The sequence below is a fragment of the Mauremys reevesii genome, linkage group 11, assembly GCF_016161935.1.
Source record: "Mauremys reevesii isolate NIE-2019 linkage group 11, ASM1616193v1, whole genome shotgun sequence".
Lineage (NCBI taxonomy): Eukaryota > Metazoa > Chordata > Testudines > Geoemydidae > Mauremys > Mauremys reevesii.
In genome coordinates, this window is record NC_052633.1 from 38,717,373 (window position 1) to 38,861,551 (window position 144,179).

At 42.8% G+C, this 144,179-nt stretch overlaps 1 protein-coding gene and 2 long non-coding RNA genes across 6 annotated transcripts; 1 reads left to right on the forward strand and 2 right to left on the reverse strand.

Annotated features, from left to right (window-relative positions):
• Window positions 1-20,129: 20,129 nt before the first annotated feature.
• Window positions 20,130-57,175, reverse strand: LOC120374847. The gene is made up of 3 exons (XM_039495192.1): window positions 56,024-57,175; window positions 38,045-38,143; window positions 20,130-20,182 (listed from the first exon to the last, which is right to left on the reverse strand). The coding sequence occupies exon 1, from the start codon at window positions 57,172-57,174 to the stop codon at window positions 56,032-56,034; it is 1,143 nt and encodes a 380-aa protein (XP_039351126.1). The 5' UTR covers window position 57,175; the 3' UTR covers window positions 20,130-20,182; window positions 38,045-38,143; window positions 56,024-56,031.
• A 13,772-nt stretch (window positions 57,176-70,947) lies between these two features.
• LOC120374346 lies at window positions 70,948-136,637 on the reverse strand. 4 transcript variants are annotated; one of them, XR_005586025.1, is made up of 6 exons: window positions 136,341-136,637; window positions 98,641-98,742; window positions 97,599-97,727; window positions 84,437-84,525; window positions 81,664-81,741; window positions 70,948-71,110 (listed from the first exon to the last, which is right to left on the reverse strand). It is a non-coding gene; the product is annotated as an uncharacterized LOC120374346 (long non-coding RNA). The 4 variants fall into 4 exon arrangements; XR_005586022.1 differs by lacking the exon at window positions 97,599-97,727; XR_005586024.1 differs by lacking the exons at window positions 97,599-97,727; window positions 136,341-136,637 and adding an exon at window positions 98,958-99,017.
• A 2,958-nt stretch (window positions 136,638-139,595) lies between these two features.
• On the forward strand, window positions 139,596-141,242 carry LOC120374347. The gene is made up of 3 exons (XR_005586026.1): window positions 139,596-139,646; window positions 140,302-140,386; window positions 140,472-141,242. It is a non-coding gene; the product is annotated as an uncharacterized LOC120374347 (long non-coding RNA).
• The last annotated feature ends 2,937 nt before the right edge of the window (window positions 141,243-144,179 follow it).

Sequence of the window (144,179 nt, forward strand, 5' to 3'; positions counted from 1 at the left end):
AGATATACGCCCTCCCTCCACAGCATGTATCTCATGCTGGGGGACAAGGAAGGGGTTTGGATAACAGAGCAAAGATCCCCTGGCAGGACTGTGAAGAGGAGGAGTTGCTGCCCCGGGCCACGAGGGAGGCCACCCTGCTGAACAGTCCTGCAGGAGCCCTGAGAGACCCTCTGTACTAGCTCTGCTGCCATTGGAGTGAGTGAGCAGGAATGTGGCAGCAGGGGTACAGAGGGCTCCCTGCGCTGCCAAAGGGCCGGTAGGTGACACCTGATCCTTGCAGGCACAAGGTGCAGTAGAGACACTATAGTCCTGGCAAGGCAGAGCCAGGAGCACCGCCAGCTTTTTTGGTGCCCTAGGCAGCAGAAGGTCCTGCCCCAGAAATGCCACCCTGACAGAGGCGGTGGAAGGTCCCACCCCCGAAATACTGCTGACAACCGGGGCGGCCAAAGATCCAGCCGCTGCGGTCACCGCCCCCCAAATGTTAGTGCCCTGGGAGACCACCTAGGTCTCCTAATGGGTTGCGCAGGCCCTGGGCAGAGCACAGACCCCAACCAGGTCTGCAAGCAGGAGGAGGATGACATTCCTTTGGCTGTGGGGAAGGCCACCACACTGCTGAATAGCTGTACTTAAATGTTCACATTTCCACAAAATTATGGGGTTTTAGTATTTTAGATTTGTATTGATTTTAAATTTTCACAGTTGAGGGAAATTAGGGGGCATCAGATAATTATTTTATGACACTAGGCGTGGATTTCAAAAAGTTGAATCTTGATAACCATTAAGACACAAATTGTCAACATCGCATGTCAAAACAGACAAAGTCAACAGCCTTAAATCAAACTCTAAGTTCTCTTACTTTACTTTTGTAAATTTTGATTATCATCAGTGGAAATACTTCTACATCTGTTTGTTTGTAGAGTGGAATCAACGTTTACTGACATTTACCAATAAAAGCCTAATCCTTCCAAGCCTCGCTATTTGTATAATGTAACCACTGGCTGGAGAAATAGAGGAAGTGGTGTTCATAGAACACTGGAAAAGGAGTCTGAACCTCTGGGTACTAGTCCCAGCTTTGCCACAGTCTCATTTTGTAACCTTGGGGAAATTATTTACTCTGCATCTCAGTTTACCCATCTGAAAAATAAGAATAAAACATTCTTAAACTCAGCAGGGTTTAAAATTCAGGCTTAAAATTTGAAATGTACTGTGAAAATATTGGATCTAAGTAAAAAATATTGTTATTCTAAAATATAGATTAGAGTCACGGGAAAAGCAGTAAAAAGCAAAATAAAAACTTGATCAAATTATTTTGCTTAGGACAATGGCTTCTGTACAGGCATAGCAACATTTTCAAAAGAAATTGCATGGTTTTAGACCACCTGGGTAGTGACTGTGTTTGACAATGAGCCATTACAGCTCTTTCAGTGCCAATAATCTTTGTAATAAAAGCATTTGTTTTTGTAATAGACTATAATAGCTCTGCAGAAGCCATCAGAATTTCTCATATTCAAAATCCACGTACTAGGAAAAGGAGTGCGTGCCCAAAGACGACTAGGAATTTTAGAGCCATTGCAGTCTATTTTGTTAATAATAATACACGTATAAACCTTTGGGTCTTGCGACTTGGTTTGATATTACAATAATGTTTGTCATTTCTAGGCAGCTTTTTAGCATGGTACTTCAGGACAGCTCCACAAATGACAATATAAAGTGGTCAGGAATGACAGATGGATGTTTGTCAGTGTTCCTGTTCTGATTATTTTTAATCATTAATGTATTTTTGTGATGTATATGTTCCAATTCTTTGGAGTAGTGGTGTTCATTAACAGTTAATGAATGTGAAGTCATGTATTTCAGGTACAGCTTGATTCAGTAACAAGCTTAGTACAGGGGGAGAAACCCTGCAAAAGGTATGGGATATACTCAGAGGTATTGTAACAGGTGATGGAGACTTTCATTTCACCATTAGGTCACCACTTCAAGTTCTGCCCAAGATACTAGCAGCAAGCATCTGGAAAGTATTCAATGGCCAATGTGCAGTGAGTTGAGATCGGGTCTCACTTCTGGTCCACATACAAAGGTGTTTGTATGACAGAAATTCCCACAGTTAGCATGTATTTTTTTTACTGCAAGCAGGGACTGTCTCTCCTTATATGTGTCTTTATAAAACCTAGCACATTTTTGACACTCAATATCTCCTTTACTAGATACTACACAATTTATCCTAAATCCCAAGAGCCTAATTGGATCATGAATATCTTTAATCTGCCAAAGGATTGTGTTTATGATAAATTCCAACAATCCTACTTCCAGCAATGGAAAGCCTCTTTATGAGAAAGAAAGGTCAGCTCCTGTCGTACAAAATGATTTGGGCTTCAAAGACACTTTCCGTATCCTGGAAGCATAGAAAAAGCATCTTGGATAATGAAGAACAAAGTTCCTGAAGCAAGTGATATCTATCTTCTGAAAATAAGTAGGGAGCTCCCTGTAAGTGTTGCAGGTTTCACGGACATTTTGTAAAAAGGGTACAGAAAAGGTTATTTCACACTTAATTCTAGCAGAAGCAAAACAGTTTCCTGACATGCTGGTTCAAATATTTTGAAGCAAATTAGATATGGTTTTACAACATGCTTGATGGCTGCAAACTCAATTCAACCTATCACTATAATGTGGACATGTGCCTCAAAAGCTAGTTTTCAGGCTGGCACCATGAAGCAGAGAATCCTACAAGAAAGAGGAGGGGAAGGAAGAGAGAGAGAGAGTGTGTTTAAATGTGTGTTTAAATATGATCAGTGTACATGGTGCTTTACAAATAAAGACAAAGTTCCAGCCAGATGGAGTAACCCATGCAGAGAGTGCTAAAGGCCAACATTTTCAAACATGGATGGGTGCACCCTAAAAAAGGCCTGCTTTACACAGGTTGTGAATACCCGCATCTTCTATTGAACTAACGGAAGTTGAGGACGCTCAACATTTCTCAAAGGACTTGAGTCTTGCAGGATTGGGCCTAAACTCCTGACTCCCAGTGTTGTGTACTAAAACAATAGGACCATCTTTCCTGTCATGGCAAGTGCTAAATATTATTATTGGGATATTCCTTCCTGTTCTATATGCACTGGCATATATACTGGCAATAATGTATGGCTTACATAGCGTAGCTTTCATTCTTTGATGTGGGAAAAATATTATATTGTTGGGAGGAGGAGAATTCCCATTATGCCTCAATTTTCCATTTCACTGGGAGGCAGATCTTTGCAACCAGAACACGGTCCTTCCCACAAAAGAGACCTTCTGTCAAAAACTGGTCAGTTCCTTTCAAAGAGTAAAAAAAAGCAAAATCCTAGTCCTACTGAAATGGGTGGAAGTTTTTCCAGTGATTTAAGTGGGACTAGGATTTGGGCCCAAATCACTAGTAATGTCTCAAAAATAATGGACCCAATTCTCATTTGCACATTTTACACCATTCTGACACTACTAAAGGGCCTTAAAGTGAGTGTAAGTTACATTTCCACTTACTTGAAAGCCCGTTTACACTGCCAGAACGGTGTATTGTGTAAATGAGAGCCAGGCCCAATAAGTGCATTTTTGCCATATGTATAGATATTTTAAAAAATCCTAAAATCTACTAAGATCCTATATTAGAAGATCTCAGCTACATAGTTGTAAGAATCAAACATTCACTTCCTTGAAAGTTAACAATTGCCTTCTTTTTCAGCTGGCTAAACATGGATTTTCCTTTCTCACACTTGTTATCAACATGCTGGCTCAAAGATAAACAGCCTTGGAATGTCAGTAGCCCATTGAAACGAAAGTGTTCATTGCGGATTACAAACTAAATTCATACCACTTAAACACAGAGCAGACAAATTGGCTGAGAAGCCATTCAGAGTGCAAAGTGTATGTCAGTACGCTGGCAGCACAGCAGATGCCATGCATTTTGTTTTGTTATACAATAGAACCTCAGAGTTACAAACATCAGAGCTACAAACTGACCAGTCAACCACACACCTCATTTGGAACTGAAAGTACTCAATTAGACAGCAGCAGAGGGAAAAAAAAGGCAAATACAGTACAGTACTGTGTTAAACGTAAACTAATAAAAAAATAAAGGGAAAGCAGTATTTTTCTTCTGAATAGTAAACTTTCAAAGCTATATTAAGTCAATGTTCAGTTGTAAATTTTTGAAAGAACCATGACGTTTTGTTCAGAGTTACGAACATTTCAGAGTTATGAACAACCTCCATTCCCAAGGGGTTCGTAACTCTGAGGTTCTACTGCATACAAACGTAAAGAATTTTCTGAGATGATTAGAATCAGGACCGGCTCCAGGCACCAGTATTCCAAGCAGGTGCTTGGGGCAGCAATCTACAAGGGGCGGCAGTCCGTGTGTTTTTGCCACCCTAAGCAGTGTGCCGAATTGCCGCCACGGACGGCGTGGGCACTCCATGTGCCGTTAAGGCGGCATGCAAGTTTCCGTGGCAGCGGCAATTCAGCGGCAGCTTCTATGTTCAGCTGCCTGCAGCGGCAATTTGGCGGCTTCTGTCTTCCGGCTGAAGACAGAAGCTGCTGCCGAATTTACGCTGCCGCGGAAACACATGTGCCGCCTTAACAGCACATGGACTGCCTCCACCGTCCACGGTGGCAATTCGGCACACTGCTTGGGGCAGCAAAAACAATAGAGCCAGCCCTGATTAGAACACAGACATTCTAAATCTGTTTTACAGCAACTTACTTTATATAGTCCCCTCCCATCCTCCTCAAACACAAAATCCATGTCACAAAGATAGAGAACCACCTTGTACAATGATACTTATAAGAAAAACAGGGTAAATAACTGAAATTGTGGATGGCCCAGAACCAAAACCTTGTATCCAAACAGTCTTCAAACTTTGAGAGACTTTGGATCAACATCTGAGATTTGTGGTGGTCCTCACTCATCTCAGTGCTTTAATGAATATTCATTTTATATTTCATCTGTTCAGAAAAAAAGAGTAAAAAATTGCATCTTCAGTATTGGTAAGTGACCTTCAGAAGTTAGAATGATTTGTCTAAAGCTCTTCCCAAAAATTCTGGTTCCTACTTCTTTGGTCTCAGGATTCCATTGAAATTAAAAGTAACTGAACTTGGAGTCTCAAGAGGCTGACTTCAAGTTTTAGGCAAAGATTTGGGTCACTTTATATTTTCCCTGTTCACCCATCGCTGTTCTTTGATTAAGATGTTAAAATTAGGCTGAGCAGTTGCCTTTAGTGATTGGAGAAAGATAGTTTGTTCCACAACCATGAAATGAGCTAACAAAATGTTCTACCTCATAGCACTTGCTTTAGAGAACTATTGAATTTCAGTTTCAAATAGGCTTTTGGCCTAATGTAGATGAAATTCTGATATTTAGCTTCACTGTACTTTTATACATTATACAAATACTTTTGATTCCCTGTTTGAAGCTGAATAGTTGCTAATAGCCAGTTGTTAAAAAGCCATGGAAGAAATAGTATACTTTGTTTTGTGAGGTTATGACTAAGTATTGCAGTGCTGTTTGATACAAATTTAAGGTCCTTTGCACAAATATGTGGGGCTTGTTTCTCCACTGTGTTATACCAATTTGTGCCACTGTAATTCCATTTTTAATATATAATTTATTACCATCCTCCCCATCATTTAGCTTGGTTTCCATCTTCAGTTAAATAAAATTTCTAGGTGTCTGATGTTCAGTTGGACAAAAATATACACCTGACTTCATGAATATGATTAGTAGTAGACCTCTGTTGAACTTGGATCTGTATAGAAAATATTTTAAGATTCTTGTCCACAATGAGCTCAGGGCCGGATATACCAACAGCGATGTTTTAAAATATCTCCTGTAGTTTGTGGTTTTTTGTTGGTTTTTTTTTTAAATAACTAGTATAGAGGTATCAGGATCACGGCTGAGTTCTGTGCAAGATGATTCTTGCTAATCAGTTTCATTGACAGTTGAGTAGGCTGAACAATGAGTAATCTAGTCAAAACGAGAAAAAAAACTATATCCTGGACAAAGCTCTCATGAGACAAGGCTGACCTGGTGTGAAATCTAGCCATCTTTTTCTAGTGGTAATGACAGGTCTTAATCTGCTGATCACACTGTTCGCAAACACCCTTGAGATAAAACACTTCTATATACAAGAAGAGATTTTGCAGGGAAAAAATACACTTTTATTCTCTTATTTAAATAAAAGCCCTTAGCTTTCAGCAAAGTGGAAGAGTGATGGTGAAATGTGTCTAAATAAAACAGTGAGGTAAATGGGACTTTGCAACATCACATCATAACTGATTATTGCAAATAGTTTTAAATGTTTTTTTCATCTCCTTGCTCTTTCCACATCATCACAATAGTATTAAGCTGTATTCTGTTCAGTATGAAAATTAGATATTTTTAATACAAAAAAAATTTGTTTTTAAGCTGTTGCTTATTTTCTTGTAGTTATAGTGTATCTTATTTTAAATATGTACTAAACATCTTTGAAACATTCCTCCTTCTAGCATTTGTAGTGCTTGCCAAGCCACCTGACAGCAGCTTCATTGGCAGAATGAAGGGCCCTAAGGCCACCTTGACAACATGCACCACCGACTGACAGAGACCATGTTGACAAAGTGGGTTGTCACACAGACCCCATGTGTAAACATTGGCTGTGCATATTCCTGAGCTAGTTCGGAATCTGTTCAGCAGAGACCAAAGGTGATGTGGCAGGTCAAATCCTCGCAGTCAAATGGTCGCATCAGCTACAATGAAACCATTCTAAACGTCTTTAGCCGGCCACTCATCGCGCTGTAGGGTTGCTGCTGACATATTCTGATCTGGCAGTTGAGACCACAATGGACGCCTCGATGTAAGTCATTCTCTGGGGTGACTGAAGATGCCTATGTAGGTTGGGAGACCTGGATTGGCATGTAGTTTTTCCACCAATCTGGTTATAGACTCTGTGTGATGAATGTGTGGCAGAACTGGTAGTCATGGAATAGTAATGTACATTATTAAAGACGAATCATGTACACCCAGGCACACTTCCGTAATATCATGTAGTGTAGTGTTTTCTACATGATCCATTTTGTCCTCCCAGTAGTACAAGATAATCTCAAAAGACAGAAATCATCCAACACTCTTATTCTTAGATTCATAACTCCTAATTTAAGGAACATGGCATAAGAACAGCATGAAGGCCCCAAATCCGCAAATATGTACTTGATTAAATTTTTACATGTGATCTTAGTGTGACTATTCTGCAGCATTGTCAGCTCTTGGCATTTTATCATGAGTCTCACAATATTTGGTGCTTTCCTTGAAGACCCAGCTCCTGGAGGCAAGATATTACATGAGCATCTCAGCTTTCATTTTAAGAGTTTCAACACCTTGCAGTTGCGGAGTAAAGCCTGAAAATGTGAACTGAGTGCACCCTGCAGGCTGAGAAACCAGAAGGCAAATAAAGAGAACCTAAAATTGATTTCTTTTTAATTTTATGATTTTCAAGCCAAACTCATGAATTTTGAGGGGCTGATTCATGACTTTTGAATGCTTGAGGTTGTCAATATTCCATGTGCATAAAACCAAACACATGCATTAGACTTGGCAGGAGCAGAGCCTTAGATACTTTCATGATTGGCATGATGTAAATACCTAACCTAGGTAAACATTAAAAATTACATGCTTTAAAGACAGATTCTCACTTGCTTAACCAGTGAAAAGTTAGAAATTATTATTTAATGTCACTGTGATCAGCATATAGGGAAACATACATTTGCCAAAGACTAGTATAAGCATTACCTTAAAAATTAAGTGATGTTAGCCTCTCCTTTCATTGCCCTGTGTTTGCTCAGAAGCACCACTTGGGAGAGTCTTCATTATCTATAAATGGGTAAAAACAGGATGTAGAATGTACTTTCAAAAGTTCAGAGTTGCTCCTTATCTGGACATACATAGCCCTAGAAGACAATTAAAACACTACTGAGAGAACCTGTCAATTAGACTTGGATGAGGTGATTAGGTCCACAGCATCCTATGCCTTTAAAGAAACACATTTTAGCTAAGTAATGTTTGAAAAGTGTTTTGCAGACAACTAGAGCTTGATCTTTAACGGTTATGCAATGCCGGTCCTTTTATTATTTAATTAAATCCTCATCCAACCCACATTCATATAAACAAGCTAAAATGATGTGATTTTGCTGCAAGGCAAGGAGGTGGAATGGAAAGGCAATCTATTCATTTAATTTTTAAAATAAGGTTGGCACTCATGAATTAAGCAATGACTTTACCATAGAAAATCTTTGCCATTAAACAAGGACTCACTGTAGAATCTGAAATCCAGACTGGTTTTAATAAAATGTCTCTGATTTGAAAAACAGATCTGTACCATGCTGAGGCTTAATATTGCTAGAAAGACATTTGGCTCTTGTTTAGCTTTGTGGTCACTGGGCCTCAGGTACTTGAGGATGAACTTCCTTGTGTCAACCAGGGCACTTCTGCCAAGTCTCCTTATGCAGCAGCCAAGAGATGTGATCTCATCTGCCTGGGTATTCTTTGAGTTCTCTCTTACCTCTTTTATTTCTGATCTCTCTCTCTCCATTAAAAATATCCCTATCCTTCCCCCGTCCCAAGTAGTGATGTGCCCTTCATACAATTCCAGATGCTTTTCCGCAAACAGCAGGACTATGTAGCTGCCTTTGAAGGATAACATTACATTGCACAGACAACTAGTGTATTTAGCCTAAAAGTTAGGGTGTTAGCCTTGGTGCCCTGGCCAAATGCCAACTTGGATAACTGCATTTCTCCTCAAATCCCCTTTCACTTCAATTTCATACATCATCCTTCACTTCTTATCCTAAAACTGTTTGAGCTAACGCACGAGAACATGACAGGATGGGAGAATTTGGTTAGGGAAACATAGGTATATAAGGTTTCTAATTCTGTAACACTGCTTGGTAAAAGCACACCAAAACCTAATATATAATAATGTACCCAGACAGAGCTATGTTTGGCAATGGGCCCATGCACAGGGGATTGAGATGAGGGCTCTCCCCTTCACCCTCCAACTGAAGAGCAGATCCACACAGGCTGCTTCAGTCTAATGGCTGAGTTTATACTTTGTGGGCCACTCCAGGGCTGAATGTAACCTCTCTATTCAGTGGGTGCACTATACTAAACTTCTGAGTGAGCACCAACCACCTGCAGTGGCACCCCCACCCTGCCTCATAGCCCTAATCCCAGTCTGGTATGTAGAGGAGGCCTGGGCAGGGAGCCATGGAGATCGAGCCTGCCCTGCACTCACACCAGAGCAGCAGCTCCTGTCTAGCTCCCTGCGCCAGGTGTAGTGACCTGACCCACAGAGCTGCAGTACCACTCAAGTTTGGCCATGAGGTTCCTACACGCTGGGAGAAGTATATGTTTGCCTGGTTTTGCACCCTTGATTTTATTATTTATGTGGGTGCAATTGAACCCATGGGCTGCTCCCCTTGATATCCTATCCCATTCCCATGAGGGCATGAACTCCTGAGAATCTGCATAGCTGTGGGTTCTTGGATATGGAGGGGGTGTTTGCCTTCTCCCCAAGTTTCCCTTTCTCTGCATCATAGAGCCACACTTGACTCTCCTGCCAGGATGAGCTCTGCAGCCATAGAACAGGCACCAGGACTTGCTTCAGTTTGATTTGGATATAAAAGGAAAAATAAAAAACATTTTTATCCAAAATAATATTCAACTATTGGGACACTAGAAAATAATGCAGATACTGATGTGCATTTTGGAATCAATAACAAGCATGATTTCATTAACTATGCAAAACCTAATGAACACAAAAAGGAAATAAACAGGCACTGCAGTACAGTAACAGGAAACGAACCACAGTCTTAACTAAAAAATGCTGGCTGGGAAGCAAGCTATTGTCAGAGCTTGGAGAGTTCAAATCCCTCTGCTGCAATGACTGGCTTGGCATACTGGCTAAATGGACAATTGGCCTATTTATGGCAAGGGAGGCAGCTCAGATGTATTAAAGCTGTGCACCACTTACAGAAGATGATCAGTCAGTTGAAGGTTAGTAGTAGTAAAGTGCTTATCTGTGTTTGACGCCAATGAAGATTTACTAATATTTTAAAATGCCAAGTCTAGATTTGTCTGTTTTAACTGATGAGTTTGCTCATCTTAGGGTATTTACTGAATATGTTATACCTAATGTAAATTGAGCAACATCTGCATCTCTTTTTTCTTTTCTCTTGTGGTCCCCCAAAGTTCTTCTTTTGTGTATAATGACCATGACTTACTTTACTATGAGGGAAGATTTGAAAATAAATTGAAAATGGAGGTGGTAGTCAGTGTCCAACCACCGTCTTTGAAATGGTGGCGAACATGGTTTGGTGCTGTCTGCAATTGCAGTTGGACTGTTTTTAGCACACAGTTTCAGCTACACACACTGTTGGCACCCATTGTCCATGATGGGTAAGTTCCTGTTTACTCTAGGGACATTTTCTCATCGTTGCTAAATTAGGCTCAGGTCTACTGGTTTTAGCAATATTGGGAGCCTGAAGTATCATTATGTGGATTAGATCTGCTCTGAGCTGGAGTACATGACAAGGTGTTAAAAGTGCCAGTAGCCTGCCAATACCAGGACTTCTAATGTTGCTAAACCCTGTGCAGATGAACTATTTCCCTTAGTGTAGATAGGGCTATAAGGTTGACAAAATTCATAATGATGTGGGACACATTGGAGAGAGCCCAGGGCGAGCAATAAAAATTATACAAGGTTTAGAAAACCTGATCTATGAGGAACGGTTAAAAAACTAAGTATGCTTAGTCTTGAGAAAAGAAGACTGAGGAGGGACTGATCATAATCTTCAAATATGTTAAGGGCTGTTATAAATAGGATGTTGCTCCACTGTCTTCCATGTCCACTGAAAGTAAGACAAAAAGTAATGGGCTTAATCTGTAGCAAGGGAGATTTAGGTTAGATAGTAGGAAAAACTTTCTAACTATAAGGACAATTAGCCCTGGTCTATACTACGAGTTTAGGTCGAATTTAGCAGCAATAGATCGATGTAACCCTGCACCCGTCCACATGATGAACCCATTTTTGTCAACTTAAAGGGCTCTTAAAATCAATTTCTGTACTCCTCCCTGATGAGATTAGCACTGAAATTGACCCTGCTTGGTCGAATTTGGACGCAATTCAACCGTATTGGCCTCCAGGAGCTATCCCAGAGTGCTCCATTGTGACCGCTCTGGAAAGCCATCTGAACTCAGATGCACTGGCCAGGTAGACAGGAAAAGCCCTGTGAACTTTTGAATATAATTTCCTGTATGGCCAGCGTAGCGAGCTGATCTGCACAGGTGACCATGCAGAGCTCATCAGCACAGGTGACCATGGAGTCCCAGAATCGCAAAAGAGCTCCAGCATGGACCGAATGGGAGGTACTGCATCTGATCACTGTATGGGGAGACGAATCCGTGCTATCCGAACTCCGTTAAAAAAGACGAAATGCCAGAATATTTGAAAAAAATCTCCAAGGGCATGAAGGACAGAGGTCATAACAGGGACCCGCAGCAGTGCCGCGTGAAGCCTACCAAAGAACCAGAGAGGCAAACGGCTGCTCTGGATCAGAGCCCCAGACAGGCCGCTTCTATGATGAGCTGCATGCCATTCTAGGGGGTGCCCCTACAACTACCCCACCCCTGTGCTTCCCTCCTCCCTCACCCCTCCCGGGCTATCTTGACAGTTATCCCCCCATTTGTGTGATGAATTAATAAAGAATGCATGAATTTGAAACAACAATGACTTTATTGTCTCTGCAAGCAGAGATCAAAGGGGGGAGGGGAGGGCGGTTGGCTTACAGGGAAGCAGAGTGAACCAAGGGGGCGGGTTTTCATCAAGGAGAAACAAACAGAATTTTCACACTGTAGCCTGGCCAGTCATGAAACTCGTTTTCAAAGCTTCTCTGATGCACAATCTTCTAACCGCCCAGGTGTATGGCTGCGTGTAATCAGCGGCCAGGCAACTTGCCTCAACCTCCTACCCCACTATAAATTTCTCCCCCTTACTCTCACAGATATTGTGGAGCACACAGCAAGCAGTAATAACAATGGGAATGTTGGTTTCACTGAGGTCTAACCGAGTCAGTAAACTGCGTCAGCGAGCTTTTAAACATCCAAAGGCACATTCTACCACCATTCTGCACTTGCTCAGCCTATAGTTGAACTGTTCCTTACTACTGTCCAGGCTTCATGAGCCATGGGAGCAAGGGGTAGGCTGAGGTAGGTGCGACCCTGCAGTGCTGCTGACTGGGAGAGCAGCCTGAGGCAGAAGCCTCCAGCTGGCATGATATTCCAGGCAGGACTGAATCTCCATTAGATGAAACTTAAAGAAGAGAATGACCTGGAGTAATTCTCATTTTTGTCCAGGCACCCCCAACCGACCTCACCGAGGCCGGACAGAAGCACTCATGTCTGCCCAGGTGCCCCCGACCAACCTAACCAAGGTTGGCCAGGAGTACCCATGGGGTGACGACGACGGCTAGCAGTCGTATTGCACCGTCTGCTGTCTGCAAGGCAAAGCAAGGGGATGCTGCTGTGTAGCACTGCAGTACTGCATCTGCCAGCAGCACCCAAGAGACGTACGGTGACAGTGAGCTGAGCGGGCTCCATGCTTGCCATGTCGTCTGCATGGGTAACCCAGGAAAAAAGGCGAGAAACAATTTTTTGCCGTTGCTTTCATGGAGGGAGGGAGGCCGGACGACACGTACCCAGAACCACTCGCGACAATATTTTTGCCCCATCGGGCATTGGGAGCTCAACCCAGAATTCCAATGGGCAGTGGAGACTGCGGGAACTGTGGGATAGCTACCACAGTGCAATGCTCCGAATGTCGATGCTAGCCTCGGTACTGTGGACGCAAACTTAATGCGCTTACTGGGGATACACACAATTGACTGTATCAAATCAATTTCTAAAAAAATCGACTTCTATTAAATTGAACTAATTTTGTAGTGTAGACATACCCTTAAGTACTGGAATGGACTACCAAGGGAGGTTTTGGAAGCCCCATTTTTAGAAGTCATTAGGAACAGGTTATACAAATACCTGGCAAGGATGCTCTAGGTTTACTTGGTCCTGCCATAATGTGAGGCAATTGACAAGAACTAGATGAGTTCTCAAGGTCCCTTCCAGACATACCTTCCTATGATTCGATAAGTCCAAGAAATCTAGACCTCCTATCAAAGAAGTGTTAGTAAAATAAAACATATTTTTTTAAAAATACACACACCATAGAACTAACCAGACAGTTGCTCAACATCACTTCTCATTTACTTTTTGTTGCATCATCCTATAGCTACACATTTCCTATTTAGACTGTAAGCGCTTCATGGGAGAAGAGGCCCTTGTCTTTAGCTTTAGGGCAACTGCATATAAATAAAAGTAATGCACAGTGAGGTGTAGCATGCATCAGATATGAGAAGCTGGCCCCATGTATCCCAGCGAATGGTTCTTCATAACACCACTGAGATGTCTATACAGGAACCAGTTGGCGGAAGCTTGTAAGCCCTCAGAGTGTAAATAGAGTCTGAAAGAGTGAATGAGAGACAGATTCCCTTTAGAACTGCTGAATGCAACTAACAGTGGATAGTACATAGTTAACAGCAAGAATATACTTCATCATTTAGAGATCATGCCAGGTGCAAAGAGCTGGCCCATGAAAGTTACCATGGAGACTATTAGAAAATGTGGGAAATTTAAAATCAGTACTTAGTTCATGTTATCACCACAAAATATGAAATATTAAAGCCATGCATAGCAATGGTATGCAGAAAGCTAATTATATAAAATGTCAGCTACAATATTGAGATTAATAGAATTTTCTGAGATAATTCAAGTAATCCAATTGCTATTACAGGCGAGTCTCGTCTTACATGGGGGTTCCGTTCCGCGGTTAGCGCATAAAGCAAAAACCGTGCATAGTCAAAATTACATTGAGTTGAATGGCAGGCGGAATCGCCCGCACTACAGAAAAAGTATTTAAATTGTTATTTTTCTCTCTTTTTTTTTTTTTTGCCGACCGCGTAAAGCTGAAATCACGCATGTTAAATGCGCATAAGATGCGACAGACCTGTATACAGGAAATTCATTTTCTATACATATACAACTGAAACTGCCTCAACTGCTAAACAAAAATCCATTCAATTATGGTTTCTTTCATTTTCCACTTTATAATGGTGATCTTAGTTGCTCTTAAGGCCATCAATGCCTAATTAGTCAATCATTAATCTCCAGGAAATGCCCTGTGCCTCCACTGTTATTGCTTAAATAAATACATAATGTCATAACATGTACTGGCTAGAATCTACCTAGGATGCATAAAAATTAGAAAGTGAATTTCATAATTTGTGATTAAGGCCTTTTATTCAGTTACATCACCATGGAATAACAAGTCCCCATTGCAAACCATCTCTGAAAGTAGCTCTACCTTATAAGAAGAAAGAAAATTCTTATTCTTATGCAAACAAGAAGATGTGAATCAGAACTATTGGGAGTGTGATATCATTCTGAGAAGCAATATCTCTCTTTTAAAACAACCCATGTAGAATGACTAATCCTAATCACAGATCATGTTCTAACATCAGTTTTTAAATAGTCTCTAGTGAAATCAAGTAAGGCATTCTCCCTTAAAAAATACTAGGATTCACTAATTCCAAGACCAGAACAGACCATTGTGATCATCTAGTCTGATTTCCTGTATAACATAGGCCATTGAGCTTCCCCAAAATAATTCCTCAAGCATATCTTTTAGAAAAACATCCAATATTAATTTACAAATTGTTAGTGACAGAGAATTTACCACGTACCTTGGTAAATTGTTCAAGGTTTTACTCATCCTTATTTCTTCATAGTTCAGATACAGCTACAGAAAAGTGGTCCAAAAAAAAAAAAAGGAATTACAACTAGTTTCAAGATATACTTTCTTTCAGTGGCAAAAAATAATGCATATTCAAAAAAATATTCGTCTATTACTTCTTGACTCCACCCAGTTAAAAGACTTTCTAGGCTGAATCATGGCCAAGTAAAAATGAGCAACTCGCAACTACACTTTCCCCATATATTAATGAATCTGTTTTTTTGATTAACTATTTTTAAAGAATAATGAAAACTGAACAAGGAAAGTAAACAAATGAGCCACAGATAGTACATGATTGCTCTGTTTACTTTTTGTGGTAATTCAGATAGAAGTGCTGCCCTAGAATACCTGTATGCAGCTCTCCTTAACTTCATTGAAAGTTGTGAGTGTGCCCCTGATGACAGAATTTGGTTCTAAGATTTAAATAGGAGGTTATTGGTATAGTATTATGAGATCACTTCTGAAATACACAGCCAGAATAAAAGCTAAGGAATACTAGAAGTAAAGTTGGCTCTCCATTTCAGCCTTAGGGCTTGGCTACACTTGAGAGTTGCAGCGCTGGGAGTTTACAGCGCTGGTCATCCAGCTGTGTAGGAACAGCGCTGGTGTGTGGCCACGCTCACAGCTACCAGCGCTGGTGTGTGGCCACATTTGCAGCGCTGTTGGGAGTGATGCATTATGGGCAGCTATCCCAGCGTTCAAGTGGCAGCAACGTGCTTTTCAAAAGAGGGGGGGTGGGGTGGGGTGTAGTGTGACAGGGAGCGGGGGAGAGAGAGAGAGTGGATTTTTGAAGCCAACACTGTGCGTTAGCTTCCTGCCTTGCAAAATCAGAAAATGTTCCTGACCCCTTACTCTTAACTCTTAACTGCAAACAGCCTGCATCCAACAGACTCCCTTTCTCCCCTCTGCCCCCGCTGTTTCTCTGTCAAGCAAACATCACTCCCTGCCTGCCTCATTCACAGGGGTTATCTCATTTGATTGTTCACAGTCAGGTACAGATTGATCACAGCAAACAGGAGCTGTGTTTGTTTTTCAGATAAGCAGCTCCCGGAGCACCGGAGCTCCGAGTTCACAACAAAACAAAGAGAGGCTGCATAACAAAACAAAGAGAGTAATTTAGTTAAAAGCATTCTGGGATATCTGCTAATACCCTGGAGGCCAATAACAGCGCTGGTGTATGTCCACACTTGATGAGCAGCGCTGGATCACCAGCGCTGCACTCGCTACACCCCAAGCAGACCAGGTGTTCAGCCAGCGAGTTGCAGCGCTGGATGTGCCTTGCAGGTGTGGACAGTTACTAAGTTGCAGCACTGGAAAGCCTCCACCAGTGCTGCAACTCTCAAGTGTAGCCAAGCCCTTATAGCACAAATCTGTCAAATGACACACTTTAGTTTTGCTAAAAGCTTAGCTTCCAGGTCACAGAATTATGAAGTTTCAATATAAGGCTGTATTCAATGGGTGGCATGCACGGAACAGTGGCAATTGCATCTGTACAAAAATTCTGGCACCACTGACGTCAAGCCAATTGATGAAGTTTCCTTTATCAGTAGTAACACTCAAAGGGCAACGCAACCTCCATTCTATTGAAAAGGGTCTAATTCTGCAAGATACTGGGCTTTGAGAACTCTCATTGGGCCAAATTTATGTTTATACCTGTGTATATCTGGACTAACTCTACCAAAGTCATTGAGTTACTCTGTTTGTGCTGGTAGAGCGGAGAGCAGAATTTGGCACAATGACTTCAGCATGGGTTGAGTGTACACAGAACCTTGCAGGATTTGATCCTCATAGCAGCAGCATGGTATTCTGAAACTCTGCACAGGAACAACATGCATAGTATTTTTTAATCTAATGTCAGTTCAATTTAATGGCCTATGCCAAAGTATAACAGAATTATTTATATCTTATACCTGCCTTTGCCTTTTCACAAGAAAAGTCCTTATTGGGCAAGTACGAACAAAAACAGAATCTTTTAAAAAGCAATATATTGAGTATTTTTCACACCCTGGCAACTAATCAGGGCATTTAATGTTATTAAATATACTAACTTCCATGTCACAGAATTATGAACCCTTCTAATGCAAAAAATATTCAGGGCAATTGCCTTCCACAGAAAAACATAGCATACAGACACTATCTCCAGGGGAAATCTCAGTTAACAGTGGCATCCTCTTCTAGGAACAGCACATGCTGAATGTGATGATGTTTTTATCTCTCTTCAGCATTTCAATACAAAGTAGTAACTTTGAAGTAAATGTAAATTGATAATTGTAATATACAAAATACAGTAAGCTGCATCACATTTAATTCTTTAAGGCCCTTATCTAGAGATCATTGAATGGATCAGGCCTTATGCCAAGAAATTCTCACAGAGGTTGGGGAGTGCTTTAGTGTAACTCACCCAAAAGGGCAAATCTTTTGGTATCCCATGTCCACTAATCGCACAATTTACATTCTGCCATAAACATCACTGCAACAGTGTCTGAGTCACTTATCTGGAAATTAGTAGGGTACTTTCACATTTACTTTAGATGTTCTTTTTAGAATTAATACAAATATTGCAGCTCGAACCCAGTAACCAACTCATTTTTTTATGATTCCTCTATCTCTGAAGGTATGAATAATACTGACGGTGCACAATCATCATGTCTAATGATCAACCAAAAGAGATGATTTCATAGGATGTTTCAGATTTGTCAGAGATGGGTAAACACTGGCATTCTAGAAAACACAACTGGATTCAGATACATTTCCTTTCCATGCCAGTGAAGGTTCTTATTCAAAAACAAATCTATTTATCACTTCCTGACACTGCCGTTGGGCAGGGTATCCTGCTACAGGGTGGAGCATCAGATTGTTCAAGGAAAACTGGCCGCTGGCCAATGGAAATTTCATATTTTATGGAGCCTGCTGCTATTTTGCAGTGATTCATAAACTTCAGCAGTGCTAGGTATGGCATGTGCGAATAGAAAAATAATGTGCCTTTTCATCCAAAAAGAAATGGCTATTTAGAAGAGCTCAAATACATGGCTCCTGTCTCTGTATTTTCCTGTGCCATGTATCATGAGTTATATGATGATGTTCGTCCATCGTATTCGAAGAAGACCTTAACATCTAGCAGGTTGTGAGCTGTCCACAGTGCATCCGCAGGTGGCTGGTAAGGCCAATACGGGCACGGAATGTTCTGCCTGTATTATATTTCTATATATATTTCTATATATTTCTATTGAAATACAAAGTTTATTAAATGTTTTGAAATTCCTAATGTGATCACTTTTGTGTTGTTAAACATAGTTTATGTTTAGTGCATTTAAATTTAAATGTTGAAACCATATGTTAAATGTTTCATATAGGGAGCTTTGTTGCAGACAATTTATTTTATTCCTGAATTTCTGGCCAAAAAAATTCCTTCAGTGGCCTCTGTAGTTTTCTCTTCTAATACATTTCCTCTTCCTTACCCTCTACTGCCTCTTGTTATAAGATTTCCATCCTTCTTTCTTCCCATCACTTCCACTTCACCCCTCTCTTTCAGAAATCTTAGTCCCACTTCCATTTTATGATCTGCCAGATGCTTTATTCAAATGAGTTTTCCCCTAGCCCAACTCTCCCCAAGCTTTCAAGCTTGCCTTTAGGATGCACACTTCCAAACCTTTTCTACACCCCACAGCCAGATACATTCCCCCCATTTCCAAGCTTATGCTCCCTCTGAACTTTTGCTGCATATTCCAGAAACCCATTTTGACCTTTCAGTTTCCCACTCCCTGAAACTCTTCACTCTCAGACCCTAGCTTCAAAACCATCATCCTAACTCCATTTCCACACTGCGTCTCCTTTTCTCACTCTTCCCAACCTGTAGGCTATGATAACAGCTGCCTCCTCTCATCCTTTCATCAATTCCAGGCTCTATCCCCCACCTCCCAATTTTCCCCTTGTGACGTTATTGACATGAACTGTGATCGTTGCAACCAACCTTCTATAGTGGCACCAAATCTTGTAAAAAGGAGGTCAAGTGAGTTGTCTATGAGAAGGTTATGATTTGCTGGTTATGATTATGCTATCTGTATGCATGTATCATTTTTGTATTTAAAGTATTGACTCTATACTGTCTGTAGTTCAACTTGTGCTATGCTTCTTGGTGACACCCCAGACAATTTGGCATCAGCACTCACTAGCCTGCTTGATGGCCCATTAAGGACCATCAGCTATACAATTGACCCATTGAGAGAAGGCAGATATACCTTGTGACTCAGCAAGGCATGCAGGAACATGCCTATGGACAGAACTCTAATGTTTTTCCATGCCATGTGCTGGGTAGCTTGTGTTTGGAACAAAGGAAGCACAAGCCACATGGCAAAAGGACTATAAAAGGCAGCCGCATATCTCCATTTTGTCTTCAATCCTGCTTCCTACCTCTGGAGGAACTTTGCTACACTGAAGCTCTGAACAAAGGACTGAATGACCCATCCAAGCTGTGGATGTACTCCAGAGACTTGATCTGTGCCTGTAGTTTATTCCATCACTGCTACAAGCCTGAACCAAGAACTTTGCCATTACTGTATGTAATTGATTATTTTAACCAATTTTAGCTCTCATCTATATTTCTTTCTTTTTATGAATAAACCTTTAGATTTTAGATTCGAAAGGACTGGCAACAGCATGATTTGTGGGTGAGATCTGACTTGTATATTGACCTGGGTCTGGGGCTTGGTCCTTTGGGATCGGGAGAACCTTTTTTCTTTTACTGGGGTATTGGTTTTCATAACCATTCATCCCCATAAGGGGTGGTGCTGGTGGTGATACAAAGGAACTGGAGTATCTGAGGGAATTGCTTGTATGACTTTTGGTTAGCCAGTGGGGTAAAACCAAAGTCCTCTCTGTTTGGCTGGTTCAATGTGCCTTAGAGGTGGAGAACCACCAGCCTGGGGCTGTGACTGCCCTGCCCTAAGCAATTTGTCCTGAACTAATACTCTCAGTAGTGTCCCACCAAAGGCCGCGTCGTTACACCCGTCTCCTTTCAAGTGCCCGCCATGTCTTCCCACTTTGCTTCCTCTCCTCCTTTAGCCATAACTTAAAGTCCTGGCTATCCCTCTTCCTCAGTCTCAGTCTGTGATCCCTTGATAGTGACTGTCATACAGATAATACAACATAAAACTATATTGTACCATAGCATTCTACAGAAAATAATGATGTTCAGGAATGCGTTTGACAGCAAAGAGCATTCCTTTTTACCTGCTTTCCTTTGGTTTTGTAAAACTGCACATCAAAAGCCAAAAGTAATGTACCTGGTAAGAGAAGTCAGGGAGAAAATTATGCTGGTATTATAGTGATAAGAATGTTGAAGAAACTAGCATGCATAATGGTAAATGTCATCATGTAGTGTCACCTGTACTTATTAAGTACATTAGTACTAGAGCTAGGATTGACCCAGGCCTGGTCTACACTACAGAGTTAGGTTGACATAAGGCAGTTTATGTCGACTTAACTCTGCAAGTGTCTATACAAAAAATGTAGCACCCCTGATGGAACTCGCCCACTATACTGATTTAATAACTCCACCTCTGTGAGAGCCGTAGCACGCACTTAGGTAAATGTAATTTGGTTGACACAGTGCCAATGTAGACACTGCATTATTTACATTGACTGTTGCTGCCTTTCAGAAGCCCTCCCACAATGCCCCACACAGATAGTTCAATCGGTGTAAGCACTCCTGGTGAGGAGGATGCACACTGCCGACACAAGGAGTGTAGTGTGGAATGCAAAAGTGATTTTATTACTGCGGTGGCCGTACGTCAATGTAACTTAGGTCAACCCGCCCTTAGGCCAAGTCTACACCATAAATTTACATTGGCACAGCTGCACTACTGTAGCGCATCTGGTGAAGAAGCTCTAAGCTGATGGGAGAGCTCCCGTCAATTTAATAACTTTACCTCAGCGAGAGGCAGTAGCTATTGTTGTCAGACGCTACCGGTGTGGTGCTCTGCTCTGTTCAATGTTGATATCAATCGGCTGTGTGCGTGTGTTCCCTCTGTGTGCTGCCCCAGCTCTGCGCAGATAGCTGACACAGCAGATCCCGAGAGAACCCCCAATGACCACAGACTCTAGTAAGGTACGAAGGCACGTCGGCCAGGTTTATTGTCAAAGAGAAATTAAGAAATTAAGTTACACAGTAACTACAAATTGGGCAAACAAATTCCCTGTTAGTACCAGTCATAATTTGGGTCAGTGACACTGCATCCTAACTGAGGCACATGTTATTCAAAACAATCTTGTTCAGTGTCTGGGTACCAATATTAAATCCAGACACAGCAATATTTGATAAATTGGTTACTGTCTGTTCAGTAGGTTATCTAGAAAACAGCATCTATAAGAAACAACTGGATCTATATCAACTACTGGTGTATCACAGAGCAGTTCAACCAATGGAACAGAGAAGCGCCACTTCTGTTTCCTGCCCAGCAAAGCTTACCAGAGGGTGATAGCCAGCAGTAAGGGTAACCTATAACATGAATGGACAGTACTGTGTAGTAACTAATTACAATATATTTATATATAAAGGCCTCAGTGGTAGTGTCACTACTCCAAATTTCTGTTTTACTTCTCATATACATAGCACTGTGGGACACATTATCACAATCCCTATCCCAGTATTTCAAAGCACTCAGCCTACTACTAATGATGAGACAGGTGGTCACTGGAATTGCCCTAATAGGAGTGTGTTTCTATCTGTGTCACCAAAGTAAAAGGGCCAGAGTACACCAGCCGACTGAAAAACATGGTTATGCTTGGATATAAGGTGGTGTCATAGGTACACATACATGCTATACATATATGCCCATACCCACTACAAATATATATCCCATATCCATATAATTCATATATATTAATTATTTGGGAGTGCCTCTAAAACTCAATCATAATACTACATTCCTCAGTCATGGTCCCGGGCCTAACATTCCCATGCCCATCATAAGGGACTAAAAAATAATTGGATAATAAAATCTGCCTAACAGTCGTACGAGGGAGCGTGCAGACTAAAAAGACAGATGGGGCATGAGTGAATGGATGGTAAAGTAAGATAACCACATAACAGTGTTTAGCCCACTGGGTTATCTTTAGTCCATGCATTATGCTTTTCCGGGACGATGGGTAAACATCCTCCCCTTAAAAAGACAAAAAGTGGGGGAATGTAGTAAGATGAGGCCCTGAAACATAAACTCTTATCAGAGGCCCAGTGTGAGGCCTGAACTAAAGTAATGGTCAAGACTCAGGATCTGCTGTGTCAGCTATCTGCGCAGAGCTGAGGCAGCACACTGAGAGAACCCCCAATGACCACAGACTCTAGTAAGGTACGAAGGCACCTCGGCCAGGTTTATTGTTGAAGAGAAACACAGTCTCCAGCTCCCGGGCAAACGAAGTCCAAGGTGCTAAGGTGCTGCTAGCCAGTACATATGTGCTCCCTGGCAATGGACTCAGCTCAGTCAGTAGTGGGACTTTCCACTACCCCCTAGGCTGGACAAAGACATCCACTCAGGCATGCATTCTTATACACAGGTACAAACAAGTTACACATCACTCCTGACCTATTGAGGTGCAACCCTTCTACGTAGCAAGGTACAACCCCTCTACGTAGTAAGATGCCACCTCTCACCTTGTACATACTGGTTTGAACAAAACAACTCTATTCATCATATTATCCTTTTGGCCCTGTCATTGGGATAGGTTAGCTTGTTCCTTGTTATCTGTGTGGAATGTGCAAGTATTGGAGTGTTCTGATATCTAGAGTTCAGTACCTTTTAGGTATGTCTCTTTTTGCAGCATCAGCCCTTTCCTTGACAGCTTCTGTGAGCAGGGCCTGCCTCTGGCTCATAGCTTAACTTTGCTTTATGTTAGCAAGGTCTTGACCATTACTTTAGTTCAGGCCAAAGGCCTCACACTGGGTCTCTGATAAGGGTTTATGTTTCAGGGCCTCATCTTACTACAGCTATGTCAACAGAAGCAGCTCTCCCACTGACACAGCGCTGTCTACATGGGGTTAAAGTCAGTATAATTACATCACTCAGGGGTGTGGATTTTTCACACCCTGGAGTGACATAGGTATACTCAAGTAAGTATGTAGTGTTGACCAAGTCTCAGTTTCACATCTGTAAAATGGAGATAACTTGATTAACCATTTCACAGGCATGCTGTAGTAATTAATGTCTGTCCAGCACTTCTGCAGAGCACTAAGTGACAAGCATTATTATTACTATTGTTTACTGACAGTTATGTGTAGGGGTTGTTCTGTATTATAATAACCTTCGTTGGCAAAAGCATGAAATAGCAGCACAAAATAAGTCAGCATACACACACAGGAACCCACATCACCCCTTTAAAGTTCAGGAAGAAGATGGAGCAGGGGGCTAATTTAGACAATTTTTATTATATTAAATCCCATTTCCTTTCCTTACAGGAAATAAGCCTGTTCTCATTCTTAAAGCCATGTTTTAAGATGTACTACAGTTAGCATCAGAATTTGTCCACTTTAACTAAGGGTTACCAAGTTTTTAAAATATTCAGTGTAAAAGATTAAATTAATAAGATCCGTGATGAGCTGCTTAAATTGATATGGCTTGTTTCACCCTAACAGATCCAAAAGACAGGTTTCAGAGTAGCAGCCATGTTAGTCTGTATCTGCAAAAAGAACAGGAGTACTTGTGGCACCTTAGAGGCTAACAAATTTATTTCAGCATAAGCTTTCGTGGGCTACAGCTCACTTCTTCGGATGCATAGAATGGAACACACAGACAGAAGGTATTTATACATACAGAGAACATGAAAAGGTGGAAGTATGCATACCAACTGGAAGAGTCCAGTCAATTGAGATGAGCTATCATCAGCAGGAGGAAAAAAAACTGTGATAATTGAGATGACCCATAGAAGGTGTGAGGAGAACTTAACATAGGGAAATAGATTCAATTAGTGTAATGACCCAACCATTCCCAATCTCTGTTTAAACCCAAGTTAATTGTATCTAATTTGCATATTAATTCAAGTGTTGTAATTGGTTATACAGGAATTCCTAGCCACTAGACTCATAGAACTGTCGATCCAGTAGACATTGCCCTGGCCTATCCCCATTGCTTCCCTCCCTCCAGTTTATTCAGAGAGCTTACTCAGCACACAATCCTCACCTGCATCACAGAATATGTCTGTCTAAAGCAGCTGCTTTGCCATTACTTCCAGTCTCAATGTAGAGGGCTTCTGTGCTTGGAGAGCCTTGCGGTGGAACTCTCTACAACAAGGGTACAGCTTATATGTGCAGGAGACAGAATTTTCTTGGGGGCTGGTCAAGACTGTGTAATGAGCTACCACAGGACCTAAGGACCATCACAAACCTCACCACCTTCAGCTCCAAGTGCCAGGTGCTTTTCTTTGACTTTGCCTTCGCCTTCTCTCACATCAATATACAACAACAGGAATATTTTTTTTAAAAACTACCACCAAAACAAGACACTCCTCTCCACACAATTTTCCCACTAGGGAGAGGTTGAGAGACCAAACAGCACATGACAGATATTAGTTGACATCCTTTACTGCTCTACTGAAAGGCACTCAAATACTTTAGTGATGAGCATAGTCTAAGAACTTATATAGAATAGAATAGAATTCTCAAGTCCAGACCGTTTTGTCCAAATCCACTTTCTCTGACCTGCTAATTTTCCAGAAACAAAGACTAGATAGAGAAGACGGGGAATGGGAAGCACAGAATATATATGGTTTTGTTGTATTAAAAACTGCAGGTACATATTCTCATGGTTTATAAACTGTATGCTCAATCACTTTTACAATCCAAAATAATCTTTATTATTAAGTGCCATTGAAGGTGCCATTTATTATTTAAATCAACTTTCTTCTAATGCAGAGAGATAGATGGACCGAACGCTGTTTCCACGGAAGTTAACAGAAGCTGTCAACTGATTTAACTGTGACCTGGAGTGGGCCTTTTATAAAAAGTTCATATATGGAAAAAAAAATCTGCAAATAAATAATCCTTTTCCACCAAAAATGGATTTATATAAATATTCTGGGTTTCTTGTTTTGTTTTTTGCTTACATGTGTGCCACAGCTTAAGTGAAACTAAAACTAGAACTGCTATTAATATATACATTTGGAATATTAATAATAAACTAAATTATGTGGCTGAATTCTATAATCACCTAATCCTTTGTTACAATCCAACAGGTTGAAAATCTGCCCAACACTAAAGTGGCAGTTAAAGAAAACCCATTGCTTGCAAATTTCTATTGACATTGGTAATTATTTAACAAGCCTGATAGCTGCAAGTAAATAATTCTTGTGCAAAGTTTCCAGGATCAAAGGCTTGCCCTAGGATTGGGCTAGGGAATGGTATGGCTGACTGACCTTACAGTATTGTGGTTTCATTTCTGTGGCTCTTTTTTCAGGCTTTTTCCTGAATTGTATGAATATTTCATGACTAACTGTGCATACCGTAACAGACAAAGAGCTAATAGATTGGTAATTTGACCTGCTATTTATTGGATGTGCCCCAAACATGGAGTGAAAAGGCCTCTGATTTTCTGATGAATAATCATGAAATGCAATATGGTTAGCTCTGGAAACTTTATCTCTACTTTAACCTAGCTAATTGCTGTTGGGTAAAGAGGCAAAGGATACAATAAGAAATCACAGCTGGAAAGGTAAGAAATGTAGTGAGTGATATAGTTAGACAAAGATAGAATGCTATATATAGGGTGACGAGATGTCCCGATTTTATAGGGACAGTCCCGATTTTTGGGTCTTTTTCTTATATAGGCTCTTATTACCCCCCACCCCCGTCCCGATTTTTCACATTTGCTGCCTGGTCACCCTAGCTATACATCATAAACACATTCAACACAGAAGTTAGTTGTAAAAAAGAAAAACATTATCTAAAATCTTTGCTTATCTTACTAAGTGGTAAGCCTTACTATTGGTAAAAAGTGACTAAATATTTTGGGTTACAAATACATAGGAAATAAAATATTTTTTCTGCAATTGGGCAACATCTACATTTTTGTAAAAGAAGAGTTATTTAGACACAGAAACTTAGGGGTTTTTTGGACTATATATGTGGGAAATTTTGAGGTGAAGTGATTTCTAAGAGACTGCTTTAGAAGCAGTTTTTTGCATATCAAAAGACCATGTTAGAAGGGTATTTGCTGATGGAAAATGCAAAGTTCTAAGACAAGTGCAGAAGTGGTCTCAGTTGACTAACTGGGCACAAAAGGAGTCTTCACATTCATCCCCCTCTTCCCTGCCCTCAAAACAAAAAACACTAGGTTGGTCAATCGGAGAGAGAAACAGGAGCATGGGGTACAAATTTAAATATGAGGCCTTTTTAGTGCGTTAAGTAAACATTAGGGATGCCAATTAATCACAGTTAACTCACACGTTTAATTAAAAAAAATTAATTGCGATTACAAAAGTTAATCATGATTAATCGCAGTTTTAATCACACTGTTAAACAACAGAATACCAATTAAAATGTATTAAATATTTTGGAAGTTTTTCTACATTTTCAAATATATTGATTTCAATTACAACACAGAATATAAAGTGTACATTGCTCACTTTATATTATTTTTATTATAAATATTTGCACTGTAAAAATGATAAAAGAAATAGTATTTTTCAGTTCACCTCATACAAGTACTGTAGTGCAATCCTTTTATTGTGAAAATGCAACTTGCAAATGTAGATTTTTTTTTGTTACATAACTGCACTCAAAACAATGCAAAACTTTAGACCCTACAAGTCCACTCAGTCCTACTTCTTGTTCAGCCAAATGCTAAGACAAACAAGTTTGTTTACCTTTACAGGCGATAATGCTGCCCGCTTCTTGTTCACAATGTCACCTGAAAGTGAGAACAGGCCTTCACATGGGACTTTTGTAGCCGGCATTGCAAGGTATTTACATGCCAGATATGCTAAACATTTGTATACCCCTTCATGCTTCGGACACCATTCCAGAGGACATGCTTCCATTCTGATGACGCTCATTAAAAAAAAAATATGTTAATTAAAATTGTGACTGAACTTCTTGGCAGAGAATTGTATGTCTACGGCTCTGCTTTACCCGCATTCTGCTATATATTTCATGTTATAGTAGTCTCAGATGATGACTCAGCACACGTTGTTCATTTTAAGAACACTTTTGCTGCAGATTTGACAAAACACAAAGAAGGTAGCAATGTGAGATTTATAAAGATAGCTACAGCACTCAACCCAAGGTTTAAGAATCTGAAGTGTCTTCCAAAATATGAGAGGGATAAGGTATGGAGCATGCTTTCAGAAGTCTTAAAAGAGCACAGAAACTACAGAACCCGAACCACCAAAAAAGAAAATCAACCTTCTTTTGTTTATTACAGTGCAAATATTTGTAATAAAAACTAAATATAAAGTGAGCACTGTACACTTTGTATTCTGTGTTGTAACTGAATTTTATATTTGAAAATGCAGAAAACGTCCAAAAATATTTAAATAAATGGTATTCCATTATTAAGTGTGATTAATCATGATTAATGTTTTTAATCAAGCGATTAATCATGATTAATGTTTTTAATCACTTGACAGCCGTAGTAAAACACACAAAGGGTATGGCTACACTTACAAATCTGCAGCGTTGGTAGTTGCAGCGCTGGTCATCCAGCTGTGCAGGGCCAGCGCTGGTGTGTGGCCACACTCACAGCTACCAGCACTGGTGTGTGGCCACATTTGCAGCATTTGCAGCGCTGTTGGGAGTGATGCATTATGGGCAGCTATCCCAGCGTTCAAGTGGCAGCAACGTGCTTTTCAAAAGAGGGGGGTGGGGTGGAGTATGACAGGGAGCGGGCAAGAGAGAGAGTGGATTTTTGGAGCCAACACTGTGTGTTAGCTTCCTGACTTGAAAAATCAGAACATGTTCCGGGTCCCTTACCCTTAACTCTTAACTGCAAACAGCCTGCAGCCAACGGATTCCCTCTCTCCCCTCTGCCCCGTTTCTGTCAAGCAAACACTCACTCCCTGCCTGCCTCATTATCTCATTTGATTGTTCACAGATTGATCACAGCAAACAGGAGCTGTGTTTGTTTAGATAAGCAGCTCCGGTAGAGCAGATCCGGTAGCAACGGAGCTCCGGAGGTTCACAACAAAACAAAGAGAGGCTGCATAACAAAACAAAGGGAGTAATTTAGTTTAAAGCATTCTGGGATACATCCTTATACCCTGGAGGCCAATCACAGCGCTGGTGTGTGGCCACACTTGATGACCAGCGCTGCAGCACCAGCGCTGGAATCCTTATTCCCCATGCTGAGTGAGGTGTACGGCCAGCACTGCAGCCAGGGAGTTGCAGCGCTGGAAGTGCCCTGCAGGTGTGGCCACTTACTAATTGCAGCGCTGGAAAGCCTCCACCAGCGCTGCAACTCGCAAGTGTAGCCATACCCAAAGTATATAAACACCCTAAGAAATACAAGGAAAAGTTAACTGAGCCACTAACAGAGAACCTGCATATTGCATTAAGTGCAGTGGCTGACTGATTAAGGTGCTTCACTACAATCCTGAAGATTGTGGATTTGAGTCTTGCTAGATCTCACACTGAAAAGCGACCTCTTTTTCACCCCTTTGCAAAATAGGTACCTGATCCATCAGGTTTGGCGATCAAATGTGATGCTGGCCACATCAGCTCCTTATGTAGCATTTGCTATGAAATTGACTTACCATAACCATGTCAGCTCCATGAGCCATTGGCTTGGGGGAACTTTGACATTACATTAAATCAGCCAGCGCCCAGGTATATATCTTCACTGACAAGCTCAACACATTTGTGACTACCAAAAGAGAGAGGCTGAAAAATGCAGAGCTAAAAAACCTGATTGTGATTTCTGCAACAGTGCAGAGCTTAACGATTTACTTAGACATTAGCATGTGTTCTTAGGCTGACACAAGCCTGGTCTACACTAGGCGTTTAAATCGGTTTTAGGAGCGTAAAACCGATTTAACGCCACAACCGTCCACACTAGGAGGCACCTTATATCGATTTTAATGGCTCTTTAAATCGGTTTCTGTACTCCTCCCCGACGAGAGGAGTAGCGCTAATATCGGGATTAACATATCGGAATAGGGTTAGTGTGGCCGCAAATCGACGGTATTGGCCTCCGGGCGGTATCCCACAGTGCACCACTGACCGCTCTGGACAGCATTCTCAACTCGGATGCACTGGCCAGGTAGACAGGAAAAGCCCCGCGAACTTTTGAAATTCATTTCCTGCTTTCCCAGCGTGGAGAGCTCATCATCACAGGTGACCACGCACAGCTCATCAGCACAGTTAACAATGCAGTCTCCTGAGAATCGAAAAAGAGCCCCAGCATGGACTGCACGGGAGGTACTGGATCTGATCGCTATCTGGGGAGAGGATTCAGTGTTAACAGAACTGCGTTCCAAAAGACAAAATGAAAAAGTATTTGAAAGAATTTCTAAGGCTATGACGGATAAAGGCCACTGCAAGGACTCAGTGCAGTGCAGAGTGAAAGTTAAGGAGCTCAGACAAGCCTACCAGAAAACCAAAGAAGCAAACGGAAGGTCCGGGGCAGGTCGAAAAACATGCCGCTTCTATGCTGAGCTGCATGCAATTTTAGGGGGCTGTGCCACAAGTACCCCACCCCTGACCGTGGATTCTGAGGTGGGGGTTGTAATCTCTGCCATGTCTGAGGATTATGCAGACGGGGAAGATGAAGATGAAGAAGAAGAGGAAGACCTAGCAGAGAGCACACAGCACTCCGTGACCCCCAGCAGCCAGGAGCTTTTTATCACCCTGACGGAATTACCCTGCTCCCAGCCCTCCCAAGCCACTATTCCAGACAATGACGCCATGGAAGGGAGCTCTGGTGAGTGTACCTTTGCAAATAGCAAACATTGTTTTTTAAGCAAGCCTTTTTTAATGATTGATTTGCCCTGAGGACTTGGGATGCATTCGCAGACAGTATAGTTACTTAGAAAAGTTTGTTAACATGTCCGGGGATTGAGAGGAAATCCTCCAGGGACATCTCGATGAAGCGCTCCTGTAGGTACTCCAGAAGCCTTTGCAGAAGGTTTCTGGGCAAGGCATCCTTGTTCCGCCCACCATGGTAGGACACTTTACCATGCCATGCATGTAGCAAGTAATCAGGTATCATTGCGTGGCAAAGCATAGCAGCGTATGGTCCCGGTGACTGCTGGCATTCAAGAAGCATCCGCTCTTTATCTTGTTCTGTTATCCTCAGCAAAGTGATATCGTTCAGGATAACCTGGTTAAAAATCAGGAATTTAAGTAAGGGGGGTGGCCATTTTTCTACTGGGTTCGTGGAATGCAGCAGCTTAAAAAAACACTTTCCTGCACGTAGCGGCGGGGAGGGAGGAGTGAAATGCCGATGATCTTTTCTGTTTGGTCCCGGGCGTTCTTCCCCAAGCTACCCGACCCGCCGTGGGTGGGGGGGCGGGGGAAGGTTGTTGATTAGCAGGGAGCTAGCATAGTATTAGCCATGTGTTGGGGGGGAGGGGTAAATCACTGAGACAGTGGCTTACCATGGCCGCATGCAAGCTGAATTCTGATGCCTGGACCTGTGTCTGTGAGATCTGTAACTCCAGAGCTGCAAGCACTCACTATTAAGATGAAAAATGCGACCTTGTAGGGAAATCACATGTGCTAGGTGAATAGTGATGTTCACTGTGAAACAGTATAACCATTGTTCTGTAAAATGTATCTTTCTAAATATTTATCTCCCTCATGCAGCTGCAAATTTTTCAACCATCCCTCCTCCATCCCAAAGGCTAGCACAGATAAGGCGGAGGAAAAGAAGGCGAGTTGAGATGTTCTCGGATATTATGGAAGTTACACGCAATGAAAGAGCTCATCTGAATGAGTGGAAGGACGTGGTTTCAAATTACAGGAAAGAGGCCAGTGAACGTGAGGACAGGAGGGACAACCGAGATGAGAGGTGGCGGCAGGAAGACCGGCAGGAAAATCAGCGGTTGCGGCAGGAAGATCAGCGGTGGCGGGATGCAACTCTGGGGCTGCTGCGTGATCAAACTGACATGCTCCGGCGTCTTGTGGAGCTTCAGGAACGGCAGCAGGATCACAGAGTGCCGCTGCAGCCCCTGTATAACCACCCTCCCCCCTCACCATGTTCCTTAGCCTCCTCACCCAGACGTGTAAGAACGCGTGGGGGGAGGCTCCGTGCACCCGCCCACTCCACCCCCGTGGACAGCCCAACCAGAAGGATGTCGTTACTCTGAATTTTTTTTAATGGCCTTCTCCATCCCTCCTTTCCTCCTCCCAAAGCACACCCTTACTTCTCTCCCTCTTTTTATAATGAATCAATAAAGAATTCATGCTTTTAAATGAGAGTGACTTTATTTGCATAAGTAAGCTGTACTCGAAGGGGAGGGGAGTTGCTTACAGGGACTGAGTCAATCAAGGGGTTGGGTGTTCATCAACAAACACAGCAGTCACACTGTACCCTGGCCATTAATGAAGCTCGTTTTCAAAGCTTCTCTGATGCGCACCGCTTCCTGGTGTGCTCTTCTAATCTCCCTGGTGTCTGGCTGCGCGTAATCAGCGGCCAGGTGATTTGCCTCAGCCTCCCACCCCGCCATAAAGGTCTCCCCCTTACTCTCACAGAGATTGTGGAGAATACAGCAAGCAGCAATAACATAGGGGACATTGGTTTGGCTGAGGTCTGAGCGAGTCAGTAATGTGCGCCAGCGCGCCTTTAAACGGCCAAATGCACATTCCACCACCATTCTGCACTTGCTCAGCCTGTAATTGAACAGATCCTGACCACTGTCCAGGCTGCCTGTGTATGGCTTCATGAGCCATGGCATCAAGGGGTAGGCTGGGTCCCCCAGGATAACGACAGGCATTTCAACATCCCCAACTGTTATTTTCTGGTCTGGGAAGTAATTCCCTTGCTGCAGCCGTTTAAACAGAGTAGTGCTTCTGAATACGCGAGCGTCATGAACCCTCTCTGGCCATCCCACGTGGATGTTTGTGAAACGTCCCTTGTGATCCACCAGTGCTTGCAGCACCATTGAAAAGTACCCCTTCCGGTTTACGTATTGGGTGCCCTGGTGCTGCGGTGCCAAGATAGGGATATGGGTTCCATCTATCGCCCCCCCACTATGGCCTGCACGTTTCCCAGAGTCACAACCTTTCGTAGCAGCAGCTTAGTGATTGCTTTGGCTACTTGCATCACAGCAGCCCCCACAGTAGATTTTCCAACTCCAAATTGATTCCCGACTGACCGGTAGCTGTCTGGCGTTGCAAGCTTCCACAGGGCTATCGCCACTCGCTTCTCTACTGTGAGGGCTGCTCTCATCTTGGTATTATGGTGTTTCAGGGCAGGGGCAAGCAAGTCACAAAGTTCCATGAAAGTGCCCTTACGCATGCGAAAGTTTCGCAGCCACTGGGAATCGTCCCACACCTGCAACACAATGCGGTCCCACCAGTCAGTGCTTGTTTCCCGGGCCCAAAATCGGCGTTCAATGGATAGAATCTGCCCCATTACCATCAGGATCTCCAAAGCGCCGGGGCCCGCGGTTTGAGAGAATTCTGTGTCTACGTCCTCATCACTGTCATCGCCGCGCTGCCGTATCCGCCTCCTCCTAGCCTCGGTTCGAAGGTCCTGGTTCAGCATATACTGCACGAGAGTGCGCGAGGTGTTTAAAACATCCACGATTGCGGTATTGAGCTGAGCAGGGTCCATGCTTGCTGTGCTATGGCGTCTGCACAGTTCACCAAGCAAAAAAGGCGCGAAACAGTTGTCTGCCGCTTTCAGGGAGGGAGGGAGGGGTGAGGCTGTACCCAGAACCACCCGCGAAAATGATTTTTGCCCCATCAGGCACTGGGATCTCAACCCGGAAATGCCAAGGGGCGGGGGAGGCTGCGGGAACTATGGGATAGCTACGGGATAGCTACCCACAGTGCAACGCTCCAGAAATCGACGCTAGCCTCGGACCATGGACGCACACCACCGATTTAATGTGCTTAGTGTGGCCGCGCGCACTCGATTTTATACAATCTGTTTTACAAAACCGGTTTATGCAAATTCGGAATAGTCCCGTAGTGTAGACGTACCCCCAGGCACTCTTTGGCTTTTGTCTGCCCACATTCTGCTCATTGACAGTTATAAGCTCTGAATCATTATACCTGCACCCCTGGCTGATAGTCATTTGTCAACTATATATCTTGGCTTCTATACTCTGTAGTTTTATTTTGGACAGGGAGGGGTACAAACCAAAACCCTAGATTTAAACTTCCCTGAACTTTGGCAGTGGAGTGGCAGTTCTGAATTTGGCAGCTCTCATCCATACCCACTTTGGTAAAGCTCACAAAGTTAGGATCTCAGGAAACATGAAAAAATCTTGTTTGCCTTCCTCACAGAACCCCTGCACATCCTTGGCACAAAAAGAGATCATATTACAGACTAATCAAAGTGGTGAAGAGTCTGAAACACCATTGAATTCACTCCACTGGGTACAGTTTCTCTCCTGTCACTGTGTCTGTCTTGGGATTCCCATCTGGGATCTCTGCTCTTCTGCTAGATGCACTTTTAATATGTGCAGCAGAAATCCTGCATTATTTTGCAATTTTACAGGAATATATGTGGTCTCAGGAGCTGCTTTAAGCATAGGCTGGAAAGATGACTTCCTAGGCCCTGCCATTTGGAGGTGAACAAGCTAGGACTCAGGATATTCACTACAAGAGGAAAATGCCTTGTGAGACTCTGCTCTCCTGTACCATCATCTCTGTCTACACCAGGGGTCGGCAACTTCTGGCATGCAGCTCACCAGGGTAAGCACCCTAGCAGGCCAGGCCAGTTTGTTTACCTGCCTCGTCGGCAGGTTTGACTGATCGCGGCTCCCACTGGCAGCGGTTCGCCATCCCAGGCCAATGGGGGCGGCAGGAAGCCACGGCCAGCACATCCCTTGGCCCACTGCGCTTCTCACCACCCCCATTGGCCTGGGACAGAGGACTGTGGCCAGTGAGAGCCGCGATCGGCCAAACCTGCCAACATGGCAGGTAAACAAACTGGCCTGGCCCGCCAGGGTGCTTACCCTGGCAAGCCACATGCCAGAGGTTGCCAACCCCTGATCGACACTAAGAAAAGGGGGTCAAGTTTACCTTGTCCCTAGTGTAGACACATGATAACACATTCTACCTCAATGTTGCTTGTCATTAACATGTGTCTGCACAGGGGAAAAAGTCCCAATTAGCTACAACATGTTAACTAACCTCAAATCACTTTCTTAGTGTAGGCAATCCCTGGCATAATGGGCTGCAGGAGGAAGTCAACTGGCCAAAAGACAAGTTATCTATCTGAGCATGAGTAAGAGGAAGAAAACTATAGGCAGTTATCAGAGTTGTGGGAACTGCTCTGGGAATTACCAGCATGGTCTATGGACAGACTACTGGGTTGTGGAGTCAGGAGACCAGGCTTCTATTCCTGACTTTTCACCTGACTTGTTTTGTGAACCTGGGTAAGTCATTTCACTTCTCTGTGCCTCCGTTTTCCCATCTGCAAAACAGCGATGATCACACTTGCACTCTTTTGTAAAGCACTATGAAGGAATGATGACGTGAAAAAAGTAAGTAAAGAGAAGGGAGGACCAAGGAAACAAAAGAGTCAGAGGGACCCACTTCACTGACTCATGCAGTGGAAGGGGTGTGACACAAAAGTTCTTCACCAAGGGCATCAAAACACCAACTAATCTTATGTGATCTAGTTATTACAGCACTGACTGTCAGAACTCATAGATTATATTCCCAACTCAACCACTGACTTCCCCACTGACCTAGAGCAAGTCACTAACCCTCGCTGTGGCTCAGCTGATCCATGTGTAAAATGAGATGTTGAGAGGATTAGTTAACATCTCTAAAGCACTTTGAGGTTTTCAGAAGAAATGTGCTATATAAATCCAAAGAACAATAATCACAGCTAATAATAATAATAATAATAATTAATACAGAGTAGATCAAAGTCCCTTTCCATAACAATCAATGTAATAAGTGCAACCTCCTACAGAGTAAAGGGAAACTTTCTCTTTTTTTGTGTGTGAGAGGAAGAGTCACTCTCCCACCTTGATAATTAGACTCATCAGTGAAAATCATTATTAAAATCAAAATTTTACTCAGAAGAAGCCACACAGAAATTCTTCCTTGGTAGGATGGTATGATGCCACACACTGGGTCACATTCCACTAAAAGTAACTAATATGCGAGCCCCAAAATCTATAAGAATAAAAACCAGGCTATGGGCATTTATTATCTGTTAGGGCATTCCATGCACTGATGCAAGAACCGGGGGCTGGGGGGGGGGAATGAGAGGGTGGGCCATGGCCCAGCACTTTTTAACACATGCTAGTTGGGAGGCATGGGGGGCATTGCCTCCCCCAAACTGCGAGCCTCAGGCAGGTGCAGAGCGGTGCCAGCAAGGGATGTGTAGGGGAGCTGATCATGGTGGTGCAGGTGCCAGATGGTGACTGGTGGGAAGGGCAGAGGGAGGAGTGTACAGCTGATTCCTGGCAAGCTATGTACAGTCACTGGGAGATAGGAGACACAAAGTACCTGGGGGGTGGGCCAGGAGGGGCACCACGTGGGGAGGGAGTGCAGGGAGTTAGGGCCACAAGGGAGTGCAGGGGTTGGGGGAGAAAGGGGTGCAGGAATCTACCTTGGCCTTGGCTTCCCCCACACTTCTACAAAAGGTTCCGGCGCCCTTGATTCCATGCCAATAGCACTGGACTTCTACCAGCCTCCCTTGTGTCAGATGTTCTGTAGACATATGCCTGATGGCTTCCTTGGAACTCCTTTACATTAGTTCTAAATCAAGCAAGAGTTAAAAGGCAGCAGTTCACACTATTTGGCTTTCCACAGTCCCATCTCATCTTAGCTGATCAACCCTTTCCTTCTCACAAAAGTTACTTCCTTACCTGGATTCCACGAGAAACCTCTGAATAAACAAAGAGTTTTCTCTTAGCTCTGATCTACACTACACTTAGCCTCTTAGACTTGATATGGCTACTTCCACCTTTTCATGTTCTGTATCTACTATATGTTCTATTCTATGCATCTGAAGAAGTGGGCTGTAGCCCACAAAAGTTTATGCTCAAATACATTTGTTAGTCTCTAAGGTGCCACAAGTGCTCCTGTTCTTTTTACTACAAACTTAAGTTGGTATAACTACATCGCTATGGGGTGTGGAAAATCCACACTCCTGAGAAACATAGTTATATTGACTTCACTCCCAGAGTAAACAGCACCATGTTGACAGGAGGGGTTCTCCTGTAGACATAACTACCACCTCTCGGGGTGTGGGGTGGGAGGGAAGTACCTATGTCAATGGGAGAAGCTCTCCCATTGGCATCGGTAGCACTTAGTGAAGATGCTACGGCACCACTGCTGCAGCACTGTACATGTAGACAAGCCCTTAGCCTTAAGGGTATTTTTAAGGCTCACTGCAGACACTTAACCCTTGGTACTTAACACTTCCACATTGTGCTCATCCTGGTCTGCTTTCAGCTATTATTTATATGAACTTTTCTTTAAGCTGGATTCAATTGAGCTCTACTCATGGAAATTACTTTCCCAACAGCAACAGATCTGAACTCTCAGAGCACAGCTTTCCTCAAAAACACAAAGAGAAAAGCTATTCAGCTTCACGGAGAACAGAAGTGGCAGGTTCACAGAGTAGTCCTTACCAGCTCAGAAATTTCCACTTTTTCCATGGCTATAAATAACAAAGTGAAAGCAAATCACAGCAACTCTGATATAGTTAAACTGCACTCCATTGTACAGCAAGTCAGAATGATGGTCCCGCATTGTCTCAATAGATTGCAATACGCAAACAGTTACTCAAGTCACAGTGAATCTCTGCTTAAGAAGCGTAAAATTGTGTAGATAAAAAAAAATACTTCATTAAAAAGGGAATCCACTGCAGATTTTAATGGTGATAACTATAATACTAACATTGTAACACCACGACAAACAAACAACAAATCAAATGCTCCCGTAATACTTTTCCTCTGTCAACCTCGAAGTCCTTTAAAAAGATGGACACCTACAGTTATCCCCATTTTTACAGATAGGAAAACTAAGGTGCAGATATGAAATGATTTGCCCAAGGTTGAACAGGGAATTAGTAGCAGAGCTAGAAGACTTGAATGGCGTTCCTAAGTACCCAATCCTATGTACTCTTCATTGGATCTTCCATACACAACTTATTCAAATTAAAGTTTATGAGCATGTTTTTTTCCCCATCATTTCAAAAATGTTCTGAGAACATGCAGGTAGCCGAGTCAGATTCTGATCTCAGATGCATAGGACCCCACATCAAAAGCTCTGAAACTGAATGAAGTGTATGTCTGAACAGTAGAGGATTTAAGGTATACAGTGTAAAATCCATGCATTCAAGATCAGGCTCTGGCCTTTGGTGTTGTGCTGCTAGACAAGAGACCAAGGTTCAGGGGTAATCCCTAGACACCTTGCATGGGTAACTGAAACTACCTATGTCACACACAGCCCTGGTAAAGTTCCCTCTGCTGGACACTCACCAGGCTGCTGTGTTTGGGTCCTAATAAACTGACCCATGTTCTCTTAAGCTTCCCTGGATCTGAGTAGGCTGCAGATTGTCTTTCCCTTTGGCTTCTCTCTGGAACACTTCCTGGGTATAGAATCTGACACTCCTACATGGAAATGGGACCACAAGGCTCAGCTGCCGTAGGCCCCAGGATCAGTGCTAAACACCCCTCCTACCCCATTTCCCCAGTAGTTTTAAGCACCCCTTTTCCCAGAGCTCCAAGATTATGTATACTCTGGGTTTATAGTTTGTCTCTTCAGGGACACACAGACTTTGTAAGGATTCTAAAAACCAGTCACTCTTTATGTTAGCTAGGAACAAGGAATGCACTGATTAGAAACAATAACAAACACACTTGTATGCATTTCCCTGCCTCAGTTTCCTCACCACTTGAGTATTCTTTGGGCATACATCAGAGTCCTCCAAGGAGTACAGCATCCATCCTCTCCCCCTGCCCTCAGGTACATGGCATCTCCTCTCTGCTCTCTCTCTCTCAAACTGCCAGTGACAGACCCTTACCTTTTAGCTTCCAGACCCCTTTGCTTGGTGACTCCATGATCAGTCTCTTCAGTGATCCATGTCCCTTAGTGGATGATTTATTGCTTTGTTGCCAGCCCCCTAGAATTCAAATTTGAAAAACTGGTTTGTCCTGTGCAATAGCCATATCTTTTTTCAAGAGTGCTCCATTTAAATGAAAGATCATCAAAGTTTAATGGCCTTCACTTGCTAGCCCTGTGCCACCAACCCCTGGACTTTTAGTCCAAGATGGAGGTAAAAGAACAACAGAAAGACAAAGGCCAGCCTTACAATCAAAATGGAGTTTGCAGCTTGATAAAAGATGCATACAGAGACTTCATAATCTCAAGCACAAATAATAAATTGTACACAGACATTCCCAAATAGTCAATATCATACAGTGCCAAAATGGGTTTAAGATAAATTTTCAAAAACTTCATTAACACAGAGTTAAGGTTATCCAGTGGGGCCTCATGCCCTTCCAGAATGTGGTGAGTGGCTACAATTCTAAGAGTGAAACAATGCTGCTTGAACATTTGTGATAAGGTTATGGTCACCTTGTGGAACTGCATGCTCAGCATTAAATGGAAAAGCCTCCAGTGCCAATGAAAGAACCATAAAGCCACATATATGAGCAATGCATTGTTTCTCTGTCCCTTTTAACAAAGTGACAGAATCCTTATTACACTTTCCTAGAAAAGTATAATCAAACCCTTTTGGTAATTACCTTCATAACATTCAAAATGCCTGTTTGCCCAAGGATGGTACATTACTGAGTTTGTCGCATATAATGAAATCATTAAGGTTAGCATATTAGTAGCTACAGCAAAATCAGAAGTTCACATCTTTTCAGCTACATGTAAGTAGAAAAGCCTTCACTTCTTTGCATGAGGATGAAGCAATCATATTGTAAATAGTGATGCTGAAAAAGACAGGCACCTCATTAGCTCTCCGAGCACAGTGTACTGCAGTTCATGATTATCCAATACATTTCCACATAGCCAGTGCACAGGGGCGGGGAAAAGCACACTCACTGGGGCTGCATTGCAGGGAAATATTAATGATAATAAGCTGACATGAGACATTGGGTATTGTTCCCAAATGAATTCTGTAGTTGACATGTGCTTGTTAAATTGGAATAAAAAAAAGAAGCAGAATTGCTGAAGTGCAGGATCATCACCCAAGAGTTCATTTATGACATACAGATCAATCTGATAGGGCTCCTGCCTCATCTAAGACCATACCCCAACAAAGTATCTCTCAAGATGAGAAGGTGCATTTGTCCTAATTATAAGCATTTAGCAGGCTAACTTCATACTGTAAATATGGGATTTAATATAAGAGTGGTACTCAGAAAATAGTCAAAGTAATTAGCATAATAGTTTATAAAGCATTTTTCAAGAAGAGTCTTGTACCAATTTCAAAACAAAAACGATTGTTAATTTCATTATGGTCCAAATTTTACTCAGAGGTGTAATGCCTCTGGAATCAATGCTATTACATCAGGAATTAATGTGTCCCTAGCATACACTTAACTTTTCAATGCTATTCTGTGGTACATCACCTCACTCTTAAGAAGTGCATAGGAATCACATCTTTGTCTACTTATTCTCTCACCTCCTACTGTGCCACAGAGACATTTGGAAATAATCAAGCTACAGTTGTGTAGCTATTTATTAAAACAAATGGTTTTAAATATTTACTGTTTCCTGAAGGGTTTAAGTGCTCTAATTCTTAGCTGTACATGCTTGTTTTTTTAAGAGAGAAAGGGCAATAGTTAGGTACCGTAGCTGCAATAAAACAATACAAACAAAAAAGATGAGGATAGTAAAGAAGGGGATGTGATATCTCTGAGAAAAGTGCAATAGTTTAGTTTGAAATTGGTAACAATTTTTTTACAAAACATTGCACAGAAATCTCCACCAACTCATTTTGTATTTTGGTTTTGTTTTGAGTCTTAAAAATGTCATTTTCCATGACTTTTCAGAGACCATTTCCCCCAATGCTTCACAGATTAACTTGCGAAATTCACTTCCGGGTGAAAGTTTTGTGATTCTGCAGTTGGGCTTCTATTTTGCACTACAAGACCAGAGAAGCCGTCTTTGGAAATGCTGGCTTGTAGAAAGAAATTGAAGATAAACTACTGCAATAAAGTCATACAAGCATTTATAATACATTATACACACACCAATACCCACCAGGTCAGGCAGGGAGAGAGACAGTCCTGTTCCACCTCCAGATCTGGCATGAGGAGTTTTACTGAAATTGCTCCCACCAACTCAAGTGACGTGCAACTTTAAAGTGTAAGAGGCTGTGGCTTAAACGCAGAGTGGTTGTTATTACAGCTGATCAAAACTAGGAATTTCTAGTTTGTGAGAAATTCTGATTTCAAAACTTGTTTTCACTCTGAAATCAGAACAAAACCAACTTATTTCAAGACTCGGAACATTTCCACAGAAAATTTTTGGTTCTTGAACTTTTCTGATTTTTCAACAAAAAAGAAAAGCTTGAACATTTGAGTTTGTTTTTCCCCCGTTATCCTCTGTCACCTTTTCCTCCCCTTTTCACTTTGCCACTGAAAAAGTGGGCAAAAGAACAAAAGGGGAAAGGAGGAAAAACACAAAACAGAATTTGAAAACTGAGTATTTTTTCTTTTGTCATCTTTGGTAGAAAATTAAAAAAAAATTAATTTCCCCTCTCCCAAAGAAATTTTAAAAACCCCAACATTTTTTTCAGAAAATGTACTTACTTTTTAAAAACAGTTCTCCACAGTAGCTACTACTACATACACACACTCTTTCTCCCTGATCCTCTCTGCCACCAGGCTGTCATTTCCTTTTCCTGAGCACTCTGGGTAATAGAATCTGATTTGAGTTTTTGCCACTTCCAAAGTGACCTGTAGCCCAATCTTTTCCCACTGACTCATTCTAGAGGGAAGTGGGGGACAATTACCCGGTAAGGAGCCAGAAAGCTGGTGACGCTGCTAAAGGTGAACTGCAAAGCAAAATAAATAGATAAATAAAGTTTTGCCCTTCATTTCTCCTTTAGTATTTATAAGGTGTGGCACACCATTTTTGCCCTCTGCTTGTTTCTTGCATTAGAAGTATCAGCTCCTCTTTGCTGGAGGACTGACTGTAGTCTTCTAAAAATAAAATTCACTTGTGGAGATACAAGCTCCTTTGATAGTTTCCCCAACAAAACTGGCTGAAAGTAATGATTACACAGCCAAAAACAACTCTTATCTGTCTTGCGAAAGCACTTATTTGGGTAAATTTTTAAGAGAATCTTCAGAGAATGGGAAGTATGAGATAATGTTTATCTCTCGCTATGTTACTGTTTATTTTATAAGGACATATTGGAATGGCTGGTGCACTCAAACTAAAGTATTAGTATGGTGAAGCGGAGTTTGCTGAAGTGCACAGAGTGAATTTGTTAACTGAATATCCTTCTTTCCCAGACCACTATACAGGTGTAAAATGTAGCATCACTGCATATATTGTTACCTAAAGGCTTTCAGAATGGGACGGGTTAGTGATTTGCAGATGCTACAGGTGAGTGAATAATTTATTTTTGAGTTTGGTAGCTGAACCAAAAATTCAAAAAAAAAAAAAATCAGCTTGCTTTGAACTGAAATTGATTTTTTTGTTTTTCTTAACAAAATGAAAAACTGAAAGAAAAAAAATAGGTTGAATTGACATTTTGTTTTGAAAATGTCAAATCAACATTTCCAACTGAAATTTAATTTAAAAAACATCAATACTAGTCAAAAATGTCAAAAGTGTTTTGCAATTTTTCAAAATGAGCCATTTCAGCATTTCCAAAATTTTTGTTTTCAGGTGTTTTTTGTTTTAGTTGTTTAGCTGAAACCATTCACCACATTTTACCTAAATTCATTAATAGTTTTACTGATCTGAAAATTTAATATTTGACAAAAAAATGCATCCAACTCTACATTGGGGTACTCGGGGGAGAAGTTGTAAAGAAGTTTAGCAGCTGGAAGCTGACTCAGTGCTCTTGTTATGGGTGACAGGTTTCAGAGTGGTAGCCGTGTTAGGCTGTATCAGCAAAAACAACGAGGAGTCCTTGTGGCACCTTAGAGACTAACAAATTTATTTGGGCATAAGCTTTCATGGGCTAGAACCCACTTCATCAGATGCATGGAGTGGAAAATATAGAAGCAGGTATAAATACATGAAAGGATGGGAGTTGCCTTACCAAGTGTGAGGTCAGTCTAATGAGACAATTCAATTAACAGCAGGATACCAAGGGAGGAAAAATAACTTTTGAAATAGTAATGAGAGTGGCACATTTCAGACAGTTGACAAGAAGGTAAGAGTAACAGTAGGGGGAAATTAGTATTGGGGAAATTAGGGTTAGGTTTTGTAATGACCCAACCACTCCCAGGCTTTATTCAGGCCTATCTGATGGTGTCCAGTTTGCAAATTAATTCCAGTTCTCCAGTTTCACATTGGAGTCTGTGTTTGACTTTTTTTGTTGAAGAATTGCCACTTTTAGGTCTGTTATACAGTGAGCAGAGAGATTGAAGTGTTCTCCTACTGGTTTTTTAATGTTATGATTCCTGATGTCATATTTGTGTCCATTTATTCTTTTGTGTGGAGACTGTCTGGTTTGGCCAATGTACATGGCAGAGGGGCATTGCTGGCACATGATGGCATATATTACATTGGTAGATGTGCAGGTGAATGAGCCCCTGATGGTGTGGCTGATGTGGTTAGGTCCTATGATGGTGTCCCTTGAATAGATATGTGGACAGAGTTGGCACCGGGGTTTGTTGCAGGATTCGTTTCCTGGGTTGGTGTTTTTGTTGTGTGGTGTGTAGTTGCTGGTATTTGCTTCCGGATGGGAGGCTGTCTGTAAGCGAGGACTGGCCTGTCTCCCAAGGTCTGTGAGAGTGCGGGATCATCCTTCAGGATAGGGTTGTAAATCCTTGATGATGTGCTGGAGAGGTTTTAGTTGGGGGCTGAAGGTGACGGCTAGTGGCGCTCTGTTACTTTCTTTGTTAGGCCTGTCTTGTAGTAGGTGACTTCTGGGTACCCTTCTGGTTCTGTCAATCTGTTTCTTCACTTCAGGTGGGCATTGTAGTTTTAAGAACACTTGATAGAGATCCTGTAGGTGTTTGTTTCTGTCTGAGGGATTGGAGCAAATGCGGTTGTATCTTAGAGCTTGGCTGTAGACAAATGGATTGTGTGATGTGGTCTGGATAAAAGCTGGAGGCATGTAGGTAAGTATAGTGGTCAGTAGGTTTCCGGTATAGGGTGGTGTTTATGTGACCATTGCTTATTAGCACTGTAGTGTCTAGGAAGTGGACCTCTTGCGTGGACTGGCCAGGCTCCTGTATTTTCCACTCCGTGCATCAGATGAAGTGGATTCTAGCTTATGCCCAAATAAATTTGTTAGGCTCTAAGGTGCCACAAAGACTCCTTGTTGTTCTTGTTATGAGTATTACAAGTGGGTTTGGCATCTGAAAATTGGGGATGGAGTGCTAGTTAAGGAGAGGTTTAGCAGCTGGGTGAAGCTTTATAGAAAGGTTAAGCAGCTGGGTGAAGTTCTGAACACTTGTTGGGGGTGGTACTGGCAGGGCAGGGTTCATTAGCTGTGAGAGGGTCGGGACATAAATTTTGTTGAGCTGAGAGAAGATTTGCCAGCTGGAGTAGGGAACTGGAAAAGATGTTCAGTGCAAATTTATCACTTGTCAATGGTTAGGAAGTAGTCAACATTCTCTTCTTGCTTACATTACTATAACTTGGGTAACTTCAGTGGTTGCTTCTGTTTTATATTTCTCTGGGCAGAGAATCAGGCCCATTGCACCTGTACCTTAAAATACTGGAAAGACTTGAATAGCTAGTATACCCTATTAAAACTGTCACAATGAATGTTCTATACTGATGTAAACCAATCAGGCAGTTTACTCCACCTCTGTAGTTCAGATGTCACTCATCATTCAAGCTGGTCAAAATTTTCCAGGCAAAAACAGAGAGCTTTTTTGGTCAAAATATGGTCTTTTTAGAACATTAGAGAGAGAAGGTAGGTGAGAATCTTTTATTTGACTAACTTCTTTTGGTGCGAGAGAGAGAAGCTTTTGAGCTACACAGAGCTCTTCTTCAGGGCTGGGAAAGATACTTCCAGCATCACAGCAAAATGCAAGGTAGAAGAGATCATTTAGTGTAAGTAGTTAGCACATATTGTCGGGACTATTCAAGGTAGAGTGGCCCATTAACACCTATGCAGTCATAGGACAAAAAGAGGGGGTTAGTGGATCACAGATTTCTGTAATTAAGCCATAAACTCAGGGTTTGGCTACACTTGCAGGTGTGCAGCGCTGGGAGTTACAGCTGTCTTCGTACAGCTGTGTAGCGAAAGCGCTGGAGTGTGGCCACACTGACAGCTACCAGCACTGCAGTGTGGCCACATTTGCAGCATTTGCAGTGGTGTTGGGAGTGGTGCATTCTGGGCAGCTAGCCCACAGAGCACCTCGTCCCATTTTGGCATCGTAGGTTGTTGGAAGGGGGCGGGTCATTCTGCTTCCTGTCCCAATGCCCCGTGATGCATCGCTTCACATCCCAGCAATCCCTGTTTTTCCATCCACGTTTGGCGCCATCTTGACTCTCTCAACAGTTTCTGTGCAGCACGATTTCTGTGGGAAAGGGAGCCCGAACTGCTGAGGAGTATGCTGACGAGTCTCGCCAGCACATCACGTTTGGCAGTTGAGCTATTCCTTAAGATACAAAGTGATGAGGAGTCTGACAATGATAGCGAGTCGCCTGACACGTATGACACTAAATTGCTTCTGGCATCCACGGAAATGCTCAGCACCGTGGAACGCCACTTTTGGGCTTGGGAAACAAGCACTGAGTGGTGGGATCACATCGTCATAGAAGTCTGGGATGATGAGCAGTGGCTGCAGAACTTTTGGATGAGAAAAGCCACTTTCATGGGACTGTGTGCTGAGCTCGCCCCCACCCTGCAGCGCAAGGACATGAGATTGGGAGCTGCCCTGATGGTGGAGAAGCGGATGGCTATTGCAATCTGGAAGCTGACAACTCCAGACAGCTACCGGTCGGTCGGGAACCAGTTTGGAGTGGGAAAGTCGACCGCTGGAATCGTGTTGATGCAAGTTTGCAGGGCCATTAATCGCATCCTGCTAAGAAGAACCGTAACTCTGAGGAACGTGCAGGACATTGTGGATGGCTTTGCACAAATGGGTTTCCCTAACTGTGGAGGGGCGATAGATGGGTCGCATATTCCTATTCTGGCACCACCCCACCTAGCATCTGAGTACATTAATCGGAAGGGGTATTTCTCTATGGTTCTCCAGGCGCTTGTGGATCACCGTGGGCGTTTCATTGACATTAACACAGGCTGGCCTGGAAAGGTGCATGATGCACGCATCTTTCGGAACAGTGGCCTGTTCAGGAAGATGCAGGCAGGGACTTTTTTCCCAGACCGGAAGATCACAGTAGGGGACGCTGAAATGCCCATTGTGATCCTTGGAGACCCCGCTTACCCGTTAATGCCGTGGCTCATGAAACCGTATACAGGGAAGCTTGACAGGAGCAAGGACCGGATCAACTACAGGCTGAGCCGGTGCCGAATGACTGTGGAGTGTGCTTTTGGCCGTTTAAAGGGGCGCTGGTGATCTCTGTATGGGAAGCTAGACTTGGGGGAAAGCAGCATCCCCGCAGTTATATCCGCGTGCTGTACCCTCCATAATATTTGTGAGGGGAAGGGTGAAACATTCAGTCAGGCACGGACCTCTGAGGTTCAACGCCTGGAGGCTGAATTTGCACAGCCAGAGAGCAGGGCTACTACAGAGGCCCAGCACACGGCTGCAAGGATTAGGGATGCCTTGAGGGAGGAATTTGAGGCTGAAAACCAACAGTAATGTTTGGTGCCTTGTACGGGAATGAAGTGCAGTGGTTATAATGTTAGTAGGAATCTGTGTTTCCTAAGCTGATTTGTAGTGCCTGTTTCTTTCCTGGGCTAAGGTATCTTTGACTTTCTGGAATAATAAAGACTGTTTTCAAAGCCAAGAATTCATTTATTGAAAAGAAAATAACTTTATTGACAGACACTCAACATTTTGGGAACCTGAAAGTGCAGGGGTTGGGGTGGGGAACTGTGCAGTCACAAGTTAGATGTGGAGGCAACAGAAGCCCTGTGCATACTGTGTGGAGTCCATAGGTGCCCTTTAATTGTTGGTCATTTTTCCATTTGAAAGACTAGTCCTTTTTCCGTGTGGACTCAGATGTGAGCACTCTGCATTGCTAACATTGAACATCAAAGCTTTTATTAAACTCACAGCTTTAAAAACTGCTAGAAGACAATCTGTAAAATTGTTACAAATTTAGGAAAAACTTTGCAGTTGCAACTTTGTTAGCAATACAGTGAGTCTTCTTTCAAGTCTACAGGAAAAGACACCATTCTGACACTCTTATATATAAACGAGGGCAGACTTTGGCCCAGAGAATAAAATTCAGCCAAATACAGCCTGGGGTAAGTGGGTTCAACTTCCATGGAAGTCTCTGACTAAAGGCAGAAGATAACATAAGAATGGCCATACTGAGTCAGACCCATGGTCCATCTAGCTCAGTATCCTGTCTTCCAACAGTGGGCAGAATAATAAAATTAGAGACGCATAAAACATCTAATTCAGCATCACTTTGGATCCATGAGCTATGTTTAATGTACCTGTAGAAGGTAAAGCAAAATCTTACTTACTACCCCTCTAACCTGTAAATGGTGTGGGAGGCAGTAGGAAAAGAAGCAAGGGTAACACCCTTAGGTGAAATTCAAGCATTAATATTGTTTGTTACTTGCATATTTGTATTGGCCAAATTGCAGTCACAAAACTTACTGGGTTTAAGTCTGCTGCTGTGCATCATTATTCCAAAAATAGGTATCAAGTTAGTTGTGATTTTGGACATACCCAATATGATAAAAGAAGCCAGCTCTGTATCATCTTTCTGCTTTACACAGGAAGTATCAATGCTAAATGTAGCAGCCTTTGCTACCCACAACAAGAAACAGTTATTGTTACAGGTCTTAATTCGCCAAAAGAAAATGTTCAATTTCTATTGCAATTTTCCATTTACATTGCCTAAACAAATAAAGCATGTGTTAATATTTTTCTCTCTTACCCACTTGTGTTTTAATCTAGGATCTAAAGATGCAAGGAAAACATCTTTGGCTCCTAACTAAATCATTAAACTTCTTTTATAGGCAAACCAAGGTGTAAACCTAGGACAATTAATGATTTCAACCCTTAAGTTTCCTGGACCTGCTCTGAACAACGTTTAATCCATTGGTGGTATGGTTGTTGGTATGTTGGGATTACTTGTTTGTTAGTTATATGTTTTGTGACACGTGACTAGATTATAATTGTTCATACTTTTGGGAAGTTTTTGTTGCAACAACAATATTTTTGCACATGGGTGTGAATAATAAAGCTATTAATAGTGAAACATTTTTCTTTCTGGTACCACACTATTTCCATAGTATAATTAGGGTTTAACCCCCATGGGTGTATCCATAAGACACATCAGCAGTGGTTCAATTTTTGCAAAAAAGTCAGTCATAAATATAGGTGTGTTTGTCAATGAACAACTTAATTGTAACTAATGTTTATTGTACATATATATGGGCTGTAAAGCTATTTTAAAAATTACATTGTGTGATTAATCACACTGTTAATAATAGAATACCATTTATTTAAATATTTTTGGATGTTTTCTACATTTTCAAATGTATTGATTTCAATTACAACACAAAATACTAAGTGTACAGTGCTCACTTTATATTTATTTTTGATGACAAGTACTTGCACTGTAAAAAAACAAAATAAATAGTATTTTTCAATTCACCTACAGTACTTGTATTAGTGCAATCTCTTTATCATGAAAGTTAAACTTACAAATGTAGAATTATGTACAAAAAAAACTGCCTTCAAAAATTAAACAATGTAAAATTTTAGAGCTTGCAAGTCCACTCAGTCCTACTTCTTATTCAGTCACTCACTCAGACAAATAAGTTTGTTTACATTTGCAGGAGATAATGTCCCCCCCCTCCTCCCAGCCCACTTCTTATTTACAATGTCACCTGAAAGTGAGAACAGGCATTCTCATAGCACTGTTATAGCTGGCATCTCTAAGATATTTATGTGCCAGATGAACTGAAGATTCATATGTCCCTTCATGCTTCAACCACCTATCCAGGGGACCTGCATCCATGCTGATGACAGGTTCCGCTTAACAACAATCCAAAGCAGTTTTTGGTGGTTTGGGTTCTGTAGTTTCCGCATCGGAGTGTTGCTCTTTTAAGACTTCTGAAAGCATGCTCCATACCTCGTCCCTGTCAGATATTGAAAGGCACTTCAGATTCTTAAACCTTGGGTTGAGTGCTGTAGCTATCTTTAGAAAGCTCACATTGGTACCTTCTTTGCGTTTTGTCAAATCTACAGTGAAAGTGTTCTTAAAATGAACACGTGCTGGGTCATCATCCGAGACTGTTATAACATGAAATATATAGCAGAACGTGGGTAAAATAGAGCAGTGGACATACAATTCTCCCCCAAGAAGTTCAGTCACAAATTTAATTAACCTATTTTTTTTAAACTAGCGTCAGTAGCATGGAAGCATGTCCTCTGGAATGGTGGCCAAAGCATGAAGGAGCATATGAATGTTTAACATATCCAGCACTTAAATACCTTGCAATGCCAGCTACAAAAGTGCCACGAAAATACCAGTTCTCACTTTCTGGTGACATTGTAAACAAGACGTGGGCAGCATTATCTCCTGCAAATTGTAACCAAACTTGTTTGTCTGAGCGACTGGCTGAAGTAGGACTGAGTGGACGTGTGGGCGCTAAAGCTTTACATCATTTTATTTTTTAATGCAGTTATTTTTTGTACATAATTCTACATTTCTAAGTTCAACTTTCATTATAAAGAGATTGCACTACAGTACTTGTATGAGGTGAATTAAAAATACTGTTTATCATTTTTACAGCACAAATATTTGTAATCAAATATAATATACACTTTGATTTCAATTACACCACAGAATATAATATAGATGAAAATGTAGAAAAACATCCAAATTATTTAATACATTTCAATTGGTCTTCTGTTGTTTAAACAGTGTAATTAAAACTGTGATTAATCATGATTAATTTTTTTGAGTTGAGCTGACCCAGCACAGAGGGTCGCAGCATAGTTCAGATCCTTGTGAGTGGCATTGTAACACTGCACACATGTGATATGTCACAACATCCAGAGTGGAGAGCCAGGCCCAATCCTGCGAGACAGGAGCCATCACTGCCAGGTTGTAGCAGGATTAGCTCATTCTCCAGCCCCGCTTGAAAAGGTACCACACATACACTAAAGGCCACCAGGATGGTGCTCGCCCCCCCCCCCACCTCACTTATTAGCTCTGCCACTGCTACCAGCTCCAAACAGCGGAGCTTTATACCCACTTTGCACAATATAAAAAAAACTATACATGGTGCAGGACAGTGCAGAATCAGGTCCAATATCTTCAATAATTGTTCTTAAACCAAAAGTGTTATCCATTAAAGCAGACATTTCTTTAACAATTGCCTAGAAATATATCATGACAAATATAAGGATTTTTTTTTAAATACCACTAACTTATAATAAGGTGAGCAGATTGCTATTCTGATTTTACAGGAAAAGCTCATGGTACTTTCACAGCAAATATGATTTGCAAAACACATTTCTAAACTAGCCCTGGCCCATCTTGTGGCCTGTAGATTTTCCAGTGAATCTCATTGCAGAATTTTATTACTTTGTGCTTGTAACCATAGTTTTGATTTTAAATTTGCTTTCCATTTTCTATCTCACAGGGAGATGGGAATTACTCATTTCCTCTCACCTTCTTCTATCAATTGAACATCATGAGAATATTACATATGTGCTTCTATTTCTGCTTTGTGTGAAGGATCTGATGTGTGAAATGTGACCATTCAGAATTCTGTTGTGCTATTCCTACTCAAAATAGACATTTGCAATTGAACATTAGAGGAAGAGAAAAATCAGTGTCAGGCATATGGCATAGGTACTTACATTGAAACAAAAAGAAAATGAATGTCCCACAGGATATGGATTGATGATAGGTTTGCCATGATTGTTTCCCCCCCCCCCCCTTGGGAGATTATGTCTCTCAGGAGGTGACAAACACTTAAGGGACAATGAACCACTATTTATATAAATGTCCGTCAAAGAAACGCTCTAAACAATTGCAAATATTGACTGACATGCAGCAGATTAATTTGACTTCAGCATTGTTGGGATAAGATGTAGACAGCTGTTGTGGAGCAGCAGATCTTTTACATCTATATTATTGTACATTACAATGTGAGTTCAGAACACAAGGAATTTCTGAGAACAGTAGAAGAAATGCGTAATAGACACTTTGCTTTTCAAATTGAGGCAGATACACCCCCTAATAATGGAGGCACTAATAATGTTTTTTCCTTTATGCTGGAGATTATCAATGCAAACAATCCCCATTCCCCCACAATGCTAACAAAGGTTCCCTGGTTTATCTCCATGGCAAGTAGCTACAGCCAGTAAGCACAATGGATCTGAAACACAGATCTGTGCTCTGCTACCATCCTGCAACCACTGAAGTGCAGGCAAACATCAGAGGCTACTAGGCCAAAAGCATTTTCCTGTGTTGCAAGAGCTACTTTAATGTGCTTTTTTGTTTGTATTAACATTGCAAGTCCTTGAATTCTACTGCAAAGCAATTATTACAGCTGTCTGTAATCTAAGTGAACTAAGGAAAGGAAATGTGTAATGTTCAAGTCAGTTCAAATAGGGGGGAACAATGCTGGGAGGAGGGAATACTGCCTTCTCCCACAAAATATCCCGGAGCAAAAGATCCATAGATCCCCATGCCACCCCAAAATTACTTTAAGATGATCTGAAAATGGAACCTTGTCCTTCTCACACTGTAGTGACTTCAAGTTTACCTGCCTTGCTACTAAGCATCACATAACTAGCACTTCTATTGCCTACTAACAGTGGATGCTCCACCACTTGGAAAATCTAAAGTGCTTTTCCATATTCAAATTTAAAAGCCCCTGTGAGGTAAGTAGGTCAGCAGTGTTATAAATGAGAAAACTGAAGCAGAGACATTTAATAGGCTGATTTTCAGAGGTGCTGAGTGCACACAGCCCCACTGATTTCAACCTGAGCCGTGGGAGCTCAATACCTCTGAAAGTCAGACCACAAGAGACTTGGTCCAATACCAGGAATTGAAGTCGGAGCCAAGTATAGAACACAGAAGTTTCTGGCCCTGACTTAGCCACATCTATTCTTGAGATATTATTGTTTTATTAATTTTAGAAATATGCTCCTTATTGGTATCACAGCCATATTCCCATCTGGGAACTAAAGGAAGAGCTTGTGTGTTCTGGTATTGAATAGGAGGATGTACCAGCTGGAAACTGACAGAAACATTTCTTTTGTATTGCAATTAAGTATATCCCTAGAACTTTATTTTAAATATGTTTAAGATATATAAATCCTTGTTTTACTCCCTCCACTATCCCTTCCCCTTTGAAAGAAGACAGACCGTTGTGAAGCAAGATAATTAGGCGTTTATACTGTATTTGTTAGGAGGACTGGGCACAAAGGCAATACTAATAAGACAAGCTGCCTGAAGCTTTGTTGACCGTGGGAAGTGGCGTTACCAAGGTAATCACTTTTAACTGTTCAGCAAAGCTGCTGGGGGAGCTCTGTACTGGGAGGGATATGCGAGCCAAAGCATATTTCCTGAAAAATATAACATGAGCATTCACAGACAATTTGTAGGATTTCCATGTTTTGTCTTAAATATATTATTTCTAGCTTGCTATAAACTGGAAATCTGAGCTCATTGTGAACTTTTAACACTTTTTCCTATCACATCCTGAATCTTGCAGTTGATTTAAAAATCAGCTGAGGCTTAAAGGAAAGCAAACTGAGAATCATTAAGACTCTAAGTTAGGTAAAGAGAGGGATTGGGTCTGGCCTAGCCATAAATTCACTACGGTGGGGAGATAAGGAGCTGCAGTCTCCTCACAAAGGCTAAGCACATTTGCAGTCTCTGCACTTTCCTGGACGAGCTGTTAGTAGCCTCTAGGGTGCCATTACTATTGTTATTTGCATTATAATAGTGTAACCCACTGTTCAGTGTGTATGCGGCCCTCAGTGCCCAATCCACAGAGGATTTGAGTATGTTACAGCCCCCAGCTATAGCATTTCGTTCTGGAGCTCAAGTGCAGCAGTTCACACTTTTAGCCCTAGAGGCCCCCTCTTAAGTCCGTGGTCATGACTATAACAGCAGTCGTTACAAAAGCACCTAGGACTGGCGCCTCATCATGCCAGGCACTTTACAGACAAGTAACAACCCTGCCCCCAAGAGCTGCGACAGCTAGACAAAACAGACACAAGGGGTGAGAGTGTGAGGGGGAGGGGACAACACAAACAGAAATTAGCAGAAAAACAGAAAGGGGAGGAAGGGAGCCTGTAGGAGCCATGACCTTACCTCTTTCACACCAGTCAGCAGCCAGCCCCAGAAAGGAGAGCACAGCACAACATCCCCATCCTCATGGGTGTTGTCTCTGAATATTATGGGACAGATTCCCTGGAGTCACAAAGCAGCCTTAGAAGCAGCTTAATTGGTCAGTGTAGGATTTCCCTGCTTAGGGGATCATCCTGCTAATTGCAGCTGGCATAGTGCACCACCCTTCATTTCTCCAGCTCTCAACATAGGGGATGTGTCCAAGGGAAAGGCACCGTAGCCCAGCAGTTCTGAGACTGCACTAACTTTTTGCCAGTATCAGCCCTGTGGACAGATGGCTCCAGGTTCAGGGAACTACAAGGATAGCTTAAAAGCCACATTTAGTATCACCGAGCCCAGCTTGTCCAGAGCAGTCTGGCCCAGTATCCTACAGTACTGATACTGTAATATTTGTAAAAAGAACAAGAGTACTTGTGGCACCTTAGAGACTAACAAATTTATTTGAGCATAAGCTTTTGTGGGCTACAGCCCACTTCATCGGACGCACAGAATGGAAAATATAGTGGGGAGATATATATATACACATACAGAGAACATGAACATGAAAAGGTGGGAGTCTCTAAGGTGCCATAAGTACTCCTGTTCTTTTTGCGGATACAGACTAACACGGCTGCTACTCTGAAACCTGTAGTATTTGTGTGTTTGCTATAGCTTCATTTTTGGTTTCTTAAAGCTTAACACGGCAGTTTCCTCAGTGTGGATGAGGCCTTGCAGCTAGACATAGTTGCCAAACTCAGGGTTTGTCTTCACTGCTACACAAGGTGTGTTTTTACCTCAGGGTAATTAACACATGTGAACTATCCTGAAGTAAAAAATGAACAGTGCAGACCACTCACTTTCATTGTACTGTGAGGTAAAGTAGGAACAGTCAGCCCTACACCCCCAACCACTGTTGACTTTGCCTAGTTTACCTCACCGCAAAGTGAAAGTGCCTGGTCTTTACCTCAGAATAGCATAAGTTACCAAGAGGTAAAAAACAAGGCCTCCATTTAAACACTGCTTAGCTCTTTCCATGTTAGGTGGCCGTGCCATGTTATAAAATGGTCTGGCTAACCAAACAGAGTGTTAAACTCCTTAACAAAAATTGTCTGAAAAAAGAAGTCACCAAAAGGTGCGGTGTCCATGATAAGGCCTGTCATTATTTTCAGTGCACAGCATCTACAGCTTTTTGCCTTCTACGAAAAGTGCCTGCAGCCTTCTACACTGCTCTCGGCACTAAAGATTACTGATAGGTTACACTAGTTTTCTTCCAAGTAAGCTACTTCTGCACTCTGACCACACAAGATGACAGACATCTCCCACAAGATTTCCCCCAACCCCAAATACCCTAATCTCTAACCTCTAGTAGGAAAAATGCCTGGGAATACAGGTAGCATTTGCAGTATTTCCTGAAGGTCACCAAATCTAGGCTCTAGTGAAAGGGAGAAGCAAATTTTAGAGATAAGGACCCCTTGCTGAGGACAAAGGCTGCCCATCCCCCAATCCCCACCCCTTAATTTTCATCAGGAAGGGATGCTACCTCAGAACCTCAGCTGCTCCATGGGTACATCTATGCAGGGCCAGCTTTAGGTTGATTCACCCAATTCCCCGGAAATCGGGCCCCGCGTGCCTTTTTAATTTTTACTCACCCGGCGGCACTCCAGGTCTTTGGCAGCATTTCAGTGGCAGGCCCTTCACTCGCTCCGGGTCTTCGGCGGCATTTTCGTGGCGGGTCCTTGAGTGCCACCTAAGACCCGGAGCGAGTGAAGGGCCCGCCACTGAAATGCCGCCAAAAACCCGGAGCGCCGCCAGGTGAGTACAAATAGGGCCCTGCACTTGCCATGTAGACAGGGCCGGCTTTAGCAATAAAACACTTGTGCTGGCCTATTTCAGCTGACTTGGGCTCATGTGTCTCAGGGTGCAGGGCTATAAAACTGCAGTGTAGATGTTTGGAGCCCAAGTTCGGAGAGTGCATGGAGGGAGGATCCCCGAGCCTAGGCTCCAGCCTGAGAGCTAATGTCTAGACTGCAATTTTATAGCTCCATATCTCAAGCCTCACAAGCCATAGGTGTTTTATTGCAGTGTAGACATATCCTAAATGTCCAGAGGTAATCCTGTATTATCAGCATTTCTTTTTCCACAGTTCTTAACCTAATATTTTCAATACATTCTAGGGATTCCTGTCATATCAAATCTTAGAGCGATTTAAAAACTATATTTTATGTAGAACTCAATTCCAAAACTGTTTGTAACTTGCTGATATGGGTACGAATACATTTTTTCTTCAGCACTCAAGCCCCATGCCTACTGGATTCTAGTGCATTGCATGGACAGGCAAGTAAGAGTGTAAGCAGTCTTCATTCTTTACTGACGTCCTTGAAAAATGCTAACCCTTTAACCTTAGAACATCATTTCTCATGAGATTGATTAAATGAAAAGTCTGGTTTGGTCAATGGTAATTATAGCTGCAGACCCCAAGTTAACCTTGGTGGAGTGCATTTTATCTCGTACATTATGTCAATGAAATGCTTGGGTGTCATTCCATTAAGCTGGTCTCAAATTACATTCTCTTGTAAGATAAAATATTGCCAATATATATTGCCCATATTGTAAATTATCCCTTTATACTATGTAATACGTAACTGGGAATTATTTTTCCTGGGTCAAGAAACATTGAAAAAATACTAAAGCTTGGTTTGCAAAATACCTTTTAAAATAGGGGGTCTAGGCTTTGTGACTTTGTTGCCCTTTTATATCTCTTTTGTGTTGCCAGCTCTTCCTGTGGGTGTTACTGTGTTTATATTATTATAAAGCTGAGTTTCTTTAAGGCTCGGCTGTGCTAATCTTTCTACAGTGAGGGGTAAACATTGTCTCTACCCATTTTTATGCCATTTCATCTTGTCACCAGTGAATCATCAAGTATGTTAAACACTATGATTCAAAAGAAGAAAATTCAGTTTAATTTGGCCCAGAGGCAGGACTAAGACTTTGATCCCTGATTCTTATCTCACATCAGTGATACATCAGAGATTGCTATGCCATTTTTCCCAATTTTCACCAGTTTAAGATCAGAATTAGGCCCATGATTTTTAAAACCATTGCATGTGATGGCTATTGAAGTACTGATTCTGGGCTTAATAGCAGAAATATCAGGTCCTTAGGGTATGTCTACACTACAAGCAGGGCCGGCTTTAGGAAGTGCGGGGCCCAATTCGAACAGTTTTGACGGGGCCCCGGCAGGGATGACTAAAAAAAAAAAACAAAAACACACAAAAAAACCCCTTTCATTTCTTCCATGTATTATTTACTTTCCATGACTATATACATAATAACAAAATTATATATTACATACATTACATCATATATTATAAATATCAATATTTATTGTACACCTCACCTATGTTTTTAAAACTTTATCTTCCTCGCTTTTTGTCTGACAAAATCTTTCAGTAAATTGCCTAACTCTAAGCTCTTCATTACTTCGCATTCAATTGACATGATTGCCAAATTGTTTAATCGGTCTTCCTGCATTGTTGATCGCAGATATGTTTTAATTAGATTTAGCTTCGAGAAACTCCTCTCTCCTGAGGCTACAGTTACTGGAATAGTCAGGAAGATTTGAATTGCTATAAATAAATTTGGGAATCCTGTTGATCGGTTATTATATGCAAGAAATTGAAGGATTTTTAGGGGGTTTGTACAATCAGATGAAATAATTGGCTTTAATGCTTCCAGTTCTTCACAAAGCATGTAGCCATTTATGTCAACTGATTTTACAGTTGAAACTTGTTCGTTTTCCTGCACTAGTTTCACATCTGTCAATGCAAGTTCCAGATCTGCAGCAGCTTTTCGTATGGTGTCCTTGGGAAGATTTTTGAATTTGCATAAAAATCCAAATAAACTCTCATGCTTTTGTAACTGTTCAAACCTTGGTTCAAGTGACTGTAAAGCTTTGTCTAACACTTGATTGAAGCACTGCACTCTGTAAGCTTCTTTTGGATCAGAAAAAGGCTCGTCTGCAGACTCGTACTCAAACTGTTTTTTTCGTTTGCGCAAACGTTTAGTCTGGAATACTGGAGTCACATCTAGATCTTTGGCAAGTTCATTGGCACCAGTTAACACTTCTTGAAAACCCTTCTCTCTGTACATTTTTAACCAGTTACAAAGCTTTTCAAATGAAGAAATTCCTGCAGAAATATCCATTGTATCACTCTGCAGCTCTTTGCTCACAAAATTCACTTGAAAAAGTAAATCATGCCAGAAAACTAGCGGAACCAAAAACTTATAATCCTTTATTTGAAAAGCCAGCGATTCAGTTTCATGTTTTGCTTGAGAATCATCAGTTGTTTCTTCTACCTCTACAAGTGCATCATAAAACTCCCCTGCTTGGTACCGCAGAGCTTTGACACTTTGCATTCTACATTCCCATCGTGTTTCGCAAAGAGGCTTTACCGAAAGGCCAGTAACATGTTTTCTAAAAATAGTCCATCTTTTAGTAGATGCAGAAAAAAGGACATAAATACACTGCAAGGCTCCAAAGAAACTCATTGCATCTGGACATGTTTTGGCCATGTCTCCCAAAATGAGATTATAGTTGTGACATGCACATGGTTTAAAAAAAGCTCTTGGGTTTGTTTTCAAAAGTCGTGCTTGTACACCTGATATGTTTCCCTTCATATTTGCACCATTGTCATAGCCTTGCCCACGGATATTTGCAACGTCCAATCCCAGGTCTTTGAGTTCACTTAAAAGGATATTGTACAAATATTCACCTGTGCTGCTTTCTACTACTATGAACTTAATGAAATGTTCATATACTCCTGCTGGAATACTTGGTGATACACCATCAGCCACATATCTAATTGTCAATGACATTTGTTCTTGGTGACTAATGTCAGAAGTGCAGTCGAGTATAATAGTAAAATATTTAGCAGCCTTAATTCGAGCTATTATTTCACGTTTAACAGCATTCCCTACAATGCTAATAAGTTCATTTTGAATGTTTTTCCCTAAATAATGGTCATGTATTTCTTCGTTCTTGATTCTTCATAAATGTTCCTGTATCACTGGGTCAAACTTTCCCAGTAATTCAATAACTCCAAGAAAATTTCCATTGTGTGATGTTCCCAGCCATTCATCAGACCCACGAAATGATAAGTTTCGTTCTGCTAGCAACTGAACGACAGCAACTAGTCTCTCAAAAACTTGATACCAGAGTTTTGCTTCTTTGTCAATAAGTTTTTGTTGTATTGAGTCAATGGTTTTTTCAGCAGATAACCTTTGCTGAAGGTCGCAGCAACTAAGCATAGCTTGTAAATGTCCTTTTGAGTTTTCATGCTCGGACAATCTTGTATGAATATTAGACCAGTCATTAAAACCATTAGATGCTAATGAACTTGTCACATTATTGCACAAAATCTTACAGTAATAACAAAAGATCTTGTCAGCTGACACTGAGTATATCACCCATGGACGAGGTACAATTTCACCATTTGAAAGTTTCCTTTTGCAGTGAAACTTTGAAAAGTGTTTCCCAATCTTATTTTTAGGGAAATCTTCTACAATAATTTTAGGCGGCCCTTGTTTTACTAAATACTCCCTGATACGCTGGCTAATGTATTCTGGCCAAGTTGCAGGATCATCAGATATTTCCATCTGGTCAGCAGAGTTGAAGTTGCCTTTCTGCTCTGGATCTAAACCACTCACATCTTTATTATCAGAAAAGCATTCTTGACCCTCAGTACCTTCAGCATCAGTTACAGCCCTTTTTGTAGTCTTCTCTTCACCGTGACTGGCTTGAGTGTCTTCTTCAGACTGATTTGGCTCTTCAAATTCTTCGTCACTGCTGTCGTTCTCTGTCTGTGTTGTATGTTCTGCTGGAGAATTTTCAACCATATCTGCGTCTTCACTGAGCTCTTCTGGCTCAACAGTAGAATCAGGTCTGCTAAAATACTTGCTTAAAGCATCCTTTTGCTTCTGCCTTTCAACTGCCTTTGCCTTGGATATGGCTCTTTTCTTACTTCCACTTGGGTACTTTCTACCAATATCTCTTGATCTCTTGCCCATATTGATAGAAGTCACCACATTCTAAAAGAATATTAATTATAGATTTTCACTTTCATATTAGGAAAATAATTTGTTTTGATAGTTGTACAACTGATTTTATTCAATAATGTCTATTTTATGCCCCCTGCTTCCCACCAGCACCGCCCGACCCGTGGAAACACTGCCCCCCCCAGCGCCGCCCACCCCGCAGAAACAAACCCTCCTTCCTCAGCGCCACCCCGTTGAAACAGCTGTGGACCAAAGAGGAAGGTTTGAGGGGGAGGGGGGAGAAATGGCACACATAGGCAAAAAGAAGTATTCCATTCTATGCATCTGAAGAAGTGGGCAGTAGCCCATGAAAGCTTATGTTGAAATAAATGTGTTAGTCTCTAAGGTGCCACAATTACTCCTGTTCTTTTTGCGGATACAGACTAACATGGCTGCTACTCTGAAACCTGGCACACATAGGGTGACCAGATCACAGCAGTAAAATAGGACTCGCCCCCTTCCCGCTCGGCCCCACCATTACACCCCTCCTCACCCCCTAGTTCCCCACTGACTTGCTGCATCCCTCCTAGTCAGTCCCCCACCCACCACTCGCCACCTTTCACTTTCTCCCTCCCCTGCCAGAAACCCCCATGCCTGCCCCTAGAACCCCTGCTGGCTCAGTGCTCGCCTCTTTGCCCACCTGCCGCTTGCCCCCCTGCTTGCCCCCAACTTGCCACCGCACCCCGCCCCCTCCCGAGTATATAGCCTCATTCAAAGACCCAGGGGTCACTATATTACTGCACACAGCAGTCAATCAATGCAGTTGTAGATAAATCTCTGCATTATGCATTTTTGTATAACTTTTACATGACTTTGTATTGAACCTTAGTAATATGTTATAGCAGGCCCCTAAGGTAGCATAAAGGTAAAAGAAAAATGTCTTTTTGCTAGAAGTAGAATAAGATCTTCCCTCCACTTTGTAATCAATTGCCCCATTGACTGAATGAGGTGTGAATGAGGAAGGTGTGGAAGGCAGCACCTCCAGACAGCTGCAAATCTTGGAGAGGGGCTGGGAGCCAGACCAAGGAGCTTTGCCCAGAGCTGAGTGGGACAGAGTTTGGGTGCTGGGTGCAGGCTCTGGGTGTGACGAAGTGGGACTGGTCTTACTGGGGGCTGGGTACAGATCCTAATTTTCTAGCAGCAAAAGGCCATGCAACCAAATGCCTGACGTTCTGTCGCCTAGCAACTGATGGCCGGGCCCCTCCCTGCAAAGGTGCATCTAAAGGTGTTGGAGACAAAGGAGTCAGGTGACCTCCTGGCCCGGAAAGAAGCGGAGGAGAGAGGAGGGGCCGGAGGGGGTTAGGCAGACGGGAGCTGGCTGGGGATAGAGGGGAAGCAGGGAGAAAGGGCTCTGATCCCCGAGGGGGGGGGGCTGTAAGGCCCCAAAATGGACCTAACCGGGGGGATCCGGTTATCTGTGCCTGCAAGACCTGTGTTGGACTGTGTTCCTGTCGTCTAAATAAACCTTCTGCTTTACTGGCTGGCTGAGAGTCCTGGTGAATCGGCAGGGAGTCCGGGGGGTGCAGGGCCTAACTCCCCCACACTTCGTGACACCGGGCTGGGGCACGGGGTGGAGTCCAGGAAGTGTGGAGGGGTGCAGGCTCTGGGAGGGAGTGCGAAGGGGTGGGTGTAGGCTTTGGGACAGAGTTTGGGGGCTGGAGGGTGGTGTTGGGGGGAAGGGACTGCCATGTGGCTTCCTTCCTCCCCTGTTGCCCCTCACCATAGCCTCAGTGGGGGATGGAGCTGCCCCTTGCCCAGTGTTTGCAGGAGTGGTGACTGGGGGGAAACCCAGTCAAACTCTGGTTTTACTCTTTCGCTGATGGGTCACTTAAACCCCTTACAAACTCCTTCCTTCCTCTCTCACACCTCTTTTCTACTGGGCTTGTTTGGTCTTTTCGGTGGAGCCAGATGAAAACCACAAACCCCAGTAAGAGCAACAGGCTGGAAGACTAGACTGAACCCACCACCCAGCCTAGTCCATCCCAGAGCCCAGGACTGAGGGCAAATGTCCCCCCACCCCCAGGGCACCTGCTTCCACTCCTGGCCTCTCCCAGCGCTGCCAATGATTCTGTGTGGCTGCATCGGGTGGGATTTCAAGCGGACCCCTCAACCCCCCGCTAAATTCACCCCTGTTTTGTGACCACTCTGCACCAAGAGCACCTAGGTTCCCTGACCTAAAGCTGCTGGATGGCTAGAAAGCTGAGCTGGGCATTTGATTGATCTAGAATATTATCATGCCCCCCCCAAACCTTAATATCCACAAAGCTTGGGGGAGGGGCTATTCCCCCCCAAGCCGGTCTATTTCATTGTTGCAGGGCAAATGAAAGAGCCATGGTTTAATGGAAATATTCAGCCCCTACAGCGGTCTTGCAGCAGGAAAAGCAGAGTTGATGGGAAGGGAACAGGTTCGGATAGGAGCCCCTGTCCTCCTCCTTTGCAAATAATTTGGGAGGGGAATTTGATCACTCAGTGCCTCAGTTTCCCCTCTTGCGGGGGGGGGGGGGAGGGGAGATAAAAGTCTGCCCTGTTGCAGACCTTTTGCATGCTCCCCTCTTGATGTATTTGATTTCCCCCTCAAAACCTCCCTCTCTCTCACCTGGAGTTCACAGCACTAAGTATCGGCTCGGGGCTTTTTTCCTGGGTTACAGGATCCCAAGACTTTAGTTTTGAAACATACACAGGCAGTCACAAACTCACCCACAGACACCAACACCATGAAAACAACCCAATATTACAAACCCTGGGGGAATCACAGGGTCAAACACTCACCGTTGGAAGCCCCAACAACTGCTCAGGTTAGTGAGGTCCACTGCAGAGATTCCTGTCTCCCGCAGACCAGAAGCTCCCTTGGCGTCTCCTCCAGGTGAGTGCTGGGGCTGGGGGAGGGGGAGGGGGAGGGGAAGGAAGGCACATGTGCCTTCTCCCCCCCACCCCCTCCTCCTCATGACCTGCAAGTACAGCCAGGGCTGCCTCTGCCGGCCAGCGTCTCTCGTTGCCTAGCAACAGCTGCTGCTTCCGGGAGACGCAGAGTTTGCTTCTGGGAGAGACGCTGCCGGTGCAGGGGGGCCCCTTCAGGCGCGGGGCCCAATTCGGGGGAATCGGGCAAATCGGCCTAAGGCCGGCCCTGACTACAAGACTATTTCGAATCAACTTAAGTCAAATTTGTGGAATCGACCTTATGAAGTCGAATTTGTGTATCCACACTAAATACACTAATTCGACTGTGTGAGTCCACAGTAACGGGGCAAGCATCGACTTTGGAAGCGGTGCACTGTGGGAAGCTATCCCACAGTTCCCACACTCCCCGCTGCCCATTGGAATTCTGGGATTTCCCCCCAATGCATGCTGGGGGAAAAAATGTGTCGAGGGTGGTTTTGGGTAACTGTCATCATTGAACTGTCAATCACGCCCTCCCTCCCTCCCCGAAAGCGCCTGCGGGCAATCTGTTCGTGCACTTTTCTGCTCAGTGACAGCGTGGGCGCCGCAGCACTGCGAGCATGGAGCCCGCTGCAGTTATGGCCGTTGTCAACTCCTCGCACCTTATCGTCCACCTCTTCCACAGTCAGCTGCTTAGAAATAGGGTTACTTTTCAATGGTGCTGCGAGCACTGGTGGACCATGGGGGACGTTTTACCAACATCAACGTCGGGTGGCCAGGCAAAGTTCATGATGCGCGTGTTTTCAGGAACTCTGCTCTGTTTAGACGCCTGCAGGAAGGTAGTTTCTTCCCGGACCACAAAATAACTCTTGGGGATGTGCAGTTGCCTACAGTGATCCTCGGGGACCCAGCCTACCCGCTAATGCCCTGGCTCGTGAAGCCCTATGCAGGCGTCTTGCACAGCGACAAGGAACTCTTCAAGTACCAGCGAGCAGCGAGCAGCGTGACCTGTGACTGTTCATTTTCTTTACAGAGAAGCTGAACCTGCCGCTGTTTCTTTACCAAGTTACTGTTGACTAGCATCTGCAGTTACATACCCCGTCCACCCTGCTTCCCCCACTTCCAACACACGTTTAAAAATAAAATACATGTTCCACTGGAACTTTACAAAGGTTTCTTTATTGATGACTTTGTGTTAAGGGTAGAAACTGGGACGCGGACTGTGCTAGGTAGGGTGTGCGGTGATGTAAAGACCGCCTCTAAACTCGAGGAATGACAGGCTCCTGCTCCCAGAGCGCTCTGCAGTGATGGACTGGTTGTTTCAACGGAGCCTGCCATCCCTCCTTTTTGGGACTCTGTGTGCGGGGGCTATGTGGCCTTGTGGCGGGGGAGGACGGATACAGATTCCTCTGCTGCGTGGCTCTGTGGTCCAGGACAGGGACCGTTGCATGAGATCTGTAACCCCCCTCCCCTGCTACAAAGTCACGTACCCCCCCACCCACACAGAACCTGCAAACCACCTCCCATACCGACCAGGGTGCCTACTGACTGCACTGTGTGTGTGACCTGCTGCTGATCCTGCCCCCGTCTCTGTACCCTGCTAAAGGTGATTGTCCTGTCCAATTACCAACCCCCTTCCCCCCCTTCAAACACAGTCTCCTCTAAAAGAGCATGACGGAAACAGTAATTAACAGAAAAGTATTTTTATTATCAACTAGACAGTTAGGGGATGAAACTGGGACGGGGGCTTGGGTGAGGCGGGAAGGAAAGGACTTCTCAAAATTTAGGGTATGAGAGTTTTTGGGTACTTGAGCACTTTGCTGGGGTGCAGTGACAGTTTTCATGGCCCCTGGCGCCCCTCCTTCTGGTTATTTTGCGTGAGGGGGGTCTGGGACTTTGTGGCGGGGGGAGGGCGGTTGCAGATACACTGCAGGGGGGCTCTGGCCTCCTGCCTGCGATCCTGCAGAACATGCACAAGGCGCCGGAGCGTGTCCGTTTGCTCCCTCATTAGTCCAAGCAGCGTTTGAGTCGCCTGCTTGTCTTCTTCACGCCACCTCTCCTCCCGGACGCTGTGTGAGCGCTGGTACAGAGAGAGGGTCTCCCTCCACTGGCTCTGCTGGTCTGCCTCGTATCGGGAGCACCCCATAAGTTCAGCGAACATCTCGTCCTGTGTCTTTTTCTTTCGCCGCCTAATCTTTGCCAGCCTCTGTGAGGGGGATGCTGTGGCAGGTCTGGAGACAGTCGAAGCTGTGTGATGGGAAAAAGGGAGTGAATTCCTTGCAAAGATACATTTTTGTGAACAATGAACACAGTCTAGTCTGTCTCTGTGAATTCTGGGTTGAGATCCCAGTGCCTGATGGGGCAAAAACCATTTTCGCGGGTGGTTCTGGGTAAATGTCGTCAGTCATCCCTTCCTCAGGGAAAGCAATGGCAGACAATCATTTCAAGCCCGTTTTCCCTGGATTGCCCTGGCAGATGCCACAGTGTGGCAACCATGGAGCCTGTTTTGCCTTTTGTGCCTGTCACCGTATGTGTACTAGATGCCGCTGACAGAGGCGGTCCAGCAGCACTACACAGCAGCATGCTTTTGCTTTTGCATGACAGCAGAGATGGTTACCAGCCATACTGTACCATCTAGCATACCATAAATTGGTAATAAGATGATCATGGTTACCAGTCCTTTTGCACTGCACCATTTGCTGCTGTCATAAGTGCCCCTGGCTGAGATCAGCCAGGGGCGCAAAAGCCAAAATTGGGAATGACTCCCTGAGTCAATCCCTCCTTTTTGGTATCTAAAAATAGAATCAGTCCTGCCTAGAATATGGGCAAGTGTACTAGAGAACCACTGTATCAGAGAACCAGAGAGCACAGCTGCTCTGTGTCAGATCCTGCATAAATTATGAGCTGTATGCTATTCACAGGGGGTGCTCCTGCAACAACCCCACCTGTTCATTCCGTTCTTCCCCCAGCCTTCCTGGGCTACCATAGCATTGTCCCCCCACTTGTGTGATGAAGTAATAAAGAACGCAGGAATAAGACACAGTGACTTGTTAGTGAGAAATTAGTGGAAGGCAGCCTCCAGCTGCTATGATAGTCCAGACAGGACATTAAGGAGTGTGGAGGAGAGGAGCCCAGCATCCCTCTGCTAGTCCAGGGGCAATTGAATCTTTTCTTTACACATGAAGGGTGGGGGCTGATGGAGCTCAGCCCCCTGTTGCTATGATGAGGACGGTTACCAGCCATACTGCACCATCTACCAGGAAAAATTAGGAGCAGGCGCCCTTGATCGACCTCACTAATGCTAGTCGGCATGGTTACCAGTCCTTTTGCACTACCCCATGTGCCAATAGGCTGATGATGACGATGGATATCAGTCATATTGTACCGTCAGCCACCCATGGCGGGGGGGGGAGCAAGGATGTTGGTGTTGAGTGCTGCATCATCGCATCTGTCTGCAGCATTCAGTAAAGATAGGGTGACATGTAAAAGAGTCAACAGAGGATTGTTTTCCCTTTCACTTCTGGGGGTTGGGGGGGTGCGTAAATTGCCGAGCTATGCCCTGACCCACCGCGGACACTGTGTTTGACCCTAGAAGCATTTGGAGCTCAGCCAAGAATGCAAATGCTTTTCGGAGACTGCAGGAACTGTGGGATACCTTGCGTCCTCAGTCCTCCCTCTCTCCATGAGCGTCCATTTGATTCTTTGGCTTTCTGTTACGCTTGTCACGCAGCAGCGTGCTGAGTCTCTGCTACGCCGTCTGTCTGGAGATTTTTTTAAAATACTTTGGACCAGGCATAACATTACAGTAATTCCCCTAATTAGATGCAGGAGTCTCCGAGCGAGATCACCCTGAGGATGGTCACTGAAGGAGATAGAGAGCGCATGCTGCGTGAAAACCAGCACAAACCAGGGGCCTATGCAGCCGTGCTCGGGGAGGCAATGCTCCCTGAGTACCTCATGAAAGCCTAGCGCGGAAAAGTGTGCTACCACGGAGCACCCAATAAGGCAGCTCTCCCCAGGAACCTCCTGTGGAGGCTTTTCGATTCCCTCCAGGAGAGCTTCGTGGAGATCTCCCAGGATGATTTCTGTTCTATCCCCATATATACAGAGACCTCCTTTTCACATACTTCAGATTCCTGTAATATTAAGAATAAAAGTTTACATGTTTAAAGCACTTACCGACTGCTCCTTCCCCTGATTCAGGGTCCGGGTTAACGGCCGGGGAGGGTTGGTAGGGGATCTCCGTGAGGGTGATGAAGAGATCCTGGCTGTCGGGGAAACCAGCGTTGTAAGCGCTGTCGCCTGCCTCGTCCTCCACAAACCCTTCCTCATCTTCCCCGTCCGCGAACATCGCCGAGGAACTGGCCGTTGACACTGTCCCATCGTCAGAGTCCATGGTCACTGGTGGGGCAGTGGTGGCAGGCTCCGTAGCGTCCGTTTGCCGCTTTGATTTTTTGGTAGCCTTGTCTGGGGTCCTTGATTTTCACGCAGCGCTGCGTTGCATCCCGCCTGTATCCTCTGTCTCTCATGGCTTTGGAGACCTTCTCATAGGTCTTTGCATTCCGTTTTTTGGAGCGCAGCTCCAAAAGCACAGACTCCTCGCCCCACACACCGATCAGATCCAAGACTTCCCGGTCAGTCTATGCTGGGTCCCTCTTTCTATTCAGAGATTACATGAACTCCTCTGCTGGAGAGCTCTGCATCGCTGCCAGTGCTGCTGAGCTCACCCCGATGTCCAACCACGAAATGAGATTCAAACTGTCCGGACAGGAAAAGGAATTCAAATTTTCCCGGGGCTTTTCCTGTGTGGCTGGTCAGAACATCCAAGCTCGGACTGCTGTCCAGAGCGTCAACAGAGTGGTGCACTGTGGGATAGCTCCCGGAGCTACTAAGTTCGATTTGCATCCACACCTAGCCTAATTCGACATAGCCATGTTGAATTTAGCACTACTCCCCTCGTCGGGGAGGAGTACAGAATTCGAACTAAAGAGCCCTCTATGTCGAATTAAATGGCTTCCTGGTGTGGACTGGTGCACGGTTAATTCGAATTAACGCTGCTAAATTCGAATTAAAGTCCTAGTGTAGACCAGGCCTTAGTATTTAATTAACATAATCCTAAAAAACCAAAACATGTTTTAAATACGTCACTGCAGAACAAACATATTGTTAGGCCCCGCCCATTGGTTTGATATTTTAATGCCTTTATCTTCTATAACATAGCTTTTTTTCCTCCCTTGTTTACAGTGGTAAACCAAATGGCAATATAGACTTTGTACAAGATTTTAGGTCAAATGGGAATTAAGGCCCTATTTTGCATCCTTTCAGAAAATGTATTCTGCTAGGAACTATTCTGCTCCAACACCCCTTTCCAATTTAGCTCTGAGTCTTGGCTGTGCCAGGGTCAGCTGGTTGCAAAGGGAGCAGACATCACTTGCCTTCTGAAAAGCCAGCAAAAGCAAATTTGCATAGAGAGCACTTCTTCAGTTCAATCCTTCTCTGCCAGAGGTGTTGCAGTGGTGTGGATTCAGGTGGTTATAACCACCTCCGTGCCAGTTTCCCTGATCCTGGGAAGGAGGATGAGATGATATTTAAAGGTGCTCACTATTGTCTTAAGAACATCTTAAAATTAAAGTTAGCAAAGAAATGGTTGGGAGCAAAGCAAACTGCTTCTGACTGCTGTGGTGGAGACCGGAGTTCTGACAGGCTGCACAAAGGGGCATGGCCGAGCACTATTCCATGCTGCAAAGCCAAACCACCTCTGGAAACTGCAGCAAGGCAGGACAGCCTGTGCATCACAGGACTGTGGGAGATGCTGGGCTGCAGAAAGTTAAACAAATGCAACTATCTCACGTATATAAGGCCATTGTATCAGACTGCTTGGACAGATGAGGCCAGCATGATTTGGCCATTTACTTCTAAGCATAGCATGTTTCCCATTATGGCTGTTAATTGAAAATCTAATCCAATTCTTTTTTAAGTGAACAAATAACAAAAATTAAATGGATCATCATGTATAGTTACCATTTCTCCCTTTGTTAATTCATGCTGAAAATTACATGTAGAGCAAGCTGGCTTCAGTTACAACACACACCGGTGAGCTGTGAAATCTAAGTGGCACTACCAGAAATTCAGTTGCTAATGCTTATTTATTTTAAATTACATAATTCAACAATTCACTCTGTGGTAAAACTAATTTGTCCTATAAGAAGCATATCAGTACTAACAAGACAATAGATATTTTAATTAAAAAATATTTCACAGGTTTACACAAATATCCACAGGTAATTTCTAATCACTGAATAATTTAGCATTACTAGTTGTGTGTATGAGGTGATAGTATGCCAGCGACATGACTTGAGATGACATTTTCAGCCGTCCTAAATTTAACATAACCAAGACATTCGTTTATTTTTTCACTCTTTTTAATAAGAGGGTGCCACGTACCTGCCGTATGCTTTGTTTTAACCAGGGCTGCAACAGTCTCAACATTCCAGCTTCTCAGCAATTGATAAGCTCAGTTTCTTGGGGTTTTGAGCCATCCATCGAAGGAGCTGGGGTTTTAAACACTGCCGTAGCTCTCATTAGGGAGACAGACTGAAAATAAAGGTCCCAATGCAGCAAACAGCCATGTACACAAATAAGTGTTTGCAGGACAGAGGCCACAGAATGTAATGTTGGGAGTGTATGGTGAGAGGAAGGAGGAGAATTATAAATGTGGGACCTGTTAACCTCGAATCAAAGGAATGCAGCTTCTAAAATAGTAAAAAACCAAAAACAATTAAAAGAACAAAAGAGCTTCCAAAAAGCCCGAAAGAAATTAATAGTAATAAAAATAAAATCCCCACTCCACCCCCAACAATTGATGACCAGTCTTGCTAACTTCAGTCACCCCAACAGTCCACGTTAGAAAAATGGACTTCTGGGGAAAGGGAAACCAGCAGCTTTGGCCCTTGGCAGGAAAATATTCAAACTAGGCTGTGCATAATTCTCATTCCTACTCAAATAAATAAAATATGCACACTGACAATTGTTAGTATTTTCCATATGGAATAAATAATTCAGAGACAGACATTAACTCTTATTTAAATAGTACCAACATTTTAGAATGTAGGTAAAAAAATCGAGTAAACTCTAGTAGTTATATAACAATTAAATTATTGACCAGTACAACATTGTGACTCTATTCTTACAATTCTTACAGTGGGGCAGAGGAAAAAGGAACAATTTAGGATTAAATTACAATCAAAGTACTGTAAGCGTAAGATCTAAAATGCTTCCTTTGCATAAGTAGAAAAGAAATTGCTTCTCTCAAGAGAAAAAAAAGGCAGGTAAGGGAAACAAAAAGTGCAAAAAAAATCCCAGGCCAAAAAATGAGTGTCTACAGCAGTGAAACTGGTGACAAAGTCTATACATTACAACTATATCAGTAGCAGGTGACAGAAAGCAATTCAATCCAACTTCTCAACCATCCAAGAGTGTAAACAGAAATTCCCTCAATTTTTGTAAGGCTGTTTTAGATTAATTTCCAACATTTTACAGGAAATGTGACTCCTAATTGAGCCAATAAGGTAATAGTTACTTCACTTTAGCCTTATATGGACCCAGTCCTGCAATGTGCTGTGCATCCTTAATTCCCATTGAATCCAATAGGACGACTCATGTAAATGTTGCAGGACTAAACCCCGCCATTCAGGAAAGCATCCCTACTCCAGAAAACATGTAAACACTTGTTTAAAGTTAAGTACATACTTATGTACCTTCCTGAACTGAGTTGTAATCCAATTCCATTGCAGTCAGTTGAAAAACTCCCACTGATTCCAGTAAAGTTAAATTAAAGTAGATGAAAGGCTAAGAATTACAAAACATTATTAATATAGCAGTTTTATATTTAACTACAAATATCTTGTAGTTAAATATTAGCAAATCTCTTGCTTATTTTAAGCTAATATTTGATAAACTGGAGAGACAGTCAGTCTGTAACGCCCTTTGTACCCTCTGTTCCGAGCAAGAGGAGAAGGGCGTAGACACAGACCAAAGGATGCTGCCACCAGAAATCTTCTGGTCTCAAGCACCTGGAGAGAATTTGCATGCCACAGTAGGATACACATAGGGACCATCATTTGAAGAATACTTAAATTCAGTTGCCTAGTACAAGTTTGCAAGAAATATTATTCTTAATTACAAAGTATCGAGAAAACAATATTCACTTTAAAGATGATAAATGGTAAGAGAAAAAGTTGAGATCAGTATTTAGTCTAAAGTTTTCCAAAGTCTGAGGCTGTTCTGAGGTTTGAGGGTGTGGTTTATGCTCATCTCTATTATCTACCCTTTCATCAGAATGCTGATAGATTTTAGTTAGACCCCAAAGCATCATCAGTTAAGATAAGTATAATATGTACAGAGACAAGGTGGGTAAACTAATATCTTTTATTGGACCCACTTCTGTTGATGAGAGAAACAAGCTTTTGAGCTACAAAGAGCTCTTCTTCTTCTGACCTGTTAATTTGCCTTGCAGGTTAAGGACTGGTAAAGCCTAGAGGCCATAGGTGCAGACTCTATGGGTGCTCTGGGGTTGGAGCACCCACGGGGAAAAACGCAGCCCCCCTCATCAGCTCCCCTCTGCCCCCAGCACTTCCCGTCCACTAGTGGACCCTGCAGATCAGCGCCTCTCTCTCCCTCCCCATGCCTCCTGCCCGTTGCGATCAGCTATCTCATGGCGTGCAGGAGGCTCTGGGAGGAAGGAGTGGGGACAGGGCGCGCTCGGGAAAGGGAGAAGAAGTGGGTGGGGCCTTAGGGGAAGTGGTGGGGGTCAAGCACCCCCCGGCACATTGGAAAGTCAATGCAAATGCTAGAGGTGATTGTTTAGGATGGGTGACTAGCTGACACCCTGTTAAGCCATCAAGTCTCTCTTTTGCTGGAGGCAGAGGGCAGGGCCATCCGGGGGGGGGCAAGTGGGGCAATTTGCCCCAGGCCCCACAGGGGCCCCCACAAGAGTTTTTCAGGGGCCCTGGAGCGGGGTCCTTCACTCGCTCCAGGGGCCCCGGAAAACTCTTGCGGGGCCGGGCCCCCGGAGCTTCTTCCACTCCGGGTCTTCTGCCCTGGGGCAGAAGGACACCCCCTCCCACCAGACCCTCAGCCACCAAATTGCCGCCAAAGTGCCGGGTGTTCGGCGGTAATTCGGCGGTGGGGGCCCCCACCGCGGGTCTTCGGGGCACTTCGACCGCGGGTCCCGGAGCGGAAGGACCCCCCACCGCCGAATTACTGCCGAAGCGGGGGCCCCCCACCGCCGAAGACCCCAGGCCCCCTGAATCCTCTGGGCAGCCCTGGCAGGGGGCAACAAGGTGACTCATGGTTCTGGATACCCTGAGAACTGTCAGAGTCCTATAAGACAAGTAGAAATAATTTATTGAACTGGAAGAAAAGGTATCATTTGTATGTCATTTGCTTTGAGATCTGCATTTGTTTTCTTCAGGGCTCTTCTGTCCCTTCACATGATGGCTGAAAATTCTTGTTACTTTAAAAAAAAAAAAAAGGTTAGTAAACCATTCTTCCCTTTGTAGTGAGGTAGGCATGTTATACTCCAGTTACTAGAGAAAAGTTTAGGTTCATAAGGGTTTTTTATTCTCCTTTTAGTATAAGATATAGATATGGATCTATATCATCTATATATCTTATACGGAAAGAAGAGTAAGACTATATAAATAGAATACACATATTATATATACTCCCTAGACTAATATTGCACATACGAATCTCATAACTCATTAGCAGTCAAAGAAAGTGGCACTTCAAGTTATTAAAAATCATAATTAATTAGAACCAACATTTTCCCCCAGAGTTTAGCAATTATATGTTTTGCAACAGAGGCTAATGTACCTACTGGAAGAAAATATAACAGGTCAATCAAAAGGGAATTGAAGGGGGCCTTACAAGCTCTGAACAAGAGGACTCTTTATGGTCAGCAGCAGAGAGTGGCAGCTGTTCACAGAAGCTGTTTTCAAGTAAAGTTCCTCAGGGTCTCTTCTTAAAATATAGTATAAGTGTTGGAGCACCAGATGGTACCAAGAACTGACGGGACTTTCCTAATCCTAATTTGCTTCTTTAGCAACAAGGAGTAACTATGAATTTTGGGATGTGAGTGGGAGTCAGGAATAAAAGGACTGTCCTCTTCCACTTACAACTATGATTGGTTGTAGAGCTGCCAATATTCCTGCCACACTCACTGGTTACCCTGGCAATAGCAGCTCTGTAAGGAAGCAGAACTCTTAGAGGATCTGAAACTGGGAAACTGAGTATAAGAAGGAAATGGGCAAAAATGAAAGAATCAGGTGAAGGCCAAAGGGGTATGTGTTTGACTTTATGAGCAAAGCTTTAATTTGAAATGCTCCTGTTAACTCAAAGCAAGGAAATAGGTGTTAAGATAACGCAGCATTTATAGTCAACATTTTTCAGCTGTGTCTGTATTATTAGCCTCTGATCTCAGCATATTGTACATGAAGTGACAATTCATTCTATCCGGGGTATTAATAGTCACCTAGTAATCCATTTCATAATATTCTCCAGCCACAAGAATATATCAAAATATTGGTTTGCCAAGAAAGGAAGCTTTACTGTTCCAAGCACTGCAGACAGTACTAATTTGTGAGACATACATTTTGGCAATTTCAATGAACAAGCCCATTTGAAGCATTTTGGACTGTAAAACCCACAGCCCAAATTGTGGAGGGATAGCCCAGTGGTTTGAGTATTAGCCTCCTAAACCCAGGGTTGTGAGTTCAATCTTTGCAGGGGCCACTAAGGGGTCTGGGGATTGGGAGGTTGGACTAGATGACCTTCCAATCCTGATATTCTATATGGGTAATATACATACCAATCAAGTTACATAGCTCATTATTTTAGCATATGAAAAGTTAATATATTTCTGAAACTTGTTCCAAAACTTTGATTTTGTACAAACAAGCTTTTACAAATACTAAAAGAAAGACGTTTCCATGTTTTTTTTAAATTCCAACAACAGTTGTTTTAAAACAATCATTCCCATAAAGTGTTTGTCAACCCAAATGTTGCAGAATTGAGAAACTGAAATTGTTAGTTACTATCAAAGCAAAAGTTAATGTAATTGATTATTGTCCAAGATGGAAGAAATACAAACAGAAAAAGTAAACCAGATATTAAATTTTTTTCATTTTCAGTAATTAGGTGTTACTAGTAGCACATAGAAATTTATTTTGACCAGTGATTAAATAGACAGTGTCCCCCAACAATATCATTTTGAAAAGTCATTCTCAGAGTTGCTTAACTAGTTTTCTGCCATATTTTTCCAGGTACAGATCAACATATGAAATAAGTGATTTGTAAAATAACTCAGCTTCCACGGTAAATACCAACAGTGCGAGCATCAGTATTCCAACAAGAATAGCCACCACGATGATCCACCAAGGCACTCCTGTATAGAGTGCTACTGTCTTTGCAGGAAAAACAGTAACTCACACCTAAGTGAGGGAAAAAGTTGTAAGTAGAGGTGATGGAAAGTTTGACACGATCCTAATTGTAACCCAAAATTCACTTCTACAGCAGTGTCTTGAGTTTTCTGAGCCTTGGAGGCTAGTCACTAGTCTGAAGAGGACATCATGTCTCCCACAACTCTTATATGCCTACTTGAAGCATTTCTAACCACCCAGTTTTCATGAGCAGCATCTGACTGTGCCTGACTCATGAGAATGATGTTGGAGAATCCATGGGACATGCTCAGGGAGATGTAGTATCCCAGTATATCAGCAAATCCTTCTACACTAATTGAAGATAAAAGTGTGAAGGGCCCACAGCTCAGAAGTACTGGACTCTTCCCTAGCTGAAGGCTCCATGCCAAAGGACACCCAAGGGAGAATGAGAAAAAAAAATCTATCAGGAAAAATTGGGTTAAACCAGCCATTAACTGGAACCCCTCCAAAACTAGAAAACAAACCTGCCAAACTCAGGGCAAGGACTGTCTTTTTACTATGTGTTTGAACATCACATAGGACAATGGGGTTCTGATCCTAACTGAGGTCTCTCTATGCCAATAAGGTACAAAATAACAATCTCCTAGATCTTCAGTAATGATTTTTCTTTGGGGACGCAGGGAAAGCAGTGTCTAGTGCAGAGGACTGACCTGGAATCATTTTACCCCATTGCTCTCCCTCCCCAATCCATGGGGAGCACCCATGGAAAAAAATTAGTGGGTGCTTAGCACCCACTAGCAGCCAAGCTCCCCCCCCATCTCCTCCCGCCCACCAGCAGTACCACTAATCAACTCCTCCCCCTCCCTCCCAGCACCTCCTGCCCACCACAATCAGCTCTTTTGCGGCATGCAGGACGCTCTGGGAGGAAGAGGGAGGAACAGGAACAGGGCATGCTCAGGGAAGGGCACAGAACTAAGCAGGAAAAGGCAGGATGGGGATGTAATAGAAACATTGTATTTTATATCATTTAAAATAAAAATTAATAATAATGTAGCATGTATTAAATGTATCAGTGTATAATTTGATCATATCCTGACAGCCACCCTTCTTGAAGAGCAAAAAGGAATGGCCTAATGGGCCATTGGTAAAAAATACATCAGCCAGAATTTGTCTGTGCTAATTTCAAGGCAGTGACAAAGGGTTACCAATTTGTTGTAGCTTTAGCATTTTAAAATAAGTAAAAAAAAAAAAGATGCCATAATTGTTTTCTTTTGCATTGCAACTTAATGTTCCTGTTCAAAATGTTGTGTAAATTAATTTTGTTGTGTGTGTGAATGAGGAATGTGTGTGATCAAAAATAAGTGTAAAAGTCATCGCTAAACCAAATGTACAAGGGAGGAACCAGAGACAGATGCAAGAGCGCCAAGAGGTTGCAACACACCCCTATTAAAATGTCAGAGGAGGGCAAATTAACAACTCTAAAAATAAAACAGGAACCTATCAATAAAAACAAAATAGCTATAATCAAAACCAGCATAAAATAACTCCCTTAAAAAAATTAATAAAAAAACAAAAAAATTATAAAAACAAGCACTTGTCAAACAACAATTAATTACAGCATGATGGTGCAAAACTCATTGGTCCCAATAAAAAAAAAGTCACTATATAAACAGGATGCCTTACCATAAAACTTTGGGTTCATCCTGCCAAGACTTCCCCAAAGCATTGTGTCGTGACCAAAGGAACCTGGCTCCTCCCTACCTGTGATCAACCTAGCTGGCCACTAGGTTGATACAAACTCTAAACTGGGAACTATAACATCGACTTGCAGGACAGAGAGAGAGAGTGTAATTAAATGCATATGCTAATTGTTGCATCTTCAATAAATGCTGTGTATTGCTTTTCCCCCTAAAAAAAAAAAATCCTGTATTTTTATAAGCATAACAAGGGAAGGAGTCAGGTGGGGTAGGCACTGGGGCAGAGCAGGGGGTTGAGCACCCCCCAGGCTCTTATAATTTTCCTTCTGAAAATAAAGACTTTTTTTCCATCATTAGTGTGCTTCTCTGCAACTTTACGTTTCCTTCTTGAGACATGGGACTACTTTAAGACAAAGAATTATATATCGAGAAACAAACTAAATGAAATGGCTTGATTACTAAGCAGAATAGAAATGTGCAACAGATTGTTCAAATATTGGGCATTTAAATATTTAGCTTCTTGAAAGTGTTAAAAATCCAAGTACTGAAGGATAGAGATACTGGCCTATTAAATCAAATCTAAAAAGTCAGACTTGTTTATTGTCTATTGCAGTTCCCATAACATAACCCCCTGTTTTCAAAGCTTAATATACTGTAAACATAACTCAGGGAAAACAAGGTTTCCATGTTGATCTTAAAACATAGTGCTTCATCAGGTAAACAATTTCAAGAAGCAGGCCTTGGAATAAATACAGACAAATCTAAAGCTGTTTGGCCCCAACATAAAACATTTATTCTTCCATTAATTGATGACATCGTAAGGGTATTTCCTACACCTGAACAAGTGAAGATATGGAGGTGAAAGAAGAACACAGTGATGGTAGGGCTAATGCAGATATCACTCTAGGGATATGTATGTGTCTGCCACATGACTACTATGACTCCACAGCTGAACACTGCTGCCATGAACAGCATTTCTAGGCATACTTATTTATGTATAAAGTTATGTTTTAGTCACAGGTATTTTTAGTAAAAGTCATGGACAGGTAAACAAAAATTCAAGTTCCTGTGACTTGTCCATGACCTATACTACAAATACCTTTGATTAAATCTTGGGTGGGCTCTGGGGTGCTGATGCTGGGGGGGCACCTAGGGCCAGCAGCACCAGCTGCTGGGGGCCGTGGACTGTGGTCGCTCTGGCCACCCCAGGACCGCTGCCAGGGACTGCTGGAGCAGCAGCTAGTGTGGCTGTCCCCAGGGCCACTCCAGCAGTGGCCGGTGTGGCTGTCCTGCGGGCCACCTGAGAAGCTGGCCCCAGAGCCAGCTGTTTTGGGGGCCCTGGGGTCAGCCACACTGGCCGCTGCAGAAGTCACAGAATCCATGACTTCTGCAACCTCCATGACAGACATGGAGCCCTACTTATGTGTACTAGCAATGAATGCTAGTATCACAGCAATTACTAGTATTTAAGCTGTACCTTCAGAAAAATGGAGAGGGGAAAAAAAAAGAGAGAGAGGGTGAGTGTTTTGCTTGCACTCCGCTTCAAAGCCAATTCATTTTCTCGTATATTATTTGCATGTTACTCAGAGTGAGTTACTAATCCTACTATGCTCATGAGGAAAAAACTATTCCAAAGTTTGTTTACCGCGTATGTTCAATAAAAGTTCAAATATTGCACTAGTTGAGCAATAAAACAAAGTGGTTTATAGGAGACTGTGTTTATGTTGTAGTTACTGATTGATTTTCAGTGGCAAACTTGGAAGTTCTTACAAAAGAGAGTTTACATTGTTGTTCAACAGAAGCATATGTGACAGATATGGCAATTTCCTGCAATATCTTTGGGAGATGTTACTGTATTAACATCATTATGTATCATTGTGGGCCAGACATAGTATAAAATTCTACTGGGGGGAGCAGGGGTGAGGGCAACAACTCATCCAGGAACTAAGAACACTGTGGGGAAATCAGGCAAATTCATTCAGGTTGCAACTCCTCCAGCAAAGTACCACCACTTCACATATACTGAACTCTGGATTGTCCAGAGACCAGACAGACAAAGAAAGGACTTTTAGATAAATAGCCTGAGTTTAAACTGACTTAGAGACTTCTTTCTGATCCAGCAAACAGACAGGGCCTTCTGTTTTCTCTGCAATGCTTTCACCTTAAGAATAAATGTGCTTGCTGGGACAAATTCAGACTAGACAGCTGTAAGAGAGTGATGGAAAGCAAGTATATAAGCCCTAGAATGGTAAAGGCCCTTTTCCCTATGAGCTGAAAAGAGGCTACCTCAGGTCACCATCACCACCAGAGGGGGAAAACGCTGAGCCCAGCGAGGTGAAGGAGATGCCTTGCCACATTGCTTATAAAGCACTTTGTGATAACTCATAACCACTGGCTGGCAATGAAATTGCTGATAGCCTTGAATGAGAATGCAAAGCTCCTGTTTAGGCAGACTGGCTTGCTGGGAATATCACAGTTTAGGCAAGGAAGAGTGCAGCCTCGAAAAAACCCTGTCAGAAAGGAGAGAAATGCAGGCCTTGTTGTATTCATTTAGATAGAATAAATGGCCAAAGGTGTTAACATAACCCAGCTCCTCCAGGAACCCAGTCGCTGTCCAACATTAAACAATGTTCAAGTCCATGGCTTGGTATACAGAGACCTCAGCTTGCTTAGTACCATGGCAAATACACCATTAAAAAGCCTTTTAACCTTTTATTAAAAGAAAAGAAGGAAATACAATTAAGCATTTGAAATATAAAGTATTAAGTAAGGCTTCATTTTAACAACATCCCTTGTTCCCTTTAGCTGGAAAAATCTCCTTTTCTGACAGTCTCTTAGATGATATCAAAAATGGGAATAACTGTCCTCCTGGGGAAAAGAGTAGAAGTTGAGATGGGCTGGAACTGTGGCCCGATCCTATTTCATCCTAGGTAGTGTTGGGGATTCATCTGGAGCCGGTGAAGGTGGTGATGTCATCTGGGTCCCTTTTTCTTTGGCCCAATCTGGAGATCTCTCTCAGGATTAGGATGAAGAAGGACCAGGGTCCCAGGAGATGGTAGAGGTGGCAGCCACAATAGTGAAGCTTGCTCCAATAGCCAGTTTTTCTCCCCTAAGTCTCTTTCCTGAAGGAAAGGTGGGTGGAATAGCCCATCCCTTCATTATTAGGCCTAATTTCCAACAAACCAGTTTTGGCTCACTGGGTTCTGGTTCCACATTTATCTTGTTTACCAAGCGTGATCTTAACATAATGCTTTAGTTATATCAGTAGGCCTTTTTGTCTAGACTAATTCAGTCTGTCTCCCTTTCATGCCTTTTCCCATCAACATCTGTTATTACAGGTCTGTCGCATCTTACGCGCATTTAACATGCACAAATTCTGCTTTACGCGGTCGGCAAAAACAAAACAAAAAAAAGAAACAATTTTAATACTGTTCCTGTAGTGCGGGCAATTCCGCCCGCCATTACACTCAATGTAATTTGGACTATACGCGGTTTTCGCTTTACGCGCTGACCGAAGAACGTAACCCCAGTGTAAGATGAGACAGACCTGTATAGGTTACTGCGATATCTTATGAACTTTCACATACTTTTCACATACAATTGAGCTCAAAATAAGGGAATATTTGTAGGCCCAATTATCACAAAAGTCTCTACCTTTCTGAGGTGCTGTGAGCCTAGAGTGGTTTCCCTTGGTGAGCCACAAAGGGATAATACATGTGCAGTTGCCCAGAACTGTGACAGCATCTGAATTTTAATATTTCTTTGGAAAATAAGGTCATGCATTTAAAAAAAAAAAACCACACACATACTCTCTCTTTGGGACAAATGCTGTTCTCACATACACACACAGAAATCAGTGGGATTGTAAGGATAGCAATGAAGACAGAATTTGGCTCACATTGTAGAAACATGAACAAAACAAAGCATAATGAATCCTATTATATAGGGATAGAGAAAAGCTTATGTAGATACCTAGCTTTAAAAGTCCTTTAAGTTGTGGTTTATCTCCACTTTTATTTTTTTAAATACGGGCTTAATTCTGAACTTTTCTGCACATGGAACTCCAAATTACTTTAATAGGTGCATGTGTGTGAAGGGCTAACAGGACCAGGTCATTTGTTTATTTATTGTCTACCCTTTGTTCTTTAGGTAGGTCACGCAAACTTCCGTAAAGTTATTTGAGTGTGTTCACATAAAAGCAGACATTTTTGTCCTCTTCCACCCATTCTATTGAAATAACCCATAAAGCTCTTTTAAAACAAACCCTGTGTTAAGTAAAATAAAAACTATTAATAAATAAATGATAGAAGAAAGAAAAACATTTACCAGAAAAGAAATCCCATGAAATTGTGTAATTTTTTTGCCTTTCCCCCCACCCCGCCCATTTTGTACATTTGACAGCACGTAGGCCCTTATTCAGCGAGGTAATTAAGTACATGCATGACTTTAAGAACACAAGTATTCAAAGCATCCATTCCCCGGTCCTTCTTCCACATTTTCTCTTCTGTTCAGTCTGAAGTTAAAAGAAGCCCAGTCCCTTCTCAACTGCTATTGAACACTGCATCTGAGCTGGAAGGGTAAGAGAAGGGTTTCAGGGGAAGGGCAAGGAGCATGTCTCAAGTTCAGAAGCACATAGATCAATTCTCTTTATCATTTGTGTTCCTGCCTTGGGCTACTGAAGACTTCCCTTTGCAAATATGTCATTACATATGCCTAATGCAGGGTGTATATTAGCATAGGATATTGATGCACTTCTCGAGTCATTAAGGATACAAAGCTCATTCCAAGATAAGCCCCACTATCTGGCTAACGCTCTCCCTGTTGTGCTTTAATGTTACATTAACTTGTTTATAAATAGGTGAAAGTACATTACTATACCTCAAATTGCAAAAAGTTTACTTTGTTTTGAGGTTCACAAGGGATTTTTCCCAATTATTTCATCTAATAAAGCAGCCATTTGCCATTGCTGATTTCTTTTGGCCACTGCATGTCCAAGGAAGCTGTGCCAAATGTTTGAAGTGGTCTACCCAAGTTAGTTATCTGTTAGGAAAACAAAATCCACAAATTCTCTTATAAACTAGAATTTACAGCTACAGATTTGCACTGACACTTGTTGAAAAAAGGGGGTTTCTGGTATTAAGACAAATCACAGGAAAGCACAAATTCTGAAGATACTATACATCTGGGATTTGCCAAACAACTTTTGATTGGAAATAAAAGATAGCTAACCTTTTGAATTATACTGCATGCCCACAGTATAAGTGTACTGGAAAATCTAGCATACCATTTTGTACACCAAAAATCAAGAGAGACTTGATTTTCAGAAGTTTTATTTAAAAGTCTGTTGCTAACAGTAAAGCTAGAGCAGTTGCAAGATGTACTTGTTCTGTTCACACCTCACAGACTATGAAGGCAAAGAATAAAAAAAAAAAAACCAAAAACACCACACCTTTGGCTGACCTGGCTGATAGCAACTATATTTAGGGTTAAAACATGTTCCAGTTCGGTCCTGAGCCACTGGTGTCTACAAATATAAGTGGGATCTGTTCTCCTGTAGGACAGCAACAGGAGGCAGAATGTTAGACACGCAGGAGGATTACAACTACAGGGGAACATATGGTGCCACCAGAATTACACCTCTGGCCCTCTTGCTCCAGCAGCATGGTAGTTGGGAGTTTTGTTGTTGTGAACAGAAACTACAAACTACACCAAGTATTCTAAATTATTGCATTAGGCATATGTAATGACATTTGCAAAGGGAAGTCTTCAGTAGCCCAAGGCAGGAACGCAAATGATAAAGTAAATGGATCTAGGTGCTTCTGAACTTGAGACATGCTTCTTGCCCTTCCCCTGAAACCCTTCTCTCCAACCCTCTGACAGACTATGAATGCACAAATTAACAACCTCCTAATATTTGCACTGGAGCATGGGGAGAGGGGGCCAGGATTCCAGCTGCAAAACACACCACAGCCAGTCAGGATGTTTTTTGCAAGGTGGGAGGGGCAAAAGCAGGGAGTGGTTCTGGCACAAGAGCAGCCAGTCTTGAGCAAAAAAGGGAATAGGCTGCATTGACTAAATATGTGAGGAGGGGAGGGGAAATATAGTGGAGCAACCATTTACGTTGCAATCTTGGAGCATTCGGGAACCTGCAAACCATTTGAGATGCCTGGATATAAGATCCTTGTTTTAGTAATTAAAAGGCAGAAGGCCAAGAAAGTGAGCTCAATGGGGCCATATTTTCATAAAGGGCTGCAACACAGCTTGTTTGTGGATGCTAGGTTTTATGTTTACAAATATCTGCACATACTTTCTGAGCACTAACACTGGGCATACCACTGATGGGTTTTGTGTATGTAACTTTTGTTACCTGTAGCCATGGAAATTTATTGGAAGTGTGACCCTGAACTTTTGATGAACCAGTCAGATTGTGTGTTGTGGAAGGGAGGAGCAGGTGGTAATGGTAGTGATTCTGATGCTAGGGAAGCCAGTTTCAAATCAGCCAGATTTTAAAATATTCACATAAAAGTGTCAGGAAAAAAAAGTAATCATTATGTCTTAATAATCTAGATCGACTTATTTTGAATTTATATTCTATTATGTTTCCAACATCATCTTCAGATTTCATAGTGCTCTCACTGATGTGTGTTCCATTCTATGCATCCGAAGAAGTGAGCTGTAGCTCACGAAAGCTCATGCTTAAATAAATTTGTTAGTCTTTAAGGTGCCACAAGTACTCCTGTTTTTTTTGCAGATACAGACTAACACGGCTGCTACTCTGAAACCTGTCACTGATGATGTTACCTTCAAAGTACACCTGGGAAAGCTTAGCCACTCGGTTTAATTTTTAAAAAACAGATCACATTTTAGTACTGGTTGCAGCAAAGGGTTCATTCTCACATTGATTTGTTATGCTAACTATAAATACCTACCCAGTGAGTGACAAAAGCAATTCAATAACCACTTAAGCAGTAGCAGTAATTGGAGCCAAATTAACGTGATTGCTTGTTCTATAATGAAAAGGAAATGGCAGTGTTTATTTTAAATTTTTAACAGTTTTCACATTACAATAAAATTGGTTTTACAAAACAAATTGAAGCCATTCCTTAATGTTTACAAGTATATGGGAAAACACCCAGAGAAAAGGTAAAAATAACTTAAAACCTTATGTTTCCAACTTCAGAATAATATCCCAGTCAGTTTTGTCAACATTAACTTTAGTTGTACTTAAAAATCAGATAAAAGGTTACCTAAACAAGAAAAAAATCTGGACAGGAAGATACTAAATTAATGTATTTTCGCAAGCAGAAACTTTGCTTTATATGAAAAAAAAACCCACAAAATTCTGAAATGTTAAAAACAGAGATGAGCCCCAAACCAAGCCCCAAGACATGAACACCCTTTAACTTAAGGAAAGTTCAGGTCAAGATCCAGAACCTAACTTGGCAGGTTGGGCGTATCTCTAGTTAAAAAAGAAAAAAGAAAAAAAAACACAAGTCACTTATGCTGGAATTTCTCTTGAAAGGATTTCCAAACTCACATTTCATGAGCAATGAAATTTACAAGCCTGCCCAGCTCTCCACAGTGAGAGAGCAGGGGGCCCAAGAAGGTGGGGCAGCTGGACCCCGTTCTCCAGAGGCAAGAAACCCCAGGTGACTTCCCCCAGCAGGAACTCCTTAGGTCAGTGAAAGCACTCCTGGTGGGGACATGAACCGCCAACCAAAGGAGGGCAGTGTGGACATGCACCACCACAGTAATTACTGTGATCCTAGGCACCGACTCCATGGGTGCTCCGGAGCTGGAGCACCCATGGGGAAAAATTTGTGGGTGCTCTGCACCCACCAGCAGCCAAGCTCCCCTCCCCGCCCCTCCACCCCACCTCACCTCCTTCCCTGAGCATGCCACACCACCGCTCCTCCCAGCATTTGCCACAGCCAAACAGCTGTTTGGCAGTGTAACAAGCTCCGGGAGGGAGTGGGGAGGAGCGGGAACATGGCACGCTCAGGGGAGGAGGCCGGGCCAGGCTGGGGCAGGGATTTGGGGAAGGAGTTGGAACAGGGGAAAGGAGGGGGTGGAGTTGGGGCAGGGACTTTGGGGAAGGGGATGGAATGGAGGCGGGGCAGGGGTGGAGTCGGGACGGGAGCGGGGGGGGAGGGTGTCGAGCACCCACCGGCACATGCAGAAGTCGTCGACACCTATGACTGTGATGGCTGTAAGTCAACCTAATAGAGGTTGATTTACATTTCTAGTGTAGACATACCCTGAGAGAAACTAGCATTGGCTAGTTTAACACAGGGAGGTGCTCTTCTAAGGGTATGTCTACACCTCGAGCAGGGGTGTAGTTCCCAACTCAAGGAGACACACCCATGCTAACTGTCATCAAGCCAGCACACCCTAAAAACAGAGTGTTGCTACAGCTATGCAAGAGGGGGCAAGCTGCCCTGAATACAATCCTGTCTGAAACACTAGGTGCATACTTAGGGCAGCTAGCCCCTCCTGGTACTGGCGCCGCCGAGACTATGCTCTATTTTTAGTGTGCTAGCTTGATGAGAGCTAGCATACATGTCTTGTCTCCTCAAGCTGGGGATTACATCCCTGGCTCAACATGTAGATATACCCCAAGTTCCAGAGGCAAACCTTCCAGGACACCCTGACCCTGCAAAGATGTGTGGTGTGGGACACGCATTCACAAGGATGAGACAATTCAATTAATTTTACTTGTGACAAAAGTTAAATTTCAATCTGAGTCTCCTGGACTACAAATTTAGTTAGTGTGTTAACCAGCTGACCATTATCCCAGCTTTTATCATATGATTCATATGCATATGAATTATCAGAACCGGCATTTTGCTTCTTACTGAATGGTAAATTACAAAGCCAGAAGAAAAAGTGTTTGTCTCTCTTATTCACTGATATTTTTTAAAAACAGACATTACTTAATTTTGTAAAATTGTCTTGATTTTCCCCCTTTAAAAAATGTTTATTGTATCTTGGCTTTCCTGCATTTCCTGGAGGAGCCTCTGTAGAACTAATCAGATTATGATGCTATAAAACACTGAAACCTGTGTAAAACAGCAGATCTCTTGCACTTTTCCAAAGCGCCATGCCTCTGAAGAAGCGCTTCTTTCAGGTGGGACTTTCCCCACCTTAGGTCTGGCAGATGCAAGGAAAGTCTGAATTTGGCCCTTAAATGTTATAGGCCAGATTGAGTGCATGCTTTGTGCCAATGTGGCCACTCTGTCAAGTGCAAACTAAACCTAAAGCCACTGTAGCCAACCAGGAAGACTGTACCAGTGTAGTAGGATCATTGGGTAGTTTGGATGTCCATCTTAGGGTTTTATGAAGCTTCCCATCACTGTGGTATCTACCATCACCCCTCCCTGCTGCCGGCATAGAGGATATAGATGGGCTTCCCTGTGCCCTGGTGACTGTTGTGTGCCACAATGGCTTCCTGGGAATCCTCAGGCTCCTTTAAACACACAGCCAGTCCAGGATTGGGGGAAGCAGAAAAAGGAGCCAAAAGCCACTTTTGTGCAGACACCTTCTTGAGCTTTGCTGTAGCCGACGATATGGGCCTGCAGAAGGTGCACAGAGCAATGCCTATTGTGGAGGTTGCCCAGTATTATATACTTTTGTGGAACAAAATTTCTTATGCTTATAATTATCTGCAAGGCTGAGCACAGGTGGTAACGGGTGTTTAATTACCTGTGCTGGCTTTGTATTTATTCCATTCTTGGGTCCGTGCTATATGAACACCTTGCCAAAATCATCATATGGTGCCCCCACTGCAATATCTGTTGAAAAGAAATTAGGAGACTTAGACAAACACTATCCTGATGAATGGTTACATTCATGATAAAATAAGATGCTCTTGTTTTAGAAAAATATATGGACATTCATAGCGCATATTTTCTCATCTGGAAATCCATCCTGATTAATATCACCAATATTTTCAACTGCAATATCAAACAGACTCAGTGGTTCACTGAGGTGAATTGGCATTAGTCCAGATTTAATATTCTTAATATTCCTAACGTAAAAACTAAGCGGAAAAAACAAACATCTTTATATATCATAGACAACTAAAAAACGACCACACCCCATTCCTCCCATTCTCCTCCCCCTCCCCCCAGGTGATTGGTTAATGAAATCTAATATTATATGGGTACATGTTTGTGTGTATTCACTAGGGTGACCAGACGTCCCGATTTTATCGGGACTGTCCCGATATTTGCTTGTTTGTCCCGCGTCCCGACCAATGTTAGGTCGGGACACTGGACAAACAAGCAAAGGCTCCGGAGCCCGAAGGGCTCGCGCCCTCCCCTGCCCCGACTCTGCCCCCTCCTTCCCCCATTGGATCCTTCCCCAAATCCTCACCCCCATCCCCGCCCCCTCACGGCCCCATCGTCTCCTCCCAAATCCCGCCTCTTTCCAAGCATGCCATGCCCAGGAGACTCAGGGGAGTGCGGGGCCGGGGTGAGTGTGAGTCTGGCCTGGCCCCGAGCAGGCAGGACTCGGGCGCGGTACCTGGAGGGAGAGTAGGAGGGCGGCCCGTGGGGCTAGGTGGTGGCTGTTCTCCCCACCTGGGCAGGGGCCTCGGGAGCAGCCGCTGCTGCAGCTCCCACTGCTGCGGGGGGAGGAAGTGGCCAAGCACGTGGTGCTCGGCGGCTGCGGCTTTGGTGCCCGGGCCTGAACCCCCCGAGCCCGGGCCTGCTGTGGGGCAGCGCGCACACTGCGCTCAGCCCCTGGCCAGTCGCGTCTGGGCTGGCTGCCCAGCTGGTGCAATCCCGTGGCGGAGGCATCGGCAGCCCAGTCCCGTTCGTTCCCCTGCAGGACCCGAGCGGGATGCGGGGGGCTGGGGCCTGCTGCCCCCACTCCGAGGCCACCCGCAGGATTGCACCAGCTGGGCAGCCAGCCCAGACGCGAGTGGCCAGGGGCTGGGTATGCGCAGCGTGCGCGCTGGGTCCCCGCAGCAGGCCCGGGGTTCGTGGGCGCCAGAGCCGCAGCTGCCGAGCTTGGCCAGCGGCCGCTTCCTCCCCCCGCGGCAGCGGGAGCTGCAGCAGCGGCTGCTCCCAAGTCCTGCTGCCCAGGTGGGGAGAACAGCCGCTGCCTGGCCCCGCAGGCCACCCCGTACTCTCCCTCCAGATACCGCGCCTGAGTCCTGCCTGCTCGGGGCCAGGCTGGACTCACACTCACCCCGGCCCCGTGCTCCCCTGAGTCTCCCGGACCTCCCTCCACCGCTTGCGGAGGGAGGAGGAATCGGGGGTGGGGAATTTTTTTTTTTTGCTCTGCTGCCATTTTTCCCCCTCTGCCCCCCCCGCCCTCCCCGCCTCCCGATATTTGACCTGGGTGATCTGGTCACCCTAGTATTCACACACATACAAAAATACAAACAGATCAGAAAGATGTTTGTTGCTCTTGACCCTATTTGGTTCTTCCAAAGATTCCATTCAGCCTCTTTTTGTTCACCAACTTATCTTTCTGATTTGCAATAGCACCTATCATTTGGCTGAGCAACATTTTTTCTTCTTTATTGTTTGCATTAAGTGGGACAGTTTTCTTTTGCTCTTCTTCATGAACACCACACACATTGTTATCAGTGTCAGTCCATGCTAATGATTAAAGCTTTTGAAAGCATATCTGTAATTACTAGGGTGACCAAAATCGGGACAGTCCCAATTTTCTTGGGACATCTGAGGAGTTTGTCCCACGTCCCAACCAGAGTACGGTCAGTACCATTTGTCCTGATATTTTGTTTCCTGGTCTTCGGCAGCAATTTGGCGGAGAGTCCTTCAGTCGCGGACAGTCTTCGGCAGCAGGTACTTCTGTCTGTGGTGGTAAAGTTTATTACCCGCCACCGAAATACCGCCGAAGACCATCCACAACCAAAGAGCTCTCCACCAAATTGCCGCCGAACTCCCAGACGGGTGAGTGTAAACAAAACAAAACACACCCTCCCTGCGGCAGTCCCAATATTTTCCCCCCTTGTAATTTCCATGCTGCACTTGAATTATTTAGGACAGCCATTAGCTGTGTAAAGAAGCTTTAGGAGTTAAAGAACTGGTAGTTGGATGCAATTTTTATGCTCTCAGGACACACACAATGAAGACTTAACAGTCATTCCCAGAAAAAAGTTTTAGCAGAGGTCCCAATGTTACATGTTGGTGGCCATGTGACCCAGGACAACGGCTCCATAAAGAGTACTTACTGTTAGAGTGATTATAATCACTCAGATTTTGCAGGTCCTTGTCAAAGGACTTAAACATCTCATTAGTTTAGTGTTTGTAGTATTGCTGTAACCAGGCTGGTCCCAGGATATTAGAGACAAGGTGGGTGAGCTAATACCTTTTACTGGACCAACTTCTGTTGGCGAAAGACACTATCTTCGGACCTCTTTTTCAGGTTTTCTGTGTAGCTTGAATGCTTGTCTCTTTCACCAACAAAAGTTGATCCAATAAAAAGGTATTACTTCACCCACTTTGTCCCATTACATTAGTAGCTCTTGTAGGTACCTCAACAGATCTTATATTTCAAACTGGCCTGTAAAAGTAGAGGAGGATGTGAATGACTAAATAGGGGTTCATTTTACAGGGTCCACAAACTTTGTTTGTATTTTATGTTATTGCAACAGATTTGGATAGCAAGTGCTCCAAAAGTCTGAAGAGTTTTACCATATGTGCTTAATTCTACCTAAATAACAGCTGAAATGGGAACTGGACTTTCACCACCAACTTCATATGGCTCATCAAAGATACTCATGTCAAAAAATGTATGATTTTTTTACCCTGCATGAACCATCCCCGAAAGGAATGAAAGGGTAAAATACAAATGGATGAATGACAAGGGAGGAAGATAGATGAATGGTTCCTGACTGACATTAGCAATATTTTATTGACATTGTATGAGTTGGGAGGAAGAATAATAGCACATGGTGTGAAGTTAATTTTTAAGAACCACTGAATTTGTAAATTTCAAGTTGTGACATCTTCATAGGCACACTAGCGAAATGTGGTCTACATGAAATTACTACAAGGTGGGTGCATAACTAGTTAAAACACCAAGCTAAAAAAAGAGTAGTTATCAATGGTTCACAGCCAAACTGAAAGATGTATCTAGTGAGGTCTCACATGGGTCAGTCCTGGGTCCAGTACTAGTCAATATTTCCATTAATGACTTGGATAATTGAGTGGAGAGTATGCTTATAATTTGCGGACAACACCAAACTAGGAGGGTTTGCAAATATAAGCTAACAGTGTGATGCAGTTGCAAAAACAAAAACCCCCAATACCACTCTCAGATTTATTAACAGTAATGTATGCAAGACACAAGAGGAAACTGAACTGCTTTTATTTGGCACTGGTGAGGCCTCATCTGGAGTACTATGTCCAATTCTGGGCACCACACTTTAGGAAAGATGGAGAAATTGGAGAGTGTCCAGAGGAGAGCAACAAAAATGTTTAAAAGGTTTAGAAAACCTAACCTATGAGGAAAAGTTAGAAAAAGCTGGGCATAATTTACTCTTGAGAAAAGAAAACTGAGGAGAGACCTGATAACAGTCTTCAAATATGGTATGGGCTGTTTAAAGAGAACAGTATTCAATTGTTCTCCATGTCCCTTGAAAGTGGGACACAAAGTAATGGACTTAATCTGCAGCAAAGGAGATTTAGGTTACATATTAGGAAAAAATTTCTAACTATAATGGTAGTTAAGTTCTGGAATAAGTTACCAAGGGAGGTTGTTGAATTCCCATCATTGGGAGTTCATACGAACAAGTTGGACAAACATTTGTCAGGCATGGTCTAGGTTTACTAGGTTCTGCCTCAGTGCAGGGGTCTGGACTTGAGGACTTCTCAAGGTGCCTTCCAATCCTACATTTTTATGATGCTAATCAAAATCTCATGCATCTGGGAATCCTGATGCAGCAACTTTATGCTGTTATAAAAGTGATCTGGAAAATATGGTCTGAATTAATAAAATTGCCAACAAAACATTGAACAAACTGGTTGTGAACCCTCTTTACTCGGCATATCAATTTGCTATTTTAATGAAGGCCTTACAAGACTACATTCATAAGATTTCAAAATACTGGTGGTAAAATCAATATCCAATTACCACTAAATGCAACCAATAATATAATCTGGTAATATTTTTTTTTTAAAAAAGGAAAAAGCTAATCACAAACCTCTACTTAATAAAAATAGGTGCTTCCCTTTTGACAGGCATATTTAACAATATCCCAAGTACAAATATGTCTTTCCATGATATGAAAGAATACTCAAAGCTGATGTACTGCCATAGCAGCTCTCTGCAATTAAAGTAAAGCAATCTCTGAACTCAATATGCTCTTTCAGCTTGGTCAAATTTTCTTGACAGAAACAGATATTTGGAAGATTAAGTCTTCACAAAAAGTATACCTTGTGCCAGAGCTTAACTCAAAGATTTTGCATGGTTCATGTGACAGATACAGGTGTATGAAGGAACAATTTATAACAGGGGTCAAAGATCATACATTCTAAAGGAGGGGGAGGGAAGTATTTGCAGCTGTTGGTGTAATGAAGTGCAAAAAGGAAAATCACTTTTTAAAAAAGAAAAAAACAGGCCTGGCATTTGAAAATTTCACAACATAAACCAATACAAATCTATCCACTTGTTCTTCTAAATTTTGCAATATTTGGTAGATGATGTGTGCCAGTTGCTATGGTCCTTAGTTTTCACTAAGGCAGAACACACACTAAAGCCAATGGAGTTTTACTGGAGTAAAGACTTAAGGATTTGGCCTTAAATATCTAAATTTTTGCTCTGTCTAAACATCTTCCCATAATCCTACCATACTGAATTTGTGATATATTAGTTTCCACAGCATAGGACTGATGTCAAACACAGAACAATGAGCCCATTGCAGGCTCAACTAGGACAAAGGGCTTAGTGCAGACATTCATGTTTGAATAATTGCTCAAATGCGGAACAAAATATTGGACAAATAACTCTTAAAAAAAATTTACACTATTTAAAATTTGCTCAGCGTGAAAGTTCACCCCTTGAAAAGCACACCGAAACCTGCAGTAAAATTAAAACCAGTGAAGTAAGAATTTCCTACATGACTGTGCATTAACTTGTTTAATCCATCCATGAGCTATTTCAGGTTTTTTTTAAAAGCCTTCCGTTTTTTAATTTGACTCTTTTCTAAGAGAAACTGTACCATGGTTATGGATCTAAAAATTTAGCATTTATGATAACAGTGTAAAAACTTCTTGAATTGATGCTGGTCAGGTTTTTTCTGAAACACACTGACCTTTTTTTCATATATATAGAAGAAAGTAACACTGGTGAAAAACCTATTTTGGGGGCAGGAGAAAGGGCCAGACCTCTCCAATAATAAGTGCCTGATGTACCACATTCAACAGATCATTAGCCTTTGGTAAAATTAACAGCTACATGTTGTTGATATGAACTAAATTTCTCACAGCCTCTGTCAACCATCACAAAAACTCCATTCACCATCCATATCAACCTTACTAATGAGATCCTTATTCAGCACATAGCACCTCCCGCTATCACATTTCCTGAATTGTTTTTACATATTGCCTTTTCTCATAGCAATGTGCACATCTGCAAGAAAAACAAAGATACAGTAGATGAGCAAAATATTTTACTTCTGTATGTGTATTTGTTCTTGCAAATTATAATTAAAGTCAAATAATGAGAAGGTGACTGCAATGACTGGGACATGAACAGTCAGGCCGAGTGATTAGAGTAGAAGTCAGGTCTAATGATCAGACCCTAAGGTCAGAGCCGAAGACAGCATCAGGTGCCAAGCTGAGGGCCAGAGACAAAGACAAGGACAAGGGTATGGCAAAGGAGCAGGAAAGCAGGAACTGGGACTAGACAAGGTCTGGGATAAGGAGGACAGGAGTCAAATAAGCAGGAGAGGTACAGAGTAGCAGCCAGCTACAGAGTTGTCTAGTTGCTCAGATAACTTCCTGTACTACTTCCTGGTTTATATAGAACTCCTCAGCCAGTTGGGGCTACTGGATGTTTCCTCCAATTTAGGAGCTTCTCTGGTTGCTCAGGTGAGTTGCTGGGTGGCAATTGTGGCCTGAGCACTGCCTGGGACCCCTGGGGGAAGATTCCTCACCATGCCCCCATTTCTGACCTATAGCTGATGAACTGTACTACCAAAAGTAGCATATTTAGTAACGAGTGCATAATTAAGCTACAAAGATTTATGACATCATTCTGTGCTAACTTACAAAATTTTCTTGCCTCAGCAACATGTTAAATAAAAGATATGGCTTCATATCATTAGCATTTTAACAGAGCTGAATTAAAAAGTGATTTCACTCTATAACCCTGGAGTGAAAACAGACTTCAGGTCAACTGTTAGCAGCCATTGGGACAGACTACATCTTTATGTACACCAGAGGTGAAAGTAAGCGGGTCCGGTCCGGTACTGTGACCACATCAGCCCAGAGCCCTTTGAATCTCATCCGCAGCTCCGCTGGCTGGGCTGGGGATGGATTTAAAGGGCTCAGAGCTCCCCGCAGCGGCAGGAGCTCCAGGCCCTTTAAATCCCGGCCCCAGGCCGGCAAGGCTCAAGGTGGTGGGGATTTAAAGGGCCCAGAGCTCTGTGGCGGCCGGAGCCCCGGGCCCTTTAACTTGCCCCTGAGCCCCGGGGGCTCCAGCCACCTCTGCAGCTGAGAGCCCCGGGTTGATTTAAAGGCCCTGGGGCTCCCAGCCATAGCCGGTGCACCAGGGCCTTTAAATCCTGAGAGGCCCCGCCTCTTCCGGTTGAGGCCATGCCTCCTCAGGACTCCGGCAGTACCGGTAAGTCCTGTAAGTTACTTTCACCCCTGTGTACACCACTTTTACAAAACCATGCTGCATCATGGAAGATGTAATCCAGCCCGGGAGCCCAGCCTATAGAAGAAAATGCAAGTATGTGGCACTTGAAGCATGAGGCACCAAGCAGACTGACCCATAACAGAATGTATCAATTGGTTCAATCTGGGGGAAAAAAAGTGTCATTTAGATTTTCCCAATGGAAAAAAAAATCCACAAAATTTTAATTTTTCTGAAACTGTATTTTCCATTGGGAAAAATACATTTCAAAAGAAATCTCCCCACCCGCTCTATTAAAAACCCTCAGGCCTTCTTTACATATCATAAAGGAGTGAAAAAGAGAGCACACCTTGATTTTCTTTTGCAGGTCTCCTTTTAAAAAAATCCAGTATCTAAGTACTAAAAAGGATCAGTGTGTAGTTGCAATAAGATAGTACCCAAAAGTCTAAACAGTCTTCAGATGTTTTTTTGGTCCGGTCAGCTACTATTCATCCTTCAAGACTATTACTGCAGCAGGTGCACAAACCAAGAAAACTCATGAATCAGCTTACATAAATGATTGCTGAATGGTGCTGTCATTCTTGTCAGATGCATAAGATAATGTGCACAATTGTTTAATTATGAACCAACTCTAGTAAAACGGGTGTTAGATTAGATCGATACAATGGTACATTCTAGAATGCACTTTCAAGTAGTGCCCAAAGACGTATTAAACTATAGTGGAGCTAATCTATGCTGAAGCTCTACAGGGCAGACCTGTAGAGCACAGCTGAGTAGGCAAAAACAGGGGTTCTCAAACTTCATTGCACTGCATCCCCCTTCTAATGACAAAATTACTACATGACCCTGGGGGAGGGGGCAGAGCCCAAGCCCCGCTGCCCTGGGTGGAGGTGAAGCTCGGGCTTCAGCTTCAGCCCTGGGTCCCAGCAAGTCTAATGCTGGCCATTGTGACCCCATTAAAATGGGCTTGCGACCCCCCTTTGGGGTCCCAACCCACAGTTTGAGAACCCCTGCATTAAAAGATACAGTTTCAGGCACTGCAGCACAAGTCGTTGTAAAGAGGCTGGAAACTATTAACTTTACTTTTTAATTTATTTCATTCCTAATAATGTTTGATTAATCTTTGATTCAATAAATCAAGTAAAACAGGTTGTAAAAATTCAATCAAGTGTTCCAATAAATGAACTGTGCACTCTACTTACCCTACATACCACTCTTAAAGGTTTATTTTAAATAGCAGGATTCTAGAATAGAAACTACTGTACTACTTTCATAAAATAAAGCTCAGTCTCTGGTTAATGATAAGATATGCACAAAGCTAGTGAAGCACAGGTCTTATGCACCACAGTGAATTTAATCCTGACTGAGGCAGTCTAAATGAATCAGATTGTATATTGCCTAGACAAGTTCTGATGGATGCACGAGAGCATCACTACAGATTGATTGTCTCTTTTTACATGCGAGTAGTCACTGGACTGTTACTTATTCTATTTTTTTTTAAATGAAAGGAACTTTAACAAAAAATGTGAACTTATGTTGAGAAATATAATTGTTTCTGCAGCTCCATGCTTTCTTGGGTCTATTTTAGCTTTTTCAGTGGTGATAAAACCAACTTCCTCCCAGGAAACCAGAATAAAAAAGGGTTATGTGGTTTTTTAATTGTTTATATTGACAGGGAAAACATTGTTCTCAGAGTGTTTATTTTGAAAATACAGATTGATGGAATGAGCTCTTGATTTCCTCTGTTGATGGAGCTGATTTGCCCTTTTTTTTTTAAATAAAAAAAACAAGCTCTCCTTAATGCATAATGGCTATGAATAACGGCTTTTCAACCAAGAGTGCCTTAAGTTAGGCTCCAGGCAGGGTGGATTTGATTTAAATCACGAGTCAGGAAGACTAGATTTAATCATGGATTTCTACATAAAAGTGCATTCTTGTTGGTTGTTATAACCTTAATACATATTCTTCACAACTCAGAGATAAATGTAGGTTTCATTTTTAAGAAGGCACACCCTATAGATTTATTTTTAAAACTTTTCAGATTAATTTTACAGTTATATCAGAAATGAATGATTGTTTGGTTATTTCATTTACCAAAGGTAATTGACAGATATTTATTCTTGCCATGCTGTATTAGGAGGAGGACATCACCAGACAGACATTTAAATTGTTTTATTTAACTAAAACAACAACGTTATGTATTCTGGATTTTTTTCTTCAACAGCAAACATAATATTTTAACAAAACAAGCATATGAATTTTTGAATTTAGTTAAACATTCAAGTTTTTTAAAATCGGGTTTGTTTTTTTTTAAATTGTTTTTAACTAAAATAGTTACATGAATTTTTTTTAAATAAATAACAAAATTTAAAATCAACTATGTCAGCCAGGTCAACATGAGAAACTTAAAATATTGGCTTCTGCAGCTAACTCAGTCATCTTCACCTTCATTTTCCTGTTTTTTCATAATCTCGAAAAGAAAAAAGAAAAAAAGCTTTCCTGCTTTATCAGGTCCCAAATGATTTCTCAATTTGGAATAAATTAGTCCAAAGGAAGAAAATATTCTTTCTAGACTGGCAGAAGAAGCTACTGCTGTTAAAAGTGAAATCACCACTTCAACAGTCTCTGAATCCAAGTGCTTAAGTGACTTCCACCAGTTCACTGGTGTGACTTTCTTTAAAACATCATCAGCAAACTTATATTTCTTGAATGGTTCACCCTTAGCTCTTAAGGTTTATTATAGTTGGCATTATGGAGGGATGATTGCTGGATGTCCATGTCATAGCCAACTCCTCTTCTTCAGCAGTTAAGATTTGACCCTGGTACCAAGTATTGAGAATATTTGCAAGAAAATGAGCTGGAGATAATGCTTGTCCCATTTGTTTTTTTAATGTTTGTAATTTAATTCTGTCATTGCATATTTCTCTTTTTAAGATCTCACTCAGTTCCTTCCAGATTTCAACAGCATCAGCAATAAAACAGCTATTTCCCTGCATTTTGTTCAAGGCTACAGAAATAAGCTTCGGGGTACTCAGCATGTGTTCAACATTTCTCTTAAGCCCAATGTTGAGAACTTTGGCTGTGACAGTGCCATCTATCTTTTCACAATTTTGTTCACAAACTGTCATCAGATTAGGCCAGTTCTTGATATAGTGCTCAAAACAGTCCACTACTGAGGTCCATCTCACGTCTTGTGGGAGAGTTAGCTTGGTTCCTCCCACTTTTTTCAGAGCAGCTGCTGCACAGTGGTTGTTACAGAAGTATTTTGCAATTTCAACAACATTAGATTTTATTTCTGGAACCGAGAAGTCTTTGGCTAGGAGGTGCATCAAATAAGCACTGCAACCGTATGTTATTAGCTTGGGACTCTCTTCTAAATTTCTTCTCATCTTGGATACATTTGCAGCATTGTCTGTAACCAAGCTGTGTACTAGACACTTGAAATTTTTTCCCCACAGTTTGTGATAGCTTTTACTGCTACTTTTTGTAAGTATTCTGCTGTGTGTGCATTTCCCAATGTACCAATTGTTTCTGAAGACATTCCCTTCTTCTGTTGTCACACAAGCACATACAACAGGATCATTCTGGACACCGCTCCACCCATCAAGGCTCAGGTTAACAATTTCACCCTCTAGACCTTTTGCACACTGCTCAATTTCTCTTTCATACACTTTATCCAGCAATTTGACATCTGCTCTGTTGGGTGGACTGTATCCTGGTCTTAATGACTGAACCATGCTAATGAAGTGTGGGTTCTCTATCATACGGAAAGGAGAGTTTGTTGCATAAACAAACCAGGCAATTTTTTCATCAATTACCTCTTTTTGTAATCTGCTGGTTCTTATCACAAACTTATTTATGGTTGTTTCTGGATGACGGAGATTTTTTTTTCTTTTTGCTACAGATGATTTACTGTGGCTATGTATCAGAGGGGTAGCCGTGTTAGTCTGGTTCTGTAGAAGCAGCAAAGAATCCTGTGGCACCTTATAGACTAACAGATGTTTTGCAGCATGAGCTTTCGTGGGTGAATACCCACTTCTTCGGATGCAAGCAGTGGAAATTTCCAGGGACAGGTGTGTATATATAAGCACTATGTGACATACATGATGTGACTGAAACACTATCATTGGCAGATAACTGTGAAACTGAATAAAATGATGGTGATCTTGACGGTGGATAGTCTTCAGAATCCTGTATGTTGAGGATGGATTCTCCTAAACAAAATAAGTCAATGCAGTTATTTAATTATCATCATCATACTGCTCATTTAGTATTACTTATTGCATTCACTGACACTCAGTACTACTTTAAAGGTGAAATTGTAAAAGGAAGATCTGCCTATTTCAGCTATTTATTTTTTATCACACCTGCATCTAAAGTGATAGTACCATAGAGTAACTACTATATTTTTAGCTCAAACATGAGAATTCAAGAATAGTCCAGAAGGAAGACGGGCAGTCCTTAACAAAGAAGTATGAAATAAAAAAAGTTTACTAACCTGAAGATCCTGCATGTTCAGACATGTTCCTTTCATCATCTTCAATACAGCTTCCTCCTGAGAAGAAACACTTCTCATGATGTTGTTTCATTCGGGCAACCGGGCCTTGCATTTCTTTGTTGCAGTGTAAATAATAAAATAATAATAATAATAGGGCTCAGATTTTCCTGGATGTGATAGCTGATCGATTCCTTCACCAAGTAGTTGCTGAACCACCAAGAGGGGATGCCTGCTTAGCTTATCACAGCTGTAAATATCAGGTAGTATGGTCACAAAAGCAAGGCACTTCTGAATTCAGTAGGAATTTTGGATGTGCACAGAACAAAGACAGGACTGGTTCCCGCATGATTACAGAACTGCAATAAAGTGGAATAATTTTCAGCTTGTGTAATTGGAGGATATCTGGATCCATATCAGAAGACTGTCCTACATAAATAAAGAAAAGTTGAGGTGCCTTTGTTATTCTTTTTTTCCAGTCTTCATTTCTATGGGGAATTTGCCAATGCAATATTACTGTCTTCCTTTTAAAGGAAACAGAACTAAAAAAAAATAGTAATAATGGCTGTTGAAAATAGCAATTCCTGTCCTAGTTAGCACTGGGAAGATGCCAGCATTGTTGCTCAATTTTATCCTACTTTTTCTACAACAAGTTACACTGGATCAGCATATTTGATTTGGGAGAAATGAAGTAACAGCAACCTAAATTGAGTTTGAGCACTCCTGAATTTTGAGTGTGTTCAAATCTGGAAGGCGGGTGCTAGATTCCCTTTCTGAACATTGGATAAATCTGGAAAGGAAAAGCCAATTTCTGCTTCCATGGCTCAGATGTGGAAATCCGTCCATGTGCCTGGTACTGTATCTAAAGCTGCCCAGGTCCTCTAGTAGAGCCTTCCCTCCCTTACTTATCATTCTAACTTCTGGTGGGATCCACATACCTCCCTTGCTAGGCTTCAGATAGAGAGGTGCACTGTCCATTTTATCCACCCAATTCCTTCTTTGAGGGCTGCCAGGTGAGGTCACACCAGCATCCCTAATCCAGTCTGGGGAAGTCTTCTGAGGGTGATATCTGGGCCAAAGCCTTCTACTCCTTGGGCATACTTGTTCCCCATTCACAGTGCCCCCCTCCTTCTAGCAGCCAGCTCTCCATTCACAGCAAGCTGCAGCACATGGGGTCTCAGCTTCCCCACTCCTCACTCTCCTGTTGATAGCTGCCAAGGGAATGTTGGGAAATGTGGTTCCTTCCCTGCTCCAGGGCTGGCTCTATAGGCAGGGAGCTAGCCAAGGAACTACAGCTCCCAGGGCCCCCTGATGGTTCTCAGCTCCCATGCTGGATCCCCACTGCTCACTCTCAGAGCCTCCACTTGTGCAGCGCTACGAGAGGGGAGTGAGTGTTATGGCCTCCCCATTTCTGAGATTGGGACCAGCGCTATGGAGCCATTGGCGCCATGGTAAATCCAGTACTGTAGATAACTGTACTGTAGAAAAAAAGGCCTGATCCAAGTCTTTGGATTTTAACATGCTCAAACTTACTGAGATTTGATACACAGCTCTGATTTCCACGTTTTGAGGTCATCTCTAATATATGGATATCCATTGTCTTTAGCTTCGTGTCACTGGGCAATGGTGCTACCATATTTTGGACTGTTCCTGATGAAGTTTCTGTAGAAAATAGTATATATTGGAAACTGCTGGGTTGGAGCTATGACCTGACCTCTTTCCAGTGGTAGTGCTGTCAGTGAGCTGGCACAGTCGTATTTAGTGACCCAGTAAATGAGCAATTGCTTTCTGCAACTCACATCTTTAGTAAGAAATGTCACAGTGCAAGTGCTGCTTTGATAAGGAGGAACTAGAATTGCTGAGTTTGTTTACAAATTTCCTTTGCACTCATGGCTGAACATATTTATTTTACTCATGGCCTAAGAGCTCTCTTCCTGTGCTGTGTGTGCATTCTGAATGTTGTCCTCAAAACATGTCAGGCAGGAAGTAAGTGAATCAAGAGCCTTTGTGATATTCACCTGACGCACACACATCCCAGTGTGAGTCACGCTTCCAGGCTAACTAGTTACTATTCTGCCAAAGGAATGTACTTTGGGCATGGTAAGCCTTGCAAGCACATGTTCCTGAACTCATTCTTATCATGCTCCACCCGATTCTTACTAATACCATAAAACCACATTGATGTTGCCCCACCTTAATGCAGGTTAGCATTTCAGATAACCAGCATCTTACATTTGGCTGCATTTCTTGTGCTAGTGGATGTTATCAGGCTGTCAGTGCAGAGCCTCACAGGGTATTCCTATGCAGCCCTCAGCAGTGAGGCTATGAGCGCAGTTCAACAGACTTGGGCTAGCAGCGCTTGCACTAGCATAGTCAGCACTCTGGAGCTCAGACTTCGTAAGAGGGGAGTGGGCTTCACAACTAAATTTGATAAGCCAAATGGCTTCAGTTTAACCTTTTTGGTGGGAGTTCCCAATCTCTCCTGTTGTCTTAAAGACTTTTTTTAGCACTAGTTCTGTTTCCTGGGGTAGGGGTGCCAGATACTTCACAGGTGGTTTGTGCTTTTGCAGAGTACCTCTCAAGCAGCTAGGTTTCCTCATCTACTATAGAAGGTACATTCACGATTTTTCCCAAATGGCAAAGCCCTTGTATGACTGGTTGTCTGTTCCACAGGAATCTGAAAAACACAATACCATCAAAAGTGGACTCGGAAAAGGAAGAAAACCAAAAGGCAAGAGATGGGGTCTATAGGACAGATACCCTCCAACCAGTTACCTGGACTGACCAATGTGACCTGGGTAGCCTTCACTGAAAATGCCCAGGGCAGGGTAGGCTGCAAAAGGGAGAGAAGATACTCCAAAAACTGGTAGTTAACAGTGATGTTAAACTCACCAACCAGTCACAAACTGTACTTCTGATTCCTCACACGGCCCCCTTATTGCATTCCAGTTCTCTGGCTCCCAATCAGCACCTAGGTCCAGTACAGTGAGAAAAGTTATTTTAAAAACCCACCTTTGCTCACTCTACAAAATGTTCTTCTGAACCTCAAAGGGCCAGTCACATTGCCAGGTCAATATTAGGTTGGATCTATCCTACCCAAAATACCATGCTGCCAGACAATCCTTTAGTGTCTAAAACTAAAGGTTTATTATAAAGAAAAAAGAACAAGAAGAGAGTTGTTAAATGATAAAGCACTCGGATACAGACAGAGATTCAAAGTCCATATAACAGGTTCTTAGCAGTATTGGTGAGTTTGCTGGTTTGAAAGTCCTTCTGGAACACATCCACAGCTTGGATGGGTTATTTAGTCCTTTGTTCAGAGCTTCAGTTTGAGAAAAGTTACTCCAGAGGTAAGAAGCAGAAATTAAGACAAAATGGAGATGATGCAGCTGCCTTTTATAGTCTTTTGCCATGTGGCCTGTACTTCCTTTGTCCCAAACACAAGCTGCCCAGCACATGGCATGGAAAAGCCTAGAGTTCTCTGTCCACAGGCATACCACAGGCCTTGCTGACTCATAAGGTGTATTCCCCTGGTTCCTTTCAATGGGTTCATTATACAGCTGATGACCCTTGATGGGCCACTGAACAGGCAAGGCAGTGCTGATGCCACTCTCTCAGGGGGTGTCGCCCAGATGCACCGCACAAGTTTGAAATACAGATATATCATACATATCTATAACTCACAATACAAAGGTTATACAAACAAAAATCATACTTTGCATAGCTGGTCAGATTCCTTGCAATTTTAGAATATTGGCATCACTAATTTTATAAATGGTCTTCCATATTCCATACAGCATCACAACCAACATCAAAGACTGTTAAACCAGCTGATTGACTGCCTGATACAGCCACTAATAAAATCTGGATAAATTTTAACTTACCCTTTATCCTTCATGTAGATGCTTCCAATAAGGGACTAGGTACAGTCTGGTAACACCCATCAGATATGGGACAAGAACTCTAATTGCAATTGAGAAGAATTATCACCATCACTCAGGAAAGCTGGAGTGTCTACCTTTGAAATGGGCCATAACCGATACATTCTGTGACTATTATTATGCACAGTCTTTCACAGTTTACAGTGATAACCTGCTAACTTATGTCTTCACCTCTGCCAGGCTGAAGACTACAGCACACCAGTCGGTTGCAGAATCGGCTGACTTACTGCACAGTTAAATATCATGAAAAGAAATCTAATGTGGAAACAGATGTTACCCAGAATCCCCCTTGACATGGAAAAATATAAGACAGAATGGACAGAAAAGAAGCAAAAATTTTGCTAATGTGGTCTTACAGTTCTTGGATGTACAAAGAAATGACAAAGTATCTTAGCTAGCAGTTATTACTGCCAATTCTTTGGCAATAGAAGACTTCTCCAGGGGCATTAAATCCACCATAAAGCCTATTCCATGATGAGAGTTTGGCTGCTCAGAAGGATGATCCAGCAGTTATTAAAATTCTTCCTTATAAGTCCTTGTGCACAAACTGAATAACCCAGAGAACACAGTAGGATGTGTTAAGATCGCCACCCTGATGTCTGAATGGTATCAGTTGCAGCTGGATACAGATGGAATACTTTATCCAAAAACCAAGTTTCAAAATCAAACGGTATTACCTGAAAAATACCAAAAGGCAAGTATATCAAGAACTACAAGAAGATACGGGACATTTCGAAGTAGAGCAGCTACTCAGTCTTGGAAGAGATCAATTTTATTGCTCACAAATGAAGAGGAATATAAAACATTATGTCACTAGATTCGGTACATGCATCAAGAAAAGGAAACCTCACCAGCTACCAGAGTTCCACTGTTACAACAGAACCATTTGAGCTTGTATCAATAGACTTAGTGCATCTAGACAGAAGCAGAGGAGGATATGAATACATCTTAGTCATAGTGATTCACTTCACTAGGTTTGTTCAAGCCTACCTTAGCACCTCTTAGTCAGAAGAGACTGTGGCAGACCTGATCTTCAGTGACTTTCTTTTAAAATTTGAAATCCCAAAAAAGTTTTATCAGGACCAAAGGGCAGTGTTTGAAAATATTTTTTTCTGAAAGTTACAGCACTATTGTAAAATTGAAACGTCTTCCTCAACCCCACTTTACCCACCGGACAATGGGTATGTAGAAAAGCTGAACCAAACACTGCTGGCTATGTTGAAAACCTTGCCAGAAGAACAAAAGTCAAACTAGAGGGACTCCCTGAATAAGGTAATCTATTCCTATACCTGTACATGAAGGGAGGCTACAGCATTCTCACCCTTTAATGGACGAGATTCTGATAAGTGAGAGTGAAGATGAGATACATTATATGATGGTACCAGATACTGTTCATGGCCCAGAGATTATGAATCTACAGACAAACATTTTATCCACATCCTGGAAATGAGGATGTTGTTGATCCTGTAAATTTGGAAATTGTAGATCAGATTAGTGCAACATTCACACCAGCCATTGATAGACATGAATGTCAAATGTGATAATGGAAACTGAAATCAACAGTGCACAGGAGGACAGATCACCAGAACAATCCACTGGCACACAAGGTCATCCAACTAGAGAGAGCAGAGCCCTACAGACAAGGACATTTACTTAGTGTCCAAATCCAACAACTGGACTGGTAAGTGCACCACAGGGTTGCCAGCATGTTTGTCACATGCCCTACCAAGTACCTATTCCTGCATTATCCTCCATTCTAAGACTGATGTAATATTTGTAAATAGTGTGATATTGACTTATGATATGGATCTTTATCCTAACTGGAGGGTTTGTTTGTTCTACATAGTTTGTTATATTGATAGATGTTTTCTAAATAGTTTGCCAGAAGTCCAGTGACTTGGAGTTACATGGTTTTGCCATTGATCACGTAAGAACTGTTATTTCATAAGACAGGAATACCCTTGGGAATTTAAGATGCTCAGAACTGGCTATTCTGTTGGATTGTGGAACTACAATTGCAGCAAAAGCTTTCTGCTTGATATGAAATAAACTGAAGAAACATGCACAAGGTTTTCACCATCAATACCAGAACTTGAGAAAAAGAAGAAATTTATGAGAATGACAGTTATGAGTTGTAGAACTCAAGGACCACTGCTAACAAGCCAAATGAATGAACTGTATGTTATACTTTGTTAATAGAAATGTCGTAACATTACATTTACAAGTGAGAAGTATAGTACTCAGAAGGGAATGTCAGGGTTGGATTTACTTGTGCTCCGTCACTTTAAGAACTCAAGGTCTGCTGAGGTGATAGGTCTTGGTCACAGCAGCAGAGCTGTGCATGCTCCAAAATGACTGAGCAGCAAGGGGGCTTTTGCAAACTGGTTTATCTGAGGCCTGGTCTACACTATGCGTTTAAACCGGTTTAAGGAGCGTAAAACCGATTTAATGCCACACCCGTCCACACTAAGAGGCCCTTTATATCGATATAAAGAGCTCTTTAAACTGGTTTCTGTACTCCTCCCTAACGAGAGGACTAGCGCTAGTATCGGAATTACCATATCGGATTAGGGTTAGTGTGGCCGCAGATCGACGGTATTGGCCTCCGGGTGGTATCCCACAGTGCACCACTGACCACTCTGGACAGCAATCTGAACTCGGATGCAGTGGCCAGGTAGACAGGAAAAGCCCCACGAACTTTTGAATATTTCCTGTTTACCCAGCGTGGAGCTCCGATCAGCACGGGTGGCGATGCAGTCCGAAATCAAAATAAAAAAAGAGCTCCAGCATGGACCATGCGGATGTGATCGCAGTAAGGGCAGGCAAATCTGTTCTATCAGCGCTCCGTTACAGAAGACGAAATTCAAAATCAGTTTTAAAAAATCTCCACACAGGCGCCATAGCAGGGACTCAGCGCACTGCTGCGTGACAAGCGTAACGGAAAGCCAAAGAATCAAATGGACGCTCATGGATGGGGGACTGGAGTGGGGACTGGAGGACTCAAGCAATCCCACAGTGCCTGCAGTCTCCGAAAAGCATTTGCATTCTTGGCTGAGCTCCAAATGCTTCTAGGGTCAAACACAATGTCCGCGGCGGTTCAGGGCATAGCTCGGCAATTTACGCACCCCACCACCCACCCCCAGAAGTGAAAGGGAAAACAATCCTCTCTTGATTCTTTTACATGTCACCCTATCTTTACTGAATGCTGCAGATAGACGCGATGCTGCAGCAGTCAACACCAACATCCTTGCTCCCCCCCCCCCCGCCATGGGTGGCTGATGATGACGATGGATATCAGTCATATTGTACCATCAGCCTATTGGCACATGGGGCAGTGCAAAAGGACTGGTAACCATGCTGACTAGCATTCAGTGAGGTCTATCATGAGCGCCTGTGTAAAAAGCTCCTGATTTTTCCTGGTAGATGGTGCAGTATGGCTGGTAACCGTCCTCATCATAGCAACAGGGGGCTGAGCTCCATCAGCCCCCGCCCTTCATGTGTAAAGAACAGATTCAATTGTCCCTGGACTAGCAGCGGGATGCTGGGCTCCTCTCCTCCACACTGCTTAATGTCCTGTCTGGACTATCATAGCAGCTGGAGGCTGCCTTCCACTCATTTCTCACTAACAAGTCACTGTGTCTTATTCCTGCATTCTTTATTACTTCATCACACAAGTGGGGGGACACTGCTACGGTAGCCCAGGAAGGCTGGGGGAAGAACGGAATCAACAGGTGGGGTTGTTGCAGGAGCACCCCCTGTGAATAGCATACAGCTCATAATTTCTGCTGGATCTGACACAGAGCAGCTGTGCTCTCTGGTTCTATGATACAGTGGTTCTCTAGTACACTTGTCCATATTCAAGGCAGGACTGATTCTATTTTTAGATACCAAAAAGGAGGGATTGAGGAGTCCAAATGGTGCAGTGCAAAAGGACTGGTAACCATGATCATCTTATTACCAATTTATGGTATGGTAGATGGTACAGTATGGCTGTTAACCATCTCTGCTCTCATGCAAAAGCAAAAGCATGCTGTTGTGTAGCGCTGCTGAATCGCCTCCGTCAGCGGCATCTAGTACACATACGGTGACAGTCACAAAAGGCAAAACAGGCTCCATGATTGCCATGCTATGGCATCTGCCAGGGCAATCCAAGGAAAAAAGCCGCGAAATGCTTGTCTGCCGTTGCTTTCCCAGAAGAAGGAGTGACTGACGACATTTACCCAGAACCACCTGCGACAATGATTTTTGCCCCATCAGGCACTGGGATCTCAACCCGGAAATTCCAAGGGGCGGGGGAGGCTGCGGGAACTATGGGATAGCTACGGAATAGCTACCCACAGTGCAACGCACCAGAAGTTGACGCTAGCCTCGGACCGTGGACGCACACCACCGATTTAATGTGTTTAGTGTGGCCGTGCGCACTCTATTTTATACAATCTGTTTTGCTAAACCGGTTTATGTAAAATCGGAATAATCCCGTAGTGTAGACGTACCCTGATACTAAGTTTAATAAAATTCCAGTTTTAAAACTGTCCCTGGTCTGGGAGTGTATTACCTTCACATTTGCTGGTGTCCCACATTTAACTGTTTGAAGGCTGAGAGGTACACTCTGTTTTGGTGGGGCAGGGACAGGGGACGCAAAAGGCAGACTTGTTAATGTAATACAGGAATACTGCAGCTGCTCCTGGATATCAGTAACACACGCCAATGCTTGATAAGACTGTCACTTCCATCTACAATGAGATATGTAGAAGCAATACATACCCCAACTTCAAACTCTAACACAAAAACCTTAAACCGTGACCTCATATGGTTTAACTATCCTTATAGTTAGAAAGCATAAAGTTTCCAAGGGAAGTTCTGGAACCCCCATCACTGGAGGTTTTTAAGAACATGTTAGATACCCACCTGTCAGGGATGATCTAGGTCAGAGGGCTGGACTAGATGACCTCTGAGGTCCCTTCCAGCCCTACATTTCTATGATTCTATGCTCAACAGAGCGGTACAGCTAACTACCACATTCCTTGCATTTGGGAAGTTATTCTGCCTTAACACTGCTGAGGTCACTATTAATGTTTTGCATTTGAATGCAAGTTTGATTAAGCTGAGGTAGGCATTTCTTTCCGGGGACTGATGAAGATTGAATGTGTTATCAATATCACTGTAGGCAATATGAAGTTGGAAAGGCATGCATGAGTCTTTCCCCTAACTTTCTATTTCCATTCAAGTTTTGGGTGATTGGAATACATCCTGCCACAACCTCGACTTCCGCTAACTGCAGTTTGCTAACAATTTCTTAAACAACAACATCCTTCATGCTCCTATTCACCCTGACTAAAACAAATTATACTTCGTAGTTTCATCTGATTTACTGTGGGATTTCTTGCAAGACTATATGTTCACATAAGCATGTTTCACTTTACAGTGAAACACTAAGATCTCTCTGGAGAAGTCCAGTCCAATGTTTATCCCATATGCAATTAGTAATTATACTTTTCAATTACTGCATATAATGTTTTCCATCCCAAAGGGTTGCTAAGTGTTTTAGAAGGGCCTGAACAGGAATTCCAAATCCTCCTGTATTTGGAATCAGATCCAGAGCTGAATATTTCCTAAATCCAAACTATGTAACTCATACCCCTTTCCACAAGCATTAATTAATCCATACCCCCATGAGGAATGCATGAGAGGAGTAAATTGAAGTAAAGAGGGGGATTGACTTCCCTAAGGCAAGAATCAGAAATAAAATCCCAAAATCTTGACTCTCAGTTGTCACTCTTACCATTTGATTAAAATTAGAAAGAAGGGGGAAAACATAAATTGAAGTAGATGTTTACAGTTCCCAAGATGGGGAAAAAAAAAAAAAAAAAGTCTCCAGAAGGAAATATTTTATCAAATAAACTTACTTTTCCACTGCACGACACATACTAACACATGCCAGTTAAACTTCTGTTTTAGAAACAAAGTGGGGAATACTAGTACAACACAACAGTACCAAAAAAAAAGTAAGGGCATTGAATTTCAAACCCACATTCATTGATGTGGAATAACGGCATAGAATCTCAAGAAGCCAGGGCACAGATTGTCAGCAACTAAAGCATTCTAAAATCCAGTGTGCTGCAGGTTAATCATTAAAGAGTCGGCACCATCTCACAGGCATTGTACACATTAGACAGACACCCTTGGGAATAACAAGCTCAGTGAACTAAGAACTGCCCTTTCTTCTACATCAGTTTAACCTAGGGAGGCAAAATTTTCTTTTCCACAATCATTTAGTGGTCTCCAGAAGGTAAATATTTGTAGATGTTTAATTTTTCATCTTTATTTCTAATAAGTACATATAAATACAATGGGGTTTTTCATTAGCCATCTAGATGTTTATGCCATTTACATACCAGTGATAGAACACCGCAGCATTAAAACACATTTTTGAAAACCCACTTCTATAAGTGCTATTATATTCCTGCTTTTTCACAACCACATTATTTCCTGCTGAACCATGAAATAGGGTAATCAGACATCCTAAATTGTAAAACCTTTTCCTAGAATCTGACCACCACCAGATCCTCTTCTGGAACACAACAGAAGTACAAGGTTTCTACTTAATCCCACAACAGAAACAGCCCAGGTAATTGAGCCTCTTTGTACCAATACAGTACTATGGGATCATATAAAGGTGGAGTGACAGAGGGAGGGAGAGGGGTTCTGCAGTTTTAGACATTTTATGTTATAAATAAAGTTGCTGTATATTCACTACTAGTTAGAGAAAATACATATCTATATAATTAGGTTCACAATATGTTAATTATAGGGAATGGAAAGGTGAGTTATCAAGCACTGAACAGTTAAATAAGGTGTCAGGAACTGACTACATGATTGAATGCATTGAAAATATAGAAGGCCAGATTTTGAGACTTTTATGTTGAGTAATCCTATTGATTGGTCCATTGTGGTATCAGCAGCTCATAGTCCGTTTAACCAACTACTCTGGCTGACAACAGGAAGACTAAACAGGATGCACATGGGTCCCAGGACTCTGAAAACCCAAAAACTAGTTCTTTTCCTGGTGAGCATAATGGAAGGGGGGTGGGGGGAAGGGGGGTGTGCAGGTGTTTGTTGTTTTTGCCTAGATCTGAAGTCCTGAACTTTGTTTATAAGTAGTGTGTCTGGTTTAGAGGTTGTGTGTTCCCTTGTTTTAAGTGTCACAAGATCCTTGAGGGGTTAAACAGTAAACCTGAGTCCCTACAAGGGTGAAGCTCTAGGAAGGCATGCTTAAGCTATTGAGGAGACTTGGAGAGTCAGCACTGGTCTTGAGGCAGCTGGACTACAGGGTCCTGTATGCTAAAAAAGGGATGAGGTGGGTCATCTATATCCTGGGAGTGTGACAGAAAGGCGGGATTAAGAGATAGTGTCTGGACTCCACCCAGTAGGCTTAAAGCACACATGCCATCCCAAGGCTGGGTACAATACAGCTGCCTGTGGCTGACCACAAGGGGGAGCTCAGCCAGGCCTAGAACACCATCTCTTTGCACTGATGCTGGGCATTTGAGGGCATTGTGCTCACCTCACCTGGATCCATTTTACAGTGGGGTAACTCCTCAAGTGTTTACTCTCCTCTCTCACTGGCGTAGTATGTGTTTATACACACTTTGATGCTGAAAAGTAAACCAGTGTGCTCTTGTATCAGGTTACTTCTTTAATTATCCTCTGGGCTGCCTTTGGAAATAAGCAATGAAAAACCCAGGAGAAAGCTGCCTTAAACAGATTCATTTTTAATTCTGGAAGGATTTTCTAATCCTCCACAGAAGAATCTAGTTAAACAAAAGCACATAAGTGATTGACATAGAATTAGTGCATACATAGCACTTGTTTCATAGTGGCAATATCCAGAGGGGCAGATCCTCAGGTTGGGTCAGTTATCACAGCTCCATTAGCATTGATGAAGCTATGAGAATTTACACAAAATGAAGATCTGTCCCGATACAGTGTAGCCCTGAATACTTCTTCCTGTGCTAGTTTGGGGTAAAATTAAATGAGGTAAGGAAGGCAGGCTGTCCAGGGCATTTTATTCCTCTACCTCAAACCATCTGCTATTTTAAAATGTTATTTATCTCCAGCATTACTGGAAGAAGGCAATTTAGGACCCCAATTCTGAACTAACTTAAATCGCTCTGAGTCACGAGTTACTTCACTGAAGTCAGTGGCAATACCATGGTGTAAAACTGGTGTGAGCAAAATCTAACCTTTGGTATGCAGCATCTTGAAAGGAGAACATCTGGCAGCAGCACTGTGCTTATATCTCCCAGCTGTGAATCTTAGACACCTCAGATGGAAGTCAAAGGCAGCATAATGCCAGTTTTGAGACTATGCTCTCCTTCAAACCCAAATAGGAAGAAGAAAGCTGGTTTAAAAGAAGAACTCACCATCACTTTGGGATCCTCTCATGCTATAGAAATGCAAATGTTAATTAATTTAGCTTGAATACACCCTGGGAGATAGACAAGCACTATTCCACTTTTACAGATGGGATGCAAATACCTGGGAGACTCAGACACGGTGGGCCAACAACACTAACATTAAAGTGGCTTACTGAAAGCCACACCACAAGTCAGGGATAGAGCCAGGAACAGAGCCCAGATCTCTTGTGTCTTTCAGATATGCTGGGAGGTTTGTTAGCTTTCCAGCTCTGATCTAGTGCTATTAATCCTGCACGCAATGGATCATTGACATCATAGCAGTGATCTGTAACCTAACATTAAGAAAAGCTGCCAGTTAATGTGCAGAATTGTTCTGGGACAAAAAGATTCATATCTTGATTATCCATTCTATGTGCGGTTTTGCAGTCACAGGCTCTTACAAGTGTCAACTCATCCTGCCCTTGCCAGGACAGATTATCCAGTTCCTGGATCCCTCGCTGTCAGAATTAACTTCTGATAAGTTTTTACTTATACCCTTTTCATAGTTTCACTTACACAGACCTTTCCCTGGCATCTCAGTACCCTCTTCGACTCTGCCTGGATCCTCTCTCCAGTGGGTTTGCAAATCCCATTTCATCAAGGCATATTGAGAAATACTCTGTGTGAATGTAAAAATCTTTTGCTGCTACTGGCATGAATAACGACCACCACAGTGGTGACTGGCATGTCTACCACTTCCATACTAAATGCTGCACCAGGAAACAGCCAGTGGTTTACCTGCCCTCATCAGAGCTCTACTGTTCAGTTTATTTCCCCCTGGTTTACATGTAACAGTATTCTTCCAGCAGAGCAGTAATATCCCTGGGTAGTCATCAACACCGCTCCTTAACTGGGTGGAGGAGTCACTGCTGAACAAGGCAAGTCAGTGCCTACTCTTTTCCCCCTCAGGGACCAAGCACACAATGTCTCCACAGCCTTAACCACACAACCATTAAAGCAACCCTGAACCAGGGAATGAATAGATATCTCAGGGCACTGGTAATGGGATAATGAGCATTTTGCCTCTAGCTCATTGGTTTTAATTCAGGCTGGCAGATTGTAACTGAAAGTCTTTGTAAGAGGCAGCTCTTTAATGGCCTATGTATGTTATACAAGCTAGTGCTTTCACTCCAGTCCTTAGCATGCAGGTGTCAACGTCACAAGATTCAAGCGGCACCTGCTTGTCACTCAGCAGAAAGGCAAAAGACTGAATAATCAGTGAGGCTGAAAGATGTTCTCACCCCTACAGGAGTTAGTCTCCAAAACAAGAGAACACTGGTGGATCTGGTGGGCAAGTATATACCACGGCTGTCCATGTTGAACCTATTCTGTGGATAAACAGAAGATTCAGCTGCCCAATCCCATCAATCCAGCACCTTTCATAGCACTAAATTAAAGTTTAAGAAGGAGAAAAGAAATCATTAATAATAGCATGGAATCAACAAGTGAAGAAGCATAAGGAAAGCATAGTCCAACTGGCTAGGAAACAAGAAGGTATTTGACAGTTCCTTCTATAATAGTGTTTGTCTGTGTCTGTCTTTTCTCTCCCACTTCCCCACCACCACCACCACCCACCCACCCACCCACCCCTCTTCTGATCAAATCAGACACAAAAGTGTTTGTAGGCGGTGCTGTTTGTTACGCCACATGTGTGTGGTCTCTCTGGAAAACAGCAGTGTCTGCACTTACATGATCACAGATCCTCACATTGAATCAAATCCTAAATCTATTATTTGTATTATGGTAGGGCCCAGAGATGCCAACTGAGATCAATGCTCCACTGTGCTAGGCCATAACGAATTTAGTCTAATAGACAAGACAATCAAGGATAGGAGAAAGGAAGTATTATCCACATTTTACATATGGGGAACGGAGGCACAGAGATTAAGCGATTTGCCTAAAGTGACTTTAAGCGACCATCCAAGTCTATGGCAAGAACTGTTGATGGCCTCCCCAAGCCCCAGCATAATGTCTTAGCCACAAGGCTATTCCTCCCTTATTATGTCACTTTTCTTCCAACAATACTTCACACTACTCACTGGAGCAGAAGTATAATGTAGCTTACACTATTACGCCAGCATAGTAAATACCGTGCTATATCTCTGCTTGTGATATCTCCACTCCATACTATGCCTTCTTAGCATTAATTCTTAACAGTTCTCATAAATGCTTTAAAAAAAAACCTTTTTTCTTTGTTTGACATGTTGTAGATTAGAGGATTTTCAGTTAAGATTCTGAATCTCCTCCTATTTGGAAATATAAATAAAGGGCAACACTGAAGACCAAAACAAGATTATGCTTGTTAATATCAGATACACTTTCATTTCCAAGTATGAACATGGAGATTAGAATGCATAATATTACATACCTTCAGCTAGATATCAAAACAATTGAGCTATCTGGATACAAGCCCAAGAGATTTTTGGTTAATTTAGTCTCCTTTCCAATTCACTGTCTCTCTCCCCCGACCATGTACCTGCCTCATGGCAAACACTGTTCTCTGATTAAGGGTAGGGAGGGCTGGGACACGAAAAGCCAGCTCTACCTAACTGGAAATCTAGTGCTATCTTTCTGTATTTGTTTTCACAGACTTGGGGTGAAGTCATTTCCTTCTGGCCCTAAACCTTGCTTTAATCAGTGGACAGCAATTAATAATTAACTGAATAGAATAGTAACTGTCTCAGCTAAATGCTGTAGAATGTGTTGCTATTATAAAGCCCTTACTTTCAGTGGCAGCTCCAGGCACCGCACCAGCGCTCCAAGCACGTGCCTGGGGCGGCAAGCCGCGGGGGCGCCCTGCCAGTCCCTGCGAGGGCGACAGGCAGGCTGCCTTCGGTGGCGTGCCTGCAGGAGGTCCACCAGTCCCACAGATTTGGCGGCAATTCAGCGGCAGGTACACCAAACCCGCAGGACTGGCGGACCTCCCACAGGCACGCCACTGAAGGCAGCCTGCCTGCCGTGCTTGGGGTGGCAAAAAAGCTAGAGCCGCCACTGCTTACTTTAAGCTGAGAGAGCCAAGAAGCGTTCCTTATAACTCAAGTATTCACGGATTAAAAACATACAAGTACAGACTGTCCATTTTCCAGAACCAACCTTAATCAGTCTAGCTGCTCAATCAATCTTTCAGTGAAGGAACAGGTATATGTTGATAGAACTCTTCTTAGGTATGTCTCAGATGAAAGTAATCTGCTTATGTACAAAACAGCATTAAGGTGCCCTAAAGATGTTATCATTTAGATGGAAGATTGCCAGCATGCTTTCTAAATGTGGCCTTCCGTGCACTGCAAAATCTAGAAGCCTTTCAAAATAAAATCTAAACAGCAGAGATTTTAAAGTGTCCTCCCATAACTTTTTGCTAGTAAAAAAAGTTAATCACACAAAGCAACTTAGTTTTGGAGATCTACTAAAATAACAGTGCCCAGCAAAGGTTATTTAATGACTAACAGCATGCTCAGCCCTTATTCTGTGTTTGTACAGCCTTAGCACAAGGAGGTCCCAGTCTATGGTTAGGGCTCCTAGGTGCTATGGTAATACAAATTAATATCTGGAAAAGACAGACGCAGCTCCACCCTGGGAAGTTCATGATTCCAAGATGATACAGGCAAAAGTAATCTCCAAAAAACACAGAAGAAAGTCTAGCTAGCAGGCCCATAAAATTCATCTCCAGTCAGGTATGTCAAATCTCATGGACTGGGTACCAAATGAGACCGCTTCAGTGTCTAGCACAGGGGTGGGCAAACTTTTTGGCCTGAGGGCCGCATCAGGTTTTGGAAACTGGGGAGGCACAGCCTCCAAACAAATAGCCAGGCGTGGCCCGGCCCCCATCCCTCGCCCCTGACAGCCCCCCCCAGGACTCCTGCCCCATCCAACCCCCCCATTCCCCACCCTCTGACTGTCCTAATCCCTATCCACCCCCCAAATGCCCTTGCCCTCTATCCAGTCTCTCTCTCTCTCTCTCACACACACACACACACACTTCTCCCTGGCCCCTTACCACGCTGCCTGGAGCACCGGTGGCTGGTGACACTACAGCTGCACTGCCCAGAGCGCCAGGGCAGGCAGCCGCACCGCCCAGCTGGAACCAGCCACACCACCGCGCAGCACAGAGTACCAGGTCAGGCCGGGCTCTGCAGCTGCACTGCCACAGAAGCTCGCAGCCCTGCCACCCAGAGCATTGCACCGGCGGCTCAGGGAGCTGAGGCTGCAGGGGAGGGGGGACAGCAGGGAAGGGGCCCAAGGCTAGCCTCCTGGGTCAGGAGCTCAGGGGCCAGGCAGGAGGGTCCCGCGGGCTGGATGTGGCCCACGGCCTGTAGTTTACCCACCTCTGGTCTAGTACATGCACACACCACTACCACGTATTCATCTCCCAGTTTTAGTTGCATCCTCCCATATTACTGATCTCCTAGCCATCCTCTGCCATGCCACTCCACCCCCCGCCTTACCCCTTCCCCGGGCCATGCCACAACAGTGAATGTGTAGGTGCAACAACAATTTTATGGATTTTTTTTTTTTAAATCTGCTTCGGATTTGGATTTGAAATTTTTCATTTCAGCAAGGGTTCATTTGCCTTACCAACAAAAATGTAAGAGCCATGTTTTCCTCTCAGTTACACTTCTGAAGTCCACTGAAGCAAAATAGCACAAGCATAACTGTGTAATTTGACCCAGTGTCTAGATCTTACAGGTAGTTTAATCCACTAAATAAAATGCTGCTGAAGTTTGAACTGGTGATGGTGTTCTTTGCCTTCCCTACTATCAGGGAAAGGAAACAGGGGGGGAAAAAAATAGGCATGTCTTACTTACACCTAGAGTTATATGCCTCAGGCTACCTACTCGCATAGTTGCCTTATGTTATTGGACACACCTAAAGGATTTTGTAATTCTGAGTACATCTACAGTACATGAAAATGCTGTACTTAAGGGCACTTGATGGGTGAGCACAAATGGAGCAGGGATATTGAAAATAAAATTGCCATATTTAATATGCTTTATAGGATTTGACTGCCTTCAGATAAGTTACAAAAGCCCTCTTAATATATTGTATTCCCAGGAGTTCAGATTACAGCCCCCAGGCATTAGCAAGATCCTAAGTGGCCCAGTCATGCAAAGGGCCCAGCACTTCCTGAAGAGAATTAAGTGCCAGTTCCAGTGGGAGCTATGGGTGTTCAGCACCTGGGAGGATTGAGCCCAGCTAGCACAAAATAAAACTGCAGCTCTCTCATTTCACAAAGTGTTTGGCAAAAGAAAGGGTCTGAACATGCACCTACCATTCTTTAGCACAAGAGGCAGCAACAAGCTACACAAGCTCGTCAGTCAGACCAGAGAAGCAGATGCACTAAAGTAGGTTGTCCAAACCCACTCACTGATGAGATTCCGGAAGACTTTCATAATTCCAGCAGCCATTCAGGAACACCACGGTCATGACCAATCTAACTGCCTCCTCCACACACACAGCAGTGTGCAAGAGGTGGCCTGAGTTTGGCTCAGACTCTCAGATAACATGGAAGTTTAAATATTGGGATTCACATTCCACAGTGCAAGTCTGATTAAAGGTCTGCAAGACTCCAGTCAGCTGTGAAACACAGGGGAGAGCCCAAACAGCACTGCTGAGGGGGCAGAACAGCAGAGAAGAGGAAAGGCAGCCCTCATCTTACACTTCACTTTGAAAATAGCAGACTGGAGTGCAAGATATTTATTTCTTCTCCCTCTTCCCCCACCTTATATTATAATCTGGGTTTCCCTCCAATGGCTCCATGCAACCACCTCAACTGCCACCTCCTCATGCATGCAGCAGATTTGCTGAACTCAGACTAACAAAAGGAAATTTTAAGAGTCACAAACCTGTTTTCTTCTGGGAAGGAAGGGGCTTTCCCCCTTTCAGCCCATCTCTTGAACACTGGTCGCCTTTCCACCTCTACCTGTGGCAATGGCAGCCAAACACTAGCATTGCAGTCAGATCCAAGCAAGGTGACACAAAAGTACTTCAACAATGATTTTACACATTCAGCTCTAATGAGGACTCACACAGTAGCAAACTTGACAAAAAACTGTCCCAGAGAGGTGAATGGGCCAGACTCTGAATCTCCCTCATCCATGTAAGTCTGGAGTATTTGAATGGAAGCAAATGAAATACACCACTATGCCAGACCTAACCTTGAAGTAACTGAAACAGTTCAGCCAGAGACTACAAACAGATTCCCCAATTCCTGGGGATTAACACACACTAGGTTTTGTCTGCATATCCAAAAGACTACAACTTTGAAAGCTTATTTAATCATATTCAGACATTTCAGCCAGACAGATGTATTCAATAAAGCTGCCAATTCTTTACTTTATCAAGAAGTCTTAATGTATTAATACCAGGCTGTAGACACAATATTCTGTTACTTTAATTACAGTTTTTATTTAGCCACTTTGACACTAGCCATTTTAAGTCTAGTCTTTGGATAGTATAGAGCAAGATTAGAGGACATTAAATATAGTTATTGGTCCCTGTCACAAAAGGGCTGCAAGTCTTTCAAGAGCGTTCCAGACATTTCCTTGTAAACACGATCTGCCTTCTGAAAATGTGTGATATGAGGGCCTATACTGGAGTCCAGTCATATCACCACACTTTATAAAAAAGCAATGCAAGAGCACATAACTGCAAAGTTGGGTAATTTTTGGCAGTGAAGTCTCAAAGGAAACAAGAAGGGTTTTCCTTTCACTCTTTATTTTGTTGAAAAGGAATAATTTTTTCAGAATTTGTCCTGACCACAAACATACTATTGGACCACTCTGTATAAGTGCTTCCTTTTATGCTTCTCTGCACCTAGAGCTAGCCATACTGGTGAATTTTCATTACAAGTTTAGTTTCATCTTTTGGATAGCTAGTTGCTTCTAGATCAATCTTACCTTTCTGCAAATCTAGTCAACAGTCAAGGCTATGAGCTGTTCATATACAGTTTGCTTTTACTATTCTTTATTTGTGGTCATTTATGTGTGGGCAGATACATCACATCACGTGACATTGTGCTGCCTCCTAATTGGGAGACTTTTTTTTTTTTAAATCCAAATACAGTGAGTAGATCAGGGGTAGGCAACCTATGGCACGTGTGCCGAAGGCGGCACATGAGCTGATTTTCAGTGGCACTCACACTGCCCGGGTTCGGGCCACCGGTCCAGGGGGGCTCTGCATTTTAATTTAAATTTTAAATTAAGCTTCTTAAACATTTTAAAAACCTTATTTACTTTACATACAACAATAGTTTAGTTATATATTATAGACTTCTAGAAAGAGACCTTCTAAAAACGTTAAAATGTCTTACTGGCAAGTGAAACCTTAAATTAGAGTGAATAAATGAAGACTCGGCACACCACTTCTGAAAGGTTGCCGACCCCTGGAATAGATTAATGTTCTTCATACAAGATTTCAGGTGAATCATTGTGGAGGTCTAGAAGTCATGAGGCATTTGGAAAACATTAGCAAGTCCCAACTAGCCAGCAGCTGTATGACTGACTATCTGCAAATACAACCCTAAAAAAAAAAAACTCAACAAGGAGTCTGGTGGCACCTTAATGACTAACAGATTTATTTGGGCATAAGCTTTTGTGGGTAAGTGTCTTCAGATGCATGGAGTGAAAATTACAGATGCAGGTATTATACTGACACATGAAGAGAAGGGAGTTACCTCACAAGTGGAGAACCAGCGTTGACCAGCACCCATCAGCTGAAGGGTGAATAGTGCCTCTCTGTTCTTGTGCATTAACATTCTGATTTTTAAGAAATAAAAGTAGTGTTACGCTGCAATCTTCCAGTAAGACCATGTTATGTTTTTAACTTCTCAGTGTTTATGCCATGAACACCAGAGTTTCAGCTTCCTCAGAAACTACATAGTTAAAGAAGGGGGATACACAGACTTTTCAAAAGGAGTTTCTAAACCAGACACATTTCACTCATTGTGAAAGCACCAGGGCTATACAAATCTACAGAAAAACAAACCTGGATGCAAACCTCCTCCCCCTCCCATGTTCTCATCATTCCCATAGCCCTTTCATGGTCCCAGGTCCCTCCTCACCAGTCTTGTCATCTTGTTTTGGTCTTATCTCAAAGTGGCTGGTGAGGGAGTCTCCCTTTTATAAAGTTTCAGCCACCTCTAGCAAGTAACCCTCCCACCCCCTGCAGCTTCAAGTTTCTTATCAGGTGAGTTGTTGCTTGGTTGCAGCTCACCTACAGTCTAGATTAGAAAAAAAAGAACAGGAGTACTTGTGGCACCTTAGAGACCAACACATTTATTTATTTATTTGTGAGCTCAAATAAATGTGTTGGTCTCTAAGGTGCCACAAGTACTCCTGTTCTTTTTATGGATACAGACTAACACGGCTGCTACTCTGAAACCAGTCTAGACTAGGAATGCTTGTTACCAGAGCTGTAGCCAGTTCGTTGTTCTGGGGTGCTTCCATTTGAGTGCAAGACACCCAGGCTAACAACTCTTGATTACATTCCATCGTTAGCCTCCTGCTAGGAGCCCGGATTTCTCCTGACACTTCCTGGACAATTCAGCTCAAGCTAGAGGCTGTAAAGCCAAAGTAAAGGCTCAGGACAGTCTTACAATCAAGATGGCATTCATGAAATAGAATGGAGTTTGCAAATTAATACAGACAGACATATACCACTCTGTCACACCCATTAGGTCTCTACTTTCATGACCAGACAATTCCTGTGCTACTGTCATACTGTAACAAGGACCATGCTAGAACATCACAGCTATGATGGAACAGCACAGAAGCCTTCTGCTTGGTGCTCAGTTAAGTCCTTTGCATTCGGCATTTGATTTTCAATATCTGACAAACTGTTATAAAGGTTATTTGCATTATCCTCTTAGACCCTTTGATACTCAAAGGGAGACAAACAGAAGGTGTTTGGAAATCTACAAACTGCGCTGTTAACTTGTGAGAATTATACTGAGTTCTCAGAACTGTATGTTCTTTCTATCCAAGATATTTATAATATACTTATCAAATTGGTAGCTAGACAGCCTAGTGCACGTATCTTGTAGCACAGGGGAAAGGATGGTACTGTAGGTAAGGAAGAAGACCTGGACTATTTCCCACTCTATGGTACTTGTATAACCCTATTATTACCATAGTATCTGGCCTCCTCAAAGTCTTTATCTCACAGCACACCTGAAGTAGATATCCTAATTTTACAGACACATAGGAAATAGATGGCAAATCATGGACTGAATGGCAGAGGGGAGGGGGCAGGTGTCAAGACCCAGGCTAGTCATTGGATCACCCTTCCAGTCTGCCACGACTTGAACAAGTCACTTTGCCTGTGCCTTTTCTCATGTTATTTACCCATCTTACAAGACTGTTGGGAAACTTAGTTCGTTAATGTCTGTAAAGCTGTTTCAGTTCCTGTTAAAAGGTGCTATAGAAAAAAAATACATCTTCCTTTTCTAAAGAGAATGATCTTGCTTGATCTTAGACTGCAGAGCACCATAGACTATTTCAGTTGGACTGTGCTACGTGAAATAAGAGTGACCAAGCAGACAATTATGACAGGTTTGAGAAATGTGCTTGGCATAGTGACAGACACTCTAGCAGCATTCTTAATTATAGACTTAAATCCTGTTACTAGTCTGTTAGGCTGCCCAGAATACAGAGGTTAAGGCCACTTCCTCACATTCATTTTTAGGATATTCCACACCTTACTGAGTTGTACCGTAAGAGATGGGTCCCTTCAAAACTGCTTTGTGATCCACTTTTATTTTAGCATGCTGGTTAGAGCATTTCATAATCTCAGTATAAATGACAGCAATGTGTCACAGTGACAAGACTTACTGACTATAAAGTGCTTAACACAGAAAAGCTACATTTTAGTTCTATTTCAAGCATCAGACAAAAGTACTCTTCTTTTGCACATGCCACTATTGATTTTTTCCTAAAATATCCAGTGCAAGTCAGGGAAAGTTTTGCTCACAATTCTTTATTTTTTTTGTTTTTTTGTTTGTTTGTTTTTTTGGGGCGGGGGGAGAAGGCACCTTGGAGTCAGAGCTCAATCTTATAAAGAGAGGTAACTTGATTATGGTGTACAAGAACCTTCACAGGAAGAAAATACTAGGTACTAAAGGGCTCTTTAATCTAGCATTAAGGAAAGTGAGACAAGAGCAAATGGCTGAAAGCAGAAGTCAGACAAATTCCAGTTGGAAATAAGGCATTTTTTGCTATTTAAACAGTGAGGGAGATTAACCTTTGGAACAAATTACCAGGCAGAGCTGGATGGGAAACAGCTTTCCCATCCCTAAGAAATTTTTTGCAATTTCAGAGAGATTCTGTATCATACAAAACTAAGATTTTTCTCATTAATTTTTTTTTTTAAAGGACTGAAAGAGACCAACCCCAGAACAGCCAGTAGCCTGGTGGTTAGGGTACTGACCTGGGATGTAGAAGACACAGGTCTGAGCCCCTGTTCCATATCAGGCAGAGCAGGGACTCTCTCATCCAAAGTAAGTGCTCTAATCACCACCCTATCGGTGGCTCTGGGATGAGAGGGTGTCTCCCCCTCTCATTTTGCCCAGAAATGGACTGTGGGCCTGATGCACCTTTCCCAGTTACAGTTTTGCCGAAACTGTCCCTTTCCCACAAAAAAGTTTTGATTCCCACAAATTGGTATTTTCCAACAAAAAGTATTTTGTCAAAAAGTTTGCAACCAGTTCTACTGTAAAGGGAAATGGTTGATTCTCCAACTCTTGGCATCTGGATCAATTTTTAAAAGGATGCTTTAGTCAAACACAAATATTGGGCTCAGTGCTGGGTAACTGTGTTAAACGCAATGGCCTGTATTATACAGGAGGTCAAATCAGATATAATGGTCCCTGCTAGTCTTGAACTCTATGAATCCATGGAGAAAAAGGTCAGATTGAAGGCAAAGTCCTTGCCCCACACCTGAGCTGCATGCAGGAGAGTTCTACTGGGACTGAAGAGGTGAAATCTTTTCCTCCTCCCCAAGCCAATGCAGCAAATAGGACTATGTGACAACCGTTACTGAACCGAATTGGCTGCAGTAGCTCCTAGGACAAAGGCCGTCTGCAGGTCACAAGTGGGTTGGCCAATGGAGCTTTAAGGACTTCGAGATTTGACTCCCCACTTACAGCTTTGCTTTACAAGTAAAAATATTAAGGACACTGTCTGGAGTACATTTCCAGTGAGCGCCGGCTTTGGTATTTGAGGCAAGCCAGAGCTTGCTAATAATGGAGCCTAAAGGACAAGAATAAGCCTGAATGAACTTGCACAACAGTCAGCCTGACCGTGCTGTCAAATCCCAGAAGTAAAGGCAGACAGTGCTCTTGTGACTCAGTGCTTTTAGCCAGTGGTCATTCTTGGCTGGAATGTACTTTTTTTGCAATATGCCGGGACTCTGGCTAAAATAAATGAGAGAAGGGTCCCTATAACCACTTCCAGTTACCCTTATCCCACTTTCAAAGCTCTACACAGTGCAAGAAATGAGGAGACTGAATCTTCATTTAGCAAGAGAATCTCTACAACCTATGGAGTTGCACTGCTGCTGGAGATTGACAAATAGTAACATCCAATCAATCTACTGTCACTCAATTTTGGAAGGAGAGAGGAGCTCCAGTTTATGGTTGGTTGGCAGCTGAAGCCATTGTAACTGTTGCTGTATATCTTGAAGCTGGGTAAAGAATTTGTATAATTGAGGCAAGTCCAGAAGTTTTCCCTCTTCTGCTGATTGCCAACTGCTGTTGCATCAGATCATAGGATGGATGTTGTGGTCTGCCAGAGCTGACTCCCTCTAGTCCTGTACTAATCTGATATTGGGGGAAGAGGATGCCACAGATTAGCCTATGCATCTTAGATCAGTACTAAGACTGTGCTGAAATGTGCCCAACTCCCTGTGGTCCAAGGGACTATTCTGGCAACCAGGAACTGCAGAGACAGAGAGATGTTCCAGGCATGCCCATAAGGCCAGGGCCTGGCAGGATAGCATGGTTATTAGGCTGGCTCTGTGCCACCCAGTGACTCCTGCTGCACTAGAAGGATTCCCCAGAGGCTGGTTAAGACAACACTATTTCTCCTTTGATCACCAGAATAGCACAAAGGCACCATGGGTGGGCTGTGGATCTGGCTCCATACATCAGTGTGCCAAATGTAGCGGTCTTACAGTCACTTGAGACCAGAAGACAAGCTACCATTGAAGACAATATATTCAACTCTCCCACTGGGATCGCTGACAAGTCATTGAGAATGCTATGGATTATATTGGGAAAGAAAAATTGTTTGCTAAGAGTATAATACCTTTGCAATAGAACTATCCAACCAAGACAAGTCTTCCATAAGAAATACTTGAATCAAAAGACAGACATTGAGATGGTGGCAGGTATAAGATACCAGTATTTCTGGGAAAGCTTCTTCCAAACTAGCCACTTCCTCCCCACTCCGCTCTGGTGTGGCAGCAAACCATTTATGGTAGCAGCACTGTTGAGAGTTATAGCAAGGCCCCCAGTTTTACTCCACTAGAAGATAAAAGCACTGGTGGCAGATTCTCCACCCTAGCTGAAGCTCTGGGTTGTACCTTCCTTCCTGCAAATTAGAGACCTCTTATTTCAGACTGTACTCATGAAACAAAGGGTGTTTTGATGGGGTGGGGGTGAGAATCAATACACATTTTGTTGTGCAGATTGTTGCATTCTAGCAACATCAGCTTCTCCTTTGAGTCTTCTATGCTGCAACCACATGTGGGAGGTTTAGCACAATGGCCTCATTCTAATCATACAGATTTGGCTTTGTGTTGTGGGGTGCGGGGAGGAATCACAGCATACCAGAGATTTTAAAAAAAATCAAAACAGTAAGTTGAAGCCAGAAATCAATGACCTAACAGGCAGAAGTCTGAAAGCCAGATAAGCCCTTAGAACCTGTAGGAGATCGCTAAATTCATTTGGGATCCACTTTGGCATTACCATTTTCCCTTAACTCTTCTCTTTCTCAATAGCAGGTCCCTTACCCCTATGGCATCCTCCCTTCTTTTTCCTGTAGTTGTACAGTCCTAATTCCTGCCATTATTGCTACCCACCTAGGATTATGTTCCTGCCACACAGTGGCCTACTTACAGAAGGAAATTTTCAGAAAGTACAGTGGAGACAATGGGCATATTACTCTAACAGTACCTCAGTGACTGTCGGAACTCAACAACCCCTGAATACCAGTTGTCACATTTGATATACCAACACCACAGAAGAACTAGCAGAGACAGCCATCCTTTTGTTAACTATAAAACAAAAGCAAAAAAGAGAAGAGTGTCCTTTATGGTCACATAAAAGCCATTTTAAGCTTTCCCTCCCACGTTGTCCCTCTAGCCCCCATCTTTCTCACATTCATACACAGCTTTACCTATTTTTAGGCTACACAGGAAATCAGACTCACTTGCTTTTTTGCCCACACAGTCTTTGCTCTGCACCCGTTATGCACCCACCACACAGCTTAAAAATAATGGTCAGTAATAATTAGAATGTGTGTGTTTCACTGAGACAATTTAATCATCATTTTGGTTGTTCTCAGGGTGACTCTCTCAAATTTGAATGACCTCAGCTGTATGTTTCCATTATGCTGTGGGTCTTTCTGTGAAGTTCAACCTTAACTATAACTTTCCAGACTAACCTTTGAAATTATTTTGAAGGAGACTGTGTCCTCTAAGGTTATGTCTACACTGCATTAACACACCCACAGCTGGCTCAGGCTGTGGGGCTAAAAATTGCAGTGTAGATATTCCACCTCTGGCTAGAGGTTGGGTCCCTCCCCACTCACAAGGTCCCAGAGCACCAGCACCAGCCCAGACATGCAATGTCATAGTCTCGCAACTTTGAGTCAGCTGCGGGGTGTTTAATTCCCATTTAGACCTACTTTAAAGAGCACCTTAAAGGTGTCATAGCTGAAGTGATACATGTATTCAATGCTAACTTGGAATTAAGGCAGTGTTGCCTGTAAATATGGGCACATGCAATGAGCACTTGGGCATCCCAGTAGAAACTAATTAGATTAGAAGAGAAAAAACAAATCAAACCCAAATAATGTGTATTAAAAATAGGGAGACCTTTTATGGATTGATATGTTTGTCAAAAGAGAGGAGTAATTGTGTGTCCCCTCCCTCAAGTTATAATAATAAAGCTGACTGTTGTTTATGGGTCTGTGTCTGAGGTCTGTGGGTGTTAAGCTGTTTAAAGAGTGTTTCAGGATCACCTATGAGGTACGGAGGTAGTTAACTAACAGGCTTTCTGTCTTAAGGAATTTGGACAAGGCTCAGAGCAAGTTTAGAGAATCTTTGCTTCATGGGATGATTGGTAATTAGTTGACATTGGCACTATTTAAATATGGCCAATATTTGTGAAGGTCACCTCTCTCAGAGCCACCTCTAAGCAAGGCCCTTAGCAATGAAGCAAACAGCTCAGCTACCCAGTCTCTCTCTCTCACACACACACACACAGCATGTGAAGAGTCACTCTTGGATGACTCAGCCAGTACTTAGCACTTTATCTGTGACAAGCTGTGTATAAGCTTGCTGCACAATGGGGTAGCCTGTTATTTCTATGAGTCTTTCCCTCTCAGAAGTGTTACACACCCATGAAGCAGTGTTGTGGAAAGCATGCTGGCAGCAATACAAAGATTTCTCTGATGTGAAAGCCAAAGTCTTCTTATGAGCTGGGTGGCAGGGCTGCCAAGTGATGCATTACTTAACACTGTCCCCCATGCCTGATCTTTAAAGGTAATATTGTACTTAGTGTCCCACGTTTTGAATATTAGTAGAAAATGTAGGTCTAAGAAAGTGTTCAAGTGAAGCAATCTATCCATTAACTTCATAGGTTAAAGTACTTTGGGGGAGAATTCCACCAAAATGCAATTCGCAGCTCAATCAAGTATTCTAGTTTAATTAGAGATATAGAATAAGTGGAGTAAATTGCACCCACCTGAATTTAGGCCATTTTTAGACAGAAAACAAATAAGGCTATGGGATCTTTACCCTGAAATACACATGCGGAGCTATTTAAAATAGCATTAATTTCCAGGGCTATTGACCCACTTCTGCTGATAAATTGTTTGCATCACAAGAAGAAATCCGGCTTGCCAAAGATGTGTGATTGGTAAAGCCCACATGAAAAATCAGAATACCTCACACAATGGAACAGAGTTTACAGAGAATTACCACCATGAAGGGCGGAGGGAGGGAAGGCCAAGGAAGACATTAGCAATTACTGCCAGGCAAGAAAGGTTATCCTCTCCTTCCCTGAACTGGTTAGCATCCCATTACAGAGTATAAAAGAAATCATGGAAGGCTTCCTTACACTTTTGGCCTGCATATGTTCAGAGAGTGCAGTATTGAAATGTGTATTTCACCTAGCTTTACGTGCAACAGGCCATCTTGCCATACTCTGGATATTAGGGCCAATAGAATTAGACGTGCATCAATGTGACATCCCCGGCCTAGGTAAATCCTGCTCTAGGTTTTTTGTTTTTGTTTTAAACTCTTGGAGGATATGGTGGACCTAGGAATGCTGACGCTGTGTGGGTTACTACATCTGTTGATCTACATGCCATACTCAGGATGGTCTTCTACAGCCAAGTATCTCATAGAAGTACTAGGCCTGAGCCCTGGGAACAACCAGAGTCTGACCCCTGATAAAGTTTCTCACACACACACCCCAAAGCAGAAGTACTAATCCTGTAAACAAAATCAGAAGAGAAAGCTTTAACTTTTTTGGGGAGGGGGAGGGGGGAGGAGGGGAAAGAAGGGGGTAAAGATTTATAAAGCTATAGTGCAACCAAGTGGACACATTTAGAAAATACATACCTTAATCCGACCAACATACCAGTGATGTCTGTAGGCAAGAGGCATTGTCAGGCTCCAGTACTCTGTCTAGAACACCCACCCCCATGAGACCCGACTGTGCAGCTGCAATAGGCACTGAGGCTCACTATTAACAAGCGTCCGTCAGGGAGAGGGGCACTGACAAGCATGTGTGGCCCCTCACCTCAGTAGGGACCAGGACCAGCAAGAGGGCAAAGGGGTCAGGCAGGTGCCACAACCAGCCCCTGCCAACACCCTCCACTTAGCAGCTTGCTGAGTGCCTGGAGCTTGTCACTTGGCAGCCCTGCCCCGATCACCCACCCAGCACCCAGGCGCAGCTCACAGACACCCCAGCCTGGGAACAAAGGAGGAGCTCAGGGGCTACCAGTGCCAGACAGAGGCAGGTGCTTGGGCCATCACCTGACAGTCCCAATCACAGTGTTGTCCAGGCAGAAACAAAATGGCACTGCCAAGCCCCAGTGCCTGGGGGAGGGGGGATTGCAAGGTCAATACTCCAGGGGGCCCAACAGCCATGGATCACAGGGTGCAGTGGCTCATAGCAGGAATGACCACAAACTGGCTAGCCTCCTCCAGGCCCCCTGGGACTGGGAGCCGCTGCATCTCAGGACTGGCCCCTTCTCCTCACCCTCTGCCCACAGCCCAGTAGCTCCACTTCACCCTCTGCTGCCTGCCAGGGTGCTGGGCTCCCCTAGTCCTGGGCAGGGGCCACCACCAGCTGCCACTCCAAACTCTGCCCATGGTGGACTACCCAGTCCCACCTTTGGGCTGTGGCCCACAGTTTGGGAACCCTGCTTTAGAGCAGAGGTTCTCAAACTGTGGTCCACGGACTACCAATGGTCCGAAAGCTCCATTCAGGTGGTCTGCAGATAGTTCCCTCTAAGGTGCGTGCCTGAGCGACCGCACACGACAAAATGAAGGGCCACCCACCTAATTAGTGGAGCCACACCTGCCTGGACCCTGGAGAAGACGCACATGTAAGGTGAGGTGTTGGCCTTGGGAGGGAATAGTGGGGGTAGATAGGAGGGGGCAGTGGGGTGAAGGGAATTTGGGATGTGCAGGGCTGCGGCGGCCAGAGAAAGAGGCAACTTTCCCCAGCTCAAGGGCTGCAGCTGTTAGGGACGGACAGACAGACAGACACACTCCTTCCCAGCCCCAGTTCAGGGGCTGCCGTGGCAGGGGAGAGAGGGCACATCCATCGCATTAGAAAGGTAAAACTACTGATACAAAAATATGAGTTGTGTGCTTTCATTTGTACAACAAAAAAGCTAATTATTATTATTAAGGATTTTTTTATATAACATTTTTTATCCAAAGCACTTTACAATGGTTAGCTAATTGTACAAACAACATTTGGAAAGATCATTAAGTGGTCCGTCAAGACCCTCAGCAATTTTCAAGTAGTCCACAGGAAAAAAAGGGTTTGAGAACCACTGCTCTAGAGGATATGGAAGCATACACTATGTGTATTTGGAAAATAAAACCTGCTTTCAGGAGGAAGCTCGGGAATTGTTTTCCCACTTGTAAAAACAGTGTGTTAATACAAGTCTACTGTATTAATGTTATTACTCTTTGGTGAATATTAGTACATATATTGGCTACAGATGAAGTTACACACACACACACACACACACACACCCTTTCAGTGGTCATGTGTGTAACAGGAGGCAAACTAAGCCACATGTGTGTTGTAGCACATGTTAAAAAAATAAAAAATAAAAAAAACCCACACAGACCTGAAGTTCATGGTACTGTATAGTTCACTTGATTTATGAACCATGATGTCCTTCAGGGAATCTCCTTTGTATGCTCTACAGGGAAATTGGTCTTTACAACTATATTCAATGTGTATTGAGGAAAACAACTATGACAATTGAAAGTTTTTCATTAAGACTATTGAATCCTTAACACCACCTCTAATGGTGACTATTTTCACTAACACTCAGCTAAAAGCATTAAGGATGCAGGAATATCACTGCAGTTCATTGCAGAAGAGGATTTGCACCCAGTTCTCAGCGCATACACTTCTCTCTGCACCTCCCTAACGCTCAACCCCTCCACAGAGAGAGTGGACAAGCTTCCAGAACTGGTCATCAAAACCACCCGTGCAAGTCTCACACCTGTGCCCATGAATGGATACTCACCATAGTTACCTATTCTGTACATAAACAAGGAATCTGAGCACACAATTTAGATCAGTTTTGAAAGTGTGGTATTGTGTTTAAGTGCTTTCCCAACTGTCTCCTCAAAGACTTTTACTTCCAATACATTAGAGATATTTGTGACAAGGACCTCACACAGTTTGTTAGGGAGTTTCTAGGCAGAAAAAGGTGACAGATCCTGCCCCCAAAGAGCTTCCAATCTGAAAGCACATCTGTGAATCTCCAAGCACTTTACATGTGTTAATTAAGCTTCAAAAGAACCCTGTGAGGTAGAAAAATATCCTTCATTCCCCTCAGCCACACACACACACAAAATCTGCAGATCAAAAAGATAATAGTTTAAGTTTCCACAAGTGACCACTGGATTTTGCATGCCTCAATATTTGGGAGACAACTTGGGCCTAGCTGACAAAGGTGTGTGTCCACTGCTGCCACTGAACTTCAGTTGCAGTTCTGACTTTTCAGCCTTCCAGGAAAATCAGATCTAATGTGTTTCAAGCTGACCACCGAAGAAGAGTGGCCACTTTTGAAAGTTTTGGTGCAAATGAATTACCCACGATCTCATACAAGTCTGAATCACAGCTGGAACTTGAACTAAAGTCTCCTAGCTCTGAGTTCTTTGTCTAATCCCATAGAGCCTTTTAAAAAAAAAGTACAAGTTTACAAAACATTCATGAATGGGTTATAACCTTAACTCCTCCTTGACGCTACCAGGCAATAATATTGATAGACTATGCTGTCTGAGGGAGACTATGCATCACTGACTGACTGCTTTAACTGACTTGAAACATGGGACTGATGTTAAAGATAGCATGTCAGCTGTGTAAGTCTCGCCTCTGTCAACACTAGCAGGAGAATGACTGAGATGAGGCAAGAAAACTACTTGATGTCAAATACATCACCTGAAACAGGAAGTTCCAATTTGTTTGACTCCAATGATATGCTTAAGTAACTGGTGGTTTGTGTAACAGATAGACAGGACATATACACTCACTTCCATTCCCTTAAAACACAATAGCTTGTGTGTTTACATTTTGCTATCCATTCAAGATAGTCCTCATTAAGGAAATCAATGCCGGTAGTAAATACAGTGAAGCTGAATGACTCTTTAAGAGTACCTTTTACAAAACACACAATTATTGTAGACCCTAGGCTAAATACAGAGTGCCACTGCTAAGGAGTTTGAAATAGGTAATTCAAGCCAGAAATTAAAGCAGCCTCAGGCCTAATCTACACTACAAAGTTAGGTTGAGGTAAATCACCTTACATCAACCTATTGTCCATGTATCTACACTCAAATTTGTTTCTGGCCAATATAAGCACCCATTATAGCAATGCAGTATAACCACTTCACTGAATGGCACAGAGCCTTGGTTAACCCGAGGACACCAGAGTGCAAGTGTAGACACTGTATGACTTTGTGTCAACCCTTACAGTCCTCCAAGCAGCTGCCCCACTATGCCTCATCGCCTGCAACAGTGGCAGCTCTGGTCACAGTTATAAACCACTCCACAGGGATCAGGGCAACTAGAAGCCACACAACACTAAGAAAGATTGTGCGTTTTTGAAATGCCTTTGCTTGATTGCCCACCTTGGCAAGGACACCTAGCAGCTCTCTTGTTGCATGCAATTGCCCAGCCAACCATGCCAGCTCCATGCAGTAGACGTATTGGATCCCCTGGGCCTGTGGGAAGAAGGGTTTGTGCAGGCATAGCTATGGACCAGCTGTACAAATGCTGACATGTAGGAACAAATTGCATGGGGGGGGTGCAGGCAAATGGATAGGACAGGGATCAGCAGCAAGGACATACGAAAACAGAGAACCATTGCAAGGCAGACCACAAGACCAGGGAGGCCAACAATCGATGCTGAGTCACAGATCTGCTGCTTTTACAACAAGCTGCACACCATACATGGCAGAGACCCCACCAGCACTCCACAGAGCACCGTGGATACCTTGGAGGAGCCTAAGACAGAGATCCCTGCTGTGAACAGCGAGGTGGAAGATAAGGAGGGGAGACTCAGCAGGGTGACTCAGTTCGAGACTCTGCTACAGTCTAGCCAGGTCCGCCAGCTGAGCCCAATGAAGGGAAAGGGACACCTTGGGAAAGTGTGTGCATGTATTTTGGCTTACAATGTTTACATTTCAAGATGGCATCCAGCCCATCCCCATGTTAACAAAACACAGTATTGACTTTCATTGTTTTACTCCTACGAGAAGAGGCAGCAGTACAACAAAGAGAGGTAGAGTTGGCATCCGCTTTTCACTCCCCATTGGGCTAGGCAGTGGGGATGTGCGGACCACTCTGTTTATGTGAATAGGGATGTCCCTTTTATCCTCCAGAGACCCTGATGAAACTTTCATGGAAACGTTCTGTAATAGTCTCCCAAAAGTTTCTAGGGAGGGCTGTCTTATTTCTTCCTCCATGGTAGGCCACATTCCCAGGCCTCTGCACAAGGAGTTCAGCTGGCACCATCGCAGTAAACAGGCATGTGGTAAATGGGCCTGGACAGCTTTGGGACACCAGGAGCAGCTGTGCTCTCTGTATCTTTTCTACCCTCAGAAGTGAGAAATCACTTACAGCCTCCTGTAATAATGGAAAAACAGTACTGATATTCAGTGCCTTTGCCCTGTATTTATACCCAGGGACTAGGGGCTGAACTTTTACTCCTTCTTGCAAGCAAAAGTCCTTCCCCCTCTTACCCATGGCAGGCCAAACTCACCATGGCTGGGACTGGAGAGCAGTGCCATGCACACATGCTCCAAAGTGTCAAGTATGTCTTATTAAAGTATTTATGGGAATAAGGGAAGGGAGTTTTTAATCTTCTTTCACTGGATTAACAGTCACAATGGAAAGGGATACTTCTGTTTTTTAATTAGCAGCTTCTCCCATTGTGGTGTTGGGGGATGTCCTCTCCACATCTACAGAACACCTGACTCTGATGAGAAAGAGAGAGCGGGGAATATGTTCAGTGAGATCATGCAAGCACCATTCTGCTGAGACAGCATTTGAATCTTTCCTTGGTGCTATCAGTGTGGCCAGTGTGCAGTTTCATGAGCCAGGGGTAGGCTGGGTTTCCCAGAATCACTCTTGGCATTTCAACATTGACAATAGCAATCCACTAGTCAAGAAAGAACATCGCTACTTGCAGCTTTCTGAACAGTCCTGTGTTCTTAAAAATGTGAGTGTCAGGCACCTTCCCTGACCAGTGCACGTTGGTATCAGTGAAGCATTCATGGTGATCCACCAACACTTGTATAACTACAGAAAACTAGAGCCCTGTCTATTAATATACTCTGTGGCAAGGTGGACTGGTGTCAAAATAGGGATAGATATGCCATCTATTACCCCAACACAGTTCGGGAACCCCACTGCATCACATCCATCCATTATGTCCTGCACATTGCCAAGAGTAGCAGGAGCCCTACACAACTGCAAGCAAATCCAGAAATGTGACCTTTCACATCCATAAACTCTGCAGCCACTGCTCATCATCCCAAACCTGTATTACAATCCCACCAGTTGGTGCTCGTTTCTCAGGCCCAGAAATGGCACTCCAATCTGCAACTGCTCCCTGAATGCCAACAACATTACTGAATTGTTTTTCCGCTATGTCCCTCAGTAAACTGTCCCAAGAAATCGTTATGTCCCTAGTTGTTGCAGTACTTCCTAAGGGTCTGCAAATACAGGAGAATCCTGCATCCTGTGTTTGCCGTATTCATGAGAATAGTTCAGAACTCTGCTGGTTCCATGCATTTGTCAGAGACCAAGAAGTGCCACACAGGTTTGTAGAATTTTTTTAAAAAAGGTGAGTAAATCATAGAATATGCGAGGACAGAGAAAGTTGCACACTGGGAACTTGACCCTTAGCTGCCAGAGATCCCTGCACGATGCATTGCCAACATTTCCCAAAAGGCTTAGCGCAGGACAGCAGTATGTGGCACACTGGGATACCTACACTCAGACATGCACTTTGCATTGACACAAGCGCTCTTGGTGAGTTCACACAGCACTGATGCAAGCAGTCAAGTATGCAAGCACCCAGGCTATATACAAACTTCGGTGGCTGTATGCCATCATAACTTGCACTGACCAAAGTTTGTAGTGCGGACATGGCTTCATTCTCAGGCCACAGACAGATGTCTTTACAAGTTAATAGATAAGAATCCAATCCTAATAAGTTATATCTAGCCCTACCTAAAATCCTGACAGCAAGTCAAGGAGACCAGAACTCTTAAAGAGGTTCAGAAATATTTAAACTGCCCAATCTGGCACAGCCTGGTCTGGTGTATGACAAAGATGATATTCAATAAATGCAATGCAATATTTAGTTAGTCTGCAGCATTTCTTTTCATCATAAGTGAAAGTGAAAGTCTTCCATATGGCAAAAATATATGGTTTGATTTTCCTACAGCCTTCCTCTCCCTCCAGTATACCATTCTGTCCATAGGGTTCTCTCCCAGTTCACCAATACTAAAACTTAGAATTTGTGAATGTACTAGGTTAAGTGCTAACTAGCAACACAGCTACTCTCCCCATGTTGAATATTCACCAGCAGCCATATTTTATGTTTAGGGAAGTAAAGAACATAGGTAGAGTGCTTTGGCCAAAGCTACATACTAAAGATGGGTCAGGGCAGGACACAACTCCCTTGCCCTTTGCTCACAGCTAGACCATGCTACATCTCACTACTGAGCTGCCCCCTTCCCTCTTGTAGCCAGAAGGTACATTGCCTCTTCTGTAGGTGGGAAGGGAGTTTGTGAAGGGACTTAGCACCATCTCTGCGGGAACTGCACATGGTTGTTGCAATTCTCTCTCCTTTCCCCCCCCCCCCACATGAAAAAACTGCACTGGCTATTCCCCCTTCAAGGGGGAAGAGAGACAGGACAGTTTATGCAATTACACAAAAAACACATGCTGCGCTATTTTCTCATAAGCGTATTTAGTCCTCAACCAAGAGATAGCACACATTACCCAAGAGGAACAGTTTACAGTTCTGCAAGGAGGACACGAGTTCAGACTGCCAGAGTCAGGCCTGCCCCTCTTCATTTCTTTACTTTTTAGCACCAAATCTATTATGAAGTTTTGACCAAACCAATACAAGTATACTAGAAATACACTAGCTGAAGAACTGGCCAGACAGGACTGCAAGGATCTTAAAATATTACAGTTCTGAATTGGACTGTCCCGTCTTCCATAATTCACTTCCACTATTATTTAATACATGGCACAAATATTTAAAGAGCCTGAGCTAGAATTCTGGCCCTTCAGCTCCAAAAAAATCACAGTAAAAAGCTTGTCTCCCTAGTGATCAGTTTCACTAAAGAAATCATCTCACAGCATATTTTCACAGCTCTTATTTTTATGTTAAATCTGAGCTGAAATTTGACATGTATATGATCACAAGAGTCAGAGCTAAAGCTGTGGGTTTTGTGAGCCCAGATGCCAACTCACATCAGAATTTTTGTTCCATGCAAAGCTCCTATTGAAGCCAAAAGAGCCAAATTTATCACAGGTGTAAGGGGATTCAATTTAAAAGGCAGTTATAGCCAGATTAGTTTGGCCCAATGGAAGTTTTGTGCATACCAAGAGGCATGGTAGAATAGGACCTATTGATAAAAATCCACACCCAGCCCTGAAAACTACAGCCACAAAATTCATTAAATATACCCCAACAATGCACAGAAGACATTGTTTGTTGGAAGAAAAGCCACAGATAGAATGTCTCTCTTCCCCCAGGATAGAATTTCTAACCAAGACCTTTCAGTTATAACCCAACATGTACAGTCACACAGATCTGAGTTAGATTAAGTCCTCCATGGCAAGAGCACAGTCTCCCTACATGTTCTTTCAGTGCTGTGCACACAGGCAGCTATGAGAGTGTCAGTTTGCATTCAGATCCAAAGAAAACACTCCTAAACAAGTGAAAAGCCAGCAGCAGCTAATGAATTTCAAAGTTGCTCACAATCAACTCTCTGTTACTCAGATTCAGACAGAGCTGGTCTATAGTACCATTTAAAATTAGGCTAGAACAATCACGTATATACACACAGTTGCTAGATAACTGTAGAGTTGACAAGGCTGCAGGGTGCCATAAACATTGTGCTGTTATCAACGGACGATCCCAGATCAGTGAGAAAAGCGTCATTGCAGTAAGGACATAGAAGCATAATTAAGCAGTGGTATACACCTAGAGGAAAGAGAGAAAGCCAGGACCTACTAGGAACAGAATAATCTCCTCTCACAGTTCTCCCAACAAGCTGAATGGTCACCATATTGCTATTCACACACCCCTTTTTTGCTAGGCAGATGAGTCAATCCACTAAGACTTTCTGGGCAGGACAGATCTACAAGTGTTCCTGTCATATTCACAATACCTGACTTCTAGGATTCTACTGGAACTGTGAAGGCACCACCCATTTGGGGGCCAAGGTAGTCTACCCCAGCAGATCCTAAGCATTTAGAGACAGATATTCAGCTATGAGAATTTCCAGCTCACTTTAAGCTCAGCTGGATTTATAAGTACTTGCTTAAAATAAAAATATTCAGGTTTATGTTGGCTGACTCATCTGAGTTCTTCCAAGGTATCAAGAGCACATATTGCAAGGATCACCACTACACCTTTAAGACCCTCAATAGGAGGGGACTATGGTCCTGCCCCTTTAAGGGAGTGCAGTGTCACTAGCTGTGCTCCACTCTCCCAGTCCTAGTACTGAGCAAACACCTTATGCTCCATACTCTTCTCCTTGCATATTCATGTAGAGACAACCACAGTCTGGCCCACATATATAGTTTATAAATAACTGGGGACCCATCTGTTATTTAGATGGCACATCCTATAAGAAACCTTCTCTTAATAGCCATTCCTATTAGTTATCTGAGCAGAAAGAAACCTGAGTTCCATATCGGACTGCTGAAGGAACTGGGTAGCTAAAGCAGAGGACTGAGTCACGAAACTTAGGTTCTCTTCTCAGCTCTGCCTTAAGCTTTGTAGGTCAGTCTAGCTAGTCTGTGTGAGAAGATGTTTGCCAGTATACAAGTTCAAGTTCTGCTCTCACTAATGCCAGAGGAAAGTCACTAAAAATCAATGGAGCTGCCTCAAGTTTTCAGCAGCATAAAGAGGAGCAGGAGTTTAGCTAGCATAACACAAGCCAACCAACTACAGCAGCCCTGGTCAAGTCCAAGGGAAACTTAAATTGATTCTTTCCAGTATGAGCTACCAATCATATTTTGTCTATTCACAACAAATGAATAATTTTAGTGAAAACCTCAGACCTTGTCTACTCTCTGTTCTGTGTGGTACATTGAACTTCCTAATACAGGAGAGCTTTGGTTGGCTCACTTCTTCCCTTTATCAGCTGCAGTCACTACTGAACTTAATCCTCAGCCCAGACATAGCTGGCTATCTTCTCAGTTAGTAAAGGCATATCACATGCAGCTCAATACAGTGCACAACAAAGTAAATTCCAACCCTTAAGTCATGGGCTGGGGCGGGCATATGTCAGGTAGTTAGTGTGAGCTTTGTACTACAGGATAAATGCCCAGTCTGATACATTAGTGTGGAACAGTGGTGACATCCAGTGGCCAGTTAGATTATTTACACTTAAAGTAAATAATAAAAGAAACACTTATTTATTCAAACTCATGTTGTCGGAGGATTCTATTCAGATGCAAATTCATTTCATAAAGTTATGAGCTCTAAATGCAATGGGGTTCTCTCAGCTGGTCTCCCACAAAGCCTTCTACATAACCCTTTGTTAAAAGTCACTCCATACCACTTTACACACCCTATACTCCTGTTAACTTTTCCTTTTTTTAATTCTCTTTCAGATAGAATCCATGTATACTAGAAGGCCCACATAAAGAGGCTGGCCTGCTGTTATGACATAGTGCTCAACCTTGACAGACATGCATCCAAGACAAAATGGACATCATTTTCCTTTGATTTGTTTAGATTTATAACATCTTTAAAAAGCGCCAGTCTTCAGATCTAGGCACCCTTGTGAACATTAAAAATGCAAGCAAATTAAAAATAAAGCCAGCAAGTACTTCCCATCCACAAGCCCAAAATAACTAGCCACAGTACAACTCAAGCCCAATAATTCTTCCCCATCTGAAAACAATAGTAGCCCCTTTCATCCCTCTCCCTCCAAAAGACTATTTCAAAACGAGGTCAGGCAAGTTCCAAAGGGGAGAGAATCCAATGACAACAGCTCCCTCTGTTTTCAAACTCAGAGGTCGGACTCCAGCTCAAGCAGCACCTACACTGATTTCAGATGTGATTTGGCAGCATGACAGAGGGAGAAGGTGGTCTCTCAAACAGAGTTTACAAGCCAGTTACAATTCTCCAGGTCAAGCTCAACACCTCAAACCAGAGTTTACAAGCTCAGTTACAATGAGAACTGATTGAAAAATGTGGAAAAACTTTAATGAAAAAGTGTTGATTTTTTGGTGCAATTTGTGTCTAAATTTTGACATTGAGAACTGTTGACCTCTTTATACATCAAAACACAATCAAAAAAATTCATTAAATTTCCCCCACAAAAATTGAAAAGCTGTATTTAAAATACACTTGGAAACCAACTGGCTGCCAGTGCAGGTCCTGGAGCATTGGTGTCCTATGGCCCTAACAAGAGGGGCTGCTTAATAGCCTAGCAGCTGCATTCCTACTTCACTTTCTGAGCTGATTTAAGGTGTAGCACCATGTGGACCACAATGCAATAGTCTATCCTGTCAAGAGCACATGGCAACAGTCTAATCTCCTTAAATAATGGTCTACTGAGCAAAGACTAGTAACCATTTCTTGAAGAAAAGCCAACATCCTGTCCTCCCGTAGAAGGGGTCCATGATCTCCTAGCAATGGACCCCATTTCTTCACCAGCCAGGAAGGACACTGGTCCAAAGGACAAAACATATGATAAAACACCTCAGATAGTATTGCCTAAACTCAGCCAGGAATATTAAGAAGACCTAACATTGTCCTCTTCAAATATCTGTTTGTGTCCCTTGACACAGACAGACAATCTGCTCAGTTTTACCTACAAAACAATCTGAAATTACATCACAACGAAAGAGACTAATATCAACTACCAAGTCAAGGCATTTTAGATTAACCAAGCTGTTCACCACAAACATCAAATCCACTGATTGAGATTTTGTGGATGTTAAGGTAGAAGCAAAGAACTTCTTCTTTGCCACCCATCCAGTGATGATGTAGGAACTTCAAAGCCATTATGATATAAATGAGATCAGCTTCAGCCTGAGACTGTCACCATTACTCTGGCCAGCTTCCCTCATGCTTCATCCAGCACAGATCATCTGTAAATCAAAGCATCATAAACTCAAGTACCTTGTGATATTACCCCATAAAATGAGGTTTGGGGCACTGCTATACTAACCTACCTATTGGCCCCTTAACCTGTTCTTCCTGAGGTAAAAGTTCCCTGGGTTCCTAAAGAAGCATTCTAAAGGACAGATATATAAACTGACTGATAAAGTAATTGACAAGCATAATCTTTCCAAAACAAAATTATCTTTTCATTAAAGTAATAATCCCTAATACAGTGTATCCTAAAAATCCTAAACAATGCACAAAATCCCTGAGACACCAATCTCTTATTGCAAGTTAAAGAGCATTTAAACTACAATAGCATATAGTTCAAATGTTACTAAGCAAAGCAATTTATTGCAAGTGGCCAGTTTGCAACAAATTACTGACAGCAGATCTTAAATTGCTTTAAAGTGTACCTTAGTAAGTAAAATAAACACACATACACATCTCAAGCACGCACATATTAAATACTATAAAAATTATCCTAAACTAATATTAAAGCTATAATTAAAAGAATATTAAGCTTACTCTGTAAATCCATTGCTGCTTTCTTTTAAAAAAATCAGATCACTGCTGCTGTTGTTCAGCTCCTGGTCTATCAGTTTTGCTCTACTCCAGCTTTCTTTTCTCTCTCTCTGCAGCAGTTTGTCTTTAGCTTCTCTTACTGGCTTCCGGCTCTTTCTGCACAGCTCTCGTCTTCTCAGATGCACTTTCTGGACTCCAAAAGTGCAGCTGGCCTTTTATACAATGCTGTAGCTCTTTCTTTATGTAACTCACAGGCGCTGACTTTTGAAAGTATGGGGGCAGGAGAAGGGGATGCTCAACCCCTACCCCTTCCCTCAAGGACCCACCCATGCCCCACCTCTTCCCACCCAGTTCTATCCCCTCCCCCGAGCACACTGTGTTCTCACTCCTCCTCTGCGCCCCCTCCTGCACACCCAAAACAGCTGTTTGCAGCAAATGGGAGGTGCTAGGAGGGAGGAGAAGATGCTGACCGGTCGGGCCCACTGGCAGGTGGGAGGGACTGTGGGGGAAGGGGGCAGCTGATAGGGGGGCTGCCATTGGGTGCTCCAGCCCCAGAGCACCCAGGGCCGGCTCCAGGGGTTTTGCCACCCCAAGCAGCCAAAAAAAAAAGCTGAGATCACGATCTGCGGCAATTCAGTGGGAGGTCCTTCGTTCCAATTGGGAGCGATGGACCCTCCGCCAAATTGCTGCTGAATACCTGGACGTGCCGCCCCAAGCACCTGCTTGCTAAGCTGGTGCCAGCCCTGAGAGTACCCACAGGCTCAGCCCCTATGATATAGCTTCATATTCTTAGCTACAGTTACCTCACTCACATGTTCAGCCTTGACCATTACCTCAGAATTCTGATTGACAGCTCTGACCTTTAAACCCAGTTGTGAGCGGTATGAGTGGGTTCTGACCCAAGAGGCTTAACTGACTGACGTCTCTCTCACCCCTCCCTTTACTGCACATGCTCAGTAGTACTACACTATTGGCTGTCAGGTCTTTGCCAGGCATGATTTTGCATCTGCTCACTAGTTGACAATCTTCAACATGCTCATTGATGTCCTTTACTTCAGAGCTGTGATTCTGCCTAGCCACACCCACATACACTTGGCTCTTTGTCAGGGCACCTCTTTTTTTGGTTGGGGGGGAGCATCTCAGAGTGGAGTGCTTTGCTTATTCAGCATAGAGATCAGAAATACAAAATTGAGGCTAGAGGAGTTTCTCTGGTAATAGTAAGGGAAATACCAGGAAAGAAGGTGCTTAAGGGCCACCTTTTCAATGGCTCAGGATAAAAGTTTATGATAGCATCCTATCAAACCCTTGAAAGAGTGGTCTGTCACAGGAAGAATACCTTCCTTCAGACCTCCAGGTTCCATTAGCCTTTGAGAGAGCTCCAGCAAAACAGATTCCTGGCCCTAACTGAGGGGTGTTCCCCAACCTCAGAAGATAATGGTGGGAACATGTTAACAACTAATATACAAGTGTCTAGCCTCTAATCCGAGCCCAAACACTGGATCACTGGTTCAGGAGCCAAATTATCCATAAGAGATATAGGAGTGTGAATTCATTCTTACTATAGTACAGGGGTGAGCAAACTTTTTGGACCAAGAGCCACATCTGTGTATGGAAATTGTATGGTGGGCCATGAATGCTCATGAAATTGGGGGTTGGGGTGGTGAAGGGGTGGAGGACTCTGGGGTGGGACCAGAAATTAGGAGTTCAGGGTATGAGAAGGGGCTCTGGACTGGAGCAGGAGGTTGGGGTGCAGGGGAGTGAGGGCTCCAGCTGGGGGTGTGGGCTCTGGGTGGGGATGAAGGGTTGGGGGTGCAAGAGGGTGGTCTGGGCTGGGACCAAAGGGCTCAGAGGGCAGGAGGGGGATCAAGACTAGGGCAGGGGGTTGGGGCATAGGAGGGGGTCAGGAGTGCAGGCTCTAGGTGGTGCTTACCTCAAGCAGCTCCTGAAGCAGCAGCATGTCCGCTTTCTGGATCCTACATGGAGGCACAGCCAGGAGGCTCTGCGTGCTTCCCCATCTGCCGGTGCCACCCCTGCAGCTCCCATTGGCTGTGGTTCCTGGCTAATGGGAGCTGCATGGGCAGCGTTCAGAGCCCCCAGGCTGCCCCTATGCATAGGACCTGGAGGGGGGACATGCTGCTGCTTCCAGGAGCCATGCAGAGCCACGGCTCGGAGTGGGACAAGCCCAGACCCTGCTCCCTGGTGGGAGCTTGAGGGCCGGATTAAAACATTTGAAGGGCTGGATGTGGCCCCTGGGCCATGGTTTGCCCACCCCTGCTATAGTACTATATGTTCAGTATGATAGGGGAAATATTTCATGTTTATATATACATATGTTATTCTCACAGCAAAATGACTGACCAAGTATTATTTTATCAACTACAGTTGGTTAATAACATAGTAAAAGCATCCTGACTGGTTAATAATTTAGACCGGTTAATAATTAAATCATACAAAGTTTTAATATATGCTGCAAAGAGCCACAGGAGACACAATAAAGAGCTGCTTGTGAGCCTCAGTCTGAGTATCACTGCACTAGATCAAGAGTGTGACTAGCTGTGTGAGTTAAATAAGAAAACACCCAGGATAGTCTGTGATCTTCATGATAGCCATAAAAGCCTGAGCTAATCTAAGGATTTGTCATCCACACAAATGTTAAAATCATTGAATACTATCAGTGTCTCTAATGCCACCAGGTAAGTAATATTATTGATCACACAGGACATTTGCAGTGAAGTGAGGGAATGAGTACTTTAAAACTAGTCCCACCTTGACCTAGTCTTGGGACTCACACACAAGCTGAACTATATTTGATCTAGTTTTGCAGTAGAAAGTTTCTGGCATTTGAGGTTGCATGCAAACAGCACAACCACATCAGCTCCTCAGCAACATCCCTTAGCTTCATACTGCACGGAATATTCAGTTCTGATATGGACAGCAAGGGAGGATTCTGCAAGGCAAAGAGCAACAACAAAAACTCATCACCTTTAGAAGGAAACATACAACTTTGACATATATCTGCCAGGGCAACTACTGGTAATATTTTCTAGTTTGAGGTTCTTGCGAATAACCAGCTTGTGACAAAGTATAAGTAGCCTATGGCTGATTCATCATTCTAGACTCTTGGGAAGTATCCCCACATGGGGTAAATTGACAAGGTAACAGTTTAAATACTAAGTGATTAACTAATTAGCTGGGTGAGTCAGGGCCTCAGCTGGAAACTGTTAAAAGAGAGGCAAGAAAAAAAAATGTAGGGAAGGCAGAAAGCCCAAAGAATTCCAAGAGCCGAGCTTTCCCAAATATGCCTTGGTGGTAGGTAAAGATTTGGGGGAAAGCCTTATGCTGTGAGGAACAAATGCTTGTAGAGCATGTAGTAAATACAGCACATGGCATTGAACTTGTCATTGGGGTGGGTGAGGACTGTTTGCAGCAGGGTGAGGGAACCCCAGCCTGTGACCAAGGTTTTGTTATTCTACACAGATTGACTTCACCTGGGAGAGCAGTGGTGACTGCCCACCATCCTGCCCACCCCTACACCTTCCCCGCAGCATTTTCACTGTATAGTTCCATAAAAAGATAAAACCAAAACAATATGGATAAAGAAGACAAGCTGCAAATAAACTTAAATGCAGTCAGTGTAATCACTTAATTACATGCCTCCCACCTCATACCTCTGCTATTTTTCCTCTCCATCAGTGTAGGACTTTATCCTTAATTAGTTCAAAATCTCTACTCCTAGCCTCCAGCCCCAATTACTCTAATGTGATTGCTCCTGTTTTCTTGTGCATTTGCTACCCCTTCAGTTTGACAGCTCCTCTGGTCTGCTACTCAACTAAATCAAAGAATAAATGTAATAATATACAGGATGTGGGCTTGATTGCCAGGAACTGCCCAAGTAGAGTTGGGCCCCTAGGGCAACAGAGCATCATTGCCCTTACAACAGCCTTCCTTTACTTTCTCTTTATAGGACCCCTCATTAGGAAGAAAGTGAGGCTGCCTGTAGTGAATCAGGCTCCCCTGGAATCCAGCTGTCCCCTCTCAATTCTCCTGAGGTGAGAGAGAAAAACTCCTGGATTCTAGTTTCCCCTGGTGTATTCCTGTTGAACAGTCTAAATCAGTGTGGCTTTCTGTTATTAGAGAGACTGGAACAGGAGAACGTTATGACCATGAGGGCTCTCTTTCTCTACTGACCATGATTTAGTTGATCAAAAAGCCTCTGGAAAGCCTAACAAAGATTCAGACTGCCAGGAAGCATCACCGTCTTAAGCCTGACTCCATCACTGTGAGAGAAGAAACTGCAGGGAGCTCCTAGACATACTCTACATATGATCCATGAACCACAGACTGAAAACCGCTGGTCTAGCATTTTCTTGTCTCTTGATCTGAGGGCAGAACAGCTTCTCTTTCTGGTTACACCAATGATTACATCCCGGAGTATACTGATGTTATATTACCATCCCATGCGGCAGGTAGTGTAGCTTTGAGAGCCATTGCACAATATGAATTCCCCCAACACAGTGCCTGGAAACAAATTAAAGAAACACCTGTGCTAAATAATACTGGGCTAATCCACTATTAAAATTCATAAATTGTCCTCCAGCAGAGGTTTTCATTGTTTATAGGTGCTGAGCTGCCATAGTATCTTCAGTGAAGGAGATAATCTGAAGCCAAGGTGGCTTAATAAACACTTCCAGAAAGATTTTGCAGAGCCCATGTTTCAGACAAAGCTTGAATAAGCTGTTTATAACAAGGACCAAAGAATGGAAATTCTGGGGAGAGCCAGGCAAGGGGGCAATTCCCCCAGAAGAGTTTTGTGATTTTTAGAATAGAATGATCTGGTACACAGAAGGATAACAGAATAAATAGTTTTTAGAAAGGAAAATGATAGCATTGGATTCTGAAACTAAACACAGCAGGCAGGAAGATTCTGGATGGACATTAAAAAAAAACTATCCCAGGCTCATGCTATTTTCTAAAGCTGATATTCTTAAGCCCTCAGAAGGAAATATAACTGTTATCATTATTTCAAAATGTAGTGCCAAATCTCCTGGTTATAATGCAAGCATTAACCATCCTCAGGACTTAATTTGGCACATCACCAACTAGTTACCCTTCTGTTATGTAGGCATAGGCCTAGGATTGTACAAAATGCCATTACTCATCCACTGGACACAGTTTGCTACAATCCTGGAAAGAAGAAGACTAGATCAGCTGATGGGGCACTATTATAGAAATTATTGGTGTTTCTCTAAGAGAGTTTATAGCTGTGTGTGAGCACATGTATTCCATTGCCACCACATTCCAAATTGTAGCAAATCACTGACACTTCATGGAAAACTTTGAAAAATATTCCATTTAATAATAATTCCATGTATACATCATCTATATTCTATATTGCCCATTCTTCTTCCTTTACTACTCAGGGCATCTGATTAAACCATGATTTCTGTTTCTCAGGAGTTCATCAGCTACTTATTCTTCACCTAAAACCCTAATCCTTTGTGATATCACAGTTATTTCAACATAAACCAGCTGTGATGTGTCAAGCAGAGAATTAGGATTTCACATGAGAAACAGCATGAGATATTTATTCTTACTCTAAGTTTCTTAATACTAAAACATGGGAAGAAAACAGTGGCTCAGGGGATAGGTAATTGGCTATTGAATCTTTTACCTTTGAATCAACTCTACTCCAGGATGTTAGTGATCAAAGGTCGCTGCTATCCAATGGCTCTTTAGTAATCGTATGGGTAATGAGTTAGTCCATTTGTTAAGCCTGATCCACTCAATGGCAGTTGGGTCGGAGTTGGACCTCTAATGAGCAAAATAATGAATCACAATAGGCATCCTCACTAGGGAGGCCAAAGACTTATTGGGTATTAAAAGTAAACTGCTTTCTCAGTGCTAGATGTAGTCCCCTCCAGGTCAGGGTTGAGCCAGATCTTTGTAGGACAGCTTGCATTGCCGGTGCCCGTGTTAAACCTATTCTATACACAGAGGAATCCAACCACCAATGCTATCTTTTAGGGGCCTTTTGATAACATTACATTCACAAAGGAAAGAAAGGAAACATAACATATATTGTGCAAGAAAAAATGTTTTGAATAATTTATGAGTCATCTGTACTGTACAAAAATTGATGCACACTGAAAGGATTGAACGACCAGCCCCAGATATGCCAATTTTTAGTGGGAGCTGGATGTTTCTTGGGAATGTGTACTGTTAATTTGATAAACAAAACATGTCCCCGGCATTCTTACTAAGCTGCTCTAACTGGGTATATGGATGCTTGTAAAACAAACAAATTCATAAAAAGCAGTTCAATTATCTTGGAGCCTTTGGCACTGAATGATTCACAGTGCATATGAATCGCACAGCTAAAACCTTTGACAGTGCAACTTTCAGTGATTAAAAGCAATGTGTTTCTCTCCCATTTGTGACTGCCTGATTAAAGCCTCTAAATATTTTCTGTCATTCACAGTGCACCTTCTGACCAAACTACCAGGTCACAAACAACTGACCTATAATTTCAAATCCATTCAATACTACTCTCATTGCTGAGGAGTTCAATAATGTATATAAATCATTGATATTTCCTGGCTGTCTCCCTTTAAATCTCTCCTCAAAATCCCCATTTCCCACAGTCACGCCAACAGTATCCCACTATGTTGTGCTAAACTTTTCAACTAACCATAAAGCAATGAGAGGAAGAAAATAGACTATGATTAATTTCATGTAAAAAAAGGCAACTGTATAAGCATAGGCTACATTACATCAGTTTTTAAGTAGAACCCCTCACTGATTTCAGTAGGAATTCTGCTTAAAAACTGATGGCACAAAACCACATTAATTTCAGTATAGAGTTCTGATTGAAAATCTATAGTAATATAAGGCCCCTTGTTTTGTGTATTCCTCCCTCCTTTCTTCCCCTTGTAATCTCCCCTGCAATCAAAGTTAGCCTTTACTTAGGGCTTGGTCATGCAAGCCCTTATTTATAGGAATAGTCCACTAAAGTCAACAGAATTACTCACGTGAGTAAGGACAATTCAGATGAGTAAGAATCTGCTGGATGGGATCCTAAGGGGCCAATCCTGCAAATACAGACAAATCACTTTACTGATGTGAATGGTCTCATTCATTGATTTCAATTAGATTACTCATGTGAGTAAAATCACTCACATACATAAGTAATTGCAGAACTGAGCTCTATGACTGTAAGCCCCTTGGGCAACCACCATGCACTCATTTTTGAAAACTCTTAGATGTGCAAAGTTCTATTGACTGAAGTACTACTTGCATTAAGTAAGAACTGCGCATAAGAGTAAGGGTGTGCACCATGCACACATAAGGGACAATACAAACTATTAGCTACCTATAATATATTATATTATAAAAATATTTCATATGTTTAGACAACTGAAGCCTGTCATATAAAGACAGAGAGAGACTATGATTAAAAAATCTTTCTCAGCCCATTCAGAAAGGAGTGATAAAAGGTGTAACTTTTTTCCATTGTACCTCACCTTTAATGAATATTTTGAGGCCTTAAAAGTATGGTTTGTGATCAAATTGTAAAGACTACCATTCTGATTACACTGATCACAGTTTCTAATCTCTGGATATTTTCTCCTCTTTTGTAATACTCAATGGCTGTTTTCAGCTTTTGGTCTCAAACCAACAATGAGGGGAAATATTATTGTCAAGATCTAAGGATTATGCATCTGGGGTACATTGGAAATCTAGAACATGCACTTTTGAAATCAGCAAACCTTGTGATTTGTATAAAATGTACCAGTTTTTACAAGGAACAACAATAGATTAATTTATTCTCTATATTTTTCTGAA

Bases quoted from the DNA above. Each gene is read 5' to 3' on its own strand.
- LOC120374847 (XM_039495192.1), bottom strand. From the start codon at position 57,174: ATGAGTTTCTTTGGAGCCTTGCAGTGTATTTATGTCCTTTTTTCTGCA.